The 104,669-nt window shown below is 42.9% G+C and overlaps 1 protein-coding gene across 1 annotated transcript; it reads right to left on the bottom strand.

Moving 5' to 3' along the window:
- Window positions 1–1,818: 1,818 nt before the first annotated feature.
- bach2b (BTB and CNC homology 1, basic leucine zipper transcription factor 2b) lies at window positions 1,819–86,692 on the bottom strand. The gene is made up of 5 exons (XM_069657501.1): window positions 86,657–86,692; window positions 33,063–33,317; window positions 16,804–18,312; window positions 4,275–4,481; window positions 1,819–2,476 (listed from the first exon to the last, which is right to left on the bottom strand). Exons 1-5 carry the CDS (start codon window positions 86,669–86,671, stop codon window positions 1,973–1,975), a joined length of 2,490 nt encoding a protein of 829 aa, XP_069513602.1. The 5' UTR covers window positions 86,672–86,692; the 3' UTR covers window positions 1,819–1,972.
- Window positions 86,693–104,669: the final 17,977 nt, after the last annotated feature.

Here is a 104,669-nt window from a genome sequence, read left to right as displayed (position 1 = left end):
GAATAAAGCTTAACATTCCAATCAAATTCAACCTGCTTGTACATAGAGCCAGACTCTAGCAGGGGACCACATAATTCAGTTTGTACATAGAAATTTAAAAAATATCACTTTAAAAGCTTCAGAGAGAAGTTACGAAGCAAACAGAAGCTAGACAAACTAACTAGACTCATAGCTACAGGTAGCATGCATGCACATCACAAAGCAGGATGTTCAAACAAATGCACAATTAGGGCAAACTTGTTACTATCTTATATGATTGTTACTTAATCATTTGGACGACACATACACTGTTTTCACGTCAAATGAAATCTGAATTAGCTTATTCAATTCCTAAAGAAATACAAATATAAGGTGTGAATCTTAAACTAAAACGTTAGCTTAATTTTGTGTTTCAGATACGTCTTCTTCTTATAGATATTTCTATTTGTATATTTATTTGATCATATAAACATGATGTTTCCAAATGAAGTGCTCCAGTATCAGACTTTTAAGGAGCCTGAATTAAAGATAAAGTCCCTAATTGAAGTGCTAAATGGCTCTGAGCGCTTGGGGCGGGAAACAAAGTGCCGGATTTTAGTCAATTAATTAATTTTTTTGTCAATTGTTTTAATCGGGATCACTTTGTAAATATAAAAGTATCTGTCACTTTTTTGCTCTCTCTGAACATCAGTTGGCAACACTTAAGAAACCTAAAGCATGTGAGCGAGAGTGTACACAAATAGCATATTTAAATACTGATGAGAAATAAGATTTCCTCCAAATAAACACAAGGCAGAACTCGTTTTTTCACATTTAAAGAGGAGTCAAAGGGCGAGAGGGAGCTGGCCCGAGCCGCGCTTTAAAACACGTCTTGAATGTCTAACTTTTATACATGCATGGGGCTCAAAATTCTGTGTGGCATGTGTCTGCGTGTACTGTAATGTGTGTGTCTACATGTGTAATCGAGCTGATTTCCTGAGTTTAAGAACACCCGCCATGTTGGGGAGTATTCGATAGGCAGGACAGGAAACAGCAAAGCAAAGATTTTTCCCTTAGAAAAAGGTGCTTGATATAACCCCGGTGAAAAAGAAACATCTAAGCCTCTACCTGTACAAAATCACTGTTACAGTCATCATGCTCCATACTATGTACATTTCTGCCAAACAAGCACTTGAAAGTCACCATCACAACATCCAAATACAATGGTATTGCTGATGAGTGGGAAATAAAAATAGCCATTTTAACCGCCTGCCAAAACCTTTTTTTTAACCTTTCAATTCAGTGCTGAGGAAGGCAAAGGAGGAATGTTTGTAGTTACAAAGAAGTTCTCCTGTACAGAAATACAAATGCGAGACGCTTGAAGACATTTTTGCATATGAACATTTTACAGTCTCACTGCATTCCTCGCGTACAGAAGCTGTATTCTCATTTTTCATGAATTAGGTTGAACATTCAGAGGATTATTTTTCTTTCCTGAGTTTGAATTGCTGTGACGAAAAGGGCCACTGAGATATATAGTGAGAGAGAACCACAGACAGAGCGCGGGAAGAGACAGAAAGAGGTAGAGTAAAGATTGATAGAGACAGAGCGGGAAGAAGAGCAAACGTGAAAGAGAAGAAGGCAGAACAGAGAGACAGAGAGCTGCTGCTGTTTAGGTCCGATGAGGTTCGACTTTGAGTTGTGATGTGTGGAGAACAGAGTCTCCACTGCTGCCGGGGCGAGTTTAGCACCATTGTAAGGGTTTGGTGAGAAGTTCCCACTCTGTCATGGTAAGAGGAGAATACCTGGAGAACAGTATTGCTGCTGTTAAGACAACTTTAGTGTCAACCGTTCAAAAAAAAAAAAAAACAGCACAAAAAGACATAAATACAAACAAAGCTTGTTTTTTTTTCAGTGAACACTGGCGGAGGCTGACCGTCTCAACAACCCAGAGCGAGGGTTTGTCAGAAGAGTAAAATTAAATAATAAAAAACATGAAAAACAACACAGAGAACTACTTCGTGCAGTCCTTCCTCGGCTGCTCGTCAGTTGTACATTTTTCAGTCATTTCCTGGCAAAAATCCACCGTCACCGCCTGGTTGGACTTTTCCACGGACAGCCCCGACTTCGTATACAAGCTGGCGTCCTGGCCTTCCATATCTCTGTCCGCCCCGTTCCTGACGGCCGAGTCGGGCTCGCTCTCCGAGGGGCCGGGCGACCCGTGGAAGCTGGGCTCCGGCGTCGCTGAGCCTGAGTGGGTGGTGAGGTCGATGCTGGTGGTGGTGTTGTTGGTGGCGAGGCTGAGGGGCTTGGGCTGGTGGGTGGCGTTGTTGTTGCTGGCAGTGGAGTTGGAGGGCCGCAGCACGGGGCAGTAGTGGTGTAGAGACTGGACCTGCTCGGGGCTCAGCTGCACGTCCCTGCACACCTCCTGAGACAGGCAGGAGAAGTTCTCCCACAGCTCGCCCATACACGCCTTCAGCTGGTTCCTCTCTGTCAGCAGCTTCTCCTTCTCACACACCTGTAACCACACACACACACACAGAAGATGAGTCACTTTAGAAATGCAGACTGTACACATGAGAAGAGCTCCCACTCACTGTCTCCTGAAGTTTTCCATTCAGATTATTATTTATTGTATTCAGTTAAACACTCTAGTACTTGCAAAAGGTTATGATGTCAGTTCTGGGCTCTATTTCTATATATTTTTAGGTCTAAATGACGAACAGGTAAAGTTTGGGAATTGCTCCAGTAGATTGCTTTAGCCTGCAGCCATGAAACAGGCTGGATGGATCAAAGTGCGTCCACTAAAAGTTCTTGTTGTTTCCACTGACAGGCTCAGATTGTTATTATAAGTGTGTGACAACATTACAGAAAGGATCCCTACAGAGAGAGACCTTTTTGTTTTTTTAACCACAAACAGTTACATCACTCTCCTCGACGACACCGGACTCCATTTACAAAAACATTTTTTGATTTTTTACTTGCAGAACAAGAGAGTTTGTTGTCTACAGCTGCCTCTTTTGGTTATTTTTTGTGTTGACGTTGAGTGAAAATGCAGCGAGAACCAGTATCAGAGACAACAAACTGACTGGGGAGAGAAATGTATGCTATGCTGCAGTTCCTACTTCATGCCAGCAGAGGTGGACAAAGCCTGTGTTGTTAAAGGATAGGTTGATCATTTTTCTTCCCATAGAGAAAACTCAGACACCCGTTTGAACATATGAACAGGTTTTTCTTACTTTAACAATTTCCTCTGTTAATTACATTAAAGGCTTATACTGGTATTTAATAATGTTGCAGCCATTACAATCCATTTTACCGCTGAAAGCTAAATCAAAGTACTGCAGGAACTCCAAAATAATGTATAATTTGTAGTCATTTAGTACGGAGGCCCTAAGTGGACATGCATCCATACATTTTATTTACTCGGTTTTCACGTGATAACGAGTCATTTAAATTTTAAACTTATTTTTCTCGTTATTTCGGGAAAACTAAGCTGGTTATTTTTTCTTTTTATTAATGCAAAGCCAGTGACAACAAAGGGTGCAATACAAATCACTAACAAAGGGTGCAATACAAATACAAATACTACAAACATGTAGAGAGACAAATAAGACATGACATAGCACAAGACAAGTGGGAGAGCTAATAAAACAACTAAGACAAAACAATGAAATAAAAACAAAACAAAAAAGACAAAGAAAGGGCAGAGGAATTTTTTTTGCTTAAGTTTTATATTGGTTTTCCAATTATAACGGATTAATTTGGCCAATTATCTCGAGCTAACAAATCTGGTTTTCTCATGATAACAGGATAATTTTCTGTCGATGTAGAAAACAAAACAGGCTGCTCACTGTGATATTACAGAGCAGGACATACCATGCTGCCATTGCCCACACTAATGAGCTAAGTTAAACCTGTTTCTGTGTTTGTTTAGTGCTCATATCTGGGGATATGAGTTTTGATCATCTGATGTTATGGTGGTGCAGCGTCATTATCTCGTGGTAATGTGATAAATACGTCAGAAAATGACCAGAAATAACTCAACATCACGGAAACATTGAGTAAATATAATGTATGGAATTTAGACCCTAAAATAAAGGGAGTAAGTAATTTTATCTCAGGCAAAAGTTGCCAGACTGCTCCTGTAACATTTCCTCTGATTGACACAAATCAAAAACTTCCAGTTTCAGACCCAGCACTGAAAAACAGCAGGTTAAAGCAGAGCTTCAGCAGCTCACAGACTCAGCATGGAGACCAGAGGGCTCTAAAAAGAGGGAGTCTGTGTTCAGGTAAGTATCAAACAGTCGACTCACCAGCTTCCTGATCTCACACTCCAGGTTCATGATGCAGTCCAGCTTCCTCTTGCGGCAGCGCTGCGCAGCGATGCGGTTCTTACTCCGCCGCCTGACGTCGTGGATGAACTCGAGCTGCTCAGAGGTCAGTTTGTGCATTTTCACCAACATTTGGAAGTCGTTCCGTGGAAGATTTGTGATTTGATCTACGGGGAAAGGCAGCTTCACCTGGAGCAGAAGGAAGAAGACGAGAGGGATGTTATTCAGTCATTAATGAGCACATATTAATGTTGATTCCATTAACAGAATTTAAAATCTATTTATTATTGATTGATTAAATTAGGGGTGCATCTTTGAACTTGAAGCAAAAACATTTTGCAAAATTGTTTTGCCTGATTTAACTGATTGAAGCAAGTTTATATCAGAGATTGATTACAGTCATAATTTCTATATGCCTGCAACCTCATTGTCTCTGAAAATGGACTCTGTGTACCATGATGCATTGCAATTTGTCTCTTGTTTGGCTCGAATGACAACTTTTTTTGTCTTCCTCGTATTCTTGTGATCGGTGCAACAAAGGAGTTGTTCATTGTGCCTGCTTGCTGTCGGACAGTGAGGGTTAGGCTACATTTGACCACAAGATGGCAGTAGAGCACTGCTCCACACGCCTCACAGAGCCTGAAGCTTCCTCTGCCTCATATTTAACATGAAGCACATTCTCAGGAAGAGGGGAAAAGGTGATGCAAGAAAAGAGTCCCTCTCCATCTGTCCCTCAGCACCTGGACAGGAGCCAGGGCGACAGATTGAGGGGGCAGTGACTCGCCAACCTGATCCAAATCACTGTCAGATGATTTCTGCGGGCATGAATATCTGTACCAACGACCATCAGACCGGTCCTCACATTCTGCAGAACAAAAGAATCAGTGGAAGGAATGCTGCAGTGATTTAGAAAAGCAAAAATCTGCGTGGAATGAGATATGAGAATAAAGAACATATGAAGGATGTGTGTGTTTATTTGCTCAGTTTGGAGAGCAACAATAAGTCAGCCTCTCTCCCTCAGGTGATGGCAAACCTTATGATAAGCACATCACAGGCAGATCCACCCCAGCGGTATCTGCGTGCACCAGGGAGCCGTAGCTTCAGGCAGCGAGTGAAGCGGTGGAGGAATAACAAAGAGCCAGAGGAAGACAGCCGGAGAGCTTGGCAGAGATGAGAGGAGCTGCAGCTCTCTGCCTCCTCTCCTCTCTCCCTCTTCCTCCCTGTGGCTGCCTCTGGAAGAACAAAGTCAAACAAAGGAGGAAGAGAGGAGAAAGAGGAGCAAGCGATGCGACTCCCACTGTACCTGGCTGCTGGATGCTCCCCGGAGACCCCGAGCTGCGCAGATGACTGCAGGCAGAGGCTGCAGCAGAGCAGCTCACTCTGTTTCTGCAGCAGACGGAGCACAGTGGTGGCTCAGCGTCACCTGGTGTAAGCGCTGCACTCAGGGGAATAAAACAAGGTGCCTACTCATGACAGAATTGAAATGACTCCTCAGTGAAGAGCAAATCGAGATGTCAATCTCTCCCTGAGAGAGAAAATGGCTTGAGTTTCCTCATTAGAAGCACAGCCCTCTGAGCCGCCAGGAGCCCTCTCTCTCATCTCAGCTCGACATCTGCATGCAGACACATGAATAAATAATGTCCCGAGCTTTCAAGGCCACGCTCGGCTCTCGCTGCTTCACCGGGGCATGACAGCTCCAGCCTCAAAGAGAGGCGCGGGGAAGCAATAAAACATCAGTCGAGCTGCCAGCTTCATCTAAAGCAGAGCAGGAGATGACTCTGTTTGTGATCAGATAGCTGGTGTACAGTAGTGATCGGATGTGTGAGCTCACAGTCTGCAGGATTCAAACAACGGGGAAGGAGACGCTGCGACCTTGTGATGGTTTCTTTCCCCCCTCTTCCACCAGTCACTGGGACGCAGGGGACGGCTAAATTTAGCCGCCCCACTATGAGAAACCAGTTCAGCATCAGTGCTGGGATGACAGAGTACGCTTCAGAGGTGGTCATAAATTCACAGCCAACTGTTCTGGATTTACATTTCTCTCTCAATTCTCCTCCCCAGTCTCTCGCTCTCTGTCTCTCTGGGTCATTATGCTGCAAATGGGGGACAGAGAGAAAAGTAGGACTCATCTGTCATCAGGACCAGAGCCATGCTGGGTCTCAGCCCTGACACTGTTAAAAAATAACAGATGTTTCAAAGTCTAAAATCAGGCTGAAGATGTTGTTAATGACGAGTAGAAACTCAGTCGATGCACTTTTGGTCCTATTCTTCTGAGGATGAAATCTGTCTTTTCTCTGCCCAGTGTCATGCACCCGGAGGAATGCAATATAACTAAATACAGACAAACAACAGAATGAGACCCAGGTTGTAATGTGGAGAATGTATCTTTGAATAGAGCACTCTGACATTTTGGAAAATATGTTGTTTTTTGTTTGCTGTCAGTCAAAAGACCAAAATGTAAATGTTTCTCACATGAAGGCAGCGAGGGAAAGAAGAAAAGCTGGCACACTTGCTGAAACAGATGTTCCACAATGTTTCCACGCTGTGGTCATATTCACCTGCTGCACCTACGTGAATAACGAATAACAACCCCTCTTCAAGCTCACATGAAGGCAGCCAATCAGGTAGCAGCACCGGCACCTTGCGCGTGCAACCAGGAAATACCAGCGTGTGATAAACGGCACTGTAGTTGATAATCAATCCATGTAAGATAATGCCTTTCAGAAGATCAGGAAACAATATTGATTTGTTCATGTTTCATTGCTGTCATTAGCACCTGACTTCAATGCAGAAATACTCTTTCAAACAGCTTTCCCCTCATTAATTAAAGTCCTAATCATCAATCCGACAGAATGCTGCTATGTACTGTTGATTTTGCATAAATAAAGCTCCCTTGTGTTGAGCTGCTCTGCACCCCACGCCCCACGGAGTTTGTCGCGTGACGTGGGTTAAAATACTGCTCCCCCATGATGGGCTTTGCACATCGCTCTATTTTGTACCCTGCTTTGACCTGTAATCGATTGCAGAACTATCTTGAAGGATCTCTCAATTTCTTAAGTGCATCTTTAGGAGAGAAGGTGCTTGCAAGGAGCAGTGAGCATGAGTGCACAGGTGAGTTCTTTGTGGACATTTTTTCAAGCACCAATGGCGTACAAAAGAGGGGTCACACCATACTACACAAGCCTGTATACAATATGCCTTATTATGAACACTGTGGTTCCTATCAATCAGAGATCTTACAATACAGCAGTAGGCTATAACAAGACTCCTCCCCTTAGGACTCTTCCAGGCCTCTTATGCTTGGATATGAGGTGGAAGGGAGAAAGACATAAGGAGAGGAGATGAAGGAAGGAATCAAGGATGTACAAACAGAAAGGAGAGGAGAATTATGTTTCAACAGAGAGTGAGATATCCCTCAATATCAGTCTCATGACCAATGCAGAGCTGGAGGAGACAGCATATGAACTGGAAAGAGGGCCAAACAGCAAAGGCTAATTTTGCAGTGTGTGAGGCTGGGCAGCTGGCGGTCCGCAGCAGGTGGAGGCCTGAGGTTAGTCATAGCTGGATGGATGGGGTTGTGATCTCCGCTAACCTGCAGTGTCTTAAACCTGCTCTGAAGCTTTAAAATTCACGTCATTCTCACTAAAGCACATTTTCTAATTACACTTTCACTCAAAGATGTTTTCATCGTCACTTTAAAAAACTAAAGAAATGCATTGAAATGCTTCCTGACACTAATGTGTGTCCATTATCGAATCCAGACTAAAATTAGATTTTATCTTGTGATCTGAGATTTATAATTCTGCATATTTGTGTTTCACACTGTCTCTGTAATTAACCCTGAGACACCTCACATGCTTTTAATGGGATTATAAATCAGCATCACACACGCCCTCTCTGAGTGCGATCTGAATGAAGATAATGTTTTAAAGTAACTGCTCTTTCCTGGAGGGGTAAAGTAATAATCTAAAACATTTTTAGATAAATAATTGACTGTTTTGTTGCTCTCTTGCTGAATAATATCAACATTAACTCTGTTCTTTAAAATATTTATTTATGCAGGAGGCAATTGGTGTCATAAGATCGCCATAAAAAAGAAAAAATCTGCAGAAATAAGAAGATGAGGGTGCAAAGATAGAGAGGGGAAAAAGACCAAATAAGATATGTAGGGAACATAAAAAGAAACATATAAAAACAAAACATATAAGAATAAATATAAGAATTTGTTTTACATTCATATGTTCATGTATTTCTCTTTGTATTCATTTGTATATCTTTAAAAACTATATTACTGTTATTCCATTTTATCCTCCTTAGGTGTCAAAGAGACCCATGGAAAAATCCTCTGACGCCTTCCTTTGCTGGAAGCAGCAACTGAAGTTTGTTTGGAAGGAACAGGAGACGAAACAGGAGGGGAAATGTGTCAAACTTCATCAACACAAAATCCCAAAAATCAACAACACAAACAAAACTTACAGAACTGGACGCACTGTTTGATTGCCAAGTTGTTTCTGGGAATTTTCGTGCAAGAAACACCACAGAGCCGGGCGCCAGGCTGCAGCGCCACCGCCAAAATCAACACTGCAAGAATCTTGCAGATTAGCACGGTAAGGTAGCTGGATGCTAAAGTCTCAGAGCTTCCTCAGGACTACTGCAGGCCCTGAAAAGGAAAACAGCCTTTCTGTGCCTCTGTTTGCTCCCCATATTTGTCCCGCTCTGCTCAGTGCTGCAGAGCGATGCGGCGTATACTCCAGGGGCGACTTGGGGGTAATGAAGGGAGACTGAATCTCATTACCTTGTTACTACAGTTTTTGTACATGCATCGAGCTAGATAAATATAGATTTCAAAGTAAAATGCTTGGGTAAACAGAACTCCTCTTGCTCAATTTGAACAAGTCTCCCTCTGCGTACTCTGTAGGCTACAAAATAAGGCCCCCTGTGTTGCCATAAGTACATTTTTCATACACATCACCATCATTAAATATAGATTTAAGAGGGAAATTAATGGACAAACATACCCCTTTTTCGAAACTTGAATATATCTCCTTCCATATCATACAGAGAGCTTTCAGTTTCTATAGCTACAGCACCCAGACCTCAACTCACAGAGCTTCACTTACCATCAAATATTTGATGCACTGTGTTTGTATTCCCCCACATCAGTTTCTCCTCCAGCTAACGCAGATGTTGCTTTAATACATTAATCACAGTGCCATGGGATGAAAGGGTTGCATCATTTGAAAAAGGATTCCATCTTATCTTTCTATAACTTTTGGAAATGACTACAAAGAGTAAATATCTCTGCAGCTAATATTATGAATGGCGAATCAGACTCAGACCACAGCCACATCATAACCAGAGTAGAGCAAAGGTTCTCTGGCTTCGTGCAAATGTAGCAGGTCTGATATTAAGGTCTGTGCACTTCCTGTCATACGTTCTTTCTATTTCATGTTTCACCTGATAAAAAAGGAAAAAAACACAATGTGCTGATGTATCAGGGCGACTTCCTCATTCCTCCCACTCGCTCTGAGATCAATATTTGCAGCACTGTGGCCAGACGATACGCTAGAATGAGCTCAACGCCTACACAGAGACACACAGAGAGAGAGAGGAAGACAGACTGAGGAACAAATGGTGCTGTGTAGAGATGCATGATACATCCTCAGCTGCGATGCTGGGTTTAAGTGGCACTCAAAATCTCTTCCAGGGCTGTTAAATCCTGGTGGGGTTAGGGCAGCCTACATAACAAACCAGTGTAGCTTGGTGTTCTGACCTATCTTGTGCTGGAAGCCATCACAAAAGGTTAGCAAAGTTTAGCCACCATAGGCTACCGGGCGAGTACACTTACATTTTGAGATAATGCATACTAAAAACACAGAGTAATAGTACACACTACCACTAGCACTGATTGATGCTGCTGAACTGGCTTAGTCATGACTCTTACCACAGTGATATCTATCTTAAGTTTGCTAATGTTAGGTAACATTAGTCATCATAAGCTACTGACTCAGGGCACTCAGGGAGTGCACTAACTGAGCATAAAACACTTTTAATTCCTTTAAAAGCTTTATTTTGTCATGTCGCAATCCTTGGATTGTTTTTCATGCTAAGATTTTAGCAGCAAAATGACTCAGTATTATCAGTTGCACAGCATTGCAGCAGCCTGTACCAAAATGGACATCTAGCTTACATTTTGGGGTAATAATGTGATAAAAGTTCATGCTTAAACACAATGTAGTCTAATACTACCACAAGTACAGAGGAACCATAACATTAGCAAACTGGCTCAATAATGGCTTAGTTATATCCATCCAAAGTTTGCTATCGTTAGCTAACATTAGCCATCATAAGCTATTAGTTATAAAAACAAAGTAGCCTGACAACAGAAATCCCGCTTATAAATTCAAATATATTTTATTGTGTCGCCCTCTGTTAGTCATCAACAGCAAATTCGCCTGGTATTATCAATCGCACAACATTGCAGTGGTCTGTACCTGTACCTGTATTAGCTGACATTAGCCACCATAAGCTATCGGTCCTACCAAAGCAAGAAGGCTCAAAACAACAAAAACCTAAGTGCACTTGATTACTTTGAAATTCATCTAAAACAGATAAATGTGAACTGACTCAGTATTACTAGGTTCAACAATACCTATCAAATATTAGCTTACTGGTCATGCAGACCAACAGTAGAGACAAAGCTAAAGTGCATACCAAATTGAGGATTAAGGTGACATTTTATGATAATAATTGTTAATAGCGAATGCTTAAACGTATTACAGCAAAACACGGAAATAAGAGTCATGAAATTAGTGTACTGACCAAGTGAAGTCATTTACACTGGATTGTTTATTTTAAGTTTGCTAACGTTAGCTAACATAAGCCTCCTAAAGCTACTAGTTTATAGCCTACTAAACAAAGTAAGGCTGTAAAAGTGTAGGTGAATAAAGCTATGGTGCATTATATTGCTTATGAATAAAACTTTCATTTACCTTCATAAACTGCAAACAAGTTATTTAAGAAATGTGTCCCAACAAAGCTCTACTGAGGCTGTTTCATTCTTATTGTGGTTTGTGGACTGTTTTTACTGTAAAGCACCTTGTGACTTTGATTTGAAAGGTGCTATATAAATAGAGTTTATTATTATTATTATTATCGTTAAAATAACCCTGATCCCCACCAGAAAAAAAAACCCTACAAGGCTCAAACATATGCAGCCCCTATTTACCCAACAGTAACTGACACAGCTTGTGAGTCCAGGCTAAAGAAATAATTCTATTTCAATGACTTTGTAAACATTTCTTGTAGGAATATTTGAGCTACAACATTAATCATCAATATTATCTTTCCCCGTCCACACTATACATAATTTTCTTTGAAGTGCAAGGTAATTAGACTTAGTTTCATCACCCTTTCAGTGCGGCTGCGTAGGAGGTAAGTCAGCTTTCTACTGTAGCAGTATACATCACTGGAGTCATAATATGTAAGTGTGAGACAGCTCGTAACCACAGTGTGATAATACTTCAGAACCTTTAGAGCTTTACATGTAGGTAAAGAATGTATTAATCTTCTTGTCAGAGTGGATAAGTCTCTGCTGTGTGAATGTGCTGATAGCTCTTCACACATGTGGCTCGTACAGACCAAACAGCCCATAACCACAGAGCAGGAGCCGCCCATGGACCTCAAGTGACTCTGGCTACCTTGAATGACTAGGCTTTGGTCAGACTGGCCTGCACTTTAACAACTTCCTTCCTCATCAGGATTCATTGTGTCCAGTCCGCAGTCCTAGGCTGCAGCTATTTATACCAAAGCTGCTTTCCCCCCTCTGCCATTTGCTCTGCACAGTGAGGCCTGATTCTCCCTCTGTTTGTTTGTACAGTAGAATTACAGAGAGGGCTGCAAGGAAAATATGTGGTCCAGGAAGCATGAGGTAGCATTTCTGCACCACATAAAGGCCTGGGGGCAGAAGAGTAAAAGGGCCAGGAATGACACATAAGACAGATTTTATTTTTATTTTGCACTGTGAGAATAAGTTAAAATATCAAGAATAAAGTTTAGATGTCAAAAATAAATTTGGAATGTTTTCCTTCAAGTTTAAATGTCTTGAATCAATGTTAAAAATCAAAGTTTAATGTCGAGAATAGAGTCAAACTTTCAGTATTAGTGCAAAGCAAAATAAAAATTAAAGCAAAGAAGGCTGATTTATTTTTAATTTTGTACTTTGAGAATGAAGTCCAAATGTGGCCAGTAAAGTTGAAGTGTCAAGAACAAAGTCAAAAAGTCCTGGATAAAGTCCGGGACGCTGGTTTAGCTCGTTTGTAGAGCAGGTGCCCCATGTACGGAGGCAAAGTACTCGAAGCATCAGCCGCGTGTTGGACTAAGGGCCCTCTGATGCATGTCTAACTCATAGACTGTATATAAAGATGGATGACATGACAGCTCCCTAAAAGTGAAGCAAAACCCTCTCTAGTGCCCCCTGCTGACTGGCTGCAGTGTAGGTCATAAAGCCCGCCTTCTCAAAACTATAAAATCAAAAAAATTTTCTCAAACTGGTTAAAGTTAGTTCTTATCGTGCTGATTTATGTCCAAGTGAGAAGTTTACTTTTAATTAGTTATTTGATGCTGTAAAAAAGGGGGTGTGACGTCATGATTGACAGCTCTGTTGACAAATAAGGCTCCTGCAGCGTTCTGTTCCTGAGTAGCAGAGTAGAGGAGGAACGGCGAGAGGAGATGTAACTAACACTACAGTCATTGTACTTTCCATAAGCGCGAATATCTGCTTCAGACCGACACAAGGAGCCGTTCTGCTGTTAAATATGTGCGGGATCTTTTTTTTCACTAAGTTAAGTGTGTGTTTTGGTAAGCGGAAGTGGCTACAGTGGCTCCACCAGCTGATCTCTAATGCGTAGTCTCTGGCTCCAACTGCTCCAAAGATGGCAGAGCCAGTCTCAGGGGGGATTTGGGCTTCAAATTTGTAGAATGTGAGTAGATGGAGATGCATCCTCCATCTTTATATACAGCCATTGGTCCTACCCTTCTCTCTCCTCCCCACATTTCCAGCCCATCTTTACTGTCCTATATGATCAAGGCAAAAGACAACCCCCCCCCAAAAAAAACCAAAACAAAACGTGCCCATCATAAATCCAAAGACGGTGTTTTGTTTTTCTTTTTTTTGCAATTAGGGCCTGTGATAATGTTGGAAGCAATTATTTATGAAGAATCTTATCAACAGCCTGTGATAGTGAGCGTAAAGCTGGCTGATAACCCTGTCTGAGAGAGGGATGTTGTGAGAAGTAATGGAGCGCCTGTAATGGCTGACACACACACACACACACACACACACACACACACACACACACACACACACACACACACACACACATAAACACAGTCATACCCACACAAAGAGATGACAAAGGGAACAGAAACGTCTCCTCGTCATTTTTGGGCTGCTCTCCCGGCTGCTTGCTCAGCGCTGTAAATCAATCCTACATAATTTACAGCGGCACATTCAAGTGCTCATAAATCTGAAGCGCTGGGTGTTGTGTGCCACGCTGTGAAGGTAATAATTACACATTACTGCTGAGCCTCTTTATCTCTGCATCTGAATTCTTTCCACTAAAAAGCACAATCCTGTCATGTCTCTCCAACCTTTGCATCACACTCACTTGCTCTGTGGATCTGATCACCATGGCAATGCACCACTTTCTCTCTCCCTCTCTATCTGCTCCCACTGTGCACTCAGAGCAGCCGTCTCCACCGAGCTCTTCAAAATAAATCTGCCTGCACCTCCAGCAAAACATCGCTGAATCAAACATCATACGAGTGCAGATGGGCGGGTGGTAACACGGAGCCTCCTGCAGCCTAAAAGGTCGTAAGTTCAAGCTCTGTGACAGCCAACATATGATGTCACAGTCCGGGGAAAGACCGTGCTCATGTTGAAACCCATCAGTGATTGTAGTGGGCTATTATTTATGTTAAAGCGTTTCTAATCTCAACCAGGAAAACACAAAAGAGCTCCTCTTTCAAGCTCCAAACAGATTATCAGTATGCAAGCTCTTTTAATGTTAAATGGGTAGCGATTTAGTTTTCACTCGTGCAAATAACATTTAAAATGTCAAAATATCATTTTGAGTAGTTACAATTTTAATTTAAGATTTCTGTAAATATGGCAACCCATGGCATTCAATCATTATCCGTATAAGCATTTGTAGATACCAACCATTGCTTTAAGACTAGTCAGAATTCTAAGACAACCTGGCAATAGTGGGGGGGCACGGTGGTGTGGTGGCTAGCGTGGTCGCCTTTCTGCAAGAAGGTTGCCTGTTCGAATCCCAGTTTGGCTGTGTGAAGTTCGCATGTTCTACCTGTGTCTGTGTGGGTTCTCTATCTATGTCCATATTGAAAATGTTCAAATTAGTAATAATGTTCACTGCAAATCCGTAACTTAAATTAAACCAAGGGTTGCATGGTGGTGCAGTGGTTAGCGCTGACGTCTCTCAGGTAGAAGGTTCCTAGTTTGAACCCCGGTTTGGAGAGCAGTGGTTCCCAACCTGGGGTCCGGGGATCTCTGGGGCTGCACGAGGCTTTGTCTGCACCGAGATTGTCAAGAATAGATTTGCATGAAAATCATTAAAAAAGAACTTACTTGATAATCAAAAGTCTGTTCAACTGTTACAAAATCTATTTTTTTGGTCCTCATTCAAATACAGTAGCTACTTTGTAGGCCACACCTCTGTAAACTGTCGGCTGATTGTTGTTAATTTTTGCAAATAAAGATTTGGAATGAATCACTTTATTGTTTTGGTGTACGTGTATGAGGCCTAGGGGGGCCTTTCTTAGACACAAGCAGGGGGGCTCCAAGGAAAAAAGGTTGGGAACCACTGTGAGGAGGGTCTTTCTGTGTGCAGTTTGCATTGACTGGCGATCAGTCCAGGTATAACCCCACCTCTAACCCAATGACAGCTGGGATCGGCTCCAGCCCCCCCACGACAGGATAAGTGGTATAGAATCTGTAGAAAAGGATGGATGGAGATGAGATAATCACAATTATCTATAGATAATTCCATCCATCCATCCATCCATTTTCTTTACCGCTTATCCTGTTCAGGGTTCGCGGGGGGGGGGGGCCGGAGCCAATTCCAGCTGTCATAATTACATTTTGGCGTTTTAATAATTGTAATTTTTGATGTCTACAATTACATTTTCAATTGAAAATATTTTAATTATTGACATCCACACTTCAACTTTTACTAGTGGATTTGTGTATATCGACAGTTTATCTCTTAGAAGTTCCTATGATTATCGTAGAAATCAGCTCTTAAAATAAATTCTAGATTAGTCTAAGATTCAATACTGACTTATAAAATGTCAATATGTCACTTGGAACTGCAGCCAGTAAGAATGTGATTACAAATATCTTGAACTGCATTTGTGATATCTGTAGAGTAATAAAATATGTTGACTAGTTGATGTGTAAAGTTTTCACCTGACATTAACCCCAGCAGTGAAAAGCCTGCGCTACAGATGGAAGTTTTAATCATGTCAGTGAGTAAACAACAGCGCTACACAGAGGCAAAGCTGCTTTTTGTGAATAGATTTTATCATCTTTCACTTTCCCTCAGGTGGGAAATCTGCTCACTGCGATGTTATTACACCTGCACCTTGCTCCATCTGTGAATAAGAGGGTCCCTGACTGATCTTTACCCGGTAAACAACAACAACAGTTGTCTAGTCTGCAGCTTGGAGGACGTCTGCCCAGGTGGATTAGGGGAGGATGATTAGAGGATTGGCTATTCATCCTTGTCAGCACTGTCGAGCTGTGCTGAAGCTCTCGCCCACTCACGTTCAACTCACAGCAACCGCCAAGCCATTAAAACTTTATAGCTTTAGCACATAGAGGCTGTAATGTATTGGTTGTAATCCCTTTGCGAGTAACCACACACCTCTACTGCGGCTGGGCATCACAGCTAATCGTCAGTAGATGAGAAATGGCAGAAGTCTGCTGGGCTACCCAGAGAATTAGCATATTTACTGGCAGATAGTAGTTGTCAGTGATTCTGCTGGGATAAATGAGCTACTCAAGCTAGTTGGCACTGGCAGGGAGGTGGATAAAGCCAGAGGGAATCACTTCAGAGGTCAATTCTACCCTGGAAGAGTCCTGACCCTTCGATCGCCTACCATGGATACGCTACACCCAGTTACCGTCTTAAAAACAGCATCCCAGCCTCCTAAATTCAGACTGTCCCAGTGCATTTGGGCTCACATATTCAGACTCATTACACAGATCTCCAGCAGAGCAGAAAGCAGATTAATAATATCAAAGTACATCTGTGCCCTTTGGTGGTGCTGTAAATCTTGTACTGAACACTCCCGCTTCAATTACATGATGATTTAATGACTGCTAATGCAGACCTTGAGAGCAGGCCACTGCGATATAATTAGCCATGGTGGAATTGAGTGTGAGGGCTACATTCTGTGTTACATGTGAAAGACAATGTTTTACACTCACCTCTGGCCCTTGCTCCTGTACGTGGCAGGACTCACTGTCTCCCTCTGAGAAGGAGCCCGACTCGTCACTGGAGTTGGTTCCATAGGACTGCTCACATTTGATCTTGGGTCGCACCTGGTTAAAAAGGGCGTCCCCTCCCACACTTTGCTCCTGCTGGTCCACATTGAGGCAGCGTGCCACGTTGGAGCATGGCGAGGAGGAGAACTCAAACTGGGGCAGGCTGCAGGGAGACCCTCCGCTGCCATCCTCAGCATAGGAGTACGAGGAGCAGGAGCTGGAAGTCCGGGTGCGAGTCTCACAAGGCGGTGATCGTGGGCACACTTTGATTGGCACTGGGCAGCTGGTGTTGGGTCGTGGGCGGCACAGAATTGGAGGCTCAGAGGAGGTGGTGCTGGGAGAATAGGTTTGGGAGGTGGGGAGGGACTGGCTGGCTCCAGCCCACACGCCCTTTGGCATGTGCTCAGTGAGATCCATCTCCAAAGAGTTCCCACCAGGGTAGGAATGCGCTGGGGTTCCCAGACGGTTGCAGGCCCCTGAGGAAAATATGACACTACGACGGTCCAGCTCAACTTCCTGTTTGCAGACCCCATCGCAGGAAGCGGACTTGAGGGACAACCCTACAGGGAAACCGTCCATGTCCTTTGGGGATGTAACAGACAGACTCAGCTCCCCAGTGAAAGGCCTGAAGTCTTTTTTATGATCTCCCTGAGAGTTTCCTTTGTCCTGGGGGCAGACGAGTCTGTTGGCGAATAGCTGCTGTGATGTGTTGGGCAGACTGGGGAGGTCCACCCCTTTCTTGAAGAAGGCTCGGAGGCAGGACGGGGACTTGGTTCTCTTGGTTCTTTCCACAGATACTGGGTGATCCATCTCCATGGCTGTCACACTGTCCTTGTCCCTGCCGTCCTGCTCGTCCCCTGACAGGCACAATGAGATTGCCTCTTCCTCTGCCTGTTGTTCGACTTTGATCTGTGCCAAAGGCAGCCTGCCCTGACCCGGCACTGTGCCACTAACGCTGCTCTCCTTTAATGTGCTTGGAAAACCTGAGGTACTGGTGTGTGAGGAGGTGTCATTATTGTGCTTGTTGCAAGCCCACTGGTATTTCCTGTACTTGGGGCATCGGGGCAGGTCTGACGCGCCGTGTCGATCAAAGTCCAGCCGGCCGTCCATTAACTGACTGGGCACGGCCATCGCTAGCCTATCATCGTCAGGGTGCCGAAAGGAGGAGAGGGCGTCGGCACACCGCCGCACCCTAGGGGAGGTGGGCCTTTCCTCTGACTGCATGCTCTCATCCTCTGAGTTGTTCGTCTCTGTAGCCACCTTGTGGCAGAGCAGCAAGCCGTCCTCCTCACTGCGCAGCTGAGCCTCCAGGAAGCGAAAGCATGAGTCCTCGAGGTTGTGCATGCGCAGGAATTCGGCACAGCGGATGACCTCCTGGATGTTTTCTCTGCTGAGTAACAGCTTAGCAGTGTAGGCAAACTGCAACAATGGGGCGAATCCCCTGGCAGTGACCTGCAAAAAAACAGGGAAATTGCCAGCATTACCATCAGCACAGGCATTGTTCAGAGCACTTGGAGTGTGGTGAGACAACCGGACAGCTCCAACCATCATAAACAAACACTGTAAAGTACCGCTTAATCTTTCTATCGGTCAGCACTGAACCTTCTATACAGCTGTAAATAAGAACTGGTGGGTATGTGTTGGGGATGTTGGCAGGTTTTGTGTCCTGCTTCATGTTCATAATAACAACCTGTGGGACATTCCAGCAGTCCACCACTGTCTGCTCTGTGGTCATACCATTGGTTTGCATACACCCACTCCTGTCACTGCTTTGTATTTGCTTAGTTGCTTGAGGTAAGATGTCGAAGCACAAGTGCTGCTTCATATTCCATGTAAGCAGCAGGAATCTGCGTTAAAAATGGGACCTTAAGTGCCTCGTTGGAAGACCAAAGAGGTTTTTAAAGAATCAGCAAAGATCTTTGTGACTTGTTCAGTGAATTATACTTGAAGCAGAGTCTCAAGTTTTACCATCAATACTGCAGTTTGGTACCAGTTCCAAGAGTGCCGAGAGATTTGACACGGATACCAAGCTTATACTGAGTTAATTAATTTAATAAAGGAAGCCAAAGTTCTTATGAGTGAAATATTGCTCAACCACAAGTGCACAGGAGACACAACACGGGAGAATGTTGTTTGTATGATCCCTTTTAAATTGATCTTAAATAAAACTATAAAAGCATATCTTTTATCACTGATATGACCTACAGGTTGTACTGATTCTTTGGATACTAAGCATTTGAGCACTGGAGGATCATTTCTGTTGCAGTGTTAAAACTGTGATTTAACATTTGATGTCAGATTTTTGCTCATGACAGTAAACTGTTGGCACCATGGACAAAATATAGAGCTTTGATACCAGGAACCCTTTTATACCTGGGTCCTTTAGTTTAAGCATTGGTTACCTGATTTGCCTTCACACAAAGGTGTATGACTCCTCTCTGTAATGTAAGTGCTCGGATCCGGACACAGCCCCACAGCCTCACTTTCTGTGTCAGTGCCCTGCACCGTCAGGTCAAGTGCCTGTAAAGCCTAATGGTTTGTAAGACTGCGGCTTATCCCTGTTGTGACCATGTGGCACGGGATGATAGAGGGAAGCCTTCCATTTAGACTTAATGCCAGATAATTAGGTAAACTCCTGAGCCTGCAGAACCCCAGGCCCTCTGCTGCTGTTGTCACTGAGCACACAGATGAGAGAAAGGAGCCAGAGGAGCTGGCTTTAGTGCCAGGCTTGTCTGCTGTTGGGAGATCAGCATGGGGTTCACACTAGGTTGCGTTCATTACTTTACTCAGGCTCAAGCGCCCAATCCCTGCAGCTTTATCCTGGTTTATTCTCCGGTGACAAACAAATTACTGTTAGGCGCTCGGGGGAAAGCAATCAAACTACACACAGAGGAAAAGGTGCGCTCGCACACACAATTACAATGGGTTCACTGTGAATCTGGGACCTATTGTTTGCTCTACAAAGCATCTTTCAGAGGCTGGGTGATGTAAAGTGTTTCTTACAAGACTTAACAGAGGCACGCAGATGTAGAGGATGAGCAGCACAATGTGGTTTTAATGAGCCCTCTGTTTACTGATTGTTTTTGTGCCTTTGTGGGGGAGACCGGGAAGATGAATTACTGTAGGTACGCTCTGTGTGAACACCACAGCAGCTTCCAGAGGTCCAGCGGCCTCTGCCAGACACCCCACTTGTAAAACAGGATTTTCCCTCCTAAGTAATCAAGTTTCTGAAACCACAGAATTTGCTCTGTGGATTTTTCCGCCTGGAAAAACAACTTAGCAGCATGCATGAGGAAACACAAATATGTCAGTGAAAAATAGCCTGAGGTCATCTGAATGAGTCTGAGAATGTGTTTAATCATCCGCTTTATGGATATTTAGGAAGATAAACATCTGCACGGGCTTACTGCTTTAAAAAAGGTTTAGTCGAGCCAATAATTCATGACTTCTTGTTCACTTTCCAAAATACTCTGTTTGAAATTAGAGATAATACCTGCCGCAGGCTCAGAACTCAACAACACAATGGAAGAGGTGTTTGTGCCAGTGTGAATGAAACATGATACAGAGTAAGGACGGGATTATGTGGTTAAAGATAGATATTAGAATTATAGATTTAAATTGTGAAACACCAAGTTGACAGAGCTTAACTCAACGATTAAAAGATGACATGAACTAAACTGAATCTGGAGTTAAACTGTGTCTGATGATAATATCTAGAATTCACCCGTGCACACTCTGACATTCATATGTCTTTATTGGGTTTTTCCAACAATAGTTGATCACATTCACTTCACACTTATTGCAAGTATTGCTGAGAACCAAAGCAAGGGTTGCGCAGTGTGAAGTTATCACGATAAACGTCAAAGTTACAACATCTAGTGACCACAAATACGTGTGCTGCATTTGTTTACAAGTAGATCTTGACCTAGGGAGGCCGCATTGATGCATAACTGCAAAATACATCAGTTTTTGTTGACACCCGACCAAAGGGGAAAAGGTCCATAGAGTTTTGCTACAGTGTCATATTTTGAAGGGTTAGGCTCAGTCCAATCTGCTCTATTTGATGAGTTGTGAGTGTCACAGATCCTGATGTTTTAACTGTATCAGAAACCTACATTTCTTTGTAACCCTCCTTTACACGTCGTTCTCTCCTGCATATTAGAAGCCTTTATTATATGTGTCTCTCTTGAAAAGCTATAAATAAATGTGTTCTATTTCATACTGAATCTGCAGCTCTGTGAAGTGACGGCAACAGCTGTCAAATCTTCTCTACATTTCTTTCAGCTTGAAGTATTTCCCAAACGAGTCAGTACTTGTGCTCCTGTTACCTACATTACTAATGCAGCGGTCCCCACAAAACTATAAAATGCAGTGTAAGTGTAGACGTGCATATATTAGATGGTTTTGCTTTTTGTTTAGGGCTCCAACACCCATTTTACTGTTAATTTGTCTGCTGAATTTCTTTGTTTATGTGATATGATTACAGATGTTAAACATGATATGAGCACCAGTCTAAACAGATGTGTGATATGACCTGAATACACATCTGGTTGCACACAGTGGATAAGGTGTGAAGGGCTGAATTTACACTTAAATTTGTATTTTTCTGTATTTTTTCATCTTCACGATGACCTCAAGTTGGGTCTCCATCTCTATTGTGTTATTCTCCTGCATCCACAAGCTCCCAGCATGCATCTGTTCTGACGCACCTTGTAGCGAGCTCGAAATAACAGACAGTCCAACAGCAGCGGGAATATCAGTCATTGTTAAGAGGAAGCTGCTGACTCCATATCTGTGCGGGGGGATGGTGTGTGTGTGTGTGTGTGTGTGTGTGTGTGCGAGAGTAAGTGGGCGGTGGGAGTATACGTGTGTGTGTGTGTGTGTGTGTGTGTGTGTGTGTGTGATTGTGACAGATTGGGGGGAGGGTAGAGGCTTTGACTGGACTATCCGCTCTACTGATGAGCGCAGCACATCCACAACAGTACTGCTGCAGCACTGCTCAGGGACGTACAGTACACACACACACACACTCACACACACTCACACACACACATTTCTGTACTCGTTGTAATACTGAATCCATGAAACCAAATCAGGCACTCCTTTTTTGCTATAAATTATGTGACTAAACACTGAACAGGTACTTTTCTTTTATCTTTCAAATCATGTTGTGTTATTGATATTGATGATTCTGATACTCAATGTATTTATCTCTGCTTTAAAAAAAAAAATTTTAACATATTTTTGTGTCTAAATGGCTGAAAAATAGGTACAAAAACGTTCTGAATCGCTCCATTGGATTGCTTAGATCGCAGCTGTGAAAGATGGTGGAATATCTCTTCACAACATACAACAAGGAAGTGAGCTACAGTGCATGGAGCCAAGTTGTTATCCAGATATTCTACCATACCACAGCGGAGCGGGAGGATTAGAAACTTCAAAAGCCACTCTAAAAGTTAACACCAGGGCACACATAGCTTAACCTGAATGCTGACAAATGATGCATGTGTCCTCCAGAAAACTTCATGTGCTTGCTCTTTTGTGTTAGTATCAGTTAGGAATCACTGTTACAGCTGCAACACTCTCTTCAAAGCCACCAGACTGTGATTTTACCTCACAGGTTAGTGAAGTTGCTGGTCTACCTCTGCCTAAATCATTTAGTTTGTTTGTGTTATTGATGAAACATTTTTGCTGTTTTTGTTAAATGTAATACTTGAACTGAATTGAAAGCCTTCATTGTCATCGTATGACAGGATACAACGAGATAAGGTGCACCACTCCTGGTTGGTTCATAAGGTTATAAAGCTGGGTATAATTTATACTTAATTAAACAATATCACAATATCTGTCTGTTATGTGAGTCAGAGGTACCAGCGTGATCACTGTAGACATACACAGTCTGGTGTAATGTTAATTAACAGTATTCAGAACACCTGGCTGAGTGATACACGGTGTAAAAAGTCCTAGTGCACTCACGGTATGCTTGTTATGCAATCAGATTACTTGGTCAGAACTAACTGCTGTATAATTAAAAATATAGAACAGGACGATGAAGGTATTATTTGACATATGCTGATTCTGCTTCAGTTTGAAGCACTAAACCAGCATCTTTAAATCACAACTAATATTTGTTTTCTTTATATTTTGTGAGTTTTTCAAAGCATGCTGTTTTTTTTCTTCCCTCCAGACTGCTGCTGATTTAGTTTCATTTTGTACCACAGCTTGCAGAAACTTGAACTTTAGATATGGCTGAGTAAACTTTCACATGTCCCATTTTCTGTGTGTAAAAGTTTCACTGTTGCTTGGCAACACAGTGCAGGGATTTAGAACAAATCTGTGGTTCACCTCCGAAAGCAATACAAATCTTGGCAGCAAAAAAAGCAGACATGATGCTCACTGAATGAAAACTTAACTGAAGGAAGTTTGGGTTTAGAACAGTTAATTTTAATGATATGACATAAATCTTCATTTTACCATCAAACTGTAATTAGAGGCTCAATCAAAAGATCTTAAATAGTGACAAAACTGGATTTGTAAATTAACTTACTGTATTAAGGATGGTAAATAAGACCGAACATTTCTATGCAGTAGCTTGTCATATGATTTAACCTGTTTCTAAGCCAGGCAGTGACACAGTATGTCATTATTTTCTGTATATTAGGACACACTGAAGCTGTGTGAGAGGTTACTGTACGCCTGCTCTAGCTGTCTTTATAAAACACTTTCCTTTGGTGTTTCTGTTCTGCCGCCCCCTTTTGTCCCTGCACACTTCCTGTCATCTCCTGCAGCTTAACCCACAGTGGCATCCTGACAGCGTACAGTGCAGCGCTGCTTCATCTCCATTAGATGTGACTCAGGCTGCTTATTGTTTGTCTGGGGCACAGAGGTTAATGTCAGGTTGCTCAGCACATCTGATGTTAACGCGTCCCCTCTCGATAAAAACGGAGTGTTTCCTCCTGCGCGGGGAAGCTCTCCATTGTCATGCCAAGCCACGACTCCATTAGCATGCATGACATGCAGGAATCCGCTGGAGCACATTTACATAAATTAGCCGTCTCATCTACGGAGGCGAAAAGGCCGATGTAAGAGAGGAGGACCGGGTGAGGGAGGAGAGGGGAGGGAGGTATAGTATTGCTCAGCCTGTTTATGAACGGATATTTGGCAGGCTTCCTAAAAACGTCATGTGAATTGTCTGGCTCTGTGATTGGCCGCTGCCCATAATTTCCTGCCCTGTAATGGTATCGTCTGTCCTGCAGACGCTGAGCAGGGCGGTGTTACCCTAAAACAGCCCCTATCTGTCACACGGATGTATTTCCCTCTTTGTTTTAACTCATACAGTAAGTGCTGCTAACAGCTGAACTGCTTCAAACGTCACGGCAGTGAGCTAATGACCAGGAAACAGTCTGTGTATCCTCCCTGTCGTCCTCTGCTTCCTACATGTTTCTTCTTCCTCGCTCACTTTCCTCCCTCAGTACTCACCCCCCACCCCCGTCCTGTGTCAATCCCTTTCCTTCATTAGGCTGCTGTGCTGGTAGTAACAGTGGAGTAATCACATATGGTGCAGGGCACACATAAAGATGCACTCCCGCAGGCAGCAGCTGCTGATACTAGCTGAAAATAGATCCCTGGTAGGCTCAGCACTTTTCCTCCAGCAGCTTTGCTGTTTATCAGCAGCCGGCCGGCCGGACGCACAGCCTCGTTTAAGCTACAACTGCCTCACTGTTACAGTCCGCATGTCTCGAGTGTGTGCGTGCATGAAAAGAGGCCAGTGGCATATATTTAACAATAAGCTTGCTCATGTTTCTTGAAGGTGTGTGTTTTGTTTAAAGGTTGCAGGTTGGCTGATGATGTTGCTGCTATATGTCACAGTTTAAAACATGATAAATATGGGCGGGGGGCACCGCCTTGTTGGGGGAGATAATAGCTGGAGCATTGCATACACTGGCACTGGCGACAGATTTCTATTGCAGAGTTCTTCAGGTAACAGTTAATAAAACCTAACCCTATGCACTCAATATAACCCCGAAAAAAACTGAATTAAAATATAGTCAACATATATTACATGCAGCTTGTAAAATGTATGTGCATATTTGTATATTTGTCAACATTCACACATCGTTATATTTTTGATGAGCCTGCTGCTCTCTCCCACAGGCTCTAGTATTTAGGTCCAATAGTTCAGTAAAGGTACTGACTCTGTACATAGTTAATAATAAGGTTAACTTCACATTAGTGTGACTGTAATTAATGACATGAGGTCCTCGGCACAGTTAATATATGTTTAAAGAATAGGTAATGAAAGGGAAGTGTCACCGTCAGTGACAGCAGCAGCTCAGACGCTCCTGCTGCTGAGCTGTGGGTGAGTAAACCTCCCCCTGAAGGTGGATTAAATCAGATACTATACGTCCTAATCCTCTCTCTGTGCAGCTTACTGTACCAGCCAGACACCAGGAGGACATGACCCCACCCCGACGACGGGAATGAGTTTCATTTCTGACCATAAAAATATTAAAGAGGTGAATTTATCCGAGCATATCAACATGTCCTGGGTTACTCTCAGATCTGTGTCCGGCATGTCCTTTGTTTACATGCTTGTATTGCAGGTTTGTAAGCCCTGAAAGTCTGTGTATTGCTTACATTAAGTGCTTAACAGTGCCGGGTTTGGAGGTTAAGCACAAAGAGTATAAACATGGGAATAAAGCGCAGGTTGTTGCCCGACAGTCTGGCTGCTCAAGGTGCTCCTCCACCCGTCCTCAGACAAAGACCCCGCATCTCCTCTTTCAGCTTTCGACCTGCGATGTGTCCTTGTGTTGGCAGAGAGAGAGAGAGAGACCCCCTGCTGGACCGAGGGGGTGGGTATTAGTGCCAGCACTTCCACTGCTGCGAATCACTCCTCTTTCATGTCCTCTCACCCAACCCCCATCCATAAGGAAGTCCCAGGCTCCTGTCTCATACCATCTGTCTAATAGGCTGTGTTTGTGTGATGGTGTCCTGAGGAGGCCCTCGGTGTGGGGCCGCTCTAAGTGAGCCCCCCTAACGATTAGCCGGCACTGTGCAGGTTGAGCTCCGATCAACAGTTTTACCTGAGGTGATGGACTGATGTCACTCATCAGCCCTCCAAACAACAACATGAGCTTCACATCCTCTGTCCCTGGTCTGAATACCCAAACAACACAAGCTTTCTGCTTCGGCTTCCAAACTGAGCAGATTGACAGGACCGTGCCTGCATTGGCTCCTAATGTGTTAAAAGTACGTGTTGGCAGCATGGAAACAATGCCAATGGAAAGTCAAGAAAGATGTTGTAGAAACACAAATCCTCTGAGAGTCTGGTGATGTTGTATGAAGAACAATAAAGTCTGCTCGGGGTCTGACGGTCGGGGGCGACGAAGGGATCAAACAAACAAACTTTCACTCAAGAATCAGGAGTTAGTGTCCTCTGTCAGGAGTCAACGTTGACATATTCATTTTACTTCACAAACCTAACGTAACGTTTCTAATGTTATGTACGTGGGTAACATCCAAATGGTTTATGGTCACCAACACAAAATATGTTTGTACCCAAACTGCAGTCTTCATTATATACATACACGGTAACTTTGGAGCCTGACGGTCCATCATGGATTACAAAGTCTGTCCCCTTCTCCCAAGTGTGCTTCCATTGGCATTGTTTCTGTGGAACCGATCTGTAATTTTAACCCACAATGTGCCACCAACACATAAGTAAGTATTTTCTGACCTGCTCCCTCTCTAAAACTACAGGTGTAAACCAAAATCCTGGTCATTATTTCTGGATTATTTATTGGTTTTTATTTATAAGACAGCTGAAGAGAGACAGGTCATTTGGGGAGGAGAGAGTCGGGGATGACATGCATCAAATGATCAGCAGACAGGGAGTTGAACCTGCGATCAGTGCTTTGAGCACTGTAGCCTCTCTATAATACGGGGCGCCTGCTCTACCAACTGAGCTAAACCAGCACCCCGACGCCTGGTCGTTATTCAACGCAACCAAACTTGTCAACAGTGTCAACACTGACTGACCCTGAGGTTTTTTAGACTTCTGTTACCATGTACCAGTCGATCTACTTTCAAACCCTCACCTGTGGTCATAAGCTTTGGGTAGTGACCAAAGGAATAAGGTTCAGAATATGCTGAAGTGAGTGTCCGGGCTCAGCCTTAGAGTTAAGGACTTGGACAGCCAGAGCCGCTTGTCCTTCACATCAAAAGGAGCCAGTTGAGGTGGTTTGGGCATCTGATGAGGATGCCTCCTGGGCGCCTCCCTTTGGAGGTTTTCTGGGCCTGTCCATCTAGGAGGAGACCCCAGGGCAGACCCAGAGCTCACTTGAGGGATTATATATCCCACCTAGCCTGGGAACACGTCGGAATCCCCCAGGAGCAACTGGGAAACGTAGCTGGGGAGAGGGACCTCTGGGTCAGCTTGCTTAGCCTGCTGCCACTGTGACCCAGCCCTGGATAAGCGCAAGAAAATGGATGGGTGGATGTTTCCATGTAAGACTACTTTTGCTTCCAAGAGAGAGAAATCGTTATTTAAAAAGGCACAAAAGCTCGTTTTATCAATGGAATTTGGAAGGACCATTTCTGATGCAACACTGATGGAGTTCACGATGGTGATGGAGTTTAACTTGCGCCAGTAAGCGAGTTATTCAAACTGGCATAACTTGGTTCTTTGCCTTCCTACTGTCTCCTGGTTTCACTTTCTCTCGTCTCTCCTCCATGAACTTTTTGTGTGGTTTGGGGGCTCCTCTTGGCAGAGCTGGGGTCCATATGATGCAAGAATTTCATATGTCACCCTTTTGGCTCTGTATTATAAACTTGTTGCTTGTGGGTAGAGAGAGCCATTAAGGATCTGTAACCCCTTACACCCCTAACCTTCACCCTTCCCTGATCCTGAAGCCTCCGGTGCTGCCCCTAAACCCACCATCAGAGCAAACTCCTTTTATTGCTGCTGAGCCTTTTTAAAAATCTCCATAAAGCACTTTAAAGACTTTGAGCGTTGTTGGAATAAATCAGAGCGACACTGCAGGAGGATACTCTCCGTTTAAACACAGGGTGCTCGTTTGTCTGTTTTTCTTTGGGGATGAAGAATGTGCTGCGTTCCCTGGCTCATGACTAAGGAAAGAACTGACAAACAGGAGGTGGTTTGAGGTCTGAGAACCAGCTGCTGAATCACAGTAGCAGCACTCTCCTTTTTCCACAGTAAAAATAAGGGAGGGCAGAAATGTTAGCGCTGACGATCCGCCACCGTCTGCAGCCGTCCACTGGCCTCACAGCGGTCTGAAATCAATCACAGGTTTCCCACGCACACAAGTGGACAGTACAGCAGCCGATCACTGTAATGACTCTGTGAAAACGTATTTGATTCACTAAAGTCTACACAATTGAGCTACTGAATGCAACAAATTAGGTTTCTGCTGCTATTTAGGAATGACATTTCAACGTACAGACTGAAAGATAATTAGATTCTCAACATCAGCCTCTTTTACAGGAGAACAAAGACAACATGCTGCACACAGGAATGTTAGTATTTTTAAAAACAACCTCATGAGCAGTTTTATTCATTTATCTGTCCATATATCAATCTGTTTTTCTCTCTGCTGTTTAAAACATAGACTGTATAAATGACTGGTTGCCAACTATGGCATTTTGGCGGCCATCGTGGTTGGTTGGTTGTCTGGAGTCGGAAGTGACCATATTTGAACAAGAGTGTGACACTCAGGAGGAGCGAGGGGTTTATAAATGCTAAGGTACACCCGTGGCTAATTCCTTAGCCTGCTAATGAGCTAGTTAACCATCGTGTTTCCCAGAGTGAGATTCTGTCTGTGGTGGTAGCTGGAGTTATTTATTTATCAGACTAACGAAGTTAAGAGAGTGTGTGGAACGTAGCTGACTTGCTACCTGCCCACATACTGTATGCAATGGGAGTTAAAATAATCGGTCTGCTCATCTCTAGGGCCCACCAAAAAGCCAACAACAGTCCTGATTCCCTGCACGGGCTGCCAAAAATAAATCAATGTATGACAAACACTGAACGAGCTATCAAGGCAGGTATGGGCAGCACAGACACAGATAGTTGCTTATTGTTGCTAACATAACTGTGTGTCAGACATGTTGGATGGTCTGTTAGAACAATAAAGTACACAGCAAGACAGATTATTTGTCTGATATTGACATAAACAAATCTCCAAAAGGCTCTAACTGCAGAAACACGGCCCAGAGGTTACGTTCAGTGACTGAATTAGCTGAGGGGACACCTAGCAGACAGCTAGCAGCTCCCACCTGTCACTCAAAGAGGCCACGCCCCTAATGATGCACCACTTTAAGCCTGAATATAATGTAAATAGGGGAATTATATACAGATTCTCCCCGTACAGTTGTCAGGAAGAGAGAAATTAGCTATAGAGACCCCAACTGTTTTTTGCACCAGACTGTAAACATGTTTATTTCTGCTGTAAAGTTGAACATGGGGCTCTATGGGGACTGACTCACTACTGGAGACAGCCCCAAGTAGACAAGAGAGGAACTGCAGGTTTTGGCACTTCTCTTCTCAGCCCTTGAGGTTGCTTCTTTGTATATAGCTTAACAATTTAAAGTGTTAAATTCTATCTTTGGTCTGCAATGTTCCCTAAACATAAAAAGTGCTTAAAGATGAATTGGTGATTGATTGATTGACTGATAACTAGCTGCTGTGATCATGACAGGGAGGATTGAGTCCCAGCTCTGCTCCACAATAAGGAGGTCATGTCTGTTTGTGACAGTGATGGCTGCTCCTCTCCAGTGGAGGGCTCTCCTCCTGTGTTTGGCAGACTCTTATGAATCCCTCTTTGTTCTTACAGAAGAAACATGAAGCAGAGAAACACTGTGAAGCCTCCATCGTCCAACATGGACGTCATGCTCCTCCGTTCCTCCCCCTGTCGGCAGGCCCGGAGGACAGCGCTGCTCTGATAAAGCGGGATTGTTTTGTTCCCATGATGTGATGGCCAACAAAGCCCCCTGATGAAGCTGCTCCTCTGCAGGCCCACAATCACATTAGATATAGATGATGTCACTCAGCCGCGCCAGCCCCGGCTACTCCGAGGGCAGCGAGGCCACGAGAGACGAGCGATGGAGGAGGTGGGGGGAGGTGGTCTTTGTTTCACATTTCATCTGCACCATCACTCCCCCCTCTCAGAGGCAGCAGAGGCCTTTCTCATTTCCCCCCTTTGTTTCTAAAGGTGGCTGCTGGAGGACATCTCTCTCATGAGCGGAGTGTCAGTGAGGTGTTGCTAACCGAGCACAGCTTCCGGCAGACACCCCCACCCACCCATCAGCCTCATCAGAGACACGACGTGGCTCAGGCTCAGGGGGGCAGGGATGCGTCAGCAGACTTCAGTCAGTGACCGTGAAGAGAAAGGCTGACTCTAAAAACTTGACTGGACACATCAGTGTGCCATCGTTCCTCCATGATGAGGCTGTCTAGACAGTCAGAGAGAAGAATCACCTGCTGAGGAGGGCAGAGGAATGCTATTTAAAGAGACATTTCACCATAGATAGTTGAACATAGGGATAATGAGGTGTTTCTAAGGATGTGTTCAGACCAAAGGGACCTATTCTTACTTGCAAGGTTTTTCTACATTAGCAGGGTTACCAGTAAATATAATAAATAAACCAGTATATCTATTATATGCTGATGTTAATAAGCATTATGTGACATGTTTTCAGACGGAGCAGTGATGGACAAGGAGAAAAGGCTCTGTGAAAAGCTCAGAGGGAGTAACTCTGCCTTTGGCACATAAAAGAGAGAGTCATTGAAAGATGTTACTTTCCACACTCCATCTCACACCTGAAACACGCAGCAGCTCATGCATTATTCATGCTGCAGCGAGTGAATGAAAGGGAAGCAGCCTGAGCATCCAGGAGCCGATCCCTGCAGACGTTTCTGTGAGTTAAAAGCCGCTGATTCTCATTTTACATAAGACGACAATCTGACGCTAACTTCTCCTTCAATGAGCGTTTGACAGGCGCTACTTTATTAATGCGGCACGGCCCAGCGAGGAGCCGCCGCTGCACATGTGGGATGTGCCCCAGTTTTCACAGCCGCACATGTATGTACGCATGTGTGTGTGTGTGTGACATCAATACGTCAGTGGGGCACTTTCATGGTGTGTTCAGGCGCTCTGATGGGGATCAGTTGAAAGTGACAGTGTGGAGCTGAGGTGAGTGTTACTGAACCTGATGAGCTGAGCCCGAGGTGGCGTTAATCTCGCCACCAAACGCTACCTGCTGTCGACGGCGGCGGCTGGCAGGTGCTAATTGGCAATCGCAGCTCTATAGACTCAATAATGCACTTTTTCACACCTTTCACTGAGTCTTTATCCTCCAGCTAACGGCGCGAGGAATTAAAACACTGTCTCTCCACCATCCGGTCTGATGATGGGAAAAAGGCACATAATCAAAAAGTGGAGTCAGTGGAGATTTAATGAAGTGATAATATATTACAGAGGAGCAGGTGGAGTTAGACGGATGTACGTGTGCACAATGCCTCCAGAAAGGGACTAAAAAGATTAAATTAGTGTCTCAGATTCTTTTGTATTCCTGAAATAATTGATTATAAATCCTAAAGAAACCGCCGCACTTACAGGACAAGTTAAGAGGTTACATAGAAATGAATTTATCAAGATGGCCCAGATAATACAACGACACAATAGCACAATCTGTAGTGACATTGAAACTAGTCACATTTAATCTCTTCAAGGGGCATTACAGTGTTTTTAAACCCAGGCTCAAAAGACATTTGGTCTACATGATTAATAGGTACAAAGGTTTGGATTTGCATTACAGAAAGAATCCATATGCAGATTTGTCTGTTTCTATAGAGAGTAATAGTGATGTGTGAGTCATGAGTCAGACGTTTGAAATGAATGACTCTTTTTAATGACTCGTTCACTGACTCACCCCTCCTACCCGCTACTAGCCACTGCAAACTGTGAATTTGAGGCGAGACCACCGTATAAGCCTCGCCTGTGACATAAAGAATTGTTTCACCTCAGTACTCGCTCCCACAGTCCGGCGCCCCGCGCTCACTTCCTGCCCTGAGCTGAAGGTCTGACTCGAGTTACACGAATCACTCCCTGAATCACTCACTCACTCAGTACCCTCATCTGTTACGCAGACTGACGGACTTCAGCAACGAAGCAGTCCTAAATGTAATCATTTTATCACCACTAGTGTGACCAAGAGTTTTTTTTTGTTTTAGCTCAGAGTTGGTTTTAGGTGTTTAATGCTGCAAATTTAGGCCGTGTCTACACATACACGGGTATTTTTCCAAACGTAGATTTGTTTTGAACTATCGTCCACACACTAACGCTGTTTTATGTCACTGATCTTTTGTTAAACTCCGGGCAGGGTGAAGACTTTTAGAAACTCTGTTTCCACAGAGCCCCCCAGCGTCACAAACCCCACGAAATGACTCACTTTACTGTCAGAAATTGATCAGTTAGGTCCAAAAACAATTACAAGGACTGCTCGCTTCAATTTTATCTGCATTCATGTTAGCCGAGTGCTAAACCGGAAGGTAGCCCTATAGGGCGACAGAAGTCTCCCGTGCCCATGCTATATGGGCACTTGGGCCGGTGGGGGATTCAAGTCTGGGTAACTGACTTGAGTGACTCGAAAACCCGACTCTCTTTAGTGACTCAAAGATACAAACTGGAGTTAGTAAAAAGAGTTGAACTTCCCATCTCTAGAGAGTAAGAGTAAGAATACATCACATCGTTCTCTTCAGAACAACCAGATGATGAGTTTACATCACAGAACACAGGAGCTGCTTTGATACAGCTGTCTGGATTAGTTAGTTTGTTTGTGTTATTATGTGACTTTGGTGTTTAAAATGGTTAATTCAGATCCAACACAACCTTAGAGTGATGTCATGATGGCTATGTCTACGATTGAGTTAAGCATCTGTTAACGGGGCTATAGACAAAGACATCTGCCAAATGAATAAATGCAAGGTGAATACATTTGTTATTCCTAGTCCTAGTTTCTTAGACATGGTGGTGTAGGTTCATCATTAAGGAGCAGAGAGCATGTTGAGTGTTGCTGTTGCACGGTGTCAGTGGGGAGTTCAGTGCTGCACTGTATAAAAGTCAATAACCTTTCCACCCTGCAGCAGAAATCTGTTGTAAAAACAGCGAGTTAAATTGACGTACCTCTTCCGGAAGGCTGACGACCAGGCCATTCTCCGCCTGGCCCACCAGCGCCTGCAGGAAGTACTCGCTGCAGGCGGCCAGCACGGCCCGGTGCCCGCGGAACTCCTTGCCCTCCACCAGGACGGTCACATCGCACAGGATATCCTGCTTCCGCTGGTCGTTCAGGCAGAGGAGGATATTGGTACAATGAACCGTCGACTCATACACGTACATGGGGGCTTCAGGCTTCTCATCCACGGACATTCCGCTCACGCCCTGGAAATAGAAACACAACAGAGGAGGGGGTCAGCTTACAGCCGAGCGGAGAGCAGCATACCGCAGGGCTGACATCAGCCCCGACGGTCTGCTGCAGCCGGACTCATGATTCAACACACACAGGCCCGACTCACTGACTTCATGTGCTCACTCTCCCTTTAATGTTTAAAAGCCTGAAAAATACAGTCCCAATGTGGACCCATACAAAACATACACACATGAATCACAGCAGACTGACTACAGCAAGACACTGAGCCTCACACTGCTCCTGCAGGCTCCCTCATTAGTTAATCGTGGATGTGAAAGGGTGAAAACGGCATGTAGTGTGCATGTAGGAGCTCCATAAGTGCAGTCTATTTACACAATTTCCACTGCACAAGAAAACACACACAACATCCTTTAAGTTAGAGAATTAAAGGAGGACACAAGAGTCCGGAGTAAAGTGTTTAGTATAAAGATCTACATGTGTTTGTAATCTCAGAAGGACTCACTGTAAAGGTATGCTGGCTGAGCAGCTCGGAAACAGACGAAAAAAGATCTTCAGATTGTCGCAGGTTAATTATGTATTGTTCTCTATAGAGGAAATTTGTTTTCACAGCATGTTTACACAGAGAAACAAGGAAACAACAGGCAAGAACATTAGAAGAAACAGTCATCTACAGTGTGCTCAGGCTGTTTAGTGCAGTTATGGCTGAGGGGTAAGACTCACATGCTGTTTTTTTTTGCAGAGTCTGCAGGGGATGAGGGTGAAGCATAGGTTGAGGGCAGCGGCCGTGTGCTTTGGTCAATGCGCTGCGAGTGGTGGTCAAAAAAGGCTGGCTGTCTTTACAAGAGATTACAACACAGGGAGGGTCCTGCTATGAAACAGGGCAACACAAGCCGGAGCTGCCTTCACCATGTCAGGGTTATTTGTGTTTTAATTTAGCTTAAATCAAATTATAACAAATGAATTGCCACACAGACCACTGAGGGTCACCCACCAGGGTATGTTGATAATCCATCCTGGGATTAACAGGTATATTACAATGAGTATTATCATATAAAAAATGTTACGATCTACTTAGGCTCAAGCGTGGTTGCCTGAGTTATACCCCTTTCCCAATGAAATTAGCACGCTGACGCCAGTGCCAGTGAAGTATACTCCTGTTGGTCTCTTTTCTGCGTCACCATTTGACGTCACAAACACAGCAGAGACAGGGTTAGTAAACAGTGAAGATGTTACAGTGGTTAGGTCTTTATTCTATCTATTACTCATTGAGTCTATTTATCAAACTCGGTGCAGGCGATCAGGGAGTCTTCAAAAAGGACCCTCAATGAGGACCTTATGGGGACGAGGTGGAGCGGCTGACTGGGTGGTACACGGACAACGACTTGGTCCTCAACACCACCAAAACCAAGGAGCTGATTATAGATTACAGGAGAAACAAAACAGACATTCAGCCCCTTTTAACAGCAGGGAATGTGTGGAGAGGGTCTCACACTTCCGGTTCCTGGGCCTGCACATAGAGGACGACCTGACCTGGAGCGCTAACACCACAGCACTGGCTAAGAAGGCACAGCAGAGACTTCCTGAGGATCCTCAGGAAGAACCACCTCACCCAGAAACTGTGCTCCCCCCTCCCTGGAAGTCACTACCTGTTTGAACGGCTGCCCCTCGGGCAGACACTTCAGGTCAATAAAAGTGAGGACAAACAGACTAAAAGACAAATGCCATTACTGCACTAAACGCTGCCAAAACCTGAAGAGTTGCAATATTTAGGGAATCGTGCAATACTAAGGAAATTGTGCAATATCAAGGGAATCATGCAATGCATACCAGAGAATGTGAAATGTCGCAGTGTACGTCTCTACCTTGTGATTTGTGTTACTAATATTTATTAACTAGTTACTAGTCTTTTCATCCTTCTTAGAATTCCTCCTCCTCTTTATATATATATAATTTATTTGAACAGTTTACCTTGGAAGATCTTTTGCTTGCATTATTACCCTACTGATGTTTGCACTGACAGGATTGCATCCAATTTCGTTGCACGTACAACGACAACAAAGAGATTCTGATTCTGAAGTGTCTGAACTTGATGTGTGCTATATCATAGAATAAAAGTACATTCAGATGTTAAAATAAATGCCTCAACATGAGGTGACTTTGTCCTTTTGGCCCAGTTTTACTCGCAGCTCCAAATTAGATTTCTCAGAAAAGTTCCCATCAGTGCGAGCGAACTATCAGACAACTGACGAGGTCTAACAAATGTGATTACACACAGAAACACAGTGTCCTTATTCTCAATGCAGTTATTCCAATTGAATGTCTTCTTGTTAAGGAGATGGAGATGAAATCATTGGAAATGCTGGATGTTTACTTGCGATGTAAGCTCAAAGGTCATTCTGGCTTCTTAAACCTCAGCCTTATTTTTACATCAAACCTAAACCAAACTTCTTTTTAGGAACTTCATTACAGAAAGGATCCTCACAGAGATTAAACTCTCTGTTTAATAGAGAGAATTTTCTTTAAACAAACAGCTGTTACATTGTTCTCTTCAAAGCCACCAGACTCCACTGACAGAAACAATGATTTTAAATATTATAACAACGGAGTTGTTGGTCGTCTGCTGCCTCAATCGGTTTGTTAATGACATTGTGCGACTTGAAGATCAGCAGCACCCTTTCTTTGCAAGGTAAAATTACTGTTTTTGTCAATGGAGTCTGGTGGCTTTGAAGAGAGCGATGTAACGACTTCCTCTTACACACATGTAAAATATGTCCATCTCTTATTATTATTATAACAGTTAGCAATCATACTGTAGACGCTGTGTTTGTGACTATCACTGCTTAACTTCTGTCCTTTTGCCCTGAAGCAACAATTTCAAGATGACATGGAGGGTTCTTTGCATAGAAGGTGAGCCTGAGCTGTAGAATATAAAGCAATGGCACTTTATAATCCATAACATGGATTTAAATGTGGAAAAGCAGGGCTAATGGTTAAGTTACAGCAGGTGGACCCTCCATTCAGGCTTTGTCAGGTGAACATAATGAGAGCTTTGTTAAGTGCAGGACATTACCTACAGCTCTTTTCTTAAGCACCTTCCATACAGTATGGCAGTACGCGATTGAAGCTTTGTAGCTCAACCAGTATAATTGCTGTAATGGGTAGCACCGAGCTAACAGATCTGCAGGCACTCCAGGAGCAGCAGCGGTAAGCCTGAAGTCAGCTCTGACCGCGGCTGCAGGAGCGAAATCATCACCATCACGCTGTGCTTTTGATCTGCACGGGAACGTCAGCAACCAGCAAGAAGGTTTAAGAGAGCTGCCGTCACGACGAACCCTGCAAGTCAAGAAAAAGGGAAGAAAAAAGGAAATCTTCTGCATCCATCAGCACTTCTAATCAGGATTCTGCCACAACCTGCTATTTTGTGGTGTGTGTGTGTGTATGTGTGTGTGTCTTGTGAATATGCTTGCGCTGTATTTGTGTGCGTGTTTGTGTCATCGTTGCATTTTCCTCCCACTGCAACAAACCATCTGAAGTCCAAGTGAGGCGAGGGAGCATTCCAGGGTAGAAATAGCATGTTTGGATTTCTCTGAACCTCACAACCGCATCTGGAAACATTATTCTTGGAAGACAGGTCGTTATCCGAGGAAGCCAACTGAGAAATGTTTGGTGGAAATAAGAAAACTACACAACAGCTGGACCAGAGAGAACCACACGAGAGTCTGGATTGACTTGTGTTGCAGTAAATAGTCCAGTCAAATTATTACCACAACTCTCTCCCAGATAAACAACCGACTTTACAAATGTTCTGGTATTAAAAGGCTTTAGCGGCTCAGTGTGGGCTCACAAAGACAGCCCATAATTTTCACTTCCCTATTTGTCTGGGCTCTATTTGCTCGTCAGGCGTCATTTTTAACTGGCTCTACAGTAAATGATTGACAAGTGCTGAGGCATCATCATGATCCCCATTACTCGCTCGGCTTTCAAAGATTTTCAAAGATGCTGATTGTTCGAAAAAGCTGTCAGCTTCTTTTTACCGCACAAACTTGAGGTCAAATTAAGGTCATCCAGTTGCTGAGTCCTTTGCGTATTTCATCGGCAACATCTGACCTACATAGCTGATGACAGATTTTGCAACATTGTTCAGTTTCACATTAAGTGCAATAATCTGTTTCCCCGTTTCCTGTTTGTTTAGTTCTCAACCAGAAACAGTCAAAATAAATGTATCTTGTCAGAGCCACCAGACTCCATTGACAAAAGCAGTAATTTTACCTCACAGGACACAGGAGTTGCTGGTTTACCTCTGCCTCAATCATTGAGTTTGTTTGAGTTATTGTGTGACTCGGATGTGTTCTGGTTTCCATTTGTAGTGCATTGAAGTCGGAGCAGTATTGACCAATCACGTTTCAGCAGGCTTTTGTGTATGCAGGAAACAGTCCATGTGGAGAGTAGGGATGGGGACGAATAATCGAGTGCTCGTTGTTGACATCATTATTTGAGTAATGAGTTACACTACTCTTTGCTTTGTTTTGCCATGTCAGCCGTGACCAGGAAAAGTAATGATGACGTTCAAATCTGACCATGTAAATCATCAAAGTCAGACAAACAAACTAACTGACTGAGGAACCAGAAAACCAACCTTCTGTGTTCTGCAACCTAAAATCACTGTTTCTGTCAGTAGGTAGATCTATTTCATCTGTTAAATCTACTGCTCGCACAAAACTCTCTAAACTCTTATTAATATAATATTCATAATTATTTGCTCTCTTTAGCAATGGAGGATGACAAATTAACCATCAGCCTCTCATCTGCATGTACAGCGCTGGAAACAGGATGTGGTTAGCCTAGCTTAGCAAAAAGACGGGAAACTAGCTAAAGTGAAAAAAAAAACCCAAACCATTTCTTTTTAAAGGAGCCTTTCAGCATGTTTTAGCTCATTTGCTTCATATCTACACAAACAGAAATGACAAAGTGACAGTTCGTGGTTTTAAGGGAAGTTACTCGCTCAGCCTTTATGCTAAGCTAGGCTAACCACGTCCTGACTCCAGCTCGGTGTTCAACACAGACACATACGATTCATATCTCACTTTGCCGACAAACAAGCATACTTCCCAAGATGTTTATCTATTCCTTTCAGTAAAATTAAGTGACAACGCATTCTGAGTAAATTAAAGATTGTTGACAAACTGCAACTACCTGTAAAAAAACAACTTCCTGCAGCCAAAGATGATGTCTGTGATAAAGTAGTTGAATCATAAACAGAATCAAAGAGCTAATGTTTGGCTCTTTAGCCTGATTAATTTCTTCCATTTTCTTAATTACGGTTAATCAAAGTTGTGTTGACTCACTGATTAATTCATTAATCGTGTCGGCTCTGCAAGTAACCACTTCACACTGCGGCTGCAGCTCGTGCCTGCTGGAAAAACTGAGCAGACACAGAGGCATGATTCAGTGCAGCAGCAGCAGCAGTAAAAATGTTTCCTCTCCACTATCAGCAGGTCACAGGTGTCACTGACTGTTACCATGCAGAGTTCAGATCCCCTCAGGTGGGTCTGATCACTTTATTTTCATGCAGAAGACCAAAACTAAGACTGGACTTGCTCTAACAAAGAGTATTTACAGAAGGAAAGTCACGTTAACGCAGCCCATCAGACATCAGAGCGCAGCAGCAGGAGGTTTGAGCCAGATTTGTCCTGACTGTATCGTATGACATGCTCTCAGTTTGGGGACTTTTAAGTAGGAGGGCGGGAGAGAGGGGAGGTAACTTGTGACAGTGTGTCATAGCGTCAGTCATGTGCATCCTCTCAGCAGAGTGATGTGCTGGGCGTGTGGTAGGACGAGGCGTGGTGATGAAAGAATGAAAGAATGAAATATAGTAAGGAGTGAAGGCACCAGAGCCCCCGGTGGCAGAGTCATAAGGAAACATCATTCCCAACTGTGGAAGCTAGCACATAGTCAACCAACTCCTCTCTCCTGCATTTGTCCACGTGCATCAGCAGCACAATGATGGGCAAAACACACTGACAACTACAGCTTGAAGGTTTCCGGCTTTCTTTTGGCTTCAGGCAACTTCACATGTTATGGAGTCTTTAACTACTAGAGATTTTAATGTCTCAGAAATGGGCTCCAGTGTGCATATGTGCTGCAGCAGACATAACTACAAACTATATGTATATATATCTTAGATGGAGCCTCAGGAATACATTAAATTTATGACAACCTGGGTCTTTGAGCTTGACCGCTTATTCTTGACCTAAAGAAGGGCACACACTACAAGATAATCGGGCTGATTTTGGGCCTGATTCCCCCCTTCCGAGTCCTCTCCAGATGTTCCTGTGCTGTGAGGGGTGTTTAGAGTGATTTTACTTCCCCTGATCTGCTTTGGAAAACTGAATTCAGTCTAACTGGGTGGCGCTTCTGTCCGTCTGTCTCCGCTGAGTTTCACTGTATCAAGCAAGTCACTCGTGAGCTGTGTCCCAATCCAGGGGCTGCAGCCCTTCGAAGGATGTATTTGAAGGCTGATTGCGTCACAGCGATGCGGTGAAGGCTGTCCAATTTCGAAGGCTCCTTCAGATGCGGCCGACAAATGCGTCCTCTTTTTGCCGGGCCACGAATGATCCATTGGGTGCATCCTTCGCAGCCCAACATATCCTGAGATTCATTGTGCGCCAATTCAAACGAGTTTTTGATTAAGTCGAATAGCTAGCGATACACGTGTCATGAACACAAAATAAACAGATGCTATTGAGATTTAATGACAATGAACAGGTTGAAAGGATGTTGAAATAACTACACCATGGTGCAGATTTGTCAGAAGCCTGACATCATGCTTTGTCAGGTCTGACTGCAAGAAGACACATTTTTTTTTTTGAATGGAGTTTGGTTTGACAGTTTCTGATGCAACGTCAGGAGGCTTAAAGGCTTCCACAAAACACAACCAAGCAGATATTTCAACTTGCACAAATACACGAGTGACCCAAATTTGCTTAATTCACGTCATGTGATCTGAGTCATTCCTGTCACCCCACAAACATTTGGGTCAACTGGCATCTTTGCATTTTTTGTTTGTATCATTTGCTTTGACTTAGCTCTGAACACATCTTTTCACTTCAGTCTGAGAGAAGCTGTTGATTGATAATTATCAATTGATAAGACTTCATTTTCTCAAACGTTGCCGGCAAGCTGAGTCAGATACTCTTTCCATCACTTGCTGGTAAATGTGATCATATTTTCCCTTATTGACTTGCCTCAAACAATGAGTCAGCGTGAAGCAGAGTGAGGCCCACAGCCACATTCCCAGACATGTCAGATGTGCCCTTTAATGTAACATCTCTTGCACACTGGGATGATTTTCATGAATGTGACAAAATTCACTGCTGCAGCTACAGTCTAAAGCCATTACTCAGAGAGCGCGTCCAGTCAGAGGGAGACGACACGAACACTGTGTCGCTGAGCACAATTAGGGGGGAGGACTCCTGCCAGATGACTGTAATTACACTGAGGATGAACATGGTTTTAATTGGAATTATCAAATTAGGCCGCGGCATCAAATGCCCCTCGAGCCGTGCGGTGCAAATGTCAACATGGACGGTGACGACGACGAGGAAGCACTAATCCAGAGTGTTTATTACCATGTAGAGTCTAAATGAGAATCACACACAGGTCTGCTTTATCTCAGAGCTTCCAGGCTAAATAAATGAATAGAGAAGCTTTTTCAAAATAAGATACAAATAAACTCTCTTTTAATATAACATGCAGATCATTTCCTCAGGAGGAACTGCAAGTCTCTCTGTCAAACAGAGTTATGACGCTCTAAAGACGACAAGGAATCTGAGCCCTTATACTGGCCCACATTTAATGCAGCACCACAGGTGGTCTCCTGTAATATGTATCAAAGGTGGTGCTGATCACACCCAGGATGGTGCTTCTCTGCAGGACGAACTGCAGAGATCATCAGAAATGTGTTAATGCTTCATTATGAGCGTCACACAGGGACATCCAGCTCCAGGATTGATTAAACATAGATTGCTCTTTCAGGGCTCTAATAGGAAATGTTAATGAGGAAAGACTTTTCAAATGTCTCCCTCGCTGTTCTGCTGTTACACCTCCCTCTGCTTCTTTCATCCCTTTGCTGCACACTCATTGTTTAAGAGGAAGTTCAGTATTTTAAACCTGGCCTTATTTTCTACATATTTAGGGGTCTAAATGACTCAAAGGAACAAAAAGTTTTGGAGGTGCTCCAGCAGATGTCTTCATCCTGCAGCAGTGAAACAGGCTGTAATGGCTGCAACACAATCCTCATACGATCAAAGTGCGTCCACTAAAAGTTCTTGTTGTTTCCACTGACAGGCTCAGACTGTTATTTTAAGTGTCTGACGACATCACTCAGATGATCCCTATAGAGATAGCCCTCTTTGTTAAAGAGGAAGATGATTTTTTAAAACCAGAAACAGACGTTTCATCGCTCTCTTCAAAGACACTAGACTCCATTGACAAAAACCGTGATTTTAACCTGCAAAGAAAGGGAGCCGCTGGTCTTTGATTGTTTGCTGTGCTATTGTTTGTCACACCAATATTTTGTTGGATCAAATCTGTCCATGTAAATCACCAAAGTCAGACAATATCATTAGCAAACTAACTGATGGAGGCAGCGGACGACCAACAACTCCTGTGTTCTGCAACGTACTTAATTTAACTCTATTAGCAAAACCACTAATTATACCTCGCAGAACACAGGAGTTGCTAAAACACTATAAAATGACCTAACTAACCAAACAAGGCAGGTGTAGATCAACACCTTCTCTGTTTTACAGGGGAAATAATGGAGTCTGGTATCTGAAGAAAATCCACTGGAGCAATCCCAAAACTTTTGTACCTAAAAGTCATTTAGAGCCCATAATATGTAAAATGAAAAAATAGGGCCCAGGTTTAAAAAGAAACAGAATTACCCTTTAATATACTTTAAAGTGACAATCTTGAAGATTTTCATGTAAACAAATGTCTGTTAAGTCTCTATCTATCACCGAATGAGGTAACACAATGGTGATTGAGCCTATGGCCCACTGATGAAAGCCTTTGCATTTGCAGTATTACAGACTGGGTGTCTGTGGCGACTTTCATGGAAAAAATCACAAGTGGCGCCCAGTTAGTGACGCGTTTTCCATCAGCCAGCAGTGGTTGGTCCGCCAGAGAGGGTAGGCGGAGCTAAGCGGCTGCTTTTCCGGTCTCTGCAAGTGTTGCGAGTAAACAGTAATCTACTATGGCCGAACAAACAAAGAAAAGATGGATGACTACAGATACAACTTCAACAAGAAGTGAAAATCCAAAGAAAAAGAAACAAACTCGACGCTCAGATGAAGCAAACAGTCTGAAAAGGAAAGAGACCGTCAGCCAGGAAAATCAAGAGTTACAACTGTAACAAAGAAATTAGGAAGTGTCCTCCTGAAATTGCCATATATTGCCATTAGGTGCCGCCCAAGAGAACAAAACTGTAACCTTTGAGAACCTGAGAGTTTGTCACTGTGATTTCTTAACACACGGTCGTCCGGTCGTCCATGGGCTCACTTTCTGACCTCTGTGGCTTTTGACACAATTGCAAAACCCATTGAGTACCAGTAAAAGTGCGCTGTCATCAAGACTCAAAACAAGCCTGTTGTTGTTACTTCCTGAAGAAACATGTTCTTGTTACTCAATATGTTTTTTATCTGCTGCTGCTCAGACTCTGTCCTGAAAAACTGTCTTAAATCAGCAGAAAGACTTCCAACTTTCTGCCAGATTTCACAGTTTGAATACAAATACATGGTTTCTGCAGAAAAAGCCATTCTTAGTAAGAGGAAGGAAGGCTGACGTGTCTCTGCGTTGCAACAAAGCAAACTTAGGAAGTAATGAATTCAAAATCTGGTGAGGTTGAAACAGGAAAAAGAGAACTAATTTGCCAGTGGTGTGAGATTTATTCATCTTAAAGAAAGAGCAATAGATATAAATGTTTTAAATAAAGAATACTATTGTCACATAACACCCTGCCTGAAGTCAAATCCTATGCTCGAGATTGTACGACAAGATTAAAGCTGAGCAGTTTTTTGGGGCTTTCCACTCCGACCACACAAAGTTCACTAACATCCATGAGAGCGTCTCCTCTTTCTCCAAACTGCCGAGGCGCTGAGCAGCCTTTCAGGAGGTCACCGGGTTCCTGATATTGATCCAGAGATAATAAATGTAGCACAGCCACGTCTGAGACTCTGCTGATTACATACTGAGGAACGTGGAGGCATAATGAGAGTTTCTTTGACATGTTTGCCCACTCCGACACAGGTGTTTGAATAATTTCTCAAGTGCAATTAAATTCAAAACATTGGTGCTGTCATCCTTAAAAATCCCTATACTGACCTAAAATAAAACTATAATAGCTGGAATTGTTGTTCTTTTTGCAGCGAAAAGTGACTTTTTTAATTTATCCACAAGTACATTTGTTTATGCGGCATTACGATATGTTGCATGCAGTTTTTCTTGTTTGCCTAATCCTGCATTTATACAAAATAAAAACCATAATGGTTAGAGCGTAACTTACTCAACATCCCAGCTAGCAGGGAACGTTCCCATAACATTGGCTAACATAACCTATAATCATGTTTGAAAGTAAACGTTTTAATCTAATATTCACATGGTGAGGATCTTTTCAGGATGTTAGTACGGCCTGAACTATCAGAACGTGATTTATAAAAGTTTCCTGAAATGTGATTTGAACATTCTCACTGCAACTTTCTGAACATGTTTTCAGAGAACATTCTCCTGCTATCAAAAGGAACATTCTGGGAACCAAATACAAACGTCCCGCTCAAAACATGACCAGAACATTGCACGTAATGTTCTCAGAACGTTCTTAGAACAAAACAGCTGGGATGCATTTGAAGATACTCCAAGAAATGATATTAAATTAAGCAAAAACAACACTGTATTTCTATTTCAGATGTAGCGATCAAACACCTTTGACCTCTGCTTATAAAAAAGGCAATATCTCATGAGCAGAAAAATGTACAGAGCTCAAAATAACTTCTGGAGTGTTCAGAAATATTTTGTTAACTTTCTACATTAAAAATAGTTTTGGATCAAAATGTTTTGTGTGTTAATCTAGCAAAATCTGATATTTTTGACACAATTTCAATACTTTAATCAATTACAACGGTTTATTGACCTGCATAACCTTTAAGCTTAGGTTGCACAGACTCTTGGGATATGAAGCATTTGAAAATACTCCAAGAAATGACGTCACAATAATCCTAAAATACAAATGTTGACACTGGTGGACTGCTCCTATCGCAGACTTTTTCAGAATTTTGTTCAAGAAAGTTCAAGGTAAACGTGGAGGACACACACAGAGTCATCTCGGGCTACAGCAGGAGTCATTATGCTCAAGTCCATCAACAAATGGATCAAGTGCTTTACACTCCAGATGGAAATCAATACTGTCTCCCTGCGCTTCGATCGCGGCACTGAGCAGAGTCAACACAGCATCAATGCCTGAACACGCAAGCTCGGCCTGCACAAGATCCGCCTGGACGCCTGAATGTTGTCCTTGATCTACTTTAAAAGTCCAACCTATCCAGGGACTTTTTTTGCAGTCCTTTCATGTCACATCCTTGACAGCACCCAGGTCCAGTGTGGTCACATGACTCAGGTAACCCTGGATGCAGCCAAGCATGGATCGTCCTGCTCTGCTCCTGCTGCTGACACTGATGAATGGACCAGCTGTGAGAGTTTGCCAGCGTCCGTCTGCAGCGCTGCACAAACCTGCATCTATGTGCAATCGGCCTAATTAACACCAGTGCTACTTCATCTGCCAGCCATGGAAAGGTCCTTGTGGTGACCTCGACCATGTGAATCAATACTCAAACCACTGCTGAGATTTACCTTTTAAAAGAAACAATTAGTGTGGAGCAGGAGCTGCATGGAAAGCATCAAAGACAGCTGGATTACAAACTGAGAAAGTCATTATCAGAGCGGCTAAGATCTGCATTAAAGGTGCACTGAGGTTTATGTTCTTAACATCAGTAAAATGTCAAGACTACAGGGTTAAAGAACAAACAAAATGTAGTTCTGTTTCAATCCCTGTGATTAACAAAAACTCAAGTACAAAACGTTTAGCAGAAGGTTAGTAGAATGTTTTGCAGACAAGTTTTAAGACTCTTCTGAAAAACCTGGTGTCATTGTAGAGTCCTGCAGCTGTCACTATCACAATAACAACAACCAAGAAGCTATTAATACCTTGCTGACTAACAGTTCTTTGAAGACCTGCTCACACTGAAGAACAAAATCAGGGAGCCTAACAACAAAGAACACCAACTACAGTGAGCTTTGGTCCGCTACGTGGCCAAATCAGTACTCAAGCAAAGATGCTATCGAGGAAATTATTTGCATTGCTACAAATGCAATCACACTTTAACTGACACACACCTGTTGCACTGGACAAGACTTGACTATTATAAAATAATCTTTTCCATCTATTCAAAGTCAGAGAACTCAAAAGAAATCGAGCCTCAAAAGCTGCTAGCCTAAGTCGACATTACCTCAGGAAGGCACCAGGTGCAGCTCCAGTCATCTTGTTATTCCAGTCTTTGTTCTGACAACTTTCTAATGTCTCTCACTGCGTGTTAGCGACAGCATCTGAGCCTCTCGCAGTCTGTGGGTGGTGAGTATGACTGAGCAAGTGAGGTATGTGTGAGTGTGTGTTTGGGTGATGGCATGCCAGAGTATTTTTGGTCCCTGCATGCTTAAATGCAGCTTGCATGAATCATGACTTCCCACATAGTAGGTCAGTGAGCGGGTGAGTCATATTGCTGTCTTATATGGTAACACGCTGCACATGTGATAGAAACACTGAGGTTATCTATAGACTGCTCGCTCTGTCAGATGTCTGAAGACGAGCTGCTGCTTCTCGGCTCCGTCTTGGTCTTTTGTGATATTACTACTCATTTGTCTGTATTTAATCTCTTCTTCCATGTGTCTGACAAGCTAAAGATTTTCTAAGAAAAGTGTTGCACATTAATGACATTAGATATTTTACTACAAAACAACTTGGCTACATTAAAGTTAAATTAAAAAAACAGAGAGCTGCCTGTCCACCACAATACTAATGCAAAAAACAATAATGATTCTGAATGTGCAAGAACATCCAGCAACGAGAGCAAACGTCCCTCCACTTTTTCCATCAACGTTACCCTTTGTAGCACCAAAATAAGCTAGCATGATACATTAAACCTTCACTGATAGTTAGCCACCTGTTCCCTTTTAGCGTCAGTTCTGCGATAAAATGATTAAAGTGGAAATCTTCTTGTACATTTGGCGGATTACGTTAGCTTTAGCCTGGCTCTGCTGCAAACTTGCTAATGTAATTAGACTGCCGGTCTCTAAAGGCTAGTTCAATTGGCTTTTACATGATGCAGCTGCTAACTACCTTGTGAAATAGAGATACTGCCTTTTTTTTAAATAGAGGGCATTAACCTAGCTCGTAGTTGCTTACTAGCTAACATAGTTGTTTTTTTAGGCTTAAGCTCATCTTGTAGCTGCTAACTAGCTAATGGAGACTGCTGCTTAATTTGGGCTGATTCACTCGGCTTTAGCTTGGCTCATAGCCACTAACTAGTTAATGTAGACAAGATACTTTAGGCTTTAACTGGCTTACGCTGCTTTCCAGACAGCTGTTTTCTTTAGGCTCATTCAATTGGCTTTAGCCTGGATCGTAGCTACTAAAAGCTAATTAACTAACTGTGTCCAGAATGGTGGTGAGTAATCATTGCATAAAACGTGCTTTGTTCAATCAGTGCAGTGAATACTACATTCAGCTCTTTTCACAGCTGCTAGTTAACCTGAACTTACCTAGACAGTTTCTTATCACAAGTGTTACCTATCCCCCCCCCAGGAAGTATAAACTTGAAAGTATCTGTGTTATATTCTCCTACTTTCCTTACACACAGGAGAGACTCACTTCCCATAACAAACCAGCCACACTACAAAAACTGTGTTGACTAAGGCTCATCTCATGGACAAACAGTTTGGTCGACTATTTGGGGGCACCCCGACTCAAAACAAATCTGTTTATAATTTGTATATGTGGTTCTCTGTCTCTCTGTCTCTGTCAGGCTGCCCAACTCTTGATGACTCAACATGACTCACACCTATTTTGGTTTTCACTTCACGCAGCTTCAACCTTAAATGCAAATTTCACAACAGCTAAACATGACAGCACAAAATGCCATCACACAAGGAAAATACAGAACAAGAATCTAAAAAGAAGAAAGCAGGTGTATTACATCTCCTACCTCATGCTGGATGTTTGCTCTGACAGTGACAAGGCTCACCTGCACACACAACAATCTGTTTGTCTGAACCTCTTCCTGTGCGATTGACTGAATCAACAAGGAAACATGTTCTGTGTCTGCAGGCACCTCAATCTGCGAGTATAAAACCACCTCATGATATGAGCGAAACACCCAAAACCAGCACTGCCAGTGGGGAGAGGGGCCTCTGATGGATCAGATGATGTGGGGTGGTTTCCAGCCACAGACGGAGCAAGAGCGCTAATTAGGCAAATGATTGGCAGGCCAAAGGGGCTGCTAGCAGAAGTGTGCCCATGACTGGATTATGTGCTGCATTATTAATGGAGCCTGGTGGTAGCGGATGGAGTGAAGAGATGGGGGCAGGGTGGAGGTGGAAGCCTTTTATTCAAAACAATAAATTCAACGTGTGTGAGGTTGACAAAAATTCAACCGTCGAGTCAGAGTCATGGAAAAAAGCAAGTGGAAAGTCTCCCCACAGGAAAGAGGTGACAGAGGCATCGCCCACGTTCAAAAGCCACATCTGTGCACACGTATGTGTGTGTGTGGGTGTGTGTGCACAAAGCAAAGAGCATGTGCGTGCGTGTGAGTGGGATGGAGGGTACAAGTGGGTTTAAACGGTAAAGAAATTCAGTTTTTCACACGTTGCTCAAGTGTGTGCAACATCACAAGTTTGAAGAAGACATACAAACAGTCTTGTTGTTGCAATATGCATGAATGTGCAACACCAGAGCAATTTATATACGTATATCCAGCTAAGATCAAAGGGCCATAAAGCTTGGCCTTTGAGGAGGATGAAAGAAACATGGCCTGATGTGACTGATTGTAATGGACCCTTGAAGAGCACAAAGATGTCTGAGGTTCCACGGATCGAGCTGGACCTCACGCTGGAGCTTTTTCACATCAAATTCTCCCCCACTCATTTGTTGATCTGCAGTTTTTGCAACTGAAGAAACAACACACATCAGAAGGCCATGAGGAGACCTCTGCTGATAATATTGCGCCTAGTAAAAACCTCTAGATAATTTCACCCGATCAAAAATGACACTTCATTTCTCTTGTGAAGATTACGTCCATGTGTTTCTATCTCGCTGACTCTCCCCTCTCAGGTAGTGAGACAGGTCACACGAAAACCTCCATGTCAGTCAGGCGGTGCATGTCTATGGATCTGCTGAACAGCCCTCACTGTCAGTTTACTCCGGCTGCAGCCATGTCAGTGTGAGGGGCTGCAACACATTCACATGTTGGAGCCACAGAGTAGAGGACCCACTGACTGCAGCCACAGTGAGAGGGAGCTAATTTGGGAAGTGATGTGACGGTAAAAATATACTCACACACATACTGGGGGGACTGGACTATCAGTCTTCCACAGAGAGGAGAGTATGTACACATACATACTGCAACATCACGTCTTTGAAGAACGTGAGCGTTGACGGGAAGCTCCTCTGCTGTGTGAATGATATGTTGCTAAAAACATCAAAGAATCATGTGACAAAACAAAACTGTCATATGCTAACTTTTTTCACTATTTCACGAAAATCAAAGTTTCTCCCTTATACGGGTTTAACACCACAAGATAATCTAGCCAGTTTTGGGCCTGATTCCCCCCTTCAGACTAAAGTAAGCAAGTCCTGATTTGTTGATGGTTCTAAAGATGATCACTTCAGATGTTCCTGTTGTGTGAGGGATGTTAAGAGTGATTTATTAGAACGTCGTTGCTGCACTGATTTCAAACATTAAACATGTTTAATATTTGCAATCGGTTATCCTGTTGTGTGGGAGGAAGCACAACAACCGCAGCCATGGTGACAAAAGCGAACGTAAAGCACAAAGTAACATGTACAGGCCATGTTCACGCCGTCTCCACCGCTTCATCCACAGTTTCTTTCTGAATTTTCAGTAAAAAGTCCAAAAACTAACATTGCCAATTATTCCTGCCCGTCGTCCGCCATGTTTGTTTACTCTAAAGCATACACTGTATAAAAAGATGGCCGCCAAGACAGCTCTGTAAAAGTGGAGCCAAACCCTCTCTATCGCCCCCTGCTGACTGGCTGCAGTATAGCTCATAAAGCCCGCCTCCTCCATGTTAACAGATGGGACATGAGTCAAATACATTTTTCTCAAACATGGTTTCTGTCATTATAGTTAGTTCTTATCATGCTGATTTATGTCCAAGCGTTAATTTTTCTGATAAGTTTATTTTTAATGAGTTATTTGATGCTGTCAAAATGATGATTGACAGCTCTGTTGACAAATACGGCTCCTGCAGCCAATTAGTTCCGGGTGAGCAGAGTGGAGGAGGAACGGTGAGAGGAGACGTAACTAAAACAATCACTACAGTCATTGAAGTTTCCATACCTGTGAACGTTAACCTCAGACCAACACAGAGAAGCTGTTCTGCTGTTAAACACGCCACGGTGCGGGATCCTTGCTGTTTTTTTCGGTAAGTTAAGTGTGTGTTTGGGTTAGCGAAAGTTGCTACGGCGGCTTCACCCGATGATCTCTACTGCGCAGACTCTGGCTCCAAATGACATCACCATCGCAGGATGGCAGCGCCTATCACAGGGGCTATTTTGGCATCACTTCTGTACAATGGGAGCAGATGGAGACGTGTCGTCCATCTATATATTCAGTCATTGCTCTAAAGTGACCACAAGAGATTTCCAGTTGTGAGAGTCGGACTCTGGTTGTTGGTGAATGAATCTGTGAGTGTGTGGTGTGCTGTTTGGGTCATATCATTGCTCTCCTCACACTACAGGAGCAAAACAGTTAAATCTATCATTATCTGTCGCCCTTATCTGTCATCATGTGTTGCGTAGTGTCCGGCACCATGGCGTGCTTCTTTTATTGCTTTAAATTAAAATTCCCGTTCTCCTTCTAAACACCTTTGGCAAAGCCATTTGGTGTTAGATGAACACATTTACAAAGAAACAGAAATGAGTTATGATAAGCTGCATGTTATAATAATAACAGAATTATGACTGCAGGATTTAGTTTTTGTAAACGTTTCAAAACTGTACACAGCTCGGGCAGCTTTCTACTCGAGGTTCCTCCATCATTGAACGAATGTTTCCTAATCTTTGGATATAGTCTGAACACATGTTCAAAGGTTTTTGTTCAATAGAAAAATAGAACAGTAAAAACAAAAATTAAAATCTATCCAGTCCAGTGAATCTAAATTATCTCCTTTTCATATATTAAAGTTTTAGTTCACACGTGAAAATATTTAATTTACAGGTGAAATTGTGATGTGAGTGCACAAGAGGGTTAAATGTGTGTCTGTAGTAAATAGGAACATACTGTGCTGTTGGAGTGTTGTATGTAATGTTCTGACATACTGCCTATAGTGCACACTTCTTCTTCATGTCTCTGTAATCTCTCGAATCTCGGTGGTTTCTGTAACCACTGTGCTCATTTCACTGCATCTGGTGAAACACGACCGTCTAGATCATGTACAAGAGTATGCAGGTTTCATTTGAAGCAAACATTAGTCAGCTGATTTCACTGATTTCACTGACAGGTACATCTGAAGCCTGGCCTGATTAACTGAAAACCACAAAGTAACAGTCACACTTCCATCATTGTGTGTGCGCTTGTCAGGTAAAAATCTGCAGACTGTAAGCTCTTCTATAAGACGTGACTCGTAATATGGACACCTATCACATTATCGACTGTTAATCGTCAGTGCAGATGATAACAGGTCAGTCAGAGCTGTCAAAGTGCGTCACCACACGAGCTCTGAGAGCCTCACATCGAGTGCGAGGGCACAGAATGAAAGGTTACGGTTTCGAATGTGCGCAGACGTGACACAAAGTGTGGTTTGGTGGGTTTTTGGGCAGAAGTGTCGATGAGTCAACCCGAGAAGAGAAAGCGATGCTTATTGATCAGATCCCTCTGCACGCAAATGCTTCACAAGTCACAGTGGAAATATTCAGTATGTGACAGTGAACAGTGAGTCAAATGTTTGAGGCGTTGTTTGGCTTTGATCATGTGGTTCAAACTGTGGATAAACATAGATCTGGTCTTAAATACGACCTCTGAGCCACTGTTCAGTCTGCAGGGAAATACCTGATGTGGTCAGTCTGGTTGTTTTTTAGTCGGTTCAATTCAATAACCTGCAGCATCAACATCTTTTCTGTCGTAGGCTGACAGTGAAACAATCAGAGCACAGAATAATTACTGTGTTTGGACCTCTGATTTATTTACACATGGGCTGGTCAGCCGTGTCATGCAGCCATGACTTCAATCCCTGAAACACACTGTTGCAATCTTATAGTATTTACTGTTCACTTTCACTTAACAGTAACGATCTGAGTGAAATGGCAACACCTTCCCACTCCTAATTCATCACATACAGCAGTTTAGTCAGCAGCCCTACGCCTCAAAATATGACTCTCTAGGGCTCCAAGTTATCAGTTTGATTTGACTTTTTAAAGAAATCTTGCTGAAAAACACTCTAATTACTACATATTTTATAATAATTTTGTGGCTTGCAACAATATTTAATTCATGGTAACATAGTGAAACAGTCACAGTTTGGTTCAGCCACCAATCCATGTACATTTAGGCAAAAAAAGCAGCTGGTTTGGTAAAGAAAAAGATCATGTTTTTGGCTTAAATAAGTACTAGCGTGAGTATGTTAGGGAAACTAATGTATGTAGCTAACAAAACTAACATAAAAAAGAAAAAAGACCCTATAACAGCTGCGACCCTACCCTGTGCGTCTGTTTGGCACAAAAGAATGTGCATCACTTTTTGAAAGATTTCATTTGAAATGTTGCATGAGGAGAGATTAAAGTCGAGGTGAAATGAAAAATGTCATTTTAATCCTTTTATATCACATCCCCGGTAATATTGTGCATCTCTTTGACAATATAGGCAAAAAAAAAACAGAAAATCTATTTCTTCGTTTTCTTATATCAAAATCTGATCATTTTTTATTCTGGTAAAACAAAATATCACGCATGCTTACGCAAGTTAACACCAAACAATTTCAACCAATCAATCTGCAACATTTAGCCGCAGAGCACCAAGAACGCTCGCTCAGTTAGCTAGCTACTGTGCTGTGGAGAACGTCTGTCTACGCCCACTTCTAACGATCAAATCAAATCCCTCTAATGATATGTCCCGCCTGCACGTCCTGTATCACTCGGAAATACGTCACGATACGGAAGCTAGATACTCTTGAAATGCCATTTCAGCTCAACTTTAAAAGAAATACGAGTTTTTCTTTTCTTAATAAAAAACAAAGAAAGCTAAAAAAATGTTTCCAAAAGGTTTTGATGGTAAAGATAATTGAGAAATTGTCTTTTTCTCAGCGTTGCACTCCTTTATAATTTGTGGATTTCATTGGTCAAACTTTGAATTCTGCGAAAATAATTTTATACAACAAAGCTCTGAATGTTTCTAATGTACATGATTCATATTTAGGGAACAAGAAGCCTTCTGCTGAATGCAACTAAATCCAGACCAGGTTTGTATTACCGTTTAAGATTTATAAAGTTATTCAAGAAATGTATACTGGTCATTGATCAATAAAAAGTTGGTTAGTGAGGTTCTTTCTCAGTCGTTCCTTGGTAAAAACGAATGGGTAATGGGGAAAGAGAGTGGGGATGACAAAGCAATCAAGGAGCATCCCCTTAGGTTGTTAAGATCTTATTTTTCCATTTTTCAAGGTTTACAATTAAAAATAAAGTTCAGAATCCTCTTAATTCTGATCACTTTCTTTTTTACTAACATCATCTACTTGTACTTTTACTTTCCATGCTTAAGTACAGTAAATATCAGACTCTTACTGTAATAATAGATTAGCCGACTGAGTCATTTTCTGGTATCATACATGTACTTTCACTCAAGTATGGCTTTCAGGTACTTCACCCTCCTCTAGTGAATTGTTACCAGAATAGTTCACAGTGCAGCAAACGTTTACCACCTGACAGCCTGAACAGCCATCGTGTGTGTGTGTGTGTGTGTGTGTGTGTGTGTGTGTGTGTGAGGCTCTGAATGTGCAGACCTCTGCTCAAATAACTCAGTTACAGTCTTAGCTTCAGGAGGATCAATATTTATCACTGGGCGTATTGATTCCTTCTTGATTAAAACACTGCACTGTAACAAGTTCAAGGAGAAAGAGCACTGAGCGTGAAAAAGCAGGAGTGTGTTTTAGGACGAGTCCCTCCTGTAGAAACCTGAGCTCACAGCCGCTCTGAACACCACACACTCTGGGGCGGTTTATATACTGTGGACGACATTTTTCTGAGCTCTTCGATTTTTCCATCACAGCTGGAAATGACTGATCCAATAATCAGTTGAAAGCAGCACATCTATAGGCGACACACAGCGAGTCAGAGCCGGACCACTTGTTCTCACATATTGATCATCCTCTGATCTCATTTATTTTTCTCACTCTTCAAAAGAAGCTTTAAATCAAGAGTTATTCAGGTCGATGGCAGGAACAGAAACACTCATCATCCACTGCAGGCTGGCCTTTTCCATGACTCTGCAGCTTATGTCATTGTGAATGAGAGCGACAAGGCCTGCTGAATGTTCATATCTACCCACCTCCTTATAAATACACATCCCTACGTTATAAGAGGAGTATTGGTAATCATGTGCTTTTCTGTGTGCAAATTTCCCTGTCCCTGAGTGATGGAAATTCTTACGCTCTTTCTCATTCACTAGTCAATGAAAGGAAATTAATGTTGCTCATATGCAAATGGTTTAAGTGGGAAGTGGGTCAGGTCTGGCACCAATTTCCCTTCAGTCCCTGTTAAAGTCATACAAATTTTTACTCTAACATTTAATCAAATTACTGTCATGTAGAAAGGGTTGCTGATGGAGATACAGAAATGGTCACATGGTGGATAACGAGTAATGGAGCAATACACTGTTTGTGTCTCAGATTACGTATCTGAAGCGGTTCGTTCGTCTGTCAATTTAGGCTAGCAGTGGAGACAATACATGAACAATCCCAATTTGGAATTTTCTTTTTCTTTTATTCTGCCAACAATGTTTGAATTAAACCTTAAAGTTAGCCTAACCCCATAATGAGGTTTTTAAGCTAGCTAGCTTGTTTTGTTTGATGGATATGTAAAAAGGTTGTTTACCAGCAGGTTAGCTGTTACAAGTGCTTACCCCTTTTTTTTCTGCCAACATTGTTTTAATTAAACGTTACAGGTAGCCTAACCCCCCCATTGAGGTTTTTAAGCTAGCTAGCTTTGTTTTGCGGTGAGCTAACGGTGCTCGCATTCGTCCTGTTTCCAGCAAGAGCAGTCCAGTGACAAAAAATCTGATAAACCCACTGTTTATTACCTGACCAGCTCCAAACAGCAAATACACAAAGTTATTAGCTGTTATTTACAGTATAATAGCCAGATGGTGGAGACCTAACACGAGCTAAAAGGAGAGTAAATATTAAACTTTGCATCATTCATCAGGTGTCGCTCTGTGTTTGATGGATATGTAAACAGGTTGTTTGCTAGCAGGTTAGCTGTTACAAGTGCTAACACGTTAGACATAACAATTTCAGAAAGTTTTCACCTGCTCCACATTGCTTTATCTGTGGTCGTGTGTTGAGATGCTAGTTATCAGATCATCAAACTCAGTGTGAAGAAACTGACTTTGGTTAAGCTCTTAGTGACAGAAAATCAGCTAGAAACAACCGTGGTTGATGTCAATTAGTTCTTTAGTGAACGATAAATCAATTACTTAAATAAGTTGGATCAGGTAATTCAAATAATCTTTAGTTAATTTAGCCGCTACTGCCAACACTACACACATTTGAACAGACAGCAGAATCACCTGCTGCCCTCCGCTGTGTCTCAAAGGTCATCCCTCTCTGCCACTCTCTCTCAGGCTGAAGTGAAGTGCAGAGCAAACTGCCTGCAGAGGAGTCCAGCCGACCTCTCAGATCGGCCTAAAGGAAACCTCTGGAGAATAAAACGCGGACGTAAGCTGCAGCTAAATGTGGATGAGACACCGCGCTGGCTGAAATGACCCGCTGGACGACGGTCTGCGGGAGGACGTTGGGTCTGCTAGTGGCACACAGTTCTTGGAAGTCATGATTGATGCACATCTCCGCTCGAGCGTCTGAATGTTTCAGCTCGTCTGCGGCCGTGCAGCTGCCACACGGCGGCCTGTGAGAGCACCGATCCAGCAGTCAGCAGCTCTAAACAGCTAAATGGCTCCTCTTTATCCTGCCGCTGCTTCCTGACCGAGGTCAACACCACAAATTACTCCCTGAATCGCTGGCAGACAGAGCCGTGGACCAAATGCCATTTGTTTGTTTATGGTGCAGACTGTGCACTAAGTCCCCTATGGTAAGAGGCTATTTTTAGCCGCCTAATCCTTCAATGGACTCGTAATGGTGCAGACCGGCCAGGCGACCAAAATAAACATGAAAAGCTTCACGTTAAAGAGACGACGTGGGTTTATGTCTCATCTGTCATTATTTCTGCCCTTACAATTTACAGTATGAAAAAAGAGTTCCAGCATCATGCACTTATGAAAAGTGATATATCCATGTCATATATACATGTCAGACTTATTATGGAAAATGAGCGCACTCCTGGGACAGCAACCTGATGAGTATGTGTGATGAATCAGAGCTGCTGGGAGGGGGAATTCACCAACAACTTCTTCATGGAGAGCGTCTCATTTATTTCTTTCAGCACTGCTGAATGTGTCACTCACAGACTCTGGGCACCCTCTGAGGCAAAGCATTAGCTGTGCGGCTAATCTGCAGAGGAGGGAGGGGGCAAACATGACCACACAGACTGCATGAAGTCCCCTCTAAGAGTTAATTTCATCTTACTCTGCTGGGTGTGCTGCTGCAGGACAATGGGCACTCCATTGCGCTCCACAGACATGTTTTACAGCGGAAGAAGAAGAAGCACAAGACTAAAGAATCTTTGAGCTCTCTCCACACTCAGGTGTGATGTGAGCAGGCGATTTACTTCCAGGAGCTGATGATTGGCTGCTCTTTCACGTGTCAGAGGTTAATATTGAACCCTAACCAGCTGCTCTCTCTGACATCCGTCCACAGTGAGCTCCAGCTCCTGTTCCACTTTCCCGAAGCACGGCCCAACGCGCTGCTCAATATGTTCGAATGTAAAGCACGCCATCGACTCACGGCCTACATGAACTCAATCACTCTGCGGACACATGCGCCTGCCTTAGCTCATGTGAGTGTCATCCAGTTTAACAGCGTCATTTCTCTCCATCCCACCATGACTACAAGTTTTACAATCTCATCTAAGAATGCAGACTTTGAAACTACTCAAAGGTTTAACACCTCCAGAGTGGGTCGTGCTGCTGACGGAGGCAGACAGGAAAATTCATCCATCATGTGACCACAGTGGATTTGGACCATCATGCGCTGGTTTCGGGGGTTTTGGTTCGTCTGAGAGATGTTTGCCTCCGTGTGCTGAGTGAAACATTTCCACGTTTGGCTCCTGGCAGCACGTTGGCAAACTGGTGAAGGTGGGAGTGAACTAAAAGCAGCAAGTTGGACGGATTCACACACATTTCTGCTGTGAGATGAAGTTGAGCTGAGTCAGTCAATTGATCACATTTGGCGATAACTCCCACTTGATGGATGAACTCGGTCTCACACATGCAAATGTGTCACTAAAATCGTAAATGGTATGTACTTACATAACGCTTTTCTTTCAACCACTTAAAGCCCTTTTACTACATGTCACATTCACTGTCAAACACAAACTGATGGCAAAGACCTAAGTGCCAATCTCCATTCAGTATCTACGCCTCCTGGTGCATTCAGGGTTCAGTGTCTTGCCCAAGCACACTTCAACATGTCACTGTCAGTCAGAGGTCGAACCCTAAACCTTCAGATTGAGAGACAACCGACTCTTCCACTGAGCCATGGCCGCCCAGAAGACTCGAAGCTATGTCAGAATCTGCTCCTTTTTTTTTCAAAACAGAAAAAATGGCCGACCGAATAACCACATCTAACCGCTCAAGTCTGTTTACCCCAGCAGAAAATGTTGTCTGTGTGAGGAAATCAACAGTTATAAGGGCATTTTACTTGGAAAGTTCAGCAAAGAGTGCAACAGCAAAAAAATAAATAAATAAATGATATGATATGGAAAAAAAATGCAGCAACCGGCCGTTGAAAGGTCAGCAGGTGTCACTGACTGTTACCATGGTAACATGGGTCTTGGAGCTGAGTTAGCCTGGGGGTAAGGAGTCTAATTTTTTGGCTTAAAATGAGTCATTCTTTATTTTTGTGAAATGGTCTAAGACTAATCTATTAGCAAAATTAAGACTGGCCTAACACTAGACCAGTCTAAAACATCTTTGTGAAGGCGGCCCGTTGATGAGAGAGAGTTAAGACTTTAGCGCGTTCAGACCAATCTGACTGAGATTACTGATAGTTATTTGCATTGGTTGAACATAACCTGCTTATATTTAACCTTTCAAATACATTGGAAAAAAACCAAACACTGTCACAGTGGTCGTCGTGTGGTGCACTTCATCTGCTTCATAAAGTGCGATTTTGCAGTTTCTACTTGCATCTATTTTCATTTATGCAATGACTTTGTATGTAAAAGCCCTGAACAAAAAGCATTGCTAAGCTTTAATCCGGCCCTTTTAAGACTTGATAATTAACTCTCACTTGGTCCAGAAGACCTTAAAACATGCTCAGTCTAGAACTGTGTTAAGTACTCTGTAGTTATTTAGTCTTTGCTTTCACTTCCTAACAGACATCGAATGATGATAAATAAAAAAACCTCTAATGTCTGGCCTTAGAAGCAGTGGATTTAAATGACAATAATGTGATAGAGAAGAGGCGAGTAGACCTTCTCTCCTGTTTGTGTTCTTTAGTGATAACTGCATAAATGTGTCTTTAAACGTTCAGGATTTAGATTATTAAATAACTTTTTGCTTTAACTGCATTTGATAACTAGAGTCATCTTGATAGCTCTAGTTCCTTTATTCTCCCCTTGCTTATTTCAACATGTTCTGCAGGATATCCTAGATATATATACCTTCAGACTCTGTAAGGCACATACGGCGGTTTAGTTTCACCTGCCTACGATGTAGATTTGCCTTTATGTATTAATGTGTGTACACTACCACTATAACACAGTGTAGACCTGATAATCTGTAATAGTCGTGCGACCATCTGCAGGGTGATTAGGAATTGTGATAACTCCACATTCCTTGCGTGTGCTTGTGGACAGAGTCTCAGGTATCTCAGGTATCTCTGCACACAGGCTTCAGCATGAGCTCCCTTTACTAGTGTGGCTCAGCAGAGCCTCTGGTCCTCTCTCGCTTCACTTGGTGAACTTTTCTCACCTCTGCAGCTTGTAAAAGCTTCAGCCCAGACTTCACCTGCCGGGGCAGCAGCTCGAGTGAGTCACGGTCTGTTCGTCAGCCCTCTGACTCAAGGTTACATGAGGCGAGAGCTGACGTCACCCACACGGCTGCTGCTTCTCCTCGTTTGTATTTATATGAGCTTTTATTGGCTTTGAGCTCCTCTCTGCTCGTGTTCTAGGAACTGACAATCACAGCCACACTGTAAACATGGCCGACAGATATACGCACGACAAGCTGACTTATTCTGAACTCTTTCACATCCTGTGTGACCGTCCTAATCTTGTTTCTAACAGTTGCTCGAGCTCGTCACAACAGATTCTCTCTGGGCGAGGTGACGGGGGTGAGGGGAGGAGAAAAGGAGGCTCGTAAACAGCTCACAAAGCACCGGGGTTGCCGCAGGACATGCATCTCCTGCCATTCTTCCTCACACACACACACACACACACTCACAGACTGCAGTGATGGAGGTGGTGGGGGCATTCAGACTCTGTTTCACTTCCACATTCCCACAGATACAGAGCAGTGCAGGGCCACACACATTCATGCACCATTGTGAAATGTCCAAACTGTGTCGAAGGATCAATCAGCTCTGTTTGGATTCAGAGACGACTGTTTAAGTGTTTCTTTTAAATTGTAAAACAACTGCAAAAATCTCCATCTTATCGAGTTTGAAGTAAGGGTGCAACAAATCCAACTTCCTCTCACAGCAAACAGCCACCTAGCGTTCTCTGTTATATTAGCTGTATCAAGACTTTTTACCCAACTTTACCAGGTGTTTTAGTTGCTGACCTCAAACTATACTCTAATCCGTTAATATGTGGGGATAGACTCTAATATTTTGAAGCACTGGGTCCACAGGACACCAGACACCCAACACTTTGGTGGCCAAGACGCGAACGCAAAAGGCAATTCAACCTTCCTTTACTGAAACAATTTACTAAATAAAGAGACTTTAACAGAAAGAGCAACATGTCTGCAATAAAGACAAAACATGTATGCTTTACATTTCACAACATATGATCAGAAAATATATGAAAAAAAGCTGTTAAAAATGTGCAAATGTAACTTATTCCCCCATACGTCATCATGCCAGGTGAATGTGTGAGGTTTTGGGGTTAGCTGTAGCGCTAGTGGGAGCTAATCAACTGTGTCTGCTACACCTGCTAAAGCTCTCAGAGCACCAACCTTTGCTAATGCTAATGCTAATGCAAGTGCAAAGGATAGGAATGTTTGTAGAACCGTGTGTCGGTGAAGTCTTGCAGTACGGGGATGAAATTTCACGGCCTAAAACTATTAATAACTTTAGCCTTTGCAAAAAAGAAGTTGTTTTCAAAGCAACAAAATAGTAAATTGTGATGTGTGTGAATGTTGATTTTTCCTTCTGATGCTTTGACATGAGCTTCTATTTCCTAAATGCATGAGATGAATGCATCCTTTTTTTTTTTAGTTTTTAAAAGACCTTGACTTTTTATAGCAGCTAAGAACTTATGTAATTGATAACATTAACTATGGCTGCATGCCATTTGTGCTGCAGGCTATCACACAGGCTTCCATAGTGTTAATGCGAGTAGTTGCACCTGTGCCTTTCCTGCTATGACAAGTCTGAATGTCTGATGGGAAAAACATCTTAAACACAACATAACCAGCTAGCAGAGAACGTTCCCATAACATTTGCTAACATTACCTACAAGTTCTAAAGAAAACATTTTAATCTAATATTCAAGGAACGTTTTAAGGATGTTTATCATTTCAAATAAAGTCCTTGTAACCTTAAAACTTAAACTAAGACAAAACGTTTTAACGTCAACATTGTGAAGATATTTTCAGGATGTTATTGAGGCCTGGGATGTCAGAACGCCTTTTATAAACATTTACTCAATGTTACATAAAAACAAAGGTAGTACATGCTCACTGCAACATGCTGAGGATCTTTTCAGGATGTTAGTTCGGCCTGAACTATCAGAGCATCGTTTATAAAACGTTTTCAGGATTCATTTTCACGTTCAGGATTTACAAACAGACGAAACATTCTTGTTAAATTAATTTTAGAAAGCACGTAGCCGTAAAAAGCTGTGAACATTTTCCACATTCTCAGTGTCATGTAAAAAGCCTCCAGTAAAGCTCCAGCAGACCTCTGCTCCTCATGGCTGCGGGGTGGTCACAGGATTAACACTTTCATAAATGCATGACCTGTCATGAATCTGTAAACAAATCCATATTTCATGAATTTCACTTTCAAATGTTCACATGAATAATTCACCAAGTAATCCAGATGTACGGTGATTTCTGGGGAAAGCCTCAGTAATGAAATCACCATACTCTGAGAAATGAAAACTTAAACGACTTTTACATTTAATCTGATCACATTAGTTTATGAACACTGCTTGAATCACTCCTGCACACACACACACACACACACACACACACACACACACACACACACACACACGGATACACACAGAAGAATGCTCTGCAGTCTGAAACCTTTTTTCACCCGCTGCCTCTGAGTCATAATATGAAGGAGGAAGCCAGGAATGAGTCAGAAAATGTTCCACAAGCTGAATAGTACATCTCATGGCTGCATGAATGACTCTCGGGGACTGTTTGTCATCTGATACAATAAATAACTGCAGAGATGAGGCTGAACCTGCTGTCTGCTGATCTCTCTTCAGTTCAAACTACTTCATAGAAACACTGATTAACACTGCAGTGAGATATCAGGCGTGGTTCCCTGCCTGTGTGACCACCTCTGATGACACTTCATTTGTGCAAAGACTTCAAATACAAAGCACATGAAACATCAGAACAACATGAACGACCCCCTCTGCAGCCGGCCTTTGAAACTCTGCTCCATGCCACAAATTAATTGGCTTTGCAGATGAAGGAGACGTGCATTGTTAAGTGCTAAGTGCTGAATTGAGAGGCTTAGCGGAGCGGCGTCACATCAAAGCTCCGCCAATTATACGTCGGGTATCCCCGCTCCATTGAGAGCGGCGAGGCTCGCTGTGAGGGGGGATGGAAGGCAGAGTGGAGGATCATGGGTAGTTATCAATTCAAGCTTTACATCAAGTGTAGAGGAGAGCATGAGGAGACGTATTGTTCAGCTGGATTTATGAGGCAGTGACGCCACATCAACTGAACTGTGGGACAACAATCAGATAGCAGGTTAGCACTGTCGCTCACATCTGTTCATGGATTCAAACATGCAAACCCATCACCCAACAGAACACTGATACCGGACACATTTCCAGAACCCACATGTTTGTTCATAGCTGCCTGTCTTCACTCCAAGCTCATCAAATACAGCAGCTTGGTCAGCGTCCCAACGCGTCAGAATATGCTGCTATAGGTCCATTAGCATTTCTGGACTCAGCGTATTGTTCTGATGTTGCCTGCTGATATATGATTGGCCAATATTACATGGACTACAAATGTAGTTCAAAAGGAAACCAGAACACTTGCCTTCCTGGAAATCCACGTACCTTTACTGTAAATAGAGATTACATGTTCAATGATGTATTTAAAGTGAAATGTTACATATTTATAACTTGACTGTGGAGCCCTGCATATGCAAAGTTAACTCTAACGAGGTACCCCCATCCATCCATTATCTATACCGCTCATCCTGTTCAGGGTCGCGGGGGGGCTGGAGCCTATCCCAGCTGTCATCAGTGAGAGGCGGGGTTACACCTGGACATGTCACCAGTCAATCACAGAGCTAACACACAGAGACAGACAACCTTTCACCGCTCACACTCACACCTACAGGCAATTTAAAGTCACCAATGAACCTAACGAGCATGTATTTGGACTGTGGGAGGAAGCCGGAGTACCCGGAGGGAACCCATGCATGAATGAGGAGAACATGCAGATTCCACACAGAAAGACCTGCAACTGGGATTCGAACCAGGAACCTTCTAGCCTTCTTCGAACCCTAAAGAGGTACCCAGGTCATCATATTATGAAGTTCAAGGACACTGACCAGGCTGCCAAATTTCACGAGTTGAGAGAGAACGAGTTTTTAGTTTTTAAACAAAAAAAAATTATCGAGCTTAAACACTCGGTGAAGATTCGATTATGGTATCAAAGAAGTAAATATTTACTGCTGGACTGTAACAAAGCTTGAATGTCATTAAATTTTGAACCAGTTTAAACAACCAGCGAAAGGTCCTCCTGCTTCCTGCACCAGACATCAGAGCGGACATTAATCATCATGTCTGTTTCATCTTGGATCTCTGATTCAAACTGACAGGTTTTCTGTTCACTGTCAAAACAGCGGCCCACTAGCAGATGACACATCATAAATTACCACATCATAGCTATCCAAACAAACAGGATGCTCTTAAACAGAAAATTTGCTCATCAGAAGTGAGACACGAGAGGCTTCATACTCAAACTGCAAGACGCCCTCCTCCTGAGGTTAAAGGGTTTGAAGCAGCTCCGGCCTTCATCTGAAGAATAAAACAGCAGTGCACCGTCAGTGGCCTCGCTTAGTCATGCCGAAGAGACAGGACTGAGAAGGATGAGGATTCCTATCATTTCTACCTTTCTGCTGCTGCAGGAACCGCAGGGGGAATTGCAGCAATTCATCAAACTGCTGGTCGGCTCCTGGAAGAGCCCCGCTGTTTGAAGCAGAGCCAACTTGGTCAGGCTATTTACCCACAAACGAGTGCAGGGAAAATGATCACATGGAAAATGAAAGGGGGGCTTTGCATGTGCATCGTATAGCATCAGGAATTTCATGTCCATTATTTGAAAAGACGTCTCTGCACAGCAGATATTCTTGAAGTCATCCAAACTAAACACTAAATGCAGAGTCTGAATGCTTTAAAGGCCAGATGTTTTGGTCTTTGAGGTCTGCTGCAGGATATCCCATCTGGTCTCTCCGCTCACAGCATGCGGGAGAAATATTTCCATGCAGGACCTCAGATCAAAAATATTTTAATGTGAAATGTTTTTTTTACCCTTACAAACCGCTTAAGGTAGTTTTCTTTTATTTGACCTGAAACAGACTTTACATTGTATTCTTCAAAGCCACCACACTCAACCAGTAATTCTTGCAGCACACAGCAGTTGCTGGTCTGTGAATGCCTTCATTAGTTAGTTAGTTAAGGTAACTTTACCTTACTTCTTTATTCAGACACATAGGTCACACAGTATTTGTGATGCAGGATAACACAAACTAACGGCTTGAAGCCGGGGGAGATCAGAAACATGTCGTCAGTAGAGTCTCATTGTTTTAAAGAGAGTGATGGAGTGGCTGATCTCAGTCTTGAACAAAAAGGTCTTTCTCTTGTTAAACAAGACGTTTGTTTCAAGTCAAAATTAGCATCCCATATAATAATATCACAGTAACTGTGAATTCTGGATGTACCTTGCTAACCAAGCTAGCGTTAGCTAGACATGGGCTAGCCTCCTACTCCTCTCCAGCTCCACCCTGTCTGCAGTTTAGAGTGGAAGAGTAAACAACAGAGGCCGGCGTTTCGGTTCAATGAGTGACCATGTTAACTGGCAACTTTCAGCTGTTGTCGTGGTTACAGCAGCTGTTGAAAACAGGAAGAGAATACGTAGCTGTCCTTGTGAATGACACTGTTGTTTCTCATCTCAAAATATTCTGATCTGTTACGTCTTTGAAGTGTTGTTTGTCAAAAGTGTCATGAAGGCTACACACACTCTGCTGCTTGTTGTTACACTGAAACAGGAGAACGAGTCACTCGTTAAAACAAAACACCCGACCCCCGTCCTCGTCCAGCGCCGAGTCAGACATCCAGAACATAGACACCCTATCCTCTCCACTCCCAAAGACACTGAAATTACCCATGATGCACCAAATTAAGTTAAAGAACCTGAAGTCTTAGTTTGATGCAAAATTTACACATGAGCCAGAATGGAGCACAAAATGGAACTGAATGCGTTGCTCTGTTTATTTAAATGTGAAATTACAGTCTAAAAATGTCCCTCAATATCTGATCGAACTAACCTTGATGATAATTTTGGCCATTTGTGCAGCCCTACTTCTGAGGACGAAAAAACCACGATGGCTACGGTCAAAACCGCTAGTTCAAGGCTTCAAAACAGTAGTAAGAAAATATCTGGTGGTTAGTGGTGTATTCACTGATGAATTGCACCAAAGAAAGTTGATTCAGTTTATGAGAACAGGTTGTGCATATTTCACTCTGCAGCAGACTCTTGCACACTCTCCCTGTGGGGAAATGAAAGCTGCTGTAAAATCATCAGGTGTCAGTGAAACTCTGACCTTCCACTCGGTCTCCCACATGAATCGTCCTAACAGAACCTCAGTGATTTATTTCACATCCAATAAAAACGCCGGGTGTGAGAGTGGTGGAGGGACGAGAGGCGGAGACCGTCCGTCAATGTCGCAAACCGCGAGACGTGATCGTATTTAACCGCTGATCGACTTGGTGTGCTCGTCCTCTGTGGGCGGGCAGGTAGATTCCCCCTGCTGATGAGGATGCTCTGTGCAGTACAGAGGAGGAACAGACCCATCAATGACTTCCTTTCTCCCCGGGGAGCCACTGTTTACTCAGCACAGGGCAGGCGGGAGAGCAGCACAATGGTGTTGCTGGGCCTCTGCGCCTAATATTGATGTCATACTACTCATCTCCACATTATCCCTGCTATTGATTAGTCTGATCTCAGCCTGCAGCGCCGGGGAGCAACAACAAACAGAGCTCTTTTTCTCAGCTCATCCACCGACTCCCACATACTCCGACAGAAACCGAGCCCATTCTTCTCCTCCTGAATCCCCTGCACCCTCATCGTTCATGGTTTATTGATCCGAGCTGCGTCGATAGCGCTGCGATTCAAAGTCCTGAAGTGCACAATCACACAGGATGAGGAGAAGCTTTTCATCCCTCGTGGCTAGATTGGTTCTGCAGCAAAGCGATCATTAAGAAGACTGTTGCTGTTCATAAAGCAGCTGCTCTTACATAGTGATTCAAACCGGTGCTTATCTATAGTCGTATGTTACTGTATGAAAACAGCTGTATGGACTGTGTCGGATGGATGATGAGGTGTTACAGAGAGGTGTCTTTGTGCAGAATAAGGATCCTAACAGCTAACAAATTACTCACAGAGAACCTCTCAGCTGCCAGGAGCTTTACTTTACAGTGAGTGGAAAATGTGATTCACACACTGTAACGCTGAGAAATCAGTGGAAATGTAGGCTGCGCCCACCACCCCTCATTGTTTCCACATAGGAAAATGTACAGGGGTTTAACATATTCATAAAATCAGACTGTATCACATCCCTGACTGCAGCATATCAGCCTCCCCTGAGGAGGGAAGTGGGCAGAACAACATTTTAATCTAATGCATGATGAGTAACTGCATGGCATTTAGTAAAAGCAACATATGCAGATTTTTATGTTGCATTGTTCTTGCAACAAAACTGAAAAAAGGGACCAAAGATTTTATCATCCTCAAAACAAGTGAGATGTTTTGATGGAAAGTTGCTTTGGTTCAAAAGGAAGATGCTTTTTTTGAAACCAGAAACAGTCGCTCTCCTTAAAGACACCAGGCTCCATGCACAAAATGGGTAACCTTACCTTGCAGAGCATGGGAGATGCTGGTCTACCGCCTCCTCCGTTAGACGGTTGTTTTTGTTATTGTGTGATACACAAATATTCTGTTGGATCCAAACTAGCAATTTATAAAAGCAACGCCACCAAATAACACCAACCAATCGAGACAGCAGTAGACCAGCAACTACCCGGCTGTGTGAGGTAAAATTAGTGTTTTTCTGAATGGAGTCTGGTGTCTTTGAAGGGAGCAACTTAGCTGCTTTTCTGGTTAATACAAATCATCTTCCTCTTTAACTAAAGGGTCAATCTCTGTAGGAATCCTTTTTGTAATGTAGTCAGACACAATCTGAGCCTGTCAGTGGATAAAACAGGAACTTTTAGTTGACGGACTTTGAGGATTACATTACAGCCAGCTTCACGGCTGCAGGTTGAAACAAGGTAAACAATGTCATTTTTGTACCTATTAGTCCTTTTGGAGCAATAACATCAAACATAAGGCCCACAACCAAAACAACCCTTTAAGAGCGTGAAGATTAAGCTGTACTTTCTATGACCATGACTTCTCTGCGGCTCCATGTGACGGTGCAGCACAGAGTCCAGGTGGGAGCAGCAGTGACACCTTTCACTGTCTGACACAGGAACACTGCTCCCTGCTCTTCCTGTGCTCCGCTGGCCTCCAGCCTGGACTCTGTCACTCATCGTGTTGCCTTTCAGCCTCTCCTCTGACACCGCTGTCTCACCGCGGCTCAGCCTATCTAAGGTTTCTCGTGAAGCAAGGTGTAGTAGGAGGATAATTTGTCCTGTGATGTCTGGCGGGTCACAGTATCTCCCCGAGCTAAAAATACACCCTCTGTTTGTCGGCCTTCTTACGTGTGTGGAGGGAAGCCCTGGCGGAGGTCTACAACCGGTTTATTGATGACGGAAAAACAAATTAGAGCCATCTCTGAGCAGCCCGGGGAAACAACAAACCCCAAAGTGTGCCAGTGGAGCTGTCACGTTGACGGCTCACTTGGAGAACTCCTCGAGCGGTTTCCTCGCTCACATTCATTAAGCTGCAGTTTGAGGATTAAAAGAGTAAATAGGCAGGATGTGATCATTCACAGGTACTCCAAACACACATATACAGTGCTGCGTTGTCTCTTTAAATATACACCTGGTTAATTATTGACAGCCCTGAGGGTCGGCAGTCTAGCAGAGTAGCTGCCTGCATAAGGACCTGTATTTCCTGATTTTATCTCTCAAGATTTCGTTATTCTGGGCACAGAGTCAACGGCAGCTGCGTCATCACAGCCTTTTGGTTTCTTGGAAGGGAGGGGAGGAAAGGGGGTCACAGAGCAGTTAAACCGACAAGGTGAGCGAGGCCTCTGCTGGCCTGCGAGGCTCGCTGGAAACAGATGTGAAACAGGAACTCGTGTGTTTAACGTCTCCTCCGCAGCGAGCTTCCTGTAGCTGCGACCCGCCTCCTCGGGGGCCGGCCAGCAAACTGCTGCCTCATACTTTACCCCGGTCAGCCTGTGACCTACTTTCTGCCGGGATGTAGAGAGTCAAAACAAAAAGGAGAAAAAAACAAAAAGCCGCTCTCTTTCTCTCTCTTCTGGTTGAGTTGGAAAGAAGACTTTGTTGAGTGTCTTGAGGGAGTGTGGGGACAGAGTCTGCCTCTCAGCCCAGAGGCAAAAACACAGACGGAGTTTAAATGTCATTTAAGGGAAATGTGGAGAAAGATCTTCAACAGCTTGTACATCTCATCAGGAGAGAGGGAAGTTAAAGAATAAAGTTATGAGTGCTTTTAAGGAATAAGTCAGAGGCATTTCTCAGAGAATAAGGCCGAAGGTCAGCTCGGTAAACACTGTCTGTCTCTGTGTACTCACATCTTTCCCAGCAGCCTCTGACCCTGAAGTCTCACTCCATCAGCTCTCACTCATACCTTTTCCTGTGCATAAGGCAGGTTTAGCAGTGTCACAGCATGCACTGAGCCTCAAGTCCCTCTCCAGTGTTGTTTTATATGTTTTATAACATTGATAGCGCACATTTTTGCCAAACTACTTTTGTGTTCAAAGTTAGAAAATTGAAGCTGCTGCTTCAAAGAAATGACAACGAGTGATTATCGTAGACGCTGCCAGTCACACACCATCCTACAAGCTTGTTCAGGCACACTGCCACGACCTGACTCTACTATTTGCTTGAGGTCAAAGTTCATAAACTTCATCAGATTGCTTCTGGGCTGACTACTGTATGGAAAGACAACATTAGAGCTTTCTACACTGATTGTGTAGAACATATTTTATGGATAAAATATGTTCTGGTTTCTGGCCGGCTGGGGCTCTAAGGTAGAGCGGGTCGTCTTCTGATTGGTGGTTAATATACTGATCCCTAAATTGTTCCTGGAGGCACAGCCTACGGTGTATACATGTGTGTGATTGATTAGTATATCGCTGTGTCCCAAATCAGGGACTGCAGCCTTAAAAAAGTGGCGGTCTATGGAGGATTTCCTGTTTGCGTTTACCAGCTGTTCCCGCCCTTACCCTTACGTCATCAAACTAGCTAGCGGGCTAACTAGCTAGCATAACTAACGTCACATTACTTAACCTATTATTTCGTTTTTTTTAACATTTGTATTCCTAGATATTCGACTGAGTTGAAACAAAAAACTTTTACATTTTAAAGTGTATTCCTCGGCCACTTAAGAGTCCGCCATCTTGTTTGAATTGAATGAATGTTGGGCCGCAAAGGATGCACCCGATGGATCCTTCGTGGCCCGGGAAAAGGAGGACGCATTTGAAGGAGCCTTTGAAATGGGACAGCCTCCGACGCTCCACTGTGACGCAATCAGCCTTCAAATACGTCCTTCGAATGATGCAGCCCCTGGATTGGGAAACAGCTTATAAACTACCTTGCATGGCTTTTAATCAGTGTATGAACGTGGTGCTATGTGAGTGCAGTCCATTCACCATTTACCTCTGATGTCTTGCTTTGACTGAACTCTCTGATTTACGGAGTTTCAAAAGGCACACAGACGTATATATTTTAGTGGACGGATGATCTTGCAGGGTCACGACAGACTACGACTGGCAGACAGAAGCGAGCAGGAGCTACTGTAATGTGTCAGGTGGTGACACAGATCAGTCCTGCAGCTCATGTGGGTGATAAAGACAGCACGAGAGCATCCCCGCTGGCTGCTGCAGACATGAGAACACCTTGTTCATCCCTGTCTTCTCACTGTTCATTCATCATTTACAGTCAGGTGATCCCATAGACCAACATTTATCTTCAATACCAGAATGAATGACTTGTTTTACTTTAATTTTTTCCTTTACATCTCGTGAGTCTATTCAAATCCATTGACATTTCCCAGCAATAGTAATTGACATTCAGAGAGTATCACTGACAGCGCTGGGTTCCCACAGAGTCGTGGATTATTGTTCTCTCATCAGATCAGTGGTCAGAGGGGAAGACGGAGACGGCTCTTAATCATTACACCTCCTCTCAGGATGCTTCTCTCTGACTGAAGGCCGACCGACTCATTAACAGGTTCAGACAGGGAGGCTGTATGATACTGGTTTCTCTGGAAGATTCAGGCCTTTAATCATAGACGTCTTTTAAATACATGTGCCGCAATGGCTCAATTAAAAAGTGCACAACACTGACACAATGTGTGGCACTCCAGCTGCAAGTAGATGGACTTTAAAGTGATAATCTGGAATATTTTCATGTAAATAAATGTCTGTTAAGTCTCTATCTGTCACTGAATGAGGTAACACAAGTGTGATTGAGCCTATGGCCCACTGATGAAAGCCTTTGCATTTGCAGGATTACAGACTGGGTGTCTGAGGCGACTTTCACCGAAAGAAATCACAAACGGCGCCCAGTTAGTGACGCGTTTTCCATCAGCCAGCAGTGGTTGGTCTGCCAGAGAGGGTAGGCGGAGCTAAGCGGCTGCTTTTCCAGTCTCTGCAAGAGTTACAATCGGAGCCAACCGTGGACGTCACACATGAGACACTGTCTGGATATCTGGGAAGTGTGCTCCTGCAATTACCGTTTATCACCATAGGTGCCGCCCAAGAGAAGGAAGCTGAGATCTTCGAGATTATAACTTTAAGTGAAGAAAAAGATAAGTAAAATGTGCTATGCAAAGCCAATTCTAGTGTTTTCACACCCTATGTTTTTTTTTAATTTTAATTTTTTTTTTTACATATTTTGGGGTACAAAGGTAGAAAGTTTTGAAACTGTTTCAGTAAATTCAGCCCGCAGCTGCAAAACAGGCTGTAATGGCTGCAACATTATCCTTGGAGACAAATGAACGTCCACTGACAGGCTCAGATTGTTATTCTAAGTGTGTGACAACATTGCAGAAAGGATCCCTACAAAGATAGATATTTTTGTTACAGAGGAAGATGATTTTTTTAACCAGGAAAAGCTGTTGCATCGCTCTCTTTGAAGCCAACAAATTCCATTGACAAAAACATTTTAGCTCCAAGAACGCAGGAGCTGCTGTTTGTTTGTTTGTGTATTATTCTGTGCTACATTACAGTTTAATTTGATCTGATGTAATGATTTCAAACATTAAAGTCACACAATATAACTAACTAACTAACTAACTAACCAAACAGGGCAGCAGGAAACCAGCAGCTCCTGTGTTCTGTGAGGTAAAATCACTGTTTTTGTCAATGGAGTCTGGTGGCTTTGAAGAGAGCGATGTAACGTTAGTTTCTAGTAAAAACAAAGTATCTTCCTCTTTAACAACAACATCTATCTCTATAGGGATCCTTTCTGTAATGTTCCACATTTAGAGAAGATTTTTTGATCAGGCCCCAATGCAGTCATTACAGCCCGTTTAAAGGCTGCAGGTTAAAGAAATCTCCTGGAGTGATTCTGAAACTTTTTGTACCTTTGAGACATTTAGATGCAAAGTAAGTAAAAATAGAGCGCAGTTTTAAATATACCAAAATTCCCCTTTAATCTGTTTTATTAATAACCCCCATGAGAAAAGAGATGTACAGAGTATCCTGCTTGAAGTGGGCTCTGAGAGAGGGTCCACAAACTAGTGTGTGTGGCACTTCCTGTACCCGGGCTGGTCTCCTCACTCTGCCCGGCCTGACTCACATTTCCACTGACATTTGTTTTGTACTCATGAGCTTATGACCTCAACGTTTGCAGCTTGTGGGTGAGCAACGGGGTGGCAGGGGTCAGGTGGGGGTTGGATTAGGTCGCTCGCCGGGCCAATGAGGAGCCAAGAAGCGGAGTGTCTGTTAATAAGAAGACGGAAAGGGAGGGGCGAGCAGACGAGGAGCTCCAGGGTAGGTTAGAGAACAAAACAGAGAGGAAAGTGGGAGGGAGAGGTGGGGCAGACTGGCCGCGGTGGAAGTGGCTGACTCAGGCAGGGTTCACTGAGTTCAGCTAGTAAATAAGTGACTGACTCCTCCGAGTGCATTCCAAGGCTCCACCTCACCCTCCCGCCCAGCCTTTTCTCGGGGGGATTCCTGGGGTTTCTGGGGCTGCTCTCCGCTCCGTGTGTCAACATTTCCAGACCCTGCTGCCAGCAGTGCAGGAGGGGTGGGGGGTGGGGGGGGGCTGCTGCTGCGTGGCTCATTCACTTTACTTTAAAAGAGGAAGGTCTACCCCCCCTCCGTCCCGAACAAAAACATCCTGAGGGTCCCAGTCAATCGGCTCGCCACGCTAAATGAGCCACCAGAAAACCTCACACGCTGCTGGAAGAGGCTGACTTTCACACAGAAATATTCCTCACAGCCGAGCGTGGCTGTCACTTCTATATGCAGATTAATACACCCCTGAAGAAACGCAGAATCTGGCCGTGGCACCATCTGTCTCGGCTTTTGCTAATCACCTCAGCCAGATGGGTTAGCAGATCTTTAGGAAGCTTGTTTTCCTGCTCAATAATCGGACTGAATCACAGAAATCTGCACAGAAAGAAAAAATGGCAATACAATCGTTTTTGCCTTTGAGAAATCCAGGATAGGATCCAAACTGGATTTGGCTGTTCAAGACAAAACTGTTACCATTTCTTCCTTTTTTTCCCAGTAAATGAGCCTTACGTTTTCCCTGCAAGATGCATGTTTTTTGTGTCAGTCAGACATTTAAAGGAACAATATGTAATATATTTATTTCATCATAAAATGGCCATGATCATCAGAGAAAAGGATAAGTTGAAATACTGGCTTCTCCGCCAACAACGCTCCTCCTGAAATTTCCATCCCGGTGCAGAACGTCTGTGAGTGTTTTGGCTGCGCGATCCCGCCCACTTCCCATTTTGTCACCCCAGGTTTCCAGATATGAAACAAATCGGCGCACGGTACTCGTTGCTTCAGCGCTCACGTCTTGCGCTCGAGTGGGTTCAGTGTCAACCCGCGTGAGCTTCGTGTTGTACTAGAACACGGGTCATTTTGAGGCTCGGTTTATAGAGTTTACTGCCTGCCATAGTGTTACTCTGCGCTGCTCTTTGTACAATTATCAAGCTAAAAAAAACAGCGTAGACACTTACAAAATCTGAGCCGACGCCACTGATGATTTGATTTGTCGATTTCAGTGGGCGGCCCTGGGAACTCTCAGGTGATGGCTGTAAAACTGCTGAGCGTTCAGGTTTGAGAACATGTACCGGGGGGAAATGTCTGTGAAGGGCATGAAGGTAATATTGCTGTGAAGGAGGAAAATATATTATATTCACAGCTGTCTGTTCAGTAGCAAGGCCTGTGCTAATGGCCACACATACATGCATGTATAAAAAGCTTGACAGTTCAATGAGCATTTGAATCAGCGTCCTTTCCTGAGTGAAATTTGAGCCTCGGCACAGTTTTCATCTTATTTCTTTTGCAACATCATGAAAAAACAGCGTGAAAATCGTTTCATTCCTCTGATGATAATTGAAGTTCTGCACGAATGCAGACTGTAATGCATCTTTTCAATTCGATTTCTTCTCTAAAAATAGACCAGGTGAGAATTTGAAGCTGCACTGGTGGCAGGTTTTTGCAGGTTCGAGCCTGTTTTTGTGAGGTTTCCAGCCTCAGCCGGCAGCAGCTGGGTTGTTTTTACGTCGGGCTTTAGGTTGAACATTCCTGAGCCCGGGCCTGAAATCCTGAGAACAGCGCCTGAAGTAAAAACTAGCTCCGAGACAATGCCAAGGGGTTGAAGGTGAGAAGAGTGGGGCCTTTGCTGCCTCTAATATATTCCAAGGAGGTTTTCTAAAGTGCTCCGACGCCAATTGCCCCACATAATGGTCTCCATGGTGATGGGTACTCAGATCCAGGGCTGCGGTACAGAAATGAACCGGCAGAACAATGACCCCCAACTTCCACCGCTCCGTTACGGAACATTTTTCAGCCGGCTCCTTTTTCCGTTCTGTGTCAGAAGGTAAGTAAACTCCGATTTACTGAGAAGAAAATCCGCTTTTGTCCGTGTCCCGTTTCCCTCTCCGCTGTTCCCATGATCCACGGCTACAGCCCCAAACTTCCTAAAGCTCTTTTTTCCCACAGGCATCCTTTCAGCCTACGGGCCGGACAACACAGTAGGAATTTGCATGCATCAATAGTTTGGGAGAAAACAACATCCTTAGCAGAATCTACAAGTCCGGCGGACCATATCCCGTCAGAGGGGTCACTTCAAATACAGCCGGAATGAAATATTTGGGAATTTATACATCATTGTTTTGAAGCAGGGCTCTATTTGTGAAGCCTTTACATCAGTAATCCTTTGAGCAATTTTAAACCAAGAGTCTTAATTTTAATTCAACAACGTAGTACAACAGAGGAAGAACAAAGAAAAGGGAAATCCCAGAGTTTGAGGAAAGCTAAATAACTGGAGGCTGGAGGCTGCTGCAAGTGTGTGATATCACACGGTAAGAGGAAAATATGGGGAAGGAACCGCTTTGGCACCGACAGCACCCATCACGCTAATAGACCCCCTGTTCACAGGCAACCAAGGCTAGATGCCGCACAAGATCAAACACTGCAGACTCTCAGCCATTATTCTAGTTATACCTTCAAAACAAGTCACCATTTAGCATTTGCGTCACACACACTGGGGTCTCCAGGAGACCGTGTGAAACAGAAAGTCTTTTTAACCCACACCAACATGTGTTTCCAAAACGCTGGGGTCAGCCCTACACAGGGGTCTGTATGTCACTGACTGACTGACTGAGAGACGGTACTTTCACAGCCGTCATAGAAATGTAGTGGAGTCAAAAAGTACAATATTTATCTTTCAAATGAAGTGGAGTAAAAGTAATAAGTTTCCCCACAAAAATAAGTACAGATACTCAAAAAATGTACTAAGGTACAGTGCTCAAGTAAATTTACTTCGTTACTGTCCACCCCTGCTTAAAATATGCTAAAGGGTAGCCTAACAGGTGCTTAAAGGTATTGAAACAGATGCTAAAGGCATAAAACATATGTTGAAGGATACCTTAAAACAGACTATAAGGGAACCTTGAAACAGACCGAAAACAGAACTTTGAAACAAAAGAAGTACCTTTAGAGAGACCCAACAGCATGATAAATAGAAGGAAAAGGAACATCATATCAGACACTAAAGGATACCCTAAAAAGATGCTTAAGGTTAAATGAAACAGACGCCAAAGGGGAGCTTGACACTTTCTTAAACAGACGTCTAAAAATCATTTCAAATGTCTTTCCACTGATTTACTGTACAAATTTGCCTCATTGCTCGTCCACCTCATGAAAACAGTTGTGTAATGACTTCTTTGGGTCCAGAGGAGCTTTGACCCCTGATGATGTAATAGCAGTGTCATCAGGGTTGCCACAGGTTGTTTGGACTCTTCACACTCAAAGCACAAGCCATCATTACAAACTGTGGAGTCTGAATAAAGTTGACCTTTAAGGGGCAGGGAGGGTCTAAAGGGCTGAACCCTGAACTGACAAAGTTCATCAGTGTGTCCTTGCAAAGCGCTCGGTGAGGTAATGACTACTTGCAAGGCTATTTGGGGAACTAGCGTAGCTGAAGAGCTAACCGCTAACACTGCTTTCACACATACTCACACAAAGTGGTAGGCAGTAGTAGCCTCTCATAAATCTGCAGCTCTGTGGGTGTGATGTGTTGAGCATGTAATTTACATACTCTGCTCACAGTGGACAGTTGTTTTTTTTGATGAAGCCGCAGGACTACTCACACGGAGTTTATAACTCACACGCACTGACCGTTTCTTACAGTTTAAATGGAGTCTGTGCTGGAAGTGAACAACTCTTAAATCAAATAACAATGATTGGTTGGTTAATGCTAACATTGTATCACAGGAAATTAGGATAAAGCAGAGCAACCTATCCGTCATATATCTATTCGTATGTTACGTAAAGTTTGTGCCTAACAGACGCACAAGGTATCTTTTTGGGTCCCAACAGGCTACGTCTGTTTAGCGTCTATTCCAAGGTACCCATAACGGGATGTTTTAAAGTACCGTTTAGCTTTTGTTTAATTTAAGGTGCCTAAAGTCCGTTTTCTTGATCCGAATTAAAGACCAAATTGTGTCAATGTTGCATTTTGCCTCAAGTTTGCCTCGAGTTCAGATGGCAGCTTTTACCAGCGGACCAAACGTTTTGCTGCGCGAGGAAACTGCTCTCTGATTGGTCAGAATTTCCACAAGGGAAAACTTCCTGAAGTAAATAAAGACTTTTAACCAACATTGTTCCAGATCGATCAGTTCCACTCTCCTTTAGTTTTTCACTGCACAGTTTGAACACCTTAGTGTTCTTGTGCGTTTGTGAAATAGTTTGGTGAGCCCATATTTCTATCAGAGCCCTCACCTCCTCCACATCTGTCCTCTACTCATCTTGCTGCCTGGCTGCGTGGCTGTCTCTGCAAGTGTGAACATCCGTTAACAACCCACAATGCACTGTGTTTCAGTTTGCTTCCTGTGTTTGGTCCTACTTTAAGTCCGATTATGTTCTCACCAGAACCAAAGCGGACCATGCTTCATTTGGAAACGGATTGAGTCCAGTCTTTTCTGGCGGCCCATGGACGAATATGTGTAAGGGTACCATAAGTGTCTGTTAAAAAAATACACTGTAGCTGCTACTTATGTCACCCTTTATCAGTTGTTTCAAGGTTAGTCTTAGTGTCCCTTCAGCGTCCGTTTTAAGACCCTTTAGCGTCTATTTCAAGGTACCTTTTATCAATTGTTTTCAGGTACTCTAAGGTACATTAAAGTGTCTTTTTCAAGGTACCAAAAGCAACTGTTTTTCAGCTGTCCTTTAGCGTTTGTTGCCTGTCACGGTTGCTAAATGTAGCCTTTGAAGATTAGCATTTGTACAATCAACCTCTACCCCCCTGGCTGTCTGCAAGCTATGAATTTAGGCTCTTGGGCTCTTCAATATGTGCAGCTTTAAAGATCACAGGGTCACTCAGCGGACACTCTTACTGTACACACAAGACCTCCATTGTACAGTAATTAGACACGAGTCGTGATTTGGATGTTTTGCCCTTTAAACGTAGTATCTGTAGACATCTTCCTATGGAGCATCGCCTCCCATCCCCCCATGAGCATAGCAGCATAGCAGCCTACAAGCGTATAGTATCCACAGACAAAAGTCACACATGCACAGACGGAGGATATACAGCCTCTTGACAGCTCTAACGGCAGTGGGAAGACAGGCTATAATGGAATCTAAATAACACTTGTGCAGGGCTCATTAAAGTTGCCCCGTGTGCTCGGTCATTAACTCTCCTCTCGTCTGACCTTCATCGCTCAAGGTGGGTTTGCAGGGGTTGTTCTTCTGTGGTGTACAGCCTTGTTTCCAACACACCTCAGAGCAGCCCCCAAAGACAGACTGCTGATTTACATCCTTTGAGACTGTTGCAGGTTATTATTGGCTGTAAAGATTATTAACCCACTGAATGTCCTCTAAACACTTTAATTCAACAATGGAAAATATCTGCTAGTGCCTGTTCCTGCAAAGCTAATCCTGCTGATAAAGAAGAAAGTTCAATCCAATCACTGGGCCCTGCTGCTGGCGACAAGCCATTAAGTCAACACTGAACCTGATAGTAGCATCCCATGCAGCTCCAAAATTAGCTCAGATTCAATTATTGATGCTGGATAGGCGTGCTTTCTCTCTTGGTCTTTGGTTGCACAACAAGAATAAGAGTCTGCAGCCAGGCTAGCACCTCTGCCTGGCTGGACTTTGACACAGTTGTGTTCTGGTTTCTCTGGCATTGTCCCGGTTTGATGCACACAGTTTAAATACATTTATAGTTGTTTTCAGGCCTTACACACACATCATTAGTACATGCATGCAGAAATGCCTAAATCAACATATTTAAATGTAACTAAAAGGGGTGTTTTTTATGATAGCTAAGATAACTTTGAACTACAGGCTGACTGGTGCCAATAAAGATTTGGAATTAATCACTTTAATGTTTTTGGTGTACGTCTGTGCAGGGAAGGGGGGGCTCCGCCTTTCTTAGGGGGCTTCCACGTTAGGGACCAGGGCCCGGATCCGAGTACACTTGACCCCAAAGTGAAGAGGTGGTTTCGAGTACAGTTCATGTGAAAGCTAACCGTACCAATCCACAGAAGTGGACTGCTTTTTATGTCTCCTCCGAAATCCACGTATGCGCGCAGCACCGCCGATCTCATCCTCTGAACTGCACGGCCAGGGCTGATACCATAGGAGTGTAGGTGAGAGGGTCGCTCTTGAGATTTCCTCCAAAACATGAATAATAGTCGGCATAGTGAGAAGGTCGGCTCCATTGTACGGGCTTAGGATCATGTGAGTCGCACGCTTTTCTAAATTGGAATGACAACATAAACAATGTTACGTAGTCAATGATCTTCTTCTTCTTCTCCTTGTTTCTGAGGTGCATTACCGCCACCTTCTGCTTCAGAGTCCTACCGCAAGTGTACTCGGGTACGGAACAAAATTACTAATGTGAAAGCTGACCGGCGGGGGAGAGGGGGGGGGGGGGGGTAACCGCACGCGGGTACGGTACGAAGCAATCGTACCTAATGTGGCTCCAAGGAAAAAAGGTTGGGAACCACTGCTCTAGAAGTCTGACTCGTTCCTTTTTTTTAAATACCCAGATTAAAAAAACTGTATTCATGGCGTCTGTGGTGTGGAAACGTGAGCTCGGTAGGTGTGCTTAACACGGAAAAATTGTCCCCCACTTTGATGAAAAATGCTATAGTGTGAGCATTTTCGCAAACACGTGCATAGACGTGTGATACACAGTTGAGGTGGATGCTAAAAAATCTAGGTGCATGGTACATGACTGTCTTTTTGCTGAGACAGGTAGTAAATAACTTATGCAATAGTCTGGATATTTGTAAAAGAAAAACACTGCAATCGATATAATATTCACTGGGATTTTTCAGAACCAAATAATTTGACCGACCGAACCTTACTTCTGTTCCCAAAAGCCCCATTGTTAACAAGAAAACTGTCACTGGCACCACAAAACAGACCATAACCACACATTCATTCCCTGTTGTTGCTAAACTATAAGATGAAGGCTGCACCAGCACGACAGTCTACATCAACACAGCCCAGAACTTGATAAAGAAAAGCTCCAAGATACTGAGGAAGTTCTTCTCTTCATCCTGACTGCTTTCACTGATCCTGCAGGTAAGACAGCCCTGACGGGCTCTTATCAGTCGGATAACAAAACTTTCATTCGTCAAACCGACTAAACACGTGATGCAAAGATGTTTACTTTCAGGTATGAAGCTCCAGCAGACCCCCACCTCTTTGCAGTGTAACAACTTTAAGGCTACTACTCATGCTGTCTCACTGTAATGCTAAATACAAGACTGACATGCCAAATCCAAACCTCCCTGCAGGGCAATTATCATGCAGAGGAGCTAGGCGAGTTCAAACAGCATTCAGGGGACATAGAAACACGCCTGTGTGATCATGCAGGTTAAAAAGGTCAAACGTGGACTGAAACTTGCCTCTTTCAGTGTTTTTTTATTCGCCTGAGGTGGGTTTGTCTACTAAAAAGTCCCGTCTCGTCTGGAGTGCGACAGTGGTCCTGGGACGAGCTGGCAGGCTCCACATCCCTCCCCCCTCTGGCACGACCTGCAGTGTATTAAAATAAACTGTGCACACGTCCCACCCCGACATGCTCACTAGACATTACCTTATACAAGGCTGGCAGCAGCACGTTCTGCTGTCTGCTGGCCTGGGAGCAGATTTTAGCTCCCCTGCTGCCCCTGGCCTTAACCCCACCCACCTCATTTACCCCACAGACCCCTTCCACCTTCAGCCCCCACCTCTCCCTGTCTTTCTGTGTACATGATCTCACATGACTCAACAAAACCCGGAGCCTGGAGCGAGGCTGTCCGGAGCTTTTTCTCAAGAGGGGAGGAGAAGATTGACTTTGTGGAGGGGACCTGGAGCGCTGCCCTCGCCTTGGCTCAAATTGCCCCACTTGTCAGACCTGATGGATTTTGGCTAAAAATAAAAGCAAAAAAGGGGCCCATGACAGGCGGATGAATGAGCTCAGCGGTGCTCCTCCCGCTAGCAGAGCCGCCACATCGTGCAGCGTCCCCGATGCCTGAAAAACAACCCAGCCTCAGAGCGCTGTTTCACAAACAAAACATCCCCTTTTCCATGTGTGGCGGGGGAGAATCAGCGAAGGGGTAGAGCAATGCAAGATGAGCCAAGTGAGTGGGAATTCCTGCCCCCCCCGCCCTTCTGTTACCCCGCCCCGTGCACATTCCCCCGCCACATTCATAGCAGCAAAAATCAGAGCAAAACAGAGCAGCAGCAGCAGACTGGAAAGAAGGCTCATAACCCAACCCAAACAAACAGCAGCAGACGAGCCTGTGGCCTCTTCCCCCCGAGCAGATTAAATCCTGATCGCTTGCTAGACCTCCGAAAAAAAGACTCAACAAATGTTGTTTTCAATCTCTTTGTTCTACAGGCTTAAAGAACAGTCGCTTCATGTCTCTGCTGGGCATGTCATATGTTGCTATTTAGAGAACAAGTGTGTGGGAGGTGCTTTACATGTTCTTACACACTTTTTATGAAAGAAAACAATCTGGAAGATATTGGACTCTTTCTACCTGTATGTCCACAGCTCTCTTTGTAGGGGCTATAGAACCGCCAGGGCTCACAGTGTACCTAAAACTGCCAACGGGTACAATTTACCCGCTATTAGAATGTGTTGATTTTCAAGGTACAAGGTTAATTTATTTACTATTTTACAACACAAAGGTGTGTAATGAAGCGCCATGATGACTCAATGAATTCTCACCCTGTTTGCTCTGTAACCATGGACTAAGAGAAAACGTAAAAAAAAGTATCTGGACTTATTTTGACTTAAGTATGAATTTGTTGACTCTGAAGCAGATTTTACAGGTGAGCTTGCTACGCCCCACCCTAAGGCGGCCCTATGGGGCTAACAATCTACAATCTGACCCAGAAGAACCACGTGAAACACCTTAAAACACTCAAACACATGGCATTTATTTAAGGACAATCAAACAGCCAAAACATGAACTGAAGTCACCTGAAAATCCACCGAAACAGATCTGCATGTTTTCAAACAGAACTGCTGCCCACAATAAGGTGCACTTGCAGAATCACACACTAGCAGGCTGCAACAGTGTTAAGCAGCAACCAAACAACTAGCTTTCAAGACACTAAAAAGGCTCCGACAGCTTGTCGTTGTCTTTGCTTTCACCTGCTCTAAAGACCTACTCGTATTTTGGGTGTAACACAAGGCTGTACTGGACACAGCTGAATCAGATTTGGCTGTTCAACATGAAGTGAAAACTGTTTGTTCAGTTCAGCAGCCCACAAAACTCCTAGATTAGCCTAAATGAGTCTCATGTTAACCCTTTAAATGCATGTTTATCAGTCTACGATAATAGCCAACTTTTAGCTGCATGTTTAAACATTCCAAGCCACATTCTTCTTATTGTTTCAAGTCACTTACGCCTTTTTATATATGTTATTTCCCCAGATACACGTAACGTCATCTGGATGCAGTTTCATTGAAACGAAACACCCAGTATGCACCGGAGAATGTTGAGGAAACACTGACTTCTCATGTAAAACTGCTTTATTTAGTATATCTGCCGGTTTTAATCATAATAATAATAATAATAATAATAAATTTTATTTGTATTGCACTTTATATTTAAGCAATCTCAAAGTGCTACAGAGAAGAAAAATAAAACAAGACAATTTTAATGTCAGGTCTGTTTGTTTCAGAGAGCAGAGCTCTATGAAATTCGACTGACGACCTCAGTCAACTCTAGGAGGCAGCCCAAGTGTACACCCAATGCAACACTACGAATGCCTCCAATGAGGAGCTAGACATGTCTTCCTGATTCATCGCATCATGTAGATCTTAAATGAACAGTGACAACACATGCACGGACCATCAGTTGTTTACAGAGTGACCCGGGTGCAGGGCTCCTTTAAATATTCCTTTACTGTGTGCCATATGTGAAGCTCGTACGAGGTCTGCACGGGTGTTCCAGACTGCCATCTGGATCCGATCACAGACCACAAATACAGATGTAGTGAAAGTGCTCTGGTAGCAGCGCGGGCCGCCCAGCCTAATGAATGGGAAGAGCACATTTTCAACCCCTGCAACAGGTCAGCAGCAGGCGTGGGCCTCGCCTCACCTCACACACACATCAAACAGAGGAAAGATCAACTGTCGGGGTGAGGCGGAACCTCTCCCCCGCCTCCCGCGCTACCCGAGAGCGTCCCGAAATATCGCTACTCGCCGAACAAAAGAACAAAATGGCAAGAGGTGATACGTGATACAGCAGGGTTAAAAATAGACTCTCTGCTGACGGCTGGGGCAGTGTTTCATGACCTCTGCATGCAGCGCTCTTGGTTTACACCTCGGGTAGCTGTAGCTCCTACGAGTCAGCTCAGGATTGGGAAACACAAGGATTTTCTGCAGCACTTTAAGATGCAGAAACAGGATCAGGAAGCCTTACAATCCTATGTGCCCTGAAACTTGAGAACGGAGAGAATCAAACGTTCTCACGCATGTCAAAGCACAAAAACGTCCTGTTTTGGGGGGATTCAAAGGGTCTCACGTTATGTGAAGCATAAATGATCTGCCTGAGAAGTCCACCTTTTCAGGGGGAGGATATTTCTTTTGTTTTGATGTCACTGCACATGTGCGTACTACATAGAGGATCATCGAAACATTACATCATGCAGGAAGAATCCAGGAGAGAAGCTGCGAGCTTCCCACTGTGGTTTCCTTCACATCAATCAGAGCTCAGTGAGAAAAGAAAGGCATTAGAGGGAGCGACGTCCTGAAGGCCTCTTGTGTTAACAGATTCAGAGGATCAGACATCTGAACGGGCTCTGGAGGTGGTCTTTGCTCCATGTCAGGCCCAAAATATAAATCAATGAGGACGGAAATTAACATAAAACAGGGTGTTACTTTAAATCTGAAAACTTCTAATACTTTTATCTTTCAAAGTACGTCCACTAAAATACTTTTTACACACAGGCTCAGATTGTTATTCAAAGTGTCTAATACCACCACAGACAAGATCACTACTGAGGGAGACATTTTTCTTATGGTAATATCCTTTTTTGAACCAATGAAAAAGGAGTTACATCGCTCTCTTCAAAGCCACCAGACCCCATTGACAAAAACAGTAATTTTAACTTGCAGAAAACAGGAAGTGCTTGTCTGTTGCTGCCTTGACCCGTCAGTTGTGTTGTGTGGTTGTGTGACTTTGATGTTTTAAATGGCTGTTCCCATTCAACACAATGCTGTGTTACACACAATAACTCAAAAAAAAAAAGTACAAATCAACACAGAGCTAGACTAGCAACTCAAATGTTCTGCAAGGTAAAATTACTGTTTTTGTCAATGGAGTTTGGTGGCTTTGAAGAAAGCGATATAACATCTGTTTCGGGTTAACAAAATCATCTTCCTCTGTAACAGAAAGGTCTATCTCTGTAGGGATCCTTTCTGTAATGTTGTCAGACACTTAGAATAACGATCAGAGCCTGTCAGTGGAAACAACAAGAACTGTTCACTTTGCATTTGGCTACAGGAGCAATTACAAAGCATTTTTATATCTGATTGCCATTTACACCCAAAATATGTAATAATAAGGCCCAGGTTTTAAAATAGCAGAATGCCCTTTTAAACTTCTTTTGAACTCCACAACACTTCGTTTCCATCTCTTCCCAACATGTAAACAACCGCGTTTGTGACTGCAGCGTTTCTTCATACAGAAGTGGTGGATTCAAAGACATTCCAGGGGTATAATGGGAATAATTTCTCCCACTCTGTGTCATAAGTGCATGCAACATGCCTCAGAGTGACACGAACAATGGCCTCTTTCACTGCCCTCGCCAGCCTGGAGATGGGGAGGTGCATCATGGGAAGCAGACAGGCAGACAGGCTCGTACAGTTCAGCGCGGATACTTCAGAGAGGCCTCGCACAAACCCGGGCAACAAGCACGGGTACTTAAACTTCCAGATATGGGCCATGTGTGAATTATGTGCTGGATTACTCCTGCTTTGTAAAACACACACCGCTGAAACCCTCAGCCTGGATTAGAGGGCAGCCGGTTCACAACCTCAGACAACTCTTGATTTTATGTAAGAAACACTGAAGCGTTGAAACAGAGAAGTGGGATGGGTGTTCACTTGTTTCTGTCACTTCTTCATCGGTTAAATAGACCCATGACTGCGGCAGATTTCCCACATTTTAAAACAAAAAACTGCAGGTGCATAAAGCATGTTTAGAGACTGTGTAGCCAGGTCTAACTTGCATAAATTTCTTACACAAAAAGTAGAATCATATTTCAGTCCAACTTACATTTTTTTGATTCATAAATTAGATTTATAGCAGCATCTTTTAAAGTTTAACATGTACTTACTCTGTTTTATGTTTCTGAGTTATTCTACCTCAGGGTGTAAGAAATGTCTCTAACAGGAATTTAAATCCTGAATGACTTCCTGCTGCCTGTTCCTGCGCAGGTCGATTGGATCTTGGGTGCATTAAAAAAGGGAGGCAAGGTAGACGAAGGAGGGACAACAGAGAGTGTTTGCAAACAACCACTTCCCCTGTAAACTAGATCAACAGCCTTATAGATTAAGTTGTGCCTAAAAATATGACCCTCAGAGTTTTCACTATCAATTGTCTTTTATTTGCCAGTCAACCAGAAGGCACTGAAATGATGACCTTTTTGCAGATTCCCTACATTGAAACAACATTATAAGATTATTTAAGCCTCCAACCCTGGGTGTGATGTCAGAGGAAAATGGCTGCTGTGCTGATATGGTCGATTGGAAAAGAGAAAAAAGAGTTTCCAAGTTATTCTACTTCAGGGTGTAAGAAAAGTCTCTGACAGGAAGTCAAATCCTGAACGACTTCCTGCTCCCTGTTCCTGCGCAGGTCGATTGGATCTTGGGTGCATTAAAACAATGTTTGGCAAAAGGGAGGCAAAGCAGACGAAGGAGGGGGTGAAAATGGGAAAAGCAAACTCACTACTGACTACTAACGTTAACGTTACTACCACTAATTACTACATTTCAAGCGTGACACGTGTTTTGTTTTTGGCTGTAATTTTATGAAAGCAGAAACGTCGACATAGTGGGCGGGGCCTGTGCAGATTCAGGATTTTTCAATGGGGGAGAAGGAGGAGATGCTTTGGGAGGATTTTTACAAGGTAATTAAACATATTTTGCAGAAAAAGCATATAAGACATAATTTTATTATTTTAAGCAGAGCATTTTATGTCTTAAAACATGACTGGAGCTGCTCTTTAAGGCAAACTTTAGCGTTTGTCTAGCCGTTGCTAATGGGTTATTAAATATGTTGTTTTGCCTAAAAATATGGCCCAATGTCCCTCTGAATTTTCACTTTCTGCCGTCTTATTATTTTATCAACCAGAAAACTGTGAAATTATAATGATTTGTCACATTCATTAAATTTATACAACATAATAAGATTATTTGAGCTTCCAACCCCGAGTGTGATGTCAGAGGAAAATGGCTGCTGTGCTAATATGGTTAACAAACACATATCTCTGATACTGAATCTCGCTTTTTACCATAGCACAGTTAAAAAACTACTACTGAAATATTATATATTGTGTAAACTACCTTTAATGTTGAGATTTCAACATCTTCCTTGCCACCAACATGTAATGTGATAATTACAATAATTTCTGCGAGACAACTGAAGGTCACCCTTAGAGGTCAAATGTCCTCTCTTTGATAATACAGCGCTAACAAAAGATTTACACAAGCAAAACCAAACATATGCAGGGTATAATGTCTCAGTCAATGTGATTTCATCTGGATATGTTACAGCGGGGGGTCCGTGAGCAGCCAGCAGAGAGCCGATGTGAGGGCGCGACACACAGATGCCAGCCCTCCACGTGGTCTGGACTAAGCACTGTGACAACTTCTGCTCCCGCTACAGCCGCTTTAACTCCTGGATCGACTCTTAAGCCACAAACTCTGGCTATGAGACTAACAGCTCCGGGACAAAGGAGGCCTTTGTGTTCGCTGGTAGATTAGCGAGGGAAGCAGGGATAAGAGTTGTGACTTTATTTACACGTGAGAGGTGCCACGAACAGATTTATGAGCAGCAGAGTTCCCCTTAAAGAAGCAACAGGATATTTAAGCGCTATTTTTAAAGGGTTAAATATGCTCCGATTGTTTGGTTTCAAGTTGTTAAAAGTCACGAGGCATTTTGGAGAGCAAAAGACACAGTTGGATTAATAATCTTTGAATATTAGGTCGACTACAGCCGCATTTTAACACCTGCAAAGGAAGTCAGAGAAGGAAGCTTGATTTCCTTTGCAACAGTTATAAATGGAAATGTGCACTTTGTCAACAATTTATTACTTTCATGCAGTTTCAGTTGTTGTTTTAGAAACACTGTAACACGATCAGTCCCTAATGATCCGTTTAAAATCTGAATATTTTCTAAAAGACGGACTACTTCACAGTGGTGTAAATAAAAAGGCCGTGTAGTTCTGGATTAAACACAATAACAAACAAAGAGACGACAGCAGCGTCTCGACTGTTGTTTGTGTATCACCGTGACAAATGTTTGCCTTCGCCTTCACACACTCTAACCACAACAGGAAAAAATAAAACACAGCCTTCCTGCCAACACTAAATCATGTTTTCACGTGTATAAAAACAAAGTATGCAGATGTTACTCACAGACTCGTCCTTCATGTTCTGATGGGGATTAGTGATCATTTATCCACCAGCAGCGTTTAAAGTTGCTCTGACTACATCATCCGAGACATGATTGGCAGGTCGGTGGTGTGTGGGGAGGCGTGAATCAGACCCTCCTATCTCTTACTCATACAGTGTGAACACTCACTGTACCAGAGTCGAAGCGAGGTGTGTAACAAATTTCATTACTTTTAAATTAACCATTTAAAGGCCAGTGTTCCTTTTCACTGTGTGCACATGTCTTCACCATTGTCTCACACAGGCTCCTACAGTTTAATGTTTAATGCTCGTACATAGAGAGCCAAGTTAAACTGGACCTGGACAATAGAGCTGATATACTTGATATATCGCAATATATTGAATCCTGTATCATGATACATATCTTATGGCCTGATGTTTTCAAACACACAGCCCAAGTCGATTTGAAATAAAACAAAGATTTTGTGTCGATATAATCTGTGAGATGTCCGCTAATTTGTGTGTTTAAATCTCTATAAGAACATTTCTTATTCTGCAGGTTTCATACAAATATATGACATGGAAAGTTTGTGAAGTTTGTAAATCAAATATTTATTCTTTTCTTGATTACAGAAAAAGGGAACTGTAATCACACTTTTCTGCACAAGCTACTTGTTTGAGGACTTTTCTAAATCAAGGCATCAGAAGTGAGAAATAAAAGTGAAAAAGGGAATCTGCTCATAGAAAGAAAATAGTGTTTTATTTTAAAATGATGCTGTTTTTAAAAAGTGAATTTACTTTTCTTACAACTTTTATGAGTCTTGACTTCTTGATGCTGATGTAGACAAACTGTTCGTGAAGGTTTGACCTCGCGCTCCTCCTCAGAGGATGGCGTTAGCACGTTAGCTCGGTTGTTGCTGAAGGAGACCGTTAAACAATAAAAAGCACTGAAAACTGGACCTTCTGTTTAAATGTTGTTTGTCAAATAGCATTTAAACAAAAACGACTTCTTTTACTTTTTGTATTTATTCTGTAAATATAGACTATAAAATCTAATACCACATCATTTGTGTTACACACAAAGTCAGTATATGCAAACACCAGATATGATAAGTGAAAGGTGTACAAAGTATATATATTATTAATATCATTATGATTATATTTTATTATTGTCATTGTTTAATCTATTACTTGTTTTGACCTGACTTTCACTTTGAGCTGTTGTAACAAGTGAATTTCCCCAATGGAGGATCAATAAAGTCTATCTCATCATCTATCCCTCCTGTTTATTGTTTTTGATAGAAACCCAAATGTCCGTTCTTTAATAAATCTCTATGCTCCTCATGCTGAGACAAATACAGGTCAAAGAGTTCACAGAAGATAAACTATTATTAATTTATCCAAAAACATTTAACCTTTAGATTCTAAACCTGCATTTTGGTACAGTTGGTTTGACGACATAAGCAGCTATTTGTTCTTGAAATTACAGGGTCATGTCTCATCAGTAACACTGAAAGATAATCTGTTTGACGAAAACACATTTGAACCGAGTTTGTCATTAAAACTTCATTAAAAATTCAAAGGAGATAGATTCATTAACATGCTTAAACAACAGGTGCTAGGTTATTTATTTTGAGTTATAAAATATTATTTTGCAGAGAAAATTTCATCTTTTTCCAATTCAAATCAAATAATTTCACTTCATTGAGTTTGAATCATTCGAAATAAATAAAAGTGGCAGTACGATACGCATCACGATACAGAGGTTACGATTCAATATACAGAGATATGTTGTGATGCTGTTAGCAAGCCAATATATATTGATGTTTTTTAACTTAAGGAAAATTTATCATTTGATTTTGTCTGAAAAAAAAATCTTTGCATGTAAACTACTGATTACAAATTTGTTGTTTAAAGTCGATGCAGTATCACACATCGTAGGATCGCGATACTCACGTGTATCGGTATATTGCTTTCTCCCACTAGTATCAGTTGGGCTGTGTCTTATTCTTTTATCATCTATGAAACAATGGAAACGTTTTTATAGGACTGAACCTGCTGGAGATGTCTGCAGTGCAACTGGAGTCACATCTAAGCCATCATGGATCACTGTAAACTGTCTGAGCTGATTCAGTGTTGTGACAGTAATGTAGTGAGAGCTAACAGCACCGAGTGTCTGTACGAGCTGCTGCTTTAAGAAATCTTTCACTTTCAGATTCTAACCAGCTGTGACATCTCCTTTTCTTCTTCTTATAGCACCACCAACGACAGATAACAATCAGCTCGCCGTGACATTTGCTCACAGTTTGTGACGGAGGGATCGTGATGGTACCAGCACCCCGGTGATGAATCACATGTTGGAGGAGCCGCAGAGCCGATAGATCAGCCCGTTTGTGGTCTGTCACTGCTGCTCCTCGAGGAGAAGATGACGTCGAACGTTCGGCTTAAAGCGCAGAGAATCATTGAAGGAATATACATCACGGTGTTCAAACGTCAGAGTCAGACTGAGCAGCACGATGAGAGCCAATTTGCCTCCTGCCCTCCAGACACGATCCTCGAGTGAGATGAAAGCAGAGCTGTGCTTCTGTAATTCATCTAAATGGCTCCTACAGCCTGTATGCCATTGATCTGCACTCTCACTTACTCTCTGTGTGTGTCAGCCTTTGTTTCTCCAGCTTTCTGCTGCTCTGCCTGTTACAGGAAAGACTCTCTAACTGTACTTTAAACATGTACAGCACTTTGATCCAGAGGGCTAACACCATGCAGTGACTGGTGAATTTATTCATACAGACCAAACAACTCGTACTAAAATCTCTTACTAAAATCTGTAGCATTAAAAGTCTGATTCTTTTATCAAACTGTTACTGTTAAATGTATTAATTTCACTGTAAACTCCTTTAAAGCAACCATTAGCTGATGTCATCAAAAATCGATGACAGAATTTAAGGTAAACAGGTAAACAAAACATAGAACATAGTAAGATGTTGGCAGCAGATGCAACACCATCGTGTCCTAAAGTCTGGGAGCATTTCAGCCTCAGCGCTGCAGAGAAAAGGAGCAGACCTTGCTAATCACCGGAGCACGCCGGTAATGATCGAGCATTTGGAGAGAATGCACGATGGACTTGAGACCAGTGTTGTCAGATCTAAGTGACAGTTTCCAGTCCAATTACAACTCGAAACCAGCCAATTCAATAAAAACCAGCCCGAATCGTAACCTTGAAACCCGTGTAAACTGTAAAACCATTACAATAGCAAACAGATCATAAGCATGCAAAGCTTCAGATCTGCATCAAATAACCAAAGATAAAATGTTAGATAAATATGTTATCAACGCAAAAAGAGTGCAGACAACCAAATACATAAATTGGTATTGTGGCCAAACCACAATCAAATACTGCCATGAAAGGTGACACCAAAATCCAACCTATTTAAAAACTATAGGATTATGGAGGAATTAAACTGCTACAATCAAGCATAACTAAAAACAAAATATATATAAATACATCAATATGCCATTAAATGCAGCAAAAATATTAAACATAAGGTATAATTTAGGCATTGATTGGTGATAAAATGTGACTCAAATTGGTATTTGTGATTTAAGAAATGTAAAAAGAACATTTATGTCACATTGTCAGTGATAATGACCTCAGAGTAAATAGGTCCTCCTTTATTCACAGGATTGAATACAACTCATGTCAATCAAATGGGTAAATCATGAGTTAGTGGAAACCATGAAAGCTTCGTTTTTGCCAATAAAATCACAGCTTGTTTGGTGTTCAAAACCTGCCAAATGTTGACAGAAGCAGCCTACAATTCATCTACCAGCCCGACACTATTTCCCCAGCCCAGTTCTTTATATCTGCACTTTGTCTGTTGTTGGTTTTCAAAGGACAAAAACTTGATATTGAACTTTTATCTTATTATATTATATATTATATTCTCTCTAAACAAGGAGCTCTTGTCCCGTGTTAAAACATCATCTTTGATCATCATCGATTTTTGTCATATTTAGCCCTGGCCGTGCAGCTCAGAGGATGAGATCGGCAGTGCTTCGCGCATACGTGGATTTCGGAGGAGACATTATAAAAAGCAGTCCACTTCTGTGGTTTGGTACGGTTAGCTTTCATACCTGATGCGTACCGTACCCGAGAACACATGAAGCGTACTCGAGACCACCTTTTCAAGTAGACCCAGGTACGGATCAACGAACTGTGCTCGAGTACCGTACACAGTGTTCACACTTATCAAACGAACCAATCAAAGGTTTTGGTTAAATCTGGTACGTCAGGGACAGTAAGAAGCAGGGACGTTTCTTAACTCATGTCAGTTAAACTGATAACATTTTGACTCTTTATACTTGGCACTTGACTTCCTGAAGGCTTTTGTGATGCCGGCCCAAAATAATCTTCGAATTTAAATGTAAATGTTTAAAATTTGTTCTTACAGTCTTGCAAAAAAGAAGAATTGTGCCCATGTTTACAACTGTACAAAACATTTCTGTGATTTCAGCAGCTGCTGTGACACCTGGTTGTACTAACAGGCAGCTGCTTTGTGTTTGCCTTTTAACCTCATAAACAACTTAAATGGTTAATTGATAATCACAACTGTTGTCTTAAACCTAGTAAGTTGACTCAGGACTGATTGGTTTTGGGTAAAAGATATTTTTAAGTATTTATTGAAAGAGTTTAACGTCCTTTAATGCAGACCTGAAATAAGCTGTATAATATAAGTGCCTCTATTTACCTCTGTAAGATGGTTGTATTTCCTGCCTCACAGTAAGGAACTAATAAAGACTGAGACGACGTATAATCTTATTTCACCTTTGAGCCTGAGTTTACAGAAACACACAAATATGATTCTTATTAAAAATTACACTTTAAAGAAGCAGAAAAAGTTTTAAAAGTGAAAGTCAAGTATCAGGTTCTCTGCGTCTCTCCGCTGCGTTGTTCTAACACGCCTGGCTGACGCAGATCTTGTGACTCAGTATCACCAGCGGAGCGTCCACAGCTCTGCCTTGTTGACCTTTCCCCATCTGTCCTTAATGACACGGCCCGGCCTGCACAGGGCACCACGTGACCGCTGCAGGTACACAAAGAGTCTGCTGACTCACTGCAGGACGGAGCGACACACAGGTGGACACACACTGAACCCACCGTGAACTCTGACCACACCGACTGTTAGCCTCCCGCTGCTTCAGGGTTTGTTTGGGTCATTTGGGTTCACACTCCTGACTGTGTTCAAAGAGGCTGCAGGCGTTGAGCCATGATTTACCTCTGTGGATTAAAACACCTTTTATTACTGCAGGTTCTGCAGGAATGAGTAACTGCTGGCGATCGAATGTCGACATCCGTCTTCTTACAGTCGTAAAACTGTGCGCTCCGGGTCGTTTCCTCTCTGGATTACCTTCAACGCTACGATGATGAGGTTTGGATGGCTCGCAGATCATGAAGAAGCAAAAGGGAAACAAGATTTACAGAAAATAATCTAAAAAATGTTTGGCAATACTGCCCTGAATTGTAGGTAATTGTAGAGTTAAATGTCTCCTGTTTGCCACCTTTAGTCTCTCTCTGAGTTTAATGTTCTCTTTTGTAGCACGATTTGACACGATGACTTATTTTTGCTAAAATGACACCCGCATGGTTCAGTGAGGAGAGCCTGCTGCCTTCTTTATATCCATTTTAATAAAGCCTGATGAAACTGGAGCCAAACAAACTGATGTAAGCTTCAGTAAGTCTGACGTAGTTTCCCACTAAAGGCTGGAGCTTCTCAAGATGGAGGAAAACAAATGTGTTCTTGCAGGAGTTTGAGTATAACGTTAACGTTGAGTTGGATCAACCAATCAGCTGGATCAAGAGCACATGGCACATTGCTCTGGAGAACCATAAATCCAGACTCATATTCAAATTATTCTCTGACTGATATTATATTTTTATCATCCTTTTATGTCCACGCAACCCACTCCATTCTGCGACACAGACGCCTGTTGGTGTCAGTGAAGGACCACATTTCGTGGAGGTGGCATGGATTACCTCCTTCAGACTTATTCCCTCCCTGGAAAATGAACTGCATCTCAAACATAAGCAAAGGTCTCAAACATTTCAGCTCTAAAAGTTTGACGTTTTTCTTCAGGAACATAAAGATTTGTCGTCACCGGTGATGGACCGATCGGCATGTAACCTGCTTTAAGTGACTCTGGATCCACATCGAACGTCCTTTAAGCAGCAACTACTGACAGCTAGTCTTCGTCGTGAACAGACATAAGCACCGTCACTGAACAGAACAGATTTGCAGACCTGCAGATCTGATGTAAACACGGCCTGCGAGGACGTGTGTGCTTCACGTTTTATGGGCTCATATACGAAATTACAGGATGAAATCAGCTCAAACCGAGTATCCACGAACGCATGACTCCCCCACAGGAAGGCCTGTATACATGGATCCAACCCAACACTCTTTCATGTTTCCTTCCACATCTGCGTGCAACAAATGGAAAAGCCATTGGGCTAAAAAAAACGCCACGCTTTTAAGGTTTTTATGCCGTCAGTCCGTTTCTGTAGACTTAATGTTCCTTCTCTGCGGCGCGATTAGAAATAAAACACATCATGAGGAGAGGAACGAGGCACAGTGGGCTGCTCGGGTGCACACGCAGGATCTCCACCTATGGCCGCCTGCTGAGAGATGGCACGGTGCCACCGCCGGCAAATCCTGCTGATCTGGTTGTGAGCTTACAGTCGAGCGCGGGGGCCTGGTGCAGGAAGTGGGCACATTACTGCTCCTCCACGCCCACAACCTCCCTCCTCCACCTCCCACCACATCAGCAGCACCCCTCCCAACCACCTGTGCTGGTCTCACAGGATGCCCCCCCCCCCCCCCCCCCCTCCAAAGCCCTCCTCCCCTCCCTCACACACACTCCTCTACAGCTGCACTTCTTTAGCAAACCACACACTGAGCACACTTTGTAGTTTTACACTCCACTGCTTCGACGACGTCAGTGAAGATTCAGTTTACTGTAAACTGACTCAAAACGCGTTCAGCCGTCCGCCACAAGTTTACCTTCAGTGCTGCGAAGACATGCGCTTTTGCGTTATTTGACCCCTTATGAGTCACTGCAGATATCTCACACATCTTATTTACAGTCAGTTTTTTTTTATCTGTTGATTGGTTGTTATTACAGGAAAACTGTGTCTGCAAAGCTGCAAAGGTGCATGCTTTAATTTCTTTTCACCCTGCAATAGAAATGATCCATCAGTGCTTCGGTGCATATTTTAACTTATTGTGATGTCATTTCTTATCAAATTTAAAATGCTAAAATATCCCTAAAATCTGTACAACCTAATTTAAAAGGTTATGCAAGTCAATAAGACTAAATAATTGATAAAAGTATTACAACTGTGTCTTTAAAAAACAAAAGTGTTTTTTTAAGTAAAATTTTACATAATGAAAACAAGGATTCACAGCCTTTCTGAGCGTAGAAACATGAGCAATAAAGTTATTTGAATTCTTTACGTTCTCTTTTTTATTTTAGAGATATAAACCTTTAAGTCATTCAACTACAAGTCGAAAGGAAAGAATCACATTTTTTGTTTACAGGGCATGACACTCCTGCGGAAAACGTAAGCCCTTTTTACACTGCCAGTTCAAGGCGCGCAAGTTTTGCTACCGCAACGCCGGAACGCTATTTAAAAACACACACTGGGGCGGCTTTACGGCGCCGTTGCGTGGTCCAATGTAAAATGACAAAGGTGGCATGAGGACGGAGCTTTGTTACGGCGCTGAGGCGGACCACAGAGTAAAAATGACATAATTGGCACGGAGCATAAAGCGCGAGGAAGAAAGTGAAAATGGCGAAGTATTCAAACATTGGTCCTTTGAAACTGCAGTTTTGCCTCAGCGCTGTAACGAAGCTCCGTCCTCATGCAGCCTTTGCTAGACTGTTAGACAAAGCATTATCTCCATAGACTGTCTGGTTATCTCCACCAGTGATCTAACCAGACGTCATGTTGTTGTTGGCCCGACCTCAGGTGTTGTGTCAAAGTTCAGGCAGAAATATGTCAGGCAGGGATCTTAAAACAAGCAAACATCAAGACAAAACTACCTGCAAAGCTTCACACCTGAAGGGTTAAGTGTATAAATGTGTGTGTTGTTCTTTGAGGGAACTGTCACTTTAAAGATGCATGTTGTGAAGTCGACTTCATGATCGACGTGCATGAACCGACAGCATCTCTCATCGCCATCATCAGTACGCTGACTTTTCAGAAACAAGCCACGGATCAAACTGTTGTTTATTAATCAGTAGCTCCTAAAGGCTCGTTGTTTACCCCGACCTCCGAGAAGCGTATTATCTTCTATTTACAGAGCGTTCATCAGACACACATGTCAGACATGTTAACACTCCTCACACACACAATGGGAGTGTTTTCTGTCTCTGATGTGCAAAGAAGAACAAATAAATGACGCTGTGGAGGAATTGTGACCTCTGCTGCAGCCGCTGTCACCTCCAGGTTCACTGAGGGCGCTGGAGGGCAGACAACAGCATCCTGCCCCCCCCCCCAAACCCTCCACCAAAACAATGATGTCACCCCCTCCTCACTCCGCTGTTTGTTTAAATATCTTCCACTCTGCTCGACTGAGCGACACTTCTTCTTCCCATCCACCCCGAGGACGGAGGAAAACACAATGACCTCTGCAGGAAACGCTCGACCTCCAGCAAGATGGAAACTGGCTTCATGAACACCCACAGCTGATGGTTTCAGTTACTGTCAGTAACAGACATTATAACTCATCAGAAAACACAGAGAAGAACTTTGTTTCCAGCTGAGAATCTGATGAAGTAGGTCCCATGTGCAAAAAACAAAAGGCCAGTAAACAAAATCCAATAAACCTTTTTTTCTTGTTGTAATAAACTCATGATTTCAAATTTTGTAGAAAAGAAAATTTATGTTACAGCTGAAAATTATGCTTTTTATCAACTTTAGCTTTTAGCTTTTAACTGATATAAGATAACAGTACCACTGCAATTTAAACTAATTTAACTGATAATTATCAATCAAAATGTCATGAATGTAATATTGTTTCCATCATTTTTAAACGTTTAAACGTACATTAAAATAAAACATAATAGGTAGAACCTTCAGGGTTTTTTTGCAACAGAAGGTGGGAAAACTTTTGTGTCATCAGGCGCTGAAACATGCAGGTGGACGGGGGCACAGTTTGTATAATCCTGCTTAAATGAATGTAAAATAAAAATCAAAATAGCTAGAGCGTAACTTACATCTCTCTTAGGATGCACAGACTGTAGGCATATGATATTTGCCTTTTTATTCCTTTTCCTTACATATTGCTCGAAATGCTTTTTACAGTTTTATTGTCCTATTGTCTTTAAATTAGTCTCAGTGTTTTATTGTGTTTTTTGTGCAGAACTTTTGTTGTTTTTAAATGTGCTTTATTAATAAAGTTTGATTGGATTTGGACTTCAAGAAATTACATCAAAATAAGCAAAAATGTAGAAAATGTTTTTGCATTCTGCTCATAAAAATAAGAATTTCTTAAAAACTAAAAAATGTGAGTTCAAAAAACTTCTGGAGTTTAAAGAAATCTGTTTTTTATGTTTCTGCATTAAGAACTGTTCAATTTGTATGTTCTGTGTGTTTTTCTTAAGCAAACAAAAAAATCAAGATAAAACAGATTTTTCTATTTTCTGTATCTATGACATCCCAGTGAGCACCAACCGGGAGTCATGTTAACAGGAAGGGTCAGAGACATCGTGAAGGGAGCCGTTTGAACCACAGAAGAAGAAAAGAGAAGACTGAGCATGTGCAGGGACTTCGACTACGAAGAAGTCTGAAGAGGACTCAGTGGCCGATGCCGATGAGTGCTGAGTTTGAGTCCAACTTAACCCATGTATGCAAGAATTTTTCCGTTGGTGACTGTGATGCTCTGCTCACTTATTCAATAATTTTAGTTGCCAAGAGATTTGAAAATCGCGATATGTGTGACTGTGTGATGAATCTGGTCTGAACATAAACGTTTAGTCTTCAAAGAGTCTTTCAAATAGTATTTTTGAAACGTCTTTTCAACAGAGAAATGCTTACTGGGATAATTATCATGGCTTATTTAAAAACAACCTTTCTGCTTAGCTCAGGCGATGATGCGTTTGAAGATGCTCCTAAAACACAGCATCGCAATGAGCAGAAATACAAATGTAGGACTGATGGAGCATTTCTGCTGCAGAGCTCTGAGGGTTAAACCTGATGGAGACATTTCTACTATTATTCTTCCAGTGAAAAATATCTGTGTACTTAGATGTATTAAATGTATTATTATATTTATGTCAGCATGTTTGTCCTTGTTAAACCGAATCTGAGCCATCCTTTGTTTTATATTCAGTTTAATGAGTTTAACTTTAATAACTGAGCCAGGGGCAGAAAGCTGCGGTGATTGCAGCAGCGAGAGTAAGCGTTTCACTGTTGCACTGAGCGCTGTAATGTCAGAGAGCCGAACAAAAGGCTGTCACATATGAGGATGTGACCTCAAACTTCATAGGCAGACGCACACAGCAGCATTGTTCCGTCTGAGCAGCAGGGCGGGGAGGCGAATCCAAGCTGGCACTTTTCAGTCTAACGTCACTTTTTACACACGACTGAAGATTAAAGAGACACAAACACAGCAACATGTGCCTGTTCACTCTGTCAGGTAGAGTTTAATCAGTGTGAGTAAAGCAGAAAAAGCACACAAGTTTGTTTTCTTACTGAAAGTTGCTCAGAGTTTATCAGCACGTTACGTTCTGCTGTTTGCTGCATTGAAGTTCTTATAAATCTTATAAGAGCTGTTTCATTTTTTTTTTTAAGAGTTTCTACATTTATTTCTCTTTTATAAACTTATTATTACACATTTTGACTTTTCTCTATTTGTTTGAATTAAATTATATCCTTGTGCTGTTGCATCAATAAGATATGTACTTTCTTTAAATGTATGCCATTAATAACTAGAGATATAATACATTGTTCTGGGTATAATCTGTATAATCTATAACCTGATAATAATTGCTGTGATGCTAGATCAGTTTTTGGAATATTTTAAGATAATTTTTTAAGACAGTGAAGAGAGACAGGAAATATGGGGAGAAGAGAACGGGGACGACACGCACCACAGGGGCTGCGAGTCAGTGAACCTGCAGCCGACGCATCGAGAACTTTGCTTCTGTACATCGAGCGCCCGCTCTACTGACCAAGCTAAACCAGCGCCCCAAAGACATTTGTTTCTGTAGATTAATCATCAATAAAACCAACAACTTTAGTTGTGGCAAACCTGAAAAAACTAAATAATTGTCTTCAACGGATATGCAGTTAGATTAGAAAATTCTTCTCCTCTTAAAGCTTTATAGCTACCTTTATTTCTATTTCTATTACACTCTGTTTGAACACTTGTATTTTCATTGTGAGGGTTAATAAGATCGCTACATGCTACAGGGATACAGAAGCTTTCAAACATTTTTGACATCAATAAATATATTAATTGTTTAAAGGAGGTGTTACTGACTGTTAGTACCAAATGCAATAAATAAAAGTATTTCATAATAATAAACATGTCTCAGTGTAACATATGAGCCAGAAAACCCGAAACATTTCTCACTTATCGAGGTCAACAAGGTCGACAGCAAAAGGTTAAATGATTTCCTGCAGTATTAATGTACCATGAGATCATTTTAGTTCTGCTACAGCTGTAATGATCAAATTACTACCAGAATCTGTTTTTAATAGTAGCAATAGTAGCACTTGTGTTATAGTAATTAGGTTCGAGTGAAAACAGTACATCAGTGCTGCAATAGAAGAGCACTTTAAGCTTCTTTTATCAGACTTTCCAAATCAAGGCAACATAAAACTGGACCCAGGCAAGATGGCTGCCAGTGGGTTCCATCCAAAAATGGCAAGTTAAACCGTTTTCGCACTGGTCAAAAAACCCGCTAACACCCACTAACACCCGGCTTTTTTGCTTAGTGGGAAAGGCTACAATCTGCATTCAGACCCGTGTCAAATGACTCTGCAGTAGACCCGGGTAATTATTGCCTCGGCTCTGAGCAGCATTGATGGGAACACCAAACCAGTGTTGACACGCTAATCTCCGCCCCCTCTCTGGCATGATGCTATGCCCCGTCGGTAACTTCTGCGACTCCTCGTCATCTCAGCTACAAATTCTGCCCGTCTCCGTCCGAGCAGCACTCGAACATCGTTCCAAATTTGTCAGACCTAACCACACTAACATCCTCACTGTTTACTAACCCTGTTTCAGGCGCGTTTGTGATGTCAGACGGTGACGCAGCAGAAAAGAGACCGAAAGGAGTATACTTCACTGGCAATGGGAAAAGAGACAATTGGCATTTATCAGTCGGTCTTCCCGGGTCTGAAAAACCTGCGTCAAGATGCTCATTTTGGTGGGAAAGGGGTATTTGTTTGACTCTTTCGATCTGATGTTTGACAACTATGAAATGCTACTTTATTGGGAGAAAATGTGGACAAACTGGAGTCAGTGAGCGCTTTAACATTATTTGTGACTCAGCAGCTGTAAACAGCAACAGAGGAGACTTTAACTGGAGCTTCTTGTCCTCCTGTGTGCTGCAGTGTTCCCCAGGAGGAGCTGAAACACCAGAGGAGGCCTCACCCCAGAGACGCCTCTGTTTACTCCGCCTCGTTCTCACTGCAAACTGCTCTAATTTGATAAGGTATGCATATCACTTCTATAGCAGAGCAGGGGGGTGGGCTCTGGGGACCACACAGACAACAGTGTTTACGACTAATAACCCAGTAACCCTCTGAAAATGCAGCGTGGATACATGGAGGAGCGGGCCCAGCTCCATGCCGTGATAATTGCTCTGTTACTGTTACCAAGGTGAACATCTAGACATGGTGAAAGCACTTCATGTGGCTCTTTGGCGGCCATTTTCCACAGTGGGCTCACGGGGAGGAGAGAACTGCAGCACACATGTCATTCACGTTCTGTGACGCCTGGAATAATAAAAGAGCGACCACACACGAGTCGGGGGAATTCAAAACAACGAGCACAAGCTGCATCAAAGCTCTGCTGAAACATGGAGGCGTGTGTTTCATATGCAGCTACATGTGTGTGTGTGTGTGTGTGTGTGTGTGTGTGTGTGTGGGTCTCAGAGACAACACACGCTAAAGTTTCACAGCTATTTTTATCAACGTCCCTGCGACATTTTAACAACAGAGCTGTCCAACTGACAGCAGAGCAGTGACAGGTACGGCAGGCGATGAGGGCCATGTGAAGAGAGGACGAACAAAATAAGAAGTCAGAGTTTAATTTGTGAGATTTTAGTCGAGTAAATTCTCTGAATCAGCAAAAAGAAGAGTCAAAAAATACATTTAACCTCTTAATAGCCCTGAAAAATCTTACAACGGTTCCTCAAATGTCTCTTCGTGAAATTGTCTCTCTAAACTTAAATAAAAGTGTGTTTTAGTGTTTTAGAAAATGTTGTTATGTCTGACATAGTTTCTGAATTTTCTTACAATATTTTACTTTTTTTCAGATCCTGGCGAAGGTTGAATTTTAACATTTGTAAATGTTTAAAGAAAATTCTGAATTAATTTCAGATTTCAGTTTTTTTTCTAAAGATTTTTATAATTCTAACAATCGTGTCAGAAATCTCTAAAAGACTTTAGAGTGTTGAGATCCTGAAACTGCAGTTTATAATACGACGAGATGAAGATGAAGCTCTGATCTGAAATTATGGAAACAAATCTCTTAAAAAAGTCTTAAAAATCTGTTAATTAATTTTTGGCGAGTATTGATTTGCAAGTATTTGGGACATGTGAGATTATAAAACAAACATATTATAGAAATCAAATTAGATGTAGTTGTTTCTTTAGAGCTGAATTTAAAATGAGAACGGATTAAATTAAATATCTGAATTAAATGTTATTAAATGATGAATTTAACTCTTTCAGAACTTTCAAATCAAAAAGTTTTTAGAAAATTTGATCTCAAGTGAATTTTTGAAATTCAAAAAGTCTAAAATCGAGAGAGTCACAGTTTAATGTTTTCTTAAACTGTTTAAATCTTTCTTAAGAATCTTTGGAAAGACGAAGTCTGTAATGAATTAATGTTAAAGAGAAAAATCTGAATTCAATCTCATAATTCTGAGAGAATTTTTAAAAATCATGTGAGAAACCACAGAAAGTTTTTTTAGCTTTTAAAATCTTTTCTGACTGAAATGAAGTCTGCCTGTGAAGTCAAGTCAATTTATTTATAAAGCACATTTAAAAACAGCAGCAGCTGACCAAAGTGCTGTACAGAGCACAGGAGAAGCAGCACATAGGGAAAGAAATCAGCAATGAGACTGAACAAATGAAACACAACGACAATTTAAACACAACAGGCGGCCCACTTAGGACCAAGGGATTCTAAAGCTAGCATACACATGTAAGGTTTGAGACGAGCCTTAAAAGATTAAACAGGGGGGGAGACATGACTGAGGATGGAAGGCTATCCACAGTCGAGGGGCCTTGGATGAGAAAGCGTGATCATCTCTAACTTTAAAATTAGAGCGGGGGACGCAGGAGACCTGTGTCAGACGGTCAGTTATAGAGGAGGGGGGCCAGATCGTTCAGGGCTTTAAAGGGACAAATCATTCTGACTCTATGGATGTTATTGATTCTCAAACACATGACGTCACAATAACCAAAATTACAAATGTGTTCACTGGCAGATTTGTAATGATTTGTTATTAATTAATGCATGTGCTGTAGCTGTCTTCCATACAGTGCTTGTGCCTCTGACTGAGGAGCTGTAGCTGTGTAAATACAGGAGCTCTGTCAGGTTTTTCTGTGAGCAGCACACTGAGCTCTGAAGTTTAAACAGACCTCTGCAGAGCTCTGCGCTCCCCTGCTGCCAGTAGTAGTAGTAGTAGTGCTGCACTAATCCAATACAAACAGGTCATTACACTGCGCTAAATGTTTTCTCTTCATTCACTGAGCGCTGCTTCGCACACGGCTCCTTCTTCTGAACTGTGTCTACCAAACCTCCCTCCTCTCCCACCCTCACTGTGTTTCATCCCAGAGCTATTAGCACCACATGTGCATCATGTCATTAGCTCAATATGTTCTGTAGCCTTATGGATGACCACGGGACGGGTTACTACAGAGCATTAGCGCAGAGTTCAGGAGGTGAAGCTCTCCGCCTGAGGCAGCAGTCTGTGAGATCATCAAATATGTTTGACGCAACTCTCAAGATGATTTACGTGGCCCGATAATTTCTTACAGGCAACACAAGAGAAAAACAAAACAAACCCAAACAGAAGAATCAGAAAAGTGCCTGTGGTGCTTCACATTTGATAGCTTCTTGGCACCCGAGCAGCAAACACACAGACAGGCTCTGACTCTGCAACCGCAGACTGATGGGAGCTGGCAGGATAATGCAGTCTGATTTCACATGCTGAGCGATAATGCCAGTGCACATCGCTGCCCTGAACGGCGGGAGGAGAGGGACGAGCAGCCATGAGATGACACAGAGGAGAGAGAGAGAGAGAGGGGGAACAATAGCCCTCGGTGTAAAGTGCAGGATCTTAGATTTCTCCCAGCAGTGCTGCTCCATCTACGCCTCACACTGGCAGCGGCCCAGTCGAACATGCCTTTGTGCTGACGTGGGAGAGCTATGGGAACATGTTTGCTGCTCTTTTTCCTGGCTGAGGAGCTGGCTGGGGATGTTGAGCGGAGCTGGTGGGGGTTACTCAAATATCCTCAGTGATGCAAACGATCCTTTAATGATGCACAGGGAACAAACATCAATCGGACTCGCAGCTTTTTGTTGGTTTCTTTAAGACGGATCGGCTTTGAACCACACTTGCACCGTGCTTTATGAGAATCAGAAACGATGCAGCTTCAGGAGCTGCGGTCACACAAAGAGATCACTCCCATCACATCCTCCTCCAACTGCAATTTCATGAATCATTAACCCATAAGTGCCGGCTTACTTTGTGAACACAAGCAGCTTCTCCTGTCATCAGCGTTTTAATTAGCCTGATAGCAACTTCAGCAGCATAAAACATTGAGGAAACCTGGAGGAGCGCTGGCCTGGTACGGTATAGTACAGAACGGAAAGACAGCATGAATGGGGAGGGGAGGCAGGGTCACATGAAGGGATCCTGTTGCCGTGTGGGATTTCAGCTGTGGCCGGGAACCCTGAGGGACTCATTATGTCGAGATCCCCCAAACAGAACGGCCGATGTTCCCAGGACAAACTGCACTTCAGAGATGTTGGCCGTGTTATATAATAAGCTGTCATTTTGTCCAACACCGTGGGTTCTCTTTCTTAAGGGACCTCAGTCTTACTATGATGCACCTGCAGCGGTGACAGACAGGCCGGATGTACCAAACTGTTTTTTTAATGTCAAAAATGGTCAATGTTTTGACTTCAAGGGTTTTTTAAGAGAAGTAAACACCAACAAATGAAGACCAGACCTTGACAGGCTGATTCCATTGTTTTTAAACTAAATCTGGCTGCTTATGAAACAGATTTATAATGCAGTAATTACTTATTTACACTCCAAAATTAAGGGTGTAAGAAATATCGATACTCTTGAGTATTACAATGTTTTGTTGTGTGTTATTGTATCGATTCTCAAAACCTCTGTATGAGTGTACCGTGATCGTAATAGTGTTATCATCATATCAGCAGATTCTTGGAAATACACCACAAATACAATTGTGTTTCGGGCTGTATTTCTTTAGCAAACAACCACTTAAAGGGGAAATGTTTTATTCTCTATTATTCTAATGTGTTTTTGATTCACGTTGGTAAAGTTTGTTTCCTTTTAAATTGTTTACATACTGTAATTTAATTATTTCTCTGCGCCTCTCCTTCCTCCTGAAACCAACAAGCAGTTTTGCCATTCAAAGGTCAGACCTTAGCCACGACTGGCGCACTGCACTGTCACTCCAAAGCTGTAGGAAGCATGGCCGCTCCAGGATAGGCGAGAGGGGAATGAAGGTGAATGGCGATTTCAGCGAAAGCAAGGTTCTATGTAGAAACAATAGACTGTATAAAAAGATGGACGGCATGACGGCTCCCTAAAATGAGCCAAACCCTCTCTATCGCCCCCTGCTGACTGGCTGCAGTATAGGTCATAAAGCCCGCCTCCTCCATGTTCACAGATGGGACATGAGTCAAACTATAAAATCAAAATACACGTCAAATAAATTTTTCTCAAACATGGTTTCTGTCATTATAGTTAGTTCTTATCATGCTGATTTACGTCCAAGTGTTCATTTTTCTGACAAGTTTATTTTTAATTAGTTATTTGATGCTGTAAAAATGATGATTGACAGCTCTGTTGTCAAATACGGCTCCTGCAGCCGATCTGTCCCTGATTAGCAGAGTGGAGGAGGAACGGCGAGAGGAGACGTAACTAAAACAATCACTACAGTCATTGAAGTTTACATACCTGTGAACGTTAACCTCAGACCAACACAGAGAAGCTGTTAAACACGCCGGCGTGTGGGATCCTTGCTGTTTTTTCAGTAAGACAAGTGTTTGTTTGGGTTAGCGGAAGTGGCTACGGCGGCGCCACCCGCCGATCTCTACTGTGCAGACTCTGGCTCCAAATGACGTCACCATCACAAGATGGCAGCGTCTATCACGGGGCTATTTTGGCATCACTTTCTTACAATGGGAGCAGATGGAGACGCGTCGTCCATCTATATATACAGTCATTGGTAGAAACCTGCAGCTGTTCCGAACGGCCCATTTCAGAGGCAACCTTTTTAAAAATGTCATTCTGGAAAAACACGGAATTATGTAGTTTTTAACGTTTTAACTGAACAATAAACACACAGAAATGTGAAACACATGAAAATATGAGAACATCCATTTAAAGATGTGGCCCCTTTAAAGTCGCAGCTTTAAGAATGTAAGAGGCAGACGAGAGGGAACTCCGACAATAACTAATCAATACTGACGTTCAGTGGACCATTTAATCACATCATGCAATCATTTTATAGAATTACCCAATAATCAGTGAG

Source organism: Semicossyphus pulcher, unplaced genomic scaffold (assembly GCF_022749685.1).
Source record: "Semicossyphus pulcher isolate SPU_LCO1_2020_fin unplaced genomic scaffold, fSemPul1.0.p SCAF_11, whole genome shotgun sequence".
NCBI lineage: Eukaryota > Metazoa > Chordata > Actinopteri > Labriformes > Labridae > Semicossyphus > Semicossyphus pulcher.
The sequence above is the reverse complement of the archived record's forward strand: the minus strand, read 5'-3'. Positions and strand labels throughout refer to the sequence as shown.

Bases quoted from the DNA above. Each gene is read 5' to 3' on its own strand.
- bach2b (XM_069657501.1), bottom strand. The intron at 18,313-33,062 runs GTACGTCAATTT...GTTTTTTTGCAG, and splicing joins TCGTCAGCCTTCCGGAAGAG to GTCACTGCCAGGGGATTCGC. The intron at 4,482-16,803 runs GTGAGTGTAAAA...CTTCTGCTCCAG, and splicing joins TACAGGAGCAAGGGCCAGAG to GTGAAGCTGCCTTTCCCCGT.